General features: G+C 34.0%; 6 protein-coding genes, 2 long non-coding RNA genes and 1 pseudogene across 9 annotated transcripts in view; 4 read left to right on the top strand and 5 right to left on the bottom strand.

The window, feature by feature from the left end:
- Window positions 1-22856: 22856 nt before the first annotated feature.
- LOC148772208 (secreted RxLR effector protein 161 pseudogene) lies at window positions 22857-23498 on the bottom strand (annotated as a pseudogene).
- Window positions 23499-28741: 5243 nt separating this feature from the next.
- LOC105969698 (uncharacterized) lies at window positions 28742-30920 on the bottom strand. The gene is made up of 2 exons (XM_088814932.1): window positions 30215-30920; window positions 28742-28884 (listed from the first exon to the last, which is right to left on the bottom strand). Exons 1-2 carry the CDS (start codon window positions 30918-30920, stop codon window positions 28742-28744), a joined length of 849 nt encoding a protein of 282 aa, XP_088671058.1.
- A 736-nt stretch (window positions 30921-31656) lies between these two features.
- On the bottom strand, window positions 31657-34918 carry LOC105977471 (uncharacterized). The gene is made up of 5 exons (XM_013002780.2): window positions 34906-34918; window positions 34135-34810; window positions 32533-33228; window positions 32355-32442; window positions 31657-31886 (listed from the first exon to the last, which is right to left on the bottom strand). The coding sequence occupies exons 2-5, from the start codon at window positions 34789-34791 to the stop codon at window positions 31876-31878; spliced, it is 1452 nt and encodes a 483-aa protein (XP_012858234.2). The 5' UTR covers window positions 34792-34810; window positions 34906-34918; the 3' UTR covers window positions 31657-31875.
- A 783-nt stretch (window positions 34919-35701) lies between these two features.
- Window positions 35702-42318, bottom strand: LOC105977267 (uncharacterized). Its single transcript, XM_088814931.1, has 5 exons — window positions 42292-42318; window positions 41847-41962; window positions 41255-41650; window positions 37184-37444; window positions 35702-37073 (listed from the first exon to the last, which is right to left on the bottom strand). Exons 1-5 carry the CDS (start codon window positions 42316-42318, stop codon window positions 35702-35704), a joined length of 2172 nt encoding a protein of 723 aa, XP_088671057.1.
- Window positions 42319-46662: 4344 nt separating this feature from the next.
- On the top strand, window positions 46663-52303 carry LOC105977127 (Metallopeptidase M24 family protein). The gene is made up of 14 exons (XM_088826472.1): window positions 46663-46840; window positions 47282-47356; window positions 47460-47723; window positions 48024-48116; window positions 48643-48849; window positions 49270-49373; window positions 49489-49555; window positions 49638-49745; window positions 50075-50167; window positions 50257-50347; window positions 50849-50919; window positions 51227-51282; window positions 51432-51492; window positions 51896-52303. The coding sequence occupies exons 1-14, from the start codon at window positions 46784-46786 to the stop codon at window positions 52007-52009; spliced, it is 1461 nt and encodes a 486-aa protein (XP_088682598.1). The 5' UTR covers window positions 46663-46783; the 3' UTR covers window positions 52010-52303.
- A 15900-nt stretch (window positions 52304-68203) lies between these two features.
- LOC105977107 (plant/protein (Protein of unknown function, DUF538)) lies at window positions 68204-68957 on the top strand. The gene has a single exon (XM_013002381.2). The coding sequence runs from the start codon at window positions 68283-68285 to the stop codon at window positions 68799-68801; it is 519 nt and encodes a 172-aa protein (XP_012857835.2). The 5' UTR covers window positions 68204-68282; the 3' UTR covers window positions 68802-68957.
- Window positions 68958-69590: 633 nt separating this feature from the next.
- Window positions 69591-71657, bottom strand: LOC148772207 (uncharacterized). The gene is made up of 2 exons (XR_016034760.1): window positions 71049-71657; window positions 69591-70181 (listed from the first exon to the last, which is right to left on the bottom strand). It is a non-coding gene; the product is annotated as an uncharacterized LOC148772207 (long non-coding RNA).
- A 4289-nt stretch (window positions 71658-75946) lies between these two features.
- Window positions 75947-76327, top strand: LOC105954745 (uncharacterized). Its single transcript, XM_088814930.1, has one exon. It carries the CDS (start codon window positions 75947-75949, stop codon window positions 76325-76327), a length of 381 nt encoding a protein of 126 aa, XP_088671056.1.
- Window positions 76328-127456: 51129 nt separating this feature from the next.
- Window positions 127457-128388, top strand: part of LOC105977098 (uncharacterized) — a 1169-nt gene continuing 237 nt past the window's right edge. The window contains exons 1-4 of one of the 2 annotated variants that reach the window (XR_016034754.1): window positions 127457-127645; window positions 127998-128058; window positions 128165-128256; window positions 128364-128388. The exon at window positions 128364-128388 is cut by the window's right edge and continues 29 nt beyond it. This is a non-coding gene — a long non-coding RNA (uncharacterized LOC105977098). The remainder of the gene's footprint in view (window positions 127646-127997; window positions 128059-128164; window positions 128257-128363) is intronic. The other variant, XR_001174535.2, reaches the window with a different exon arrangement.

Genomic DNA, 128388 nt, shown 5'->3' with positions numbered 1-128388 from the left:
CCTTTCGTCGAGATCTATATTTTGATGGTAATTTTATTCATTTTTATATTATCAGATTTATTTATATAATTATTTTCATTTGTGAGCGTGGAACCTTGGGTGGTTAGCGGCGGCTAAGGATTTTGGTAGGAGGCGATTGGGGTGCGGAGTCATTGGTTGTTTGGTCTAAAATTAGTAGCATTTTGCAGCTATGGTCTTTCTCTCTTTATCTCAATCTCTTAGTGTTTGTTGTTTTTTTAGTATTTTGATGTTTTTTTTTTTTTTTTGTTTAGATTTTGCTATTGCAGCTTAATGAAAGCTATTGAACCTCTTCTTTAAGGTGTCAAAAATTTGGTTGAAGTTACATCTGCTTCAAGTTACAGTGTTCAACACACTGTATACATTACTAATTACATGTAGTTACATATGCATATATTTGTGTATTTTCGATTTGTATTTTATTGGTTATGAGGTGGTTTATAATATAAATATTGAAATTTGTAAATTTTTGTTTCTCGGGTTTAAGAATTTCTTTTGTATAAGCAATTATTCATTTGTATACATAATTGATCGACTAAAAATATTGGTAAACGAAAAGAACATAATTATGAATTACTATAGTTTACTACAGTTACATGTTTATGTATAGTAAACATATTGATTTAAAAACATTAAAAATAAATAAATTAAAAAAATTAATAAACATATATATAAATTAAATATACAGGTTTATAAAAAAATTTAAAAAATAAAAAAAAATTATAATAATACTTAAATCAGCGAAAATGTTGCAGGACTAGCAGTGCAGAATGCAATTCGGCCGAAATTGCATATAAGGGTAGTATAGTACTTTCGCCTCTCCAGGGAGGTATGTCAAAGGATGAATACGGCTTGGGTTTATCCCTAGTTTATTTGGTTCCTAGGGGGTTATATAAAATAAGCCCAATAAATATGTAGATATAATTTAGTGTAAAAAAAACTAATTGAGGGAGGGCTTGAGTCCACCCTTGCCCAAGAGTGGACTCGCCCCTGAATATAGAACGACTAATATGAGAGACCCGCTTCAAATCAAATTATAATAGAAACTAACTCTCAACTCAAATTTGTATTTTTATTTTTATTATACACATATTTTGAAAGAAAATTTGATACACACTGAAGTGCCTAAGGGAATCTCCAATGGAGTAAGCAAATCGGGTCTCCAAATTCTATTTTGGAGACCCATATGGAGACCCGGTTTAATTTTAGAGTCTATAAAAAAATAAAGTCGCACAATGGAGGGCTCTATAATTCTGAGTGTCTAAACAAAGTCCCATGAAATATACATGAGTCTCCAAACAAAGTCCTATATTTAGGAACAAGTTTTGAGATTTCGCAAAAATCTGAATATTTAAAGCCCCTCTAAATTTCTTGTTGGTGTAGAATTTTTTCCATAGTTTCTATATTTTGCAGCCAAATGGAGTTTGCTTACTCTATGGGAGATGCCCTAAGTAGGCTTTTGGCCCAACTAAAGGGAAAACCCGCTTAGAGCTAATATTCATGCACTATTGTCCCACATCAGAAGTTTATAAGAAACTAGTAGTCAAGTCTTCCTATAAATGCAATATATTATTCATTTGGTAAGCCATCTCTAATTTTGGTGATATTTTAGTTTTTTTCAAAGTATCACTTCCAATGTCTGACTTGAACATCGGAGTGTAATCACCGTGTCCAACACCGGCTAGTGACTTAGTGTTTTAATCGGTTTTGCAGGGTATAAAGCGGAGCCCACCTTCGGCACCTTCAACACGTGGCAAGGACCCCCAAAATTCTCGTTATTCGGCTTGGAGACCGGTTGGTTGGGCTTCAAGACCAGTGAACTGATTCATTCGCTTCGATGCACCATCACGCACCCTTGAAATTATGTTAACCCTATTATACGTTCACTTTCCTAATAACATCACGTTCTCTCTTCTTCTACCCATATTTTCTCTTATCTTCCAATTCTCTCTCACCTTCTCGTCCACCTATCCCCTTAATATCCCCTCAAATCTTCTCATTCTCTATCGAAATCTTTTTTCAGTCATCCATTTTTTCAACTTGTAGACACTTTTTTACCGTATTCTTTTACCTTTTTACCTTTTTATTTATGTATCAAAATCTCTCAATTTCTAGCAAAATCCAAAATTCAACATTCAACTCAAAAAATTCTGATGTTCAACAATTTTATTGACGGATCCAAACGATCACCTACCGGAGATAAAGTTTTCGTTTTTTTCTCTAATCTTCAAGTGTTCGTGTAGATTTACACGAACACTTATCAAGTGTTCATGTAACACTACATGAACGCAATTATTTTTTGAGAATTCGTGTGGATTCACACAAAGACCTTTCCTTTCTATTTGTGTGAATTCACATGAACCCTGACGAGGTCCTCATGTGAATTTTGCGCGAACTCTTATTTTTTTATCTTTAAAATGTTCTTTAGTTTAATAATTTGTTAAATATATTTAATTATCTGAACACATGAGTATACATAAACGCTGATGAAGATACCGAAACATTCGATTTACATGATAAAAGTCAATATTTCACTATTTCGACTCACTTTGATATGAAGATGCACTTGTTGAGTGAGCGATGCACGACCCTTAGTCATGGTCATGAGATTAGACGTCAGTATTTCCACGAAGGCAAACAATATTTGACGTGTAAAAGATCCTTTAAAGGACAAAGAAATAATATTGATGTCGAAAGAACCCAAATTTTTGGTACAATGAAGTGCATGTGTTCCTTTGCATTATGGTTTAAAGAGGGTCGTAATGAATTATGACGCCTTACCATAAAAGTCATAATCATTTTCCTCATAAATATCCACAAGATCTATATTCGGTCAATTGTTTGACACAAGACCAAAGTGAAGTGACAAAATTACTAAAAGAAGTCATGTTAAGACAAAGGAAATTTTACATCATTTGAGAGTGACTGATCCAGGTACGTCTGCAGCCTTGAGGAATGTGTACAATGAATCTGGAAAAATGAGACGAGAGGAAATGAAAGGAAAGACAGTTGTACAACATATGTGGCACAAACTCAGTGAAAGTGAACGTAAAAATTGGTACTGAAGCCCATGTGGCGTTACATGTTTGTTGTGCAAACCGAAGCCTACGAATAGTCGTCGACTGTGTCGATATCATTCTTGTAATGGATCCACCACGGCTTCAACATGGAAGATGTTTTGTCGAAAAAAAACTCAGCCCCAACAGAAACATCAGATACCCCTATATCTTCTTCTCGTTTGTGGCAAACTGCTTCTTCAACTGCTCTTGCACCTGAGTCCAATAAATTCCATTGTTTGTAAACATGGCTCTCGTAGTCTTCAATCGAGGCCCAATAGAGATGAAGGAGTATGTGCGCACCCTTCCGCTTGGGGACTGTTGCAACTAAGGGTCCGTCCAGTCGCAAACCCATAATGAAAACAACATCGTGGAGCGTGATCGTCATATCCCCAACGGCATGTGGAAGTTGTTCATCTCTGGTTGCCACCTCTCCACGAAAGCAAACATTAGGGCTTGATTCATATTGAGAGTGCACAATCTCATAAGTGGTAAAGCTCGGTTGCCTCGAACCTATCAATCATCATGTCATCCGGCGGGTGGCGGTAGGCTTCGAGTGCTTTCATTCTCAACTCGCACCGTGTAGTAGCACGACGCTCCTAAATTAAATTGCATATATTAGATAGCAAAAACACATATTATGATAATATATAAAACACATATTAAAGAAAAACTTACATGTTCATCCCAAAAATATATCGTTATATGTGACTTGAACTAAACCGTAAACCCCAAATTGTCTGGCCCTCCTTCGCACAAACCTCCAAATACGACGGACCATCCAAAAGCGAAAAATTTACGCTACAAAATCTACATACACGCACTGCAACATGCTCAACCTCATAAGCCTCATCACCATCGCCGCCATCGTCCACCACATTATCCACCATCTCCTTGTCATCTTCGTACGCAATCTGCAACGGAGTGAGAACATAACCGACTTGAAGATCATCGACAATAGGTAGAGAAGGCATGACTCCAGTTTCAAGAGATTATTCTCTCGATCTCACATCTTCTATCGCTCTCGCTTATTCCCTCGCCAACGGTTTTCTTCTATGACCGGGTACAATAACTCGCCGATTTTTATGCAATCCGGATCAACCGGATTGTTCGACTTCCCACCCAAAGTATTCATCAAACTCCTACATAAATTTTTCCTCTACCTCCTGCCATCTATAGTTTAACAAAAAAACTACATAAGTATTGCACAAAAAAACAAATGGCAAAAGAGAAAAAAAATGAGTTCGCGGGAAGATAGGCGAACATAGGTGTACAAAGTTCGCGTGTAGGCGCGCGAACTAAGTACACATGTTCGGCCGTTTTCACACAAACACCCAACAATCAAACAAATTAAAAAATGCATTAGTTTCTGCGTTTCTAGGCAAACTCGGTAAATTGAGTTCGCGTGGTTTTACACGAACGCAGCCCATCGGTTCGCCTTGAATCACAAGAACTACTGGGGTTTTTTTTCCCCCAAAAAATACGCAGTAATTCATATTAAAAAAAATCTCAATGTCATGACCTCGCGTGGTTGGACAGGAACTCAGTGACCGAGTTTGTGTAGAATCACGCGAGCTCTGCCAAACATTTTTTTTTCTATATTACGAAACGACCATAAAAACATTAAAATTATCTCCGATATGTTGTCGTCTCGGTCGGGAATTGAGAATGTGCCTCTAAAAGCTTGAGAGAATTTGGGAAAGTTTGAGAAAAAATAAGTTTCAGGTTAGAAAAAAATAGTTAAAAACAGTGTCAACAGATTTTTAAAAATGTGTGCCCAAATCATTTCAATGAATAAAATTGTGAAGGGATATATCCAAGGTTGTAAAAGACGGGAATCGGGCACGAGTCGGTTAAGCACCGCCTCACGATTAATCGGTGCGGCGGTGATTAATCGGCAATATATCGGAATAAATTAGGTTTTCTAAATTCAATATAATATAATTTTATATATTATATATATGTAAATACTTAAAACATATATAAAAATATATCTAAGCATAATTTTATCCCAATCATTTATATATCATAATCATATAATAAATATTTAATAATGAGTGTTAACCTCAAATTTAAATGTCTGCAAAATAAATTACAAGACAAGAAAAAATAGGAACAAATAAATATATTTTAATCAAAACGAAAATGGGTTACAATCTTTGTTGATTCCTCTGATTCTTCTCCTAGATTTAATCCAAGGGCCGAAGCTTGTTCTTGAATTGAGAGCTTGATTCCACCGTTGATTTGCGGAAGTAGATATGAATATCTAGAAATCGATTTGGGGATTTCTAGGTCTTGTGGATTTGGTGCCTTGATGAAGATGTAGAACCTCCGCGGTTGTTGTTCTTCGTCGTGGCAAGAGCTCAAGACTTGAGAGCTTTTGAGTGCTTGATGTACGCCTTGCTTGATGCTTCTGTACTCGTCCCCTTCTATATGTTTGAGACCTACTTTTATAGACTCGGTTTTAGGGTTTCTTGACTTGAAACTTGGACCGGTGGGCTTGACCACTTGCCACTTCACGTGGGCTAGATTTTATAAGCCCAAATAGCTAACCCAAATGAATAAGAATTTAGTACTTATTTTGAGTTAACTCACATCGCACATTTGCGGAGCCCAAATTTAGTGTGGACTTCGATATAAAGCCCAAACTCTTCACGGGCTTTGAATTGAGATTCAAATTAATAACCGATTTATTTGGATTATTAATTTGTAACTTAATCTCAAAAATTGATATAAGCCCAAATTTATTATGGACCTTTAATCGAGATCCGAATTAATAACCAATTTATTTAGGCTATTAATTCGTAATTTAATCTCAATTTTGATGTCAACAAATGCCCCCACTTCAAGACTCGACGGAGAACATGTTAAATGCTTGTAGAAGACGAGACTTGAAGTATTTTTTTTTTTTTTTATGCCATCATTGGAGAACTGAAGATCAAGCACTGCCAAAAAAGAAGCCCGTAAAATCTGCAAGGATCGTTCCACTTATATGTTTGGCATAGGTGGCCACATGTTTCTTAACCACAAAAAAAAAATATTAAATGGGCCCCTTTGATAATTTGCAGCAGCCACCACGCATCAAATTCTTCTTTTTTTTTCTTTTTTTTTTTTATTTTTTTTTATTTTTTTGTTTTTTCCAAAATTGCCGTGGATCCCACAAATTATGGTCTTTGACCAAGATCCTTCCAAATCTTTTCGTTTTTTTTCTTCTTGATTAACAAAATAAGAAAATTCCTCATGAAAGCAGTATCTCCCTCTCCGGTAAACGCAGTCGATTCTTTTTTCTTAATGCGCAGAAAAAAAATAAATCTTTTCCTTGATAATACTTGCAGGAGATTTTGGTAACCCACAGTCTTCATTAGCAAATTTTCCTTTTCAAAAGATTGTGTCCCTTCTAAAAAAATTGGAACATGGTAAATTTAAATTTCTCACGGACCATCACTTATTATAAGAGTAGGGATTTTATGGTTCTGCCAACATGCACAGAGAATTAGAATAATGAGTATGTGAATTTCTTCTTTTCTGGTAGTATTTCTGCTCGATGATAGGTTGGCACTTGAAATCATATCTCACGCCATTAACCACGGAGCTATGCCCTCAACATGTTCGGCAATCAACCAAAACAAATCTTCTCTATTTCTTTTTTTTTTTTTTTTTTATTTTCTTTTTTGCTTGCCGTTATTGATCACCACATATTTTATCTGCAGATAACAGCCGTCAAGGGATTTTAACAAACAATTTTCGGCTATTTCTCAAATGTCGAAACCATCACCACACAATTTTCGGCTACTTCTCAAAAGTCGAAACCATGACCAGCACCTGCAGAGGTTGGCAACGGCAGTACGTCTTCAATTGTTCGTCTTTTTTCACAATTCTCGCAAGTCCATTGAACAACAACAGCTAACCGTCGTCATCGTCATGGCTTGGTCGACCCTAGAATCCACAATTCCGATGACCTGGACAAGGACAGCTACTTTGTGCACTTGGAGTTTTTTTTTTTTTTTTTTATATCGTGATGCACGAAGACGAAGATGATTCACTCCATCTACATAGATGATGATGAGTCAGTCAGAAAGGACGGGATGCATCAGCACATTGATTTCTTCGGCAGAAATAGGCGGCTCAAAACAACATGCGAGCTTGGGGCCTCAGATCCATTTCCTGCAGAGCTGGCGCTGGCAATTAGAGACGTGCGACCTCAATGGATAGAGGAGTATTGCGTTGACGGCGAAGTTTTTTTCTTGCTTATCGAGTGGCAGCCGGCGGCGACATATGGAAGTGGAACAATTTCAAAAGACGACGGCGCACGATGACGCCTAGAGGGGCAAATATGGAGTGTATGTCGTGGTTCTATCGCCGGAGATTGAGATTACAAACATAGACACCCCAAGCATCACCGAAATTGACACGTCCAGGATGGGTTTTGAATATGCGCAAAGTGATGGACCTGATGGTGTGGAGGCGAATAGGATTTTCAGATTTATCATGAAGTCGGGGCAATACTTCCACAATTGCGACAACGACTTGTTACGGGCAGACCTATAGAGGGAAGGTGTGTTGCCGCTTGCATGATGTCACATACTGAGCTCCTCCAATAAGCTTCTGCTTTCCTGCTGCTCTTGATTCTTGGTGGAATTACCATTGGTTGCTAAAGACGGAATGGACTTCGGGATTCACCTCAGCTTGGTCTACAGCGATACTGTTGCTCCTCCTCCCATTTTTCTTCATTGGTTTCAGGCTTCTTACATAGGGACTATGCATCTTTTTTTTTTTTTTTTTTTTTGTACACAAATATTCTTCCTCTTCTTGCTTACTTTACTCCCAAGCGGATCCCATTTTTTTTTTTTTTTTTTTTGGTTTGACTGAACTTAGAATATGGATCTAAGCTGCCTACGTACCCTCCTCAAAGGGATCAAGTCATAACGTAGTTCAAGCGAACAACTTAGAACCTTTTTTTTTTTTTTTTTTTGGTTTGACTGAACTTAGAATATGGGTCTAAGTTGCCTATGTACCCTCTTTAAAGGGATCAAGTCATAACGTAGTTCAAGCGAACAACTTAGAACCTTTTTTTTTTTTTTTTTTTTTTTTTTGGTTTGACTGAACTTAGAATATGGGTCTAAGCTGCCTACGTACCCTCCTCAAAGGGATCAAGTCATAACGTAGTTCAAGCGAACAACTTAGAACCTTTTTTTTTTTTTTTTTTTGGTTTGACTGAACTTAGAATATGGGTCTAAGCTGCCTACGTACCCTCTTTAAAGGGATCAAGTCATAACGTAGTTCAAGCGAACATTTCACTTTAATTTGTCTTGTTCTCTTCTCCAAAATGAGATGTTTCTTCAAGGATAATGCGAGATTTGGATTCAACTCATCAACAACGCTTGCATAACATGAGCTAACATTGACTTCTACTTCATTTTCACTTTGAGCATCTTCGCATATAGGAACATGATGTTTGATAACGCATTGCTTCACCTTCACCGTTCCATTTATGGCAATAAGCAGGATCGATGAATCTTTTCGATTTGGTCGAAGTGGTAGAGGACTTTGAGCTTCACTTCTCAATTCCAATTCGTCTATTTTTTCATCACGGTCCCTTTTCCTTTGTTGTTGCCCTTTACGGCCGCCAAGACGTGTGAAAACAGATGTACCACTTGGAGACAGTCTATTATGGACATTGGAGACACAATTAGAAGGTCCAAGCCTTTCAAAGACAGAAGCTCGAGCAACAGGGGCACCAAGTCGATCAAAAACAGAAACACGATCGGTGCTTTTCTTTTGCTTTCCACCATCCTTTACGGTGATATGTTGGACGTTGACGCACTCTTCTTTCCTTGATACGCGTATCCTAACTGGTTCAATTGGCGTGAATCCCAAACCAACTCTAGGTTGATCAACATGGGAACCTTGTCTTCTCAATGTTCTTTGTGCTTCATTTAGTCCGTGGATCTTTTCTCTCGTTAACTCAGGTTTTAGTTCACCTAATCGTGATGAGCTAGAGAAGTTGTATCCACACTTGGTTAGGAGATTATATGCTTTTGGATTGAACTCTCCTTGAGCTCTTTGATGCTGAACGAGCGCGTATGGCGTTTTCTCACGAGCTAACGGGCTCAAGCAGATGATGGGCATAATCAACTCCCTCTTGATGACTTGACAATGACTCGATTCCACTTTACATGATTCTACATCACATGGCAATGAAATACAATCACTGAACAAAACTTGTCCTTCTTTTTGGCATGACGGAGGAACATATGGGAATACCGACGAATCAAATTTCTCTATGGACTTGTTGATTTTGCACGCCGGGGCTTCAATTATAGCGGCCAACTTCTCGAACTTCGCGCCACTATCATCCATAGGTGTGTCCTCAACTACCAAATTTTCTTGCGCCGAGTCTAAGTCCACATAAAGTTTAGCATCGGCAAAATGTGATTCCGCCTCAGTGAATGGTTTTGTATTAGCATCGACTTTCACTAACTCTCCATTTCTCGAGTATTTGAAGCATTGATGAAGGGTAGATGGAACAACTCCATTTTCGTGAAGCCATGGCCTTCCCAATAACAAGTGATAAGAGGTCCTTGCATCGATCACATGGAATAGTGTACTGGCGGTTAGTTCTCCAATCGTGAGATCTAATCGAACCATTCCAATTGCTCGTTGACCCTCTTGATTAAAGCCTTGAATAGTCAAACGACTACGAGTCAAGTCTTCAACTGCGATCCCCACTTGTTTCAAAGTAGATTTTGGCATGATATTGACCGCTGACCCTCCATCTATAAGCATGCGGTCGACCTTCTTCTCATGCAATAACCCGAGACAAAAAGTGGACGATTATGAGGCTTTGACCCTAGCAACAAATCTTCATCCGCAAACGTCATAGTTGTGCAACATGTAGCAAGTTTCTGACTCTTTTCTTCACGTGAAATGGCCGATAACCTTTTGTCTTTTGCTTGAAGAAAGTATTGCGGAAAGAATTCTTCCAAAGTTACTTGACTATGACGGGAACCTTTGAATGAACTTCTAGGTAAGGTACCATATGCTTTCGCATCCTCAATCCCGCTTTCATAGTGAGTGCATTTAGGTAGCTTTATTGGCTTCAATGAGTGAAGCTTCTCAGCACGCCGCCTTTGTTTTTGTCGATGCGTCACGAGGGTCCATTCACCATCATCATCAACTACATGTGTGGAATCTTCTTTGCATATGATTTCTCTCTCAAGAAGCAAAGATTTCACAAAGGTTGGCTCAAGGCTCCCGAATTGAAATTTCGACGATTCTTCTATAATAGAGGATAGAACTTGACGAGGACTCCGGGCATGAGCTATGCTAGCAACATTTGTGTTGACTACATCTTCGGTATCTATGATTATTTTTCCTTCTTGGGCCAATCTAAGGATCTTTTCCTTCACCACAAAGCATTTTTCTATAGGATGGCCGATAACTCTATGATACTTGCAGTATTTAGGGTCATTTACCTTTTCGGCCTCCTCGGGGCGTTTTGATTCAGGCAACTCTATCAATTTCTTTTCCAACAACGCATCAAAGATTTGCGAGACGTTAGAGTCCGGGAACGGGTATTCTTTTTCTTGCATTTCTTTCAATGTAGGTTGACGTCTATCATTGAACATACGTTGATTTTCCTCTATTTCGTCTCTCTTCTTCGATTGAATCTTCACACTACCTGCCTTGATGGCCATAGACTCTTCAGCAATCCTAGAGAATTTATCGCCTCTTCTCGAGTCTTTGTTTTCTATCCTTTGACTGTCCACGGTAAAATCGCTTTTATGGTTAGCGATGCTCAATTCCATATCGTGGGCACGAGTAGCTAATTCTTCAAAATTTCGGGGCTTAATTCCTTGAAGAATATAGAGAAGTCCTCAATGCATCCCTTGGATACACATCTCAATCGCTGACACTTCGGATAGCTTATCCTTGCAATTTAGACTTAGTGCACGCCAACGGTTGATGTAATCCACAACCGGTTCATCTTTCCACTGCTTCGCGTTGGTAAGCTCGATCATACTCACAGTACGACGCGTGCTGTAGAAGCGATTCAAGAATTCATGTTCCATCTCTTCCCAACTGTTGATGGACTCGGGTTCCAAATCGACATACCAATCGAAAGCATTTCCCTTGAGTGATCTTACGAATTGTTTCACCAAGAGATCGCCGTTAGTCCCCGCATTGTTGCAAGTTTCGATGAAATGAGCAATATGTTGCTTGGGGTTCCCCTTTCCGTCGAATTGTTGAAGTTTTGGGGTTTGGTACCCCGCTGGCATCCTCAATGCATCGATCCGCTTAGTGTACGGCTTTGAGTACATGGGTGAGACTTGAGATGGTCCGCCATATTGCGCTTTGATAGTATTGGCAATCATCTCTTGCAATTGTTGAATAGATAGCGTGGCAACAGACATCGAAGAATGAGTGGCACCTTGCACAAAGTCCGGCTTGGGATGTGCTTCTTCAACTTGCTTTGCCTTCTCGTCACGAAGCGGGTAGGATTCGTGCTTCGGGCTAAACTCCCCAACCTCTGACTGTTCCAACTTATCCATTAATTGAGCGATTTTCATGTCTTTATCTTCGACTACTTTTTGAAGATTGGCCACTGTTTGGGCCAAGTGCGCCAATTGCTCATCCACGGAAGTCGCATCAACCACCATAACCGGCAATGTGGTGAAGGCTTGAGATTTGGAGTCGATCTCTTCCGAGCCTGAAGAGCTTGAGCCGTTTGTCGTAGTTGTATTCTCGATCTTGCCCCCGGTGGATGATAAACCAACAACGGTGGCAATCTCGGTAGCCTTTTGAATCAAAGAGTTTTGGTTCTTTTTTGGAGCCATTGGATCGTTGAACACGTGGATATGCGCTTCGATGTAGGAGAGGAGATGAGAGGCAAAGTCGTCCCACTGGGCGTGCCAATTTGTTAACCTCAAATTTAAATGTCTGCAAAATAAATTACAAGACAAGAAAAAATAGGAACAAATAAATATATTTTAATCAAAACGAAAATGGGTTACAATCTTTGTTGATTCCTATGATTCTTCTCCTAGATTTAATCCAAGGGCCGAAGCTTGTTCTTGAATTGAGAGCTTGATTCCACCGTTGATTTGCGGAAGTAGATATGAATATCTAGAAATCGATTTGGGGATTTCTAAGTCTTGTGGATTTGGTGCCTTGATGAAGATGTAGAACCTCCGCGGTTGTTGTTCTTCATCGTGGCAAGAGCTCAAGACTTGAGAGCTTTTGAGTGCTTGATGTACGCCTTGCTTGATGCTTCTGTACTCGTCCCCTTCTATATGTTTGAGACCTACTTTTATAGACTCGGTTTTAGGGTTTCTTGACTTGAAACTTGGACCGGTGGGCTTGACCACTTGCCACTTCACGTGGGCTAGATTTTATAAGCCCAAATAGCTAACCCAAATGAATAAGAATTTAGTACTTATTTTGAGTTAACTCACATCGCACATTTGCGGAGCCCAAATTTAGTGTGGACTTCGATATAAAGCCCAAACTCTTCACGGGCTTTGAATTGAGATTCAAATTAATAACCGATTTATTTGGATTATTAATTTGTAACTTAATCTCAAAATTGATATAAGCCCAAATTTATTATGGACCTTTAATCGAGATCCGAATTAATAACCAATTTATTTAGGCTATTAATTCGTAATTTAATCTCAATTTTGATGTCAACAATGAGATCATAATGTAATAAAAATCCTTACAAAATAAAAATAAAACGAAAATCTTGTGCATCCAAAATTATACTTGAATATTGAAATCATATATTATTGGTCCTTTGAAAATAAAAATTAACATTTACAAAATAAAATAATACATATCCTCATTTTTTATCAAAAGCCCAACTATTTTTATTTAAGGAAAAAAAAACTGATTTTTGACCGACTTTTGTCACCAAAGTTTGACTCGCTTCCAATGTTTGATCGCCTCAAACCGCCTCGAACCACCTAAAACCGACTCACTGGCAAAAACCGATTTTCAAACATTGACACTAAAATCGTAAAAGTATTAGACCGCATCCGCCTCGAAGACTGATTAATCGGACGCCTGAACCGATTTTTAGAATATAGCTAGGTATATCTTAACGTCTCTTAACAGAATGCAAATAGAACCCTGAATAAAAGGCATAATTACAGCCTTTACAGATTTTTCGGTGTAAAATTTCACGCTCCAAAATTTGAAATCACACCGGGGATTTTGCGGGAAATTTTGAAATGGTAACAAAATTTATAATTTGAAAAAAAAAAAACTAAAAACTAATAAACCAGTGAGAACAAATGTCAAAATTGTCACACTCTAACTTTATAAACAAGACAAATATGAAGAAAGGTGGACCCGCAATACAAAAATTTTTTTGAAAGTGGACCTTTTTTTTATTTATTATTTTAAAAATCTCAATTAATGTTGAACAGAAGATGTTCCGAGTTGCCAATCCCTTTTGCCACTTGGATTGGTAAAATTAGGGGTGTTTCCAATAATTAGTTGGTTTATTCAACCATTTTTCTACCTATAATAATCTAAATATTTTTGTACATATATTTAGGATTTCAATATTGTAAACCTAAATTTGAATGTTGTGGGTAAGAACACGTTCTCTACACTTTTTTTTTAATGCAGGAACCCGCAGCCAATCATATAGGTGCACTGGGTAAACCTACACTCTCGTATAATAGCTTGCAAACCATACGAGAGATGTAAGCCTAGTGTGGTTTACATCTCTCGTATGGTTTGCAAGCTATTATACGAGAGTGTAGGTTTACCCAGTGCTCCTATATGGTTGGCTGCGGGTTCCTGCATTACCAAAAAAAAAAAAAAAAAAAAATTATTTAGTTAAGATAATATATAGCATGCAATATAATACATAAATTTGACTTTGAATTGTTCAACTAAATTTCTCTTTTATAATCTTATCTTCCTGTGTGTCTTTCTTATCACGTATTGAAAATTTATCTAATCTTGTGGAAGTCTCTTTTAACTTCCCTTGTTTATGAAGTCAAATAATCATATTACGCGTTATAAATTTTACTTCCTCCATTCTATTTTAATTGTTTTTCTAGAGAATTTTTTTTCATTTCAAAATAATTGTCACTTTAAGATTAAAGTATTTATTGTGTTTTCTCAACTATACCCTTCTTACTCTTAAGAGAATTAATGATTAAACATTTGATAAAAGTGGGTTTTTAGTCAATTTATTATGATTTTTCAAGAATCCATACACATTTATTAGTTTTCTTACTATATGTGAATTAACCCAAAAAGATAATTAAATGGAATAGAGGGAGTATATAATAAAGAAAAGTAAATAATGGATACTAAATAGTCATTCATCTAACAAAGTTTAAAATTAAATACTAAATTTAATTTTAAATCACCAAACCTTGTGCAATGTTTGGAATAAAATTTGGGAGTAATTTTACTTTATTTTGGGAAAATATACTTTGAGAGAATGAACGTAAAGTTATTTATTTTTTGAAATTACACAAAATACAGAGTAGCAGTCAAATCATGTTTAAACTTATTTGAATAAATGTATTTTAGAAGAAATATTTTAAAAATAAAGGAACGTTTATTTGTTTTTTAGGGAGACTATATTTTACTGTAGCAGTCAAATTTTTGTATTGCAGGCTCTAACAATCAAATCATGTATGAAGAGAAAGAAACATTAGAAATTGTTTTGAATTTTTTTTTGAAAAGCTAAATAAACACGATTTTTTGTCCGGAAAAAAGAATAAAAGTGAAACGAAAACAGATTCCAATACTACCTACATATCCCTACCGATTATATTATATTTCACGGTGAAGTATAATTAGATTTTTCATGGTGAACGAACAAGTCAAAATCAACAATTTGACTGATTTTTTTAGATAATATAATCACATGTTCCTTATAAAAATAAACCTACATGTTGGGCAAAAAATAAAGGATTTTCATATCATTTTTTAATATTAAAATTAAAAAAATTCAAGATTTCTACAAGTTGCTCATTTTTTTCCCATAACTTAATCCAAAAAAACTAAAAAAAAAAAAAAAGAAAGAAAAAAATATATGAAAACCAAAGGAAAACAGACAAGACTGCAACGAGGCGTGCCTAAATGCGGGATCTCTCTTCACCGTGAAAAAACAAATCAACGGTCAGGATTAATCCAACACTCCTTTATAATTATTTTGTTCTCCAATCTCCCCAAACACAAAGCACATCCATTAGTAGTATATATTCTGCTATCATACGGAACGGAACCTGAGTTCAGATATTTATGGCGCAGTGGACGTCAGCTTTCCGGTGGCTGGAGGCCAGCATCTCCCTCTCGGCGTCGCTTTTCCGGTGGCCGCCTCTCTTTGCTTCCTACTTGACGCCACCGCCGATCTGGAGCTGGAGCAGCACCCTCGACCCCGGGCGGTGGGCCCCACACCTGCGTCTTCCGGAGGTTGATGACGTCATCTGGTCCGTTGTCTCCGCCGTGGAGTCCGTCGCGCTTGTGTCCTTCCTCTGCTTCTTCTTCGTCTTCTGCGGCTGCACCATATGATGATAGTTAGTTGTTACGCACGCGCCGAATTGCGTGTGTTGCTATTTTGAATTTTCCGATTTATCTTCGAATTTTCCATATGTTGGGAGTAGGATCTGATGATTTGCGGCGGCGCGTGGAAAAAGCAGCGCGTGGAGTTCGGTGGGCTGGGTTTTTCAAAATTAAGAGGGGTGGTAGCTAATGATGACGTACTGGCGGCTTGACCTCCTTTGCGCGAGGCTGAGGGTAGGTTTGGCAATTGAAATTTTTGTCTGTTGTAAATTGTAATTTTTGTATTGTTTTTATCAATGTCATTCAAGCAAAAATCTCACATTTTAGGATAAGTTAAACTTTCATACTTCCCTCGAAATGGTTGTTTTGAGTTATATTTTGAGTGATATTGGTGAAGTTATTTAAATTATTTGGACCGAATCTTATATTCAAATTCAAATGCACTTTGAGGGTGCATTTGGATGGAGGGATTTGGGGGAGGGATTTAAAATCCATAACAACAAATCTCTTGAACTTGTTTGAATTGAGGGATTTGGAGATGGGTTTCAAATCCCCACCCCTCATTTTTAGTTATTTTTGGAGCAATATTGGTGGATTTCAAATGACTCCAAAATTAGAGTCATTTCAAATCCATTCCCCAAATCAAATTCCTCCCCAAATCCCTCTATCCAAATGGACCCTGATAGAATTTGTGTTTAGTATTAGACAAGGGCGTATTTGTGAACGCAACTAAAAAGTAGAGGGGCTTAGGATATAAGTTTTTAGTGGCAAAACTTATTAGAATTAAATGACAAGTTTAACTAAACATTTGCTACATATCTTTTTATAAAATTCATTCCTAAAATACCCTTCCACTCACAAATTCGAATTATGCATTAAGTAAAATTCGAATTATGCATTAAGTAAAATTCAAATTGCATTTATCATCTTTTTAGTTTGCATCTAATATTTTCATTTTTGATCTAATATTTTCATTTTTTTTTTACAGAAAATACGTTTTTTTTTCTTTCAACATTTTAGCATTTCTTACTTTATTTGTAACACAAATAAAATTCCTCTTTTCTATATAATACTGAAAATTACAAACAAATATGTTTTTAGTTTTTTTTTAATTTAATTTACGTATTTTTTTTTATTTTATTTGCTGTCAATACTGTAGTAGACTATGATATACTACGATATACTATAATATACTAGTGTAATATAATATATTGGTATACTATGATATACTACGGCGTACTATGCTTTCCTACAGCGTACTATTCAAAATCCTAGCAGCAAAACAAACTCGCGGCCGTCGCCAAACCCTAACAGCCGCCGCCAACTCCTATCAACAAAACCCTAGCAGTCAACCAAAATCCTAGCGTCGTAAAAAAACCCTACATTAATCAACCACCACCCACCGTCGATCTAATCTCAACCACCGTCTCCAATGGCCATCCCCACCATAACCATCACCTCTATAAACACGACCACTGCCGTCATTACCACCTCCGTTGCTCCCTTCTATATCCGCCCCCTGTGCCGCATCACCGCCGAGGTCTCCAAGAACCTCGAAATTTCCAAATCTTCCCATCCCCCCCTTCAGCCTTCTCTAACCCTCCGTGGCAGATCTGGATTGGGTCCTCCAATTTTGATGGCACCGAAATCCTCAGTTTGCAAAAATATGAGAGAAGTAGAGAAAGAGGTGAAAGTTGAAACGATTCAAAAGAAGAGAGACACGACCGGATCGGGGTGTTTGGGAAAAAAAGAGGGGAAAGAGATTAATGAGAGTAAAACCTAATTTATTATTATTTATATTAAGGGTATTTTCGAGTTAAACAAAAATAAAAGGACGTGGGTCAAATTTTATTTTGAACCAAGGATTTAGCTAATATATTTCATTTGAGGTTGTTATCCATTTCAAATTAGGTTTATGTTGAGGGACTTTTAGCATAGTACCCCCAAAGTAAAAAATAAAAATGATGTTTAGTAGTTCTAATATTCGATTATTTTCAATAGTTATTTTAAGGGTGGTTATATACGCAGGCGCCATTTTAGCGTACAAGCATTTTTTACCATAATTTTTTACCTTTTTACTTTAAGTTTTTCCCATTTTACATTTTTTTACCAAATCCTATAATCTTTTAAAAAGCGAATTTGAACATTCAATTCAACAAAAATTAGATATTCAACAATTTATGAAATGGATCCAACGCGTATAGACCCGGAGTTAATGTTTTCGTTTTTTCTCGAATCTTCAAGTACTCGTGTGATATACGAGTACTTGAAGAATTTTTTTTCTTGTGGTCGTGTGATTTTTACCATATATATATATATATATATATATATATATATATATATATATATATATATATATATATATATATATATATATATATTATTTTTTTTGTTCGTGTTAAATTACGCAAGCACCTTCTCAGTGGTCATGTGAATATATGCGAGACCTGAGTCGGTACCCGCGTAAAATCACGCGAGCACTATTTTAATTTTTTTTTAATAATGCATATTTTGCTTACTTTATTGATTTGAAAACAGAAAGTATACATAAATGTTGATGAACATACGGAAACATCCGAGTTACATGATTTCAGTCAGTTTTTCATAATTTCTACTACGTTTTAGAGTGAAGATGCACTGGTTGAGTGGGCGATGAACATGTCCGTCAGTCGTGATCATGAGATTAGACGTCAGTCTTTCCACGAAGGTAAACAATATCTGACGTGTAAAAGGGCCTATAAAGGACGAGGAAAAAATGTCGGTGTCGTAACAAGTCGGAAGTTTGGTTCAATGAAGTGCATGTGTCCTTTTGCCCTATTGGGTAAAGAGGGTTGTGATGGATTATGGCGTCTTACCATAAAAAAATGGCAATCATAATCATAATTATAATCCTCATAAATATCAACAAGGAATACGTTCATTAAGTCGATTGACTCAAGAGCAACGAGAAGTTACAAACTTACTGAAAAACAGTCACGTGAAATCGAAGGAAATTTTGAATCACTTGAGACAGACTAATCCGAATACGTCTGCGGCTTGTTAAATTGGTGGTGTATGAGTTTGAAAAATATAACTGATGAGGCCCAGTTGGTCAAATAAGATATGGGCTTTATAAGTAGGGGCTTTGGGGTTCCGTGGCCCGAAACACTACCTTCTCTCAACTGCCAAAAAAAAAAGGTGTCGGAGGGTATGTTTTCGGCGTTGGCACTCCGATGGTCAAGTTAGTCGAAATGTAATAATCATAGTAAAGGAATGTAATTATTTATTTATTAAATAATAATAATAATAATAATAATAATAATAATAATAATAATAATAATAATAATAATAATAATAATAATAATAATAATAATAATAATAATAATAATAATAATAATAATAATAATAATAATAATAATAATAATAATAATAATAATAATAATAATAATAATAATAATAATAATAATAATAATAATAATAATAATAATAATAATAATAATAATAATAATAATAATAATAATAATAATAATAATAATAATAATAATAATAATAATAATAATAATAATAATAATAATAATAATAATAATAATAATAATAATAATAATAATAATAATAATAATAATAATAATAATAATAATAATAATAATAATAATAATAATAATAATAATAATAATAATAATAATAATAAATAAATAAATGAATAAATAAATTTTTTTTCTAATATTAATTTTCAGTTCTTTTTTTCAAAATCAATAAATTTTCAAAATCAATAAATTTCAGAATCAATTACAATATTCTTTATATCGACTAAAATATTTTTAAAATTTTTATTTTATTTTATTTATTTTTAAATTTGCAGTTTTTTGTTATATTTTTCTCTTCTCTTTATAATGAACTACAAAATTACTGAAATCAGTTATGCTGATTCTTTATTTTTCAAATGATGAAGTGAATCCATTGGTACGTATTCCATTTCATCTGATTGATGGAAAATGATAGTAGATCCGCATTGAATTTGATCCAAATCAAATCCACAAGTCGGGGTCCATTTCGAAACTAATTTATTTTGTATCAAACCATAAGTGAACCGATTCAAATCCGATAATATCCAACAAACGTTGTGCATGCCTAGATTAATATTGGCATGATTTTTGTCAATTGGAATCCATTGATATGAAATATATTCCATAATATTTCTTGAATTACCTTTTCGGACATACTCAATTAACATTGTTTCGGAGAGTACCGCACAATGCATTTTCAGTATACTTAGGTCCCGTTTGGTTCGTGATATAAAATTGGTCAAAATAATAATAAATAATCTTGTGAAAACCCAATTGTATTGTTAAGCCGAAAAATTATTGGGTTTACCAAACAACAAATAAAATCCAATTATTTAATCAATCATGTATAATCTCCACAACCAAACGAGACCTTAACAATATGCATATTAACGATCAAATGATCATAAAAGGATTAATGTAATTATAGAAAAACACAAAACATGCCAACATTACAAGTAAGACCACCGACATAACAAATCCATGAACAACCTTATTAGTGTTCTTGCTTAGGTTGTTTCCTTAACATGTGATTGATCTTCAGGGTATCGGTTAGAGCATAAGCCGATGTAAGAGATGCCTTCAGTATGCTCAAACCCTTCAAAAACAAATGAACTCTCCTCAAGTGAACATAATAAATGAAACAAACATCGACAAATGAAAGTTAAATCATCGCTCACCGTGCACATTTTTGGTCCTTTAACAACATTAACATAATTTCGGTCACCTTGCGCGTAAATTGTAACAGGTTGATTAATTTCCAAAATCGGAATAGGTCTATCAAACAGTTTTAATATCGGGAGTCGATAGATACTTGTCGTCAATAAGATTAGTTACGCTTTTCATGACTCAATAATATTCCGGTTCGGAGTTTGGTTTGATTGAGTTACCTTCTCTTTTGTTGAGTATAATGTCGGTTAGTGGAGTCCACGACAGAAACGACCAATTCAACAAATCTAACCTAAGGCAGACAAGGAATATTAAAAATCAAAACATACATTATAGCATTCATCAATTTAAAGGTCCTCAAAAAAAAAAAAAAAAAATCAAGACATACACTAAATTGATTTATTGCAGTTACTACCCCACATTGCTGGAAAGTACCTCATATTATTTTATAGACAAAACCAACCCTATGATTCAATATTTTTAGCACACAACCACCTAAACATGTTACTAATTGCTAAATACAAATTTAAATCATAGGGGGCTTTTTGCCAATAAATTGACACCCGATAGTTTTTTAGTAATTCGATACAGCACAAGGGTACTATTTGCAATAAACTCTACACTAACTAACCTCATTGAATCCAAAAGTCATATTCATTAGCTCACCACCATCAGTATTTGTAATGCCAAGATTTCTGAGAGAGTGCACTGTGGGTACTGCCACATTAATTAGCAAATCATAGGAGATAAAGAAATAAACTGTGTTAATCCTAAAAACTCCATTATCACCATCTTCTTGAAACTTCTCGGTACAAACTTCTTTCTTCATCGTTTTCCCACATCGGCAGCATCTACTCTACCATCTATTATTATCACAGTGCATGCATATATTTGACCATCTAAAATATCGGCAAAACCAGTCTTGACAAGGATAGTACTTTGTGTCACTAATATATCAAGTTTCAGTTTACGACGTTCCGCATCGAAGGAGCTTACTGGATTGAGTAGCATCTCTTTAGCAGCCTCTGTTTCGAAATGATCAATGTCCATATTTGCTAAGCCGTTGTGGGGTCGGTGTAGAAGGTCGACCGTCCGTTTCCCATGAAGCATGCATTATTTTAAGGGAATATTGCACATTGCCTCCTATAAATTTCTACAATTCTCACTTTAACCCCTCAATATTTTAAAAAGTGAATGTCCCCTTTAAAAAAATGTTATTCTTGTTGCATATTGCACCGATTGCGCAATTCCGATGGATTTTGTTGCACATTGGCCCTTTAAATGTTATTGTTGCTGCAAGTTGCCCCTTAAAAATATTATTTTTTTGCACATTGCCTCTTTAAAATATTATTTTTGTTTCATGATGCCCATCAAAAATTAGTTTTTAGGGAAAAATGGGGTAAACTCCATAACTATGTGTTATGGAAAACCTACATCAAACCCCCATGTGTTATTTTTATTTCGTAGAATCCCCTGTGTTTTATTTTTTATTACATGAAATCTCTTATTCATTTAACAATTAACACCGTTAACTATTAAGGGGAATTAATGCAAGTTTTTCATAAGTCAAGGGGATTTGGTGCATATTATTTACAATAAAAGTGAAATTTATGAAAAAAAATATTTATTTATTTAGAATTTGACTTTCTTTTATAAATATTTATATCAAAACTGAATTCAAATTTTCGTATTATTTGTAATCTTTTGACATATAATACATCCAAGCTAAATTGTATAAATATATAACAATTTAATTTTTGTTGTAAATCGCCCTAATGGTATTGCTCTTCGGTTTGATGATTGTGGAAAATAAACTACGACAACAATAATAAAAGATGAAGAGAGAATGCAAAGACAAAAATCCGTAGAGAGATTAATGAGGGTGTAAATATGGGGGAGGGAGACTTCCATTATATAGGTGAAAAACCACCGGGAGTTACAAGAGAAGTTACAAAATAAGTTACTCTACCACTAACACATAATGGGAAGACATGGGGTAGGTTAGTGATCTAGTGGGGAGTTGGGTGGTTATGTTAGGAAAACCCACACACACATATTATTTACAACACTCCTTCTTGGGGATTCCTATCAAAACCACTATTGTGCATTTCATGTTGCCTCATTAAAACCTTCCGAGTAATAAAACCCCAGTTGGAAAAAACAACCTCGGTTAGGAAAAAGAGTACAACGCACAATCTTTCCAATCAGCATATATTGCCTCGTTAAAACCTTAGCGGGTAACCAAAAACCCTGTGGGAAAATAAATCCCGCAAAAAGGAAAAAGAGTACAACAGGGCATCTAGGTATCTTCTGGATACTGAGTACCTACAGAGTACTCCCCCTCAAGTTAACTCCCCTGATCTCTATAAGGGAGTGAGCTCAGATAATCTAGGTAGGCCAATAGCCTTAACATGCTTTTCAAAAGTGACTTTAGGTAATGACTTAGTAAATAAATCAGCGCAATTATCCTGACTTCTGATCTGCTGGATCATTATTTGTTTGAGCTCTTGTTGTTGCTGATTGAAGAAAAACTTTGGAGCTATATGCTTGGTGTTGTCACCTTTAATGAAGCCGTCTTCATTTGTTCAATGCATGCTGCATTATCCTCGAATATGACCGTAGGATCTTCTGTGGTAGCCAATCCACAGGAATCTCGAATATGCCCATTCATGGCTCTAAGCCAAGTACATTCACGCACTGCCTCATAAAGTGCTAAAATCTCTGCATGATTCGATGAGGTGGCAACTAAGGTCTGTTTTGTAGACCTCCAAGACACAGCTGTGTTCCCAATGGTAAACACATATCCAGTTTGGGAACGAGCTTTGTGTGGGTCTGACAGATACCCAGCGTCAGCATAACCCACAAGCTTTGCATCCTTTAATGATGCATAGGGATAGAACAAACCCATGTCTATTGAACCCTTAAGGTAACGAAATACGTCCTTTACACCATTCCAATGGCGGCGTGTTGGTGCTGAGCTAAACCTTGCTAGCAAATTTACCGCAAATGCGATATCAGGTCGAGTACATTGAGCTAAGTACAATAATGCGCCTATTGCACTTAGGTACGGCACTTCAGGTGCTAACACTTCTTCGTCCTCCTTCACAGGACGGAACGGATCCTTCGACCTATCCAATGATCGGACTACCATAGGCGTGCTCGATGGTTTCGCTTTATCCATATTAAAGCGTCTTTACATCTTCCGGATGTAGTTCGATTGATGAACCAAAATTCCATCAGCACGGTGTACTATCTCAAGTCCGAGACAGAAATTAGTCCTACCGAGATCTTTCATCTCAAACTCATGTTTTAGGAGTTGGGCTGTTTCACGGACTTCTTCATGAGTCCCAATCAAATTCATATCATCAACATAAACTGCTACAACAGCAAACCCAGAACATGTTTTCTTAATAAACACGCAAGGACAAATATCATTGTTCACGTATCCCCTTCCGAGCAAGTATTCACTTAGGCGATTATACCACATTCTTCCAGATTGTTTCAAGCCATAAAGTGATCGTCTCAACCTAACTGAGATCGTGTTCCGTGGTCTGGAACTAATTGCTTCGGGTAATCGAAGTCCTTCAGGAACTTTCATATATATATTTGTATCTAGATCCCCATATAGATAAGCTGTGACCACATCCATGAGCTGCACAGTCAGTTCCTCGGATACAACCAAACTGACTAGATATCTGAATGTAATAACATCCATAACAGGAGAATATGTCTCCTCAAAGTCAATCCCAGGTCGCTGAGAAAATCCTTGTGCTACGAGACGAGCCTTATATCTCACAATCTCGTTTTTCTCATTTCTTTTCCTTATGAATACCCATTTATATCCCACGGGTATAACTCCAGGAGGTGTAGGAGCTACCGGCCCAAACACTCCCCTTTTTACCAATGAGTCAAACTCAGCCTGGATTGCTTTTTCCCAATTCGGCCAATCATCCCTCTGTTTACATTCATCAATTGTTCGAGGCTCAATATCATCACTCGATATAATTTCAGTAGCTACTGTGTAAGCAAACACATCATTGATGATTATTTCATCCCGATGCCAAACCTCATTCATGCATGAATAACTAACCGAGATTTCTCTATTCTCGGGAATGGATACTGTTGGCACCAAATTTCCGTTTGTGAAGATTGAAGAAATCCGCCATACGTGGAAATTAAAGATTGGCAAAGATTTGTTTTCCATGTTTATTTTGGAATTAATTAGAGTCCTATTCTTGTAATATTTTTATTAGGACTTAGATTTATTTCCATGTATTATATTCTAGTTAGGTATCTTTTGTACTTATCTATAATAGAAGTAGAAATCGACTAGGATTCTATTACCTAGTTAATCGATTTCTTAGGGCTCAAGTTAGGTTTAGGGTGGTGGATTTCGTGCCTATATAAGGCCCTCAACCTCATATGAGTCCTATGGAGCTTTAAAAAGAAAAATCCCAGCATAAAGGCTTTGAAGGGTGCAGCCCGTGCTGCAGCCCTGTCGGCACATCAGGTGCGGCAACAGAACAGGTTTCTTCTACCAGGCCATAAAGAAGATCGGCGTTTTGGGAGAAGTGCTTAAAAGATTTCGGGAGAGGTCGATCCGCCGTTTGAAGGAAGTTCAACATTGGAGGAAGTCCAAGAGTGCGGAGGAGGAATTGCTTTGATTATCAACAAGTTCGAGTCGTGTGCAAGAACGGCGTATCACATAAAGAGGGAGTCTTTAGTGTTTTATTAAGTCCTATTAATGTCACTTAAATCTGAACTAGTTTTGCAAGTCCTCGTGGATGTAGGGTACATTTGTATCCGAACCACATTAAATTGTTGTGTTCTTTATTCTGCTTTTCGTAGATTTATTACTGTGACAACACAACAATTCTGTTACGTCACCTAATGTCGTAACATGTAGTCTGTCTCAACAGATGAGTGGACTTTGATAGGCATTCAAATTCAACAATTGGCATCAGAGCGGGTCACTAGATATACTTAGTGTCCGATTTTGGGTTTTGATTTGTTTACTTTGCTTATTGGATGACGTGTGTTCACAAGGAAGGTTGAGACGGAAGTCTGTCACGGCATTCACCCAATTCCGCTGCGTTGTAACGTGCCCCGTGATGGGACACTCTGATAGAAGACCAAGACGGGTGAAGAAAAGTGATATCTTTGTTGCAGGGGGAGTAAATCTCATCTGCAGGGGGAGTTCTTGTTAAACATGGATTCTAACCAATCTATGCCAAAAGGGGAGATTGTTGGCACCAAATTTCCGTTTGTGAAGATTGAAGAAATCCGCCATACGTGGAAATTAAAGATTGGCAAAGATTTGTTTTCCATGTTTATTTTGGAATTAATTAGAGTCCTATTCTTGTAATATTTTTATTAGGACTTAGATTTATTTCCATGCATTATATTCTAGTTAGGTATCTTTTGTACTTATCTATAATAGAAGTAGAAATCGACTAGGATTCTATTACCTAGTTAATCGATTTCTTAGGGCTCAAGTTAGGTTTAGGGTGGTGGATTTCGTGCCTATATAAGGCCCTCAACCTCATATGAGTCCTATGGAGCTTTAAAAAGAAAAATCCCAGCATAAAGGCTTTGAAGGGTGCAACTCGTGCTGCAGCCTTGTCGGCACATCAGGTGCGGCAACAGAACAGGTTTCTTCTACCAGGCCATAAAGAAGATCGGCGTTTCGGGAGAAGTGCTTAAAAGATCTCGGGAGAGGTCGATCCGCCGTTTGAAGGAAGTTCAACATTGGAGGAAGTCCAAGAGTGCGGAGGAGGAATTGCTTTGATTATCAACAAGTTCGAGTCGTGTGCAAGAACGGCGTATCACATAAAGAGGGAGTCTTTAGTGTTTTATTAAGTCCTATTAATGTACACTTAAATCTGAACTAGTTTTGCAAGTCCTCGTGGATGTAGGGTACATTTGTATCCGAACCACATTAAATTGTTGTGTTCTTTATTCTGCTTTTTGTAGATTTATTACTGTGACAACACAACAATTCTGTTACGTCACCTAATGTCGTAACATGTAGTCTGTCTCAACAGATGAGTGGACTTTGATAGACATTCAAATTCAACATATACTAATGTCGAGGCGTCCCCCGATTTCGTCTCCAAGACGGATCCATAGTCTGGAACTATTTCATGAGATGGATCGGGTGGGATCCCATTATTTCTATTGCTAACCTCATTCAACTGTTGGGCATTCATCCGCTTCCGGGGATGAGAATCCTTTGATCCAATTGGTCTCCCCCTCTTCTGGGCAGGGACTGATGGCCTTCCCACGTTTTGCCCTTCTGGGACATCTATCCTTGCATGCACGTTTGCAGCTGGTATATGAGATCTCGTCACTTTTTCTAAGTCAGAGAATGAGTCTGGCATATTATTGGCTATTTTCTGTAGATCTATGAGTCTACGTACTTCAAACTCTCTGACTGAAGTAGGGGGATCATGATGAGACACAGTGGGGTCATTCCATACAACTTCACGCCGTTCTTCAAGAACGTTAGTGTGAACGTTCTTTCCTCCCCCTAACGGCGGGAAGACGGTCTCATCAAAGTGACAGTCCGCGAATCGAGCGGTAAAGAGATCGCCTGTCAAGGGTTCTAAATATCGTATTATAGATGGTGATAAACATAAATGCCCAATCTACGTTGAGGTCCCATCTTGGTCCGTTGTGGCGGAGCAATCGGCACATAAACTGCACACCCAAATGTGCGTAAATGAGAACCGTTTGGTGTACTTCCGGACACCAACTGTAACGCAGAATATGGTTGGGTTGCAGTGGGCCTCAATCGTAATAACATAGTTGCGTGCAATATTGCATAGCCCCAAGCAGAGATTGGAAGTTTGGTGCGCATTACCAAAGTTCGTGCAATCCTCTGTAAATTCTTAATAAATGCCTCTGCAAGGCCATTTTGGGTATGAACATGCGCTACAGGATGTTCTATGTCAATACCTAAAGACATGCAATATTCGTCGAAAGACCGCGACGTAAACTCTGCAGCATTATCCAGTCGAATAGACTTAATGGGATAATCTGGATAGTGTGTTCTCATCTTATTAGTTGAGAGAGGAGTTTAGCATAAGCAGCATTCCTCGTAGACAACAAATCGACCTGTGACCACTTAGTCGAAGCATCAACCATCACCAAAAAATATTTAAAAGGTCCACATGGTGGTGAGATGGGGCCACATATATCTCCTTGGATTCGTTCCAAGAAACCAAGAGAATCTTTACTAGTTTGTGCATAAGCTGGCATAGGATCAAGTTTTCCGATAGAACATGGTACACATATCTTATCATTGTGTACAAGATCCTTATTTGTTAGTGGATGCCCAATAGATGTGTTAATAATTCGGCGCATCACACTTTGACCCGGATGTCCCAGTCGGTCATGCCACAGAAAATATTTACTCGGATCACTAGACTTCGAGCAATCGACAAGGTGCGCTTCTGGCACTCGAATTTTGGTCCTATATAACCCTATCGAAAGTCCCTCTAATTTTTCCAAGGTACGCTTCTGGCCGTACACGTTAGAGGTGATTTTCATCAGTTGTTTCAACATGATAACCATTGGCTCGAATATCTTTAAAACTCAGCAGCGTTCTACTGGAACGTGGAGAATAAAGAGCTTCTCTAATGGTCAGAATTGTGCCATGAGGTAACATAATATGGGCATTACCATAACCATCTATTATACTAGATGTGCCTGATATAGTAGTCAAAGAAGTCTTACTAGACATGAAACTAACAAAATATGACTTATCCCTAAGGATAGTGTGCGTTGTCGCACTATCTGCCAGACATTCATCCCCACATGCCATGTCTAGAAAGATAAATAAATCTAATCATATATTCCGCAATTGAAAATACTTTAATAAAATCCAAACAAGATAAATCTATCGAGTACCATAAAAACTGAATTAAAACATAACCACATAAAATATAGTCCAGAAAATAAAACACAAACATAATCCAAATACGAAATTGGTTCATAAGCATGACCAAATAAACAACATACTTAAAACTGATAAACTAGAAACATAAAAGAACATAATGTCTAAACTCATAAAATAACATTCTAATCATATTCCAAACTGGGTCATTGGGTCAGATGTGCCCAGATTTGGGAGTCGAGCAATGGGCTCCTCATTGAGAACGTCTATCTCAACCAGGTTGGTCTCCGGTGGTGCATTGTTATTTACACCACCAACCATAACGTTCCTCGCACGACAGGTGCGTGACCAATGCCCAGTTCCACCACACCTATGGCATGTATCTCTATTCTGATTTTGATTCTGATTCGGGGCTCTATTCTGCTGCGCACCTCTAGGTCGAGCATTGTTACCTCCTCTTGGCATATTCCCCATTTGCCCATACTGTGGGGGACCATTAGGGGGGCAATTTTTTTTTTGGTGTAGTTTTAAAGTGTAGTTTTTAAAATGGGGTTGTTTCGGGGTGGGTAACCGAATAGGGGTTGAACGCCACCCACCACGGCGGCACCGGCAGGAGACGCCAGCTCCAACGGCGTCTCCATAGAAGATGCCACCGGTGGTGGCGTCTTCACTTTAAAATATTAATATTTTAATATTATAATATTATAATATTATAATATTATAATATTATAATATTATAATATTTTAATATTTTTAATATTTATATTAATATTATTAATATTTTCTGATTTTAATTTTTTTTACAAAATAAAACATTAATGTTAGTATTATTTATTACATTTTATATATTTTCTCCATTAGTGTTAAATTAATCATTGCTTATATTTATCTAATTAACACAATAAAATAGTGTACAATCTTAAAAACATGTAGACAAAAACAAAAGGAGTTCTAGAAAATAAAATAGTTATATAAAATAAATAGGTCAAATAAAAGAGTTATATAAAATAAATAAGTCCAAAATGAGTACAAAGACAAAATGAGTACAAGAAAATAAAATTGGCACTATGAAGTCAATGCCATATATAAATATATATATATATATATATATATATATATATATATATATATATATATATATATATATATATATATATATATATTATTTACATTTGCTTGTTATTTTATATTTTTTTTTCAAATTACTCAAAAAACCAATCATACATATTTTACAAAAATCAATAAACAACACTCTTGATTTTTTTTATTAAGGTATTTGAAGAAATTAACACAAAATAGATACATATATCTAAAATTTAATCAAATTATAATAAATCAATCCAAAATATGATCATTAAAGTTACACCAGAAAATATAATTTCATACTTCAAACTGCCACTATTAATTGGTCAAATTTTGCGGTACCATTTATACCCTTCCAGTTAGTACATTCTATTGAATTTTATAAAAAAAAATATTAATTTATTGGAAAACAAAAATGCAAAAAATGATAAGATTGTACACTATTTTATTGTATGATTAGATAAATATAAGCAATGATTAATTTAACACTAATAGTGAAAATATATAAAATGTAATAAATAATACTAACATTAATGTTTTATTTTGTAAAAAAAATTAAAAATCAGAAAATATTAAAAATATTAATATAAATATTTAAAATATTATAATATTATAATATTAGAATATTATAATATTATAATATTATAATATTATAATATTATAATATTATAATATTATAATATTATAATATTAATATTTAAAGAGAAGACGCCACCACCGGTGGCATCTTCTACGGAGACGCCGTTGGAGCTGGCGTCTCCTGCCGGTGCCGCCGTGGTGGGTGGCGTTCAACCCCAATTCGGTTACCCACCCCAAAACAACACCATTTTAAAAACTACACTTTAAAACTACACCAAAAAAAAAATTGCCCCGACCATTAGGTGGCCTACTATAAGGACCATGTTCGTTCCTATTACCCCGTCCCCTCACTCGACGATTGAACCCCCGGCCTCTGCCTCCTCCACGGTTGTTTTTGTTGACCAAATTTGCTTCTGGCAAAGGTTGAGGATTTCGATTGACCAAATTTGCTTCTGGCAAAGGTCGAGTACCAACTGGTCGAGCCTGGTTGTTCTTCAAAAGAAGATCAAGGTTCTTCTCGGCAAGGAGCAGAACGGTGACCAACTCTGAAAACTGAATATAGTTCTTGGCTCTGTACTGTTGAGACAGTATCATATGTGAGGCAGGGAATGTAGAGTACGTCTTCTCCAGAATCTCAGCATCAGTTAGTTTCTCTCCACAAAACTCCAGGGTGGATTTGATGCGACATACTTCAGAGTTATACTCGTTAACGGTTTTGAAGTCCATAAACCGTAAGTGAATCCATTTGTTTCTTGCTTCAGGCAAGAGGATTGTCTTTTGGTGATCAAATCGACTAGCCAGGGCATCCCATAGTATTTGGGGATCCTCAATCGATGAGTAGTACAAACGGAGGACCTCATCTAGGTGCCTCCTAATCAGAATCATGGCTTCAGCCTTCTGGGCTTCGTTAAGCAGATTTTCTTTAACAATAGCCATCCTCAGTTTCTTACTAGTGAGATGGATCTTAACATCCATTGTCCAACTCACGTAGTTCTCACCAGATACATTCAAAGGGGTGAAATCAAGTTTGCTCAAATGTTCCATCTTGAAAGTTGATAAAATTCAGATACTACAGATAGGATTATACGTTCTACGAAAGTAGATCACCGTCTCACAAACGAACCACGCTCACAATTCCTCGAAGTATTCTAGTCCCACGAATAATTGTTCTTCCACGATCACTGCGAGCAATTCGTGCTGATAACGTGTTGTAAATCGCCCTAATGGTATTGCTCTTCGGTTTGATGATTGTGGAAAATAAACTATGACAACAATAATAAAAGATGAAGAGAGAATGCAAAGACAAAAATCCGTAGAGAGATTAATGAGGGTGTAAATATGGGGGAGGGAGACTTCCATTATATAGGTGAAAAACCACCGGGAGTTACAAGGGAAGTTACAAAATAAGTTACTCTACCACTAACACATAATGGGAAGACATGGGGTAGGTTAGTGATCTAGTGGGGAGTTGGGTGGTTATGTTAGGAAACCCCACACACACATATTATTTACAACAATTTTCATATTATAAATATATAGTTTTAGGAACATATTATTTTTAAATACATTAATAAATTAAGATTTTATCCAAAATTGAAAATTTCCAAAATTTTATTTACTTTTAGTTTTGATGTAATTTTTTTTTTTTAAATCTAATAAAATTTATAAAAATGAGAAAAATAAAATGTTCTAAATTAAAAAAAATAATTGGAAATGGAAAAAAAATGAAGGCCCCTTCTTTTTCTTTATATGTTGATAAATTTGACAGAAACAATTCAAGTTTTAAAAACCGCAATTTGAGTTGCAAAAAGTATGCACATGATTTAAACAGTTTGTAATCTAGGAGGTTGAAATCTTTGAGACAAAATACATTTCAAAAAGCTGGGACATAAATCAAAAAAGATGGCAAACAGCTCCCATTTTTCACCCAAAACATCTTCAAAATTAGTCAATGTCTTCCTCCTGGGTTACTTGAGGTGTGTGTGGAGTTCTCTGCGCATCACTTCTTTCCTAGATATACAAGAAATCAAGAATTGAGAGTCAAAATAGAGGGAATTTTACACAATAAAATGAACACAGAGATTTAATGCATGTTATTTTAATTTTACACAATAAAATGAACACAGATAGATTTAATGCATGTTATTTTCCCTTAACACGGGAGCTATATGTAGTTTACCCCTTAAAAAATAGTATGTTTTTTTTTTATGAGTAAATTCAAGTCCATTACGAGGGAAGATAGGGGATGGGGACTCGAATTCTAGACCTTTTTTTCCCAATTGGAAAGGTTATGTATCAACTCTCCTAATGAGGGTTGGTAAAAAATAGTACAACAAATTAAATTGACTAGTGGGTAATAACTTGCTACTAAGAACAGATTTGAATATTAGGCTAAAAAAGCTTCGCGAGGTGCTTAGCTAGAAAATCCATCATGCCACCAAACATAGTACATATGTAAAAAGAAACAAATAAACGAACCTTCACCAGGTTCCTTTAATACTTGAGCGATAAGAACATCTACTAAAGCGGAATCCGACACAAGAGAAGCTTTCAATATGCTCAAAGCCTACACCAAACAAAAACAAGAGATCTCGTTATATCAACATGTACAATAACCGAACATACTTAAAGTGAATACTCGCAGTATGACATTTACCTCTTCCAAACCAATCTCGAGCTCAAGTTCTTTGACATCACATGAAGGGATTTTCAGATGCTCGAGAATGGGTCCGATAGACGAGCTAATACAATCTATCACCATTAAATGAGGTGATACTATGTACATTTGATCTTGTCCCTTAATATAGCATCCCTCACCTTTGGGGTCCTTAACGCACATCCAATAACCTTTTTCTACACATGTGTTCGACGGACCCGTAACCGTATGACTTTCAAAGTAATATATACTAGGCGTGGTTTGTTCGGTGAGAGGGAAGATCTGATATTTGGAGACATATTTGGGAGGAAGCTCCGGTTTGATCAGCCTATTTCTTGTACATGGACTTGCCATATATTTCTCATCTATCAATTCTATTATGCTTCTATACAAATTGTCGATGTTCCTAAGTGACGTGTTGCCGTCCAAAAGGTACTCAACTGCTCCCAAAGGGATGGTGAGCAAACTAAACAGGAAGTCGATAAAATCTCTTCCGGCTTTATAAAACAAAAACTCATTGGTTGATTTTTGTACAACGGCTTTCACAATCATCCTCTTGGAATTCGATTTCGATCCTTCCTTAATCCGATGATGTAAGTCGTTCCCCCTTACAGTTGCCATTTCATTTGTTTGATGGAGAATAAGGTCTGTAAGTGGAGTCTTGGAGAGTAGAGATCCCTTGAGCAATTCCACAATCTCAAGGACAAGAAAAACAATAAATAAGACATAGACAAAAGATTTCAAGAAAGACGAGTTTATAAACATAAAGATAATAAATAAAAGGGTTAAATACAAAAACACCGATGTACTATGGACTTTGTATCATGTAAACCACTGTACTACACATAAATACAAAAACCCCCTACTATTACATTTTGTTTCCAAAATCTGACGAAAATACCCCCGTTAAAGCCTATAAATATATTGGTTTGTTTGAGCCATTTTCCACTATATTTTTTTTTTAACATTTTCAGTCAATTTTAATTGGGAAATTTCAGTATTTTTTTTTTACAAACATCTAATTACTTATATTTATTTTTTGAATAAAACATTTTTGTCATTTTGAATTTTTTTCATTTTTTTCTTAAATGTCTTGCGGTAGTTCAAATCTCAACAATCGTAGAATTGTAAAGATATTTGTAATCTTAAGATATTTGTAATCTCAACAATCATAGAATTGTAATGAAGAAACTCAAAATGACAAAAATAAAAGGTTTCAATCAAAAAATAAAAAAAAAATCTATATAAATACCAAAATTTCGAAGTAAAATTAACTGAAAATGTTAAAAAATAGTGAAAAATGGTTCAAACAAACAGATATATATATATATATATATATATATATATATATATATATATATATATATATATATATATATATATATATATATATATATATATATATATATATATATATATATATATATATATATATATATATATATATATATATATATATGAGTATTTTCGTCATATTTTGGGAAAGAAATGTAACTATCGGGGGGTTTTTGCATTTATGTTTATGTGTAGTACAGAGGGTATATGATACAAAATCCATAGTAGATGAGTGTTTTTGTATTTAAACCTAATTAAAACAAATACCTCATTGAACCCCACAGTCACGGACCTTAGCTCGGCCCCTTTTGAGATTGTAATGCCAAGATTTACGAGGGTTTGTATGACGGATCCAGGCACATTAGGAGCCATGAGCAGATCATCTGTTACTAGAAAAGAAACTTGTTTTTCTGTAAAAACTCCACCACCACCACCACCACCACCACCACCACCGGCGCAATCGTCGGTTTCTACTACTACATGACTCATCGGTCTGCTTAACAGTTTCCCACAATCGCATTTCATAGTATCGTAGTACATGCTCACATTGGGAAACCTGTGTCTCGTACAATCCGTGTCTGCGCATCTGAAGTATTTGATTGGCTGAGTATCAGAGATGTCGAGTTTGCGGGATTCGAATTCGAAGGAGGTTCTTGGATTCAGAAGCATCTGCTTACCACCCTCCGTACAGAAATTGTCGCTGCTGAGTTGCTCTAAGCGATCGTACAATTTGGTTACTAATCCAAACTGAGGTTCTGCTGCGTAGTGCTTCTTCAGAACTCTAACAATTGCACCCAGTGGTAGAGTCAGGAAGCTCAACAAAACGTCGGCGAAATCACTTTCGACCTCGGCGAAAAGTACTTTGGTTTTCTCTTCATTTATCATCACTTTCAAACAGAACTTGGCTTCTTTACCATCTGACATTCTTTTCGTTTGGTTTACACTACAAAAAAAAAAAAACACACACACAAAATTATCAAGAAAAATTTTGAAATTTACCTGCTCAAAATTAAATAGAAATTAAAGAATGTTTGGTACCACAAAGCCACGGCGGCGGACAAACCTTTGGAAAGGAATTTGAAGAGGATGGAAAGTTTTGGAGTATGGAAGAGAGAGACTGCAGTTGGAGTATTGCAGGAGACTTCTCCATTTTTTTTTGTCATTGGGAACTTGAATAGTCATATAGCTTCCCATCTCATATCAATGGCTGGCTTGTTTGTGCATTGGAAACTGGAGGAAAGGTCAGATCACCTCTCCTTGTAGACTACCAAAGTTCAACCGTCTTTGCAAAACTCATTATTATTAGAAACTGGAATGCTATTCATGGTCCAACTTTTACTGATTTATAGTGCGATTTATTTCATTTTTAACTTTCCTTAAAAAAACTCAAATTCGTCCGCTATTCCGTGTGTTATATTACGAAATTCACTCAATAATTTCGTGTATTCTTACACGAAATATAAGTGTTTATTGTTGTAGAACATGAAGGACGAAACTGTTGGATTGAAAACATTCTCAGTGACAAAAAACACGAAATTACACATTACATTTCGTGGATTTTTCCACGAAATATAAGGTAATGTTTCGTGAAATGTAGTACGAAATTACTAATTGATTTGTTTTTTTTTTAATTTAACCAATTTATTTTAGACACTCAAATAAATAAAATACATTAACATAAATATTCTTAAACTGAAGTAAAAAAAAACAAATTGACATAAAAATTCAAATACAAATACAAATTGAACTAAAATTCAAATACAACTACAAATTGATCTAAAATTCAAATACAAATATAAATTGAACTAGAATTCAAATACAACTACAAATTGAACTACCGATCAGACTTTAATTGTTCGTACAAGAGTAGTCGGGGTTTGAACATTTTGAGTAAGTGCCTCAGGTTTTTAGCTCTATGATCTACCCATGCCGGATGGATTGGTGGTAGAGGACTATTCACGACCAAATTAACAAACATGAAATGATTGTTGTGCAATGTCACAACAATCATACATGATAAGTGACCACTGTCAAACATAGAAAGGTAAGTCATACTCCCTACTTGGGTCAAAAGTACCACTAATGCACTGTATTTGGTAGCAATGTTCAATCCCATTTCATTCATGTCCATCCAATAAGCTTGAGGACAAGGCCCTGAGGTCCAGTCACACTTGTGTATGACCTCAATGTATCCAGTACTGCCAAACATCGTCGTGTACACATTAGCATGCTCGTATAACTCAATAAGCAACTCCCCTCTCACTTGCGGCCATCTTTCTCGATCCTCGTACACGGCTTGAGCAACGCACCGGTACCCACAGTCGCCATCCGCCATCACGTTAACATAATCTTGAATGAGACGGACCATAAATCTGGGCACGAAAGAATAAAAGTCGATTCCTTCATGTGCAGGTATTGTAGGCGCAACAGATTCTTGTGTGGGAATACGAGAACCACGACCTTTCATCTTCAATTGAGGCGTTCCATCAGTGCTTCTCTCAACCTTTGCTTTAGGAATCTTTGCACCAGATGAGGTTTGGCGACCCTTGGAACCACAAGACGACTTAACTGTCTCCTCACCCATATGATACTGCCATATGGAAGGGTCTCTCTTTGTCGAGTTATTCTTTGGTCGTCCTTTGGTCTTAACAAATGATGTCTCGGACAGATGGGACGTAGACGGATAAACGATGCCACGCAATGAGGCCACGGGATTTATCTTACTCGTGTAATTCATCTTCTTAAAATTGAAATTCAGGTCATCAATCTGTCTATCAACAATCTCCTCGCGGTTTACTTGATACTCGGGTAGCTCCGAAGGCTCAACTGCCATGGTACTCCAGAATGGATGCAAGTCTGAAATGACGAACGTGTCATTATCTTCCATTTTCTGCATAATTTTGCACGCGCATGGGAGCCCATGAGTATTCCAAAGATAGTGTGTGCAAATACTCGGATCTTGCATCGTCGGGGACTCCATCTCTTGATCCAATTTCTCTAATGCCAGATGCGTAACATAACAAATCAAACCCTGAAAAAACAGCCATGCTGCAGTATGCTTCCTTATCTGGGATGATAACGAAAAATCGCACTTCAGCTGACTAATTTGGATATAAATTTGGTCCCGAAGTTTGCCTTGCACATTATCCAGACCTCCGGTCGAAGCATTTAACCAACCCTTCGCAGAAGAATGAGCACTCTCCACCCTATCCAATTACAACAACAATCAAAGTATACAACGACAATCAAATTACAAAATAAATATTATGTTTATATAATATATTTTAATCATTTAAATAACTAAAACATGTAATACCTATTGGTGCTCGTGTTGCCAAAATGATACACATCGTGATTATAGGCTCGAACAAACTCCTCCTTGTATATCAACCACGTATCATTCAAATACTGTATCAGTCTAGGATATCCTCCATACCGTCGAACAATTTCATTGTAATTGTAATGATACTCTTCTTCGGTTTCTGATTTCACCAGCTTAGCCCACAACACACGTCGGAATATTAAACCTTGGTCTTTGTTGCCTCCCATAAATTTCGTCGCATTTGCCTCAACATTTCTGTTTATATGGAATATACACAACATATTATACGAAACTGGGAAGACATTTGGCAGTTCTTTCAAAAGACCCAGCTCCCTGTCTGTCAAGATCGCATCAGGTTCGACACCATCTAGAAACTCTTTCAAACAATTCAATGTTCACTCGTAGGTGTCTGTATCTTCATGCGACATAAATGCAACAACAATCGTAAAATTCCTCCCAACTGGAGTTATCCCAATTATTTCTAAAAGAGGCATTCCATACCTACAACAATGTTGTTTTTGTTAGAATAGGTTACCAACAAGCCAACTTGTGGCTGTGGTCTTTCCATTTATTATTGTAATAAACAAACTTTTTTCGTATTAATGATAAAACACCTTGGCATTCTATATATTTGTCCCTTTGTCACAAGCATAGATATAGTCCTTACAGTAATTACAAGTACGAGTAATTGATCGTTATGATCGTGAGATATTTACTTTGGTATTTTAACTGTTAAACGTGTTCCTAGTCGAAGGGTTACGCCACCAATGAGGATATCGGCCTTTCTCATTAAGAGACTAGCACTTGGTGTATGTGTATTGTATCTCATCAGTAAACGGTATTGTGATATCGGCATGCATAAGTGGGTGCTCGTAAGTTGACGAGTTCACTGAACTCCCTCACCCTAGAAATCTCTAAGTGGTTCCCAATAATCGAGTAGAGATATCTATGGTATAGTTGTACACCATTAGTCCTTATGACCTAGACATCACCGTGACTTCACTAGAGGACCAGCTGTATCGTGACCTGTCCCTCAGTTCCACCGAGGACCATCCCAAGGGCCAGTGTTCATGCAGTCCGAAATCTAGTGGGAGGTATGTGCATTGTAGTCGGGGATTCGATCGTTAGAATAGTCTTGGATGTCCTGTGTGTTCTCATAGTTTGTAATCTCTCTAAGTCTCTGGCCAGAGCTGACTAAGTGATGATTAGAGAATTCGATTCTCTAAACCATGCACGTAACGATTACAACACTTAGAACGATCGCACACTCATTGAACTACTAAGGAGGTCTCGATGAACCAATGCCTCTAGTTCAATCGGGACATATGAATCGAAGGGATCGTACTATACGCTAACTATATCAAAAGGTTCTTGCAAGCACTTCATTTGTATCTAGGGAATCATGACGCGTAGTTGCCAGACGCCAATCTTGATTCGTTGGGTGATTAAGGTGAAACGAGCTTCATCTTAATCGTAACTCTGAGGGACGAGTTTTGACCACAAACGGTTGTGGGCCCACGGCTAGCTTACACCAGAACCATCGAGGGTCACACTGCTCGTGCACATGAGATCTTTGAATAAACGGTCAGAGATAAAAATGGTTTATCTTTGCATGATTATAAGTCAATATGATTGGGTCCAACATTCGTAATTTGGAATTATGAATGAGAATAAGAAAAGGAAAAGAATAGGCGAACATCTTAGTGGACTTTCTAAATCGGGAAGTTTCCAAATTTAGAAAGTGCACTGAATTAGGGTTTCCACTTTTAGAAAGTTGGAAATCGAGAGTTGGCACTCGTAATGACGAGGACATTATAATGATTCCGAAAATGTAATCATTACAATTTTCCGATCATTGAATTGAGAGAAACGAGCGAATAAAAGACTAACGAACTTAAGCTGTTGGGCCCGGTCCAACTTAAGCTCGTTAGGGCTTTTATGCAAGACACTATAAATACTTGATTTATAGGTCTTGCACACACGATAGAGAACTCGAAACCCTTACCCTATCCGCTCTCTCAATCGACCATCTTCTCACGCGGCCACCACCGCCGTCGCCGCCGCCAACTCGCCGGAATCGGCCATCTCTTGGCCGATCCTATTGGTAGATCTTTTTCCTTTTATTCTTTCCATTTTATTCTAACTATTTCGTGTCTAGTGCCACGTTTTAGTAGATCGGAGTATACGAGGTGAAATCCGAGAGGAGGAAGATCGAAGAATCGAGGAGCAGCCCCTGAGCCGACGACGCACGCGCCTCCACGCGCCGCCCGAAGACAGCGCGTGAATCACACGCGCCACCGTAGCTCGGATCATCGCCGCTGCCGCTTCTCCGTTGCTCCCCCGGATTGCACGGATTGGTTTCCGTGGCAATCTAGCTTTGCTTAGTACGCCTACCTCACGCTTCAAGAGGTATTTTCGAATCCGGTATTCATTTGATAATGATTTAATTAGATTAAAATTACGCATGTTCGTCTTAGTAGTTCGTTTCATGAATTTGTATGTTTTGTATGTTTACATGAAATTCATGATTTATTGCGAGCATACTATTTGATTTAAACGCGAGCATGCTAGTTGATTTAAATTCGATTAAGTAATTAAGCTTGTATGTTGTTTTTAATTTCGCTGGAAGCGCAAAGGTACGCAATTAATTGTTTTCAATTATCGGGCATGTGTTAAGTGATTTAAATTTGTTTAAATCGCATAAATTTTTTGTTTTCCGCTGCGTACACATGTCTGATACCCAATAGTTGCGACAAACGAAAGCATGGTTGTTCACACGTTTCTCAATGAAGGATTTGGGAGAAGCATCTTACGTATTAGGAATATAGAGATAGAGCAAAAAAGATGCTTGGCTTATCCCAAAGCCTGTACATAGACACCGTTATGAAACGGTTTAGCATGGAAGAATCCAAGAAGGGATTCTTGCCAATGTCCCATGCGGGTTCGTCTCTCGAAATCTATGTGTCCTCAGACACCTAGTGAAATCGAGGAGATGAAAAGGACACCTTATGCTTCTGCCATGGGAAACATAATGTATGGCATGTTATGTACGAGACCCGATATTGCGTATACTGTGAGTGTCACAAGCCGATATCAGTCTAACCTCGGTCCAGCTCACTGGAAGGCCGTAAAGGATATCCTCAAGTACTTAGGAAGGACTAAGGATATATTTTTGGTCTATGGGGGTGCCGAGTTGAAATTAGAGGGCTTACCCTATCCGCTCATCTCTCTCTCCCGCGGCCACCACCGCCGCCGCCGCCATCAAGTCGCCGGAATCGGGCTCCCCTTGGCTTATTGTCTTGGTAGTTCTTTTCTGTTTTCGTTTCTTCCGTTTATTCTAACTATTGCGTGTCTAGTGCCGCGTTTTAGTAGATCAAAGTATACGAGGTGAAATCTAAGAGGAGGAAGATCGAAGAATCGAAGAATCGAGGAGCAACTCCGAGCCAATGACACACGCGCTCCAACGCGCCGCCCGAAGACAGCGCGAGTTCCTCACGCGCCGCCGTTCCTCACGAAGTCGCCGCCGCGCTTCGCTGTCGCCGCTCCCGGATTGCACGGATTGGTTTCTGTGGAAATCTTGCTTCGTTTCGTGCGCCTACCTCACGCTTCAAGAGGTAAAGTTTTGAATTCGTATTCGTTCGAAATTAATTTAATTATATTAAATTATGCATGATCGTTTTCGTACTATGTTTTATGAATTTGTATGTTTTAAGTGATTACATGAAATTCATGATTTAGTGCGAGCACATTAATTGATTTAATGCGAGCATGCTAATTGATTTAATGTCGATTAAATAATTCGCATGTATGTTGTTTTTAATTTCGCTGGAAGCGCAAAGGTACGCAATTAATTGTGTATAATTATCGGGCATGTGATTATGTGATTTAAATTTGTTTAAATTCGCATAAAATTTTTGTTTTCCGCTGCGTACACGTGTCTGATTCCCAACATTTTTTACATATTTAAACAATACAATACATTAAAACACAATAATCATAATTTAAACAATCGTAATTTTTACTTACTTATTGGTTTTGTATGTGCAGTCCATCAATATAACATACGGGAACAACCGTAGTAACTTAATAGATTCGGGACATGCAAACATAACATCTGTAATTGTGTTGCTCGTTTCACTATCGACGCGATGCCAATATCGATACTCGCCTTGTTGAAAGTTATGCATCATAAACTGAATAACAGTCATGCCCTCCATTTCCTCAGATTTAATCTTGGCCAACTCATTGTAAACATGCTTCATAGAGGTTTGTATCTTCGGATCATCTTTTCTTAATCTATCCATGATTAGCATTGGCTTCACGTGAGAATTTCTCAATTCTTTAATTCTTGCTTTCTGTTGTGGAGTTATACGACTAGTCGTACCTTGTCCGTGAGGAAACAAAACCGGAGGATGAGTATGCCTGCCATCGCTGACAGTCAACCGCCATAATTCATCAAACCTTGACTTTTTGCCAATCAATTTGAACGGACAACCACATTTTTATGCTCCAGTGTTTCTAGGATCTTCCACATCGATATTCATTTGTCGGCCATGTACGTATTTGTCACACGTCAAGTACTGTGCATTCTCCCTTCTAGACTGACAAATCAAACGGTGACAATGACTAACTGCAGTTGATTTGGAGTTTGGCCCACTTGATTAATTCTTCCCTACTATCGAACACAATATCAACTTGGAAGAAGTGAGAGAAATCTTCATATTCGTTTCGCTCCAAAACCGAAGGATCAAAATACAGATTGTCTTCATATGGCTGCGTAAATAAAAAAAAAGTTAGATACTTGCACAAAAAAATAAAATAAAAAAATAACTAGGGATTTCGTGTAAAAGTACACGAAGTAAGTATATACATTTCGTGTAGTAATGTACAAAACGCATAACAAAACAGTTTACTGCAGTTTCGTGTTGTTTTACACGAAATAATAGCTATAATTTCGTAGTGTTTTATACGAAATTACTGGAAAACACGAATATGGTGTTAATTTCGTACAAAACACCACGAAACAACTTGAATAATTTCGTGATATTCTACACGAAACGACTGAAAATCGAAACAAATCAGACAAAAACGTAATTTTTTACCTCATTTACGGGATCGATGTTGGCCATCTTGATAATTGTTGGGTTTTAACTGATTTCTACGAAAAGAAATCACGATCTACAAAAGTCGATATATTTGGAGGTTGAGAGGATTTTGAAAAGGTTAAAGGGTTTCTGACAAATGAATTATTACACACTGTATTGGAAAAAAATGCACTATGAATAGTAAGCCCCTTATTAGAAATCGTATCAACAAGGGTCATTTATACAAATGGTGTAACAGTGTAAACACGGTTAACAAAAATAGTGTATTTTTTTTTTATAATTTACAAAAGTTGTTTAAAACTCCACTAAAAGAGGCGATTTTTGGACAAAAGCTGACAAAAGAATTTTCCTAGCAGTAATATGCATTTCTAATATATATATATATATATATATATATATATATGCACAAATTTGTTTCGGTGGTAGTTTTTCATCGATCCGAAAGTTCGCCTCACGCTTCAAGAGGTAATTTTCGAACCCGTTTTTAATTGGTGTTAATTTAATATGATTAAATTAAATATTTATATTTGTAGTATGTTTTTCATGAATGTTGTTGTGTAATTGTCAATGCATGATTCGTGATTTACTACGAGCATGATATGTGATTTAATTAGCGAATTAATAATATGCATGTTGCTTTAATTTTCGCTGGAAGTATTTAGGTACGCAAAACATACTACAAATATAAATATTTAATTAATTGTGAAAGACGCCACAATCAATTGTGAAAGATTGGTTGATAAGTCGGGATGAATGCACGGAATCCTTTGATATGTTCGAAAAGTTCTTAAAGAGATAGAGAGAATAATCTCAAAATACGATGCACAATCCGTCTATAATAATAAGTCATATTGGCAACCTATTTATAAGTCCTAAAAAGACACTTTTTTTCACTAGGAAAAAGACTCCTACGTAAACTATAATAAGAAAACTAATAATTAAGCTAATTCTAACCATAAAACAACTCTAAACTAATAAAAACATAATAAATCATAACTAAAAACGTTCAAAATAAATTAAATAACTACTTCAACTCGACTTCTCGAGCACCATTCTAAACTCGCGTTGACATTTTGGTTTATACATGCAGAAACTTCAAGCTCGATTTCGATACTGTTCCACTTCGAATCACTCTTAGCTCTAAACATGAAAGTTGTAGATCTTTGAGTTATCTTTCCGAAGGTGTCTTAGCAACATTCACTGGATGTCGGAGAGAGTTATATTCCGAATGGTAAAGCTACCAGAAACATGCGAGAATTTTGGGATGCAGGATTTGGCTTGTCCAATGAATTTCCCTCTTCATTTTCTTCCAATTCCACACTATGGAATCTTCAAAGGTCTGATTCAAATCTTTATGATTCAAGGCCAACTTGAATAACTTCTGCAAACTCGTACGCTTTCGTTTCTTCAAATTCTTCATCTTTGAGCTTGTCAGGATCGTAATTTTCCCCATCCTTGAAAGGATTTGTCCCCGAATCCGGACAAATATCAAAAGGAGCATATAGAAACCATCTTTCACGATCACCCTTCAACAATTGTGGCTCATATTGTCTAGAATAGTCCAAAGCTAATACACTCAACTTTGTCACCGAAGTATAGATAGTCACATTAGTACAACCAACTCCATCAATAATTAAACTGGAAGATACACATTCATGGCACTAAATAGGAACAAGATAATCTTCGTGTATTGCATAACCAACTTCATCAACATGCAAATTTGGACTTTGCACTCCGATTAGCTCGGCATTAACTTTGATGCATGGTTGGTTTGTATCATCCTCAACCTCTTTAAAAGGATTTGCCCTCGAATCCGAATCTTCTTTTCTTTTAACTAGTGGCACGAGTTTGCATTTTTCTTCCCCCTTGGACTCGAGGTCATGACTCTCATTTACCTCTTCCACAACTATCGTATCAACAATTTCCAAATTTTCTTGAGTGTTCTCGTCATCAAAAGCTTTACAAGTATCATCATTTCCATGTGATGGTAAAGACTCACCCTTTCTCTTCAATTCCTCGTAGACCAACCACAAATTCATGAACGGCTTGTTCAAACACTCACAAGCGACATAACCGAAATCCAAACACCAAAAACATTTAATATCATAAGTTGTGAGAGACTGTAAATTTGAGTTACCTCATTCTTTCGTCTCGAATTGAATCTCGGTTTTGAATTGCTCTCTTTTGGGTTTTTGTAATGGTTCTCCCGTTTGGCTTGCTGAAGGTCTCCTATGTGATTTCCAACTCGATGAACTTCTTTCTTCTAACATAGTAGCTCTCCTCAACCTTTTCAATTGTATTTCCCTAAAATATTGTGAAGGAACAAACCTCCTTTTGATAATTGCCTTCACAAACTCCCAATCTTCAATTGGTAGTTTGCCACAACGGCGCATAGTTAAGACAAATGGGTCCCACCAAATAATTGAATAGTCAATGAACGCTTCAACGGCAAGTTTCACCTTCTTCTTTATAGAATAGTCATGACAATCGAATACGAGCTCAACATTTCCTTCCCATTGAACGTACGAATAATGTTCACTCTTACCTTGGAAATATGGTATTTTCAAGTTGATTGAACAGAAGTTTTGATCTAATCCATCTCTTTCTTGACCACAATATCCTTGACTCAGTCTATGCAATCTGGACTCGTCCCGTAATCTCCCTCCTTGATGTGTAAGCGATCACACCGAAACTTCCATCATCATAAAACTTTATCAAGGTGGGGCATAACAGGTTGGTGAAAGTCACATCTTACGTGTTGCTCTCGAACATGTCGAACATTGGCGCAGTTCATTAATTTGATCATGGAGTCTCTCAAACACCATATGTAGGGGCTGGAAGCGTTTCTCCAATGTCGACATACTAATTTGCTCCATCCTTTCTCATTTACAACCCTTCCCGGACATAGTCAAAGAAAACATTTCCTTGCATATCCTTTTTAATGACACTTACAAAACATACCTTAGACTCTAAGCAACTGACAACAAAGAAGAAAACATCGATTTTTTTTTTGGTTTGAGGACTCGAAAGAACACAATTGAAGAGAAGATGAAAAGAAACTACAAGACTCAAGAAAGACAGACGAAAACAACATAGACAACGATGACACGAACAAAGGCAACGATACACAAACAATATGAGGCCAATGTGCAATTTTGATGAAATTAGAATTTAATAGATGGAAGTGATTTAAATTATCTCATGAGGGATATAAAATTAAGGAATAATTTTTTTTTGCAAAACTGTTTTTGGTCGAGACATATGTGCATTTAAGTCCACGTCCTTAGGATTATATACAATTCGCCCATTTCAATAACCGGGCCAAAACTTTAAAATATATTTGTAGGCTTGTACATGAAAAAAAAAATGATATCATTAGTGAAATTTCGATATCACCCTGGCCTAGGGGTGGTAAACGAATTGAGCCGACTCGTAAGCTTGATGAGCCGGCTCGAAAAAAACTCGAGCTCAAGCTCGAACTTTTTGACGAGTCGAGCTCGAGTTTTTTTTAGTTTTTCGTGAGCTCACGAACCGACTCGCATGCCTTATTTTTCTATTTTTATGTATTAATTTTTTTTAAATAATGTATAATTATAAAATATTATAGAAATAATATAAAAAGAACATGTAAATATTAGAAGATATATATAATTACAGTTTATTGTTTATTTTGTAATTTTATTATTATAATCTAAATAGTATTTAATAATAATAATAAAAAGGGTAAATTACACACACCCCCTGAGGTAAGCTTAAATAACTGTAAGGTCCCTGTGGTATCGATAATTACACTCAGCCCCCTGAAACGTAGTCAGAAACTCTAATGGGATAATGAATTGGATACGTTATTCCGATAGGGTTCTAACGGACTATTGGTTTCAGAATGTGGTGGAGACAACAAAGAGCTATGGGTGATTTAAGAAATGTTCGGGAATGTTCGGGGAGCCATGTCACCCCATATCTCTTTGTTGTCTTCACCACTTTCTGAAACCAATAGTCCGTTAGAACCCTATCGGAATAACGTATCCAATTCATTATCCCATTAGAGTTTCTGACTACGTTTCAGGGGGCTACGTGTAATTATCGATACCACAGGGACTTTACAGTTATTTAAGCTTACCTCAGGGGGGTGTGTGTAATTTACCCTAATAAAAAAAAAAAACTCAAAATGAGCTCGAGCTCGACAAAATGGACGCGAGCTCGAGCTCGAGCTAAAAACGAAATTTGACGAGCTCAAGTCCGACAATATAACTCGAGCCTGCCAAAACAAGCGAGCTCGGCTCGTTATTATGGGTACAGAGAACTAGAGGGGAACAAAAGTAATTATTGAATAAGTCAGGGGTCTTAAACCCTAAATTTAACCGAGAACTCTGAACAAAAACTTCTACAGATTTTCGCTAAATACAAGTACTCTTTTGCACTGACTACCAACAGCGTAGAATCTAACATACAAACGCAGAAGCAGCATAAAGAAGGGATTGAAGTGAATATGCATATTCTTCGTAGAAATCTACTGCAGAGATTTACCTCCAATTTCTTCAATCAAGTTCGTACTTTCCCCATTTTTCCTTCTCCGCATATGTACGATTTTTACGGAATCATTACTTCTTCTACGCTTGTTGATATTCCGATTTTTTTTTTTTTTTTTTTTATTTCATAATACGGACGATTCAATTGAGTAATCAGTAGTTTGAAGTGACGAAATCTTCTCTGTAGTTGCATTTTCAATTTTTGTAGTTAGCATTTTGATGGAGAGAGAAGATGTGTGGTTATTTGAATTTAATTAATACACAATTTCTAGGGTATTGTTTGGCATAAAGTTTGAATCATCTTAATTATATATTGGATCTTTCTTCTTATGCATTACAGGAGAAACCCCTCTTTAGTATTTTACATTTTTGATGGAGTGATTGTGATTTTGTTTCATGTTCTTATATACATTGTTAAGTGAAATATATTAAAATTCTTTCGACATATTTCCGGTTAGGTAGCAAAGGCGAGAAAATTATCTAGTAGAACAGTTGTTGATGTGGGGCAACCGACCTCCAGCACTCATCCTCAGGTATCGTCTCTCGAATACTCGTGTGTCATTTCACTATCATGATTATTATTTATTTTCGGATGAAGAAGTTGTTTAATCTTTCCATTTTAATCTATTTTTTTAGTTATTAAAGGAAGGGGAGATTACCCCTGGCATAAGCAGTGATGAGTATCTATGGAGACGGAAGAAGTTGTTGGAACTTCTTCCGGAGAATTCTTTGGCGATTATTGCATCTGCCCCTGTGAAGATGATGAACGATGTTGTGCCTTACACTTTTCGACAAGACGCCGATTATCTCTATATAACTGGCTGTCAACAGCCGGGTGGCGTTGCTGTCTTGGGCCATAACTGCGGGTTATGCATGTTCATGCCAGAAGCGAGTCCCCATGTAAGCCGAATATTATTATTTGTCCGCCTGTGGTTAAGTTAGTTTAGATTAATTTCTAGTGAAATAAAATATTTCAGGAAATATAATGGTATGTATTGTTGTAACTATTTTTTTTCTCAGTAAAATTACTTAACCCCTTTTAACATAAGGGAATGCAGTCGTAATTTCCGACGGATAGAATTGCAAATTATTTCAATTTATTGGAAAAGATTTCTTGTCTATGAATAACAGCTATTTCTATCACTCCACCGTAAAAACAAGAATTTGCACTTGAATTAGCAGTTGATGAATCTGTTTCAGGATATTATTTGGCAAGGTGAGGTTGCTGGAGTTGATGCAGCTCTAGGCACATTCGAGGCTGATGAAGCGTACCCGATAAGTGCTTTGGATAAGGTGAATTGAACTCTTCTCTTTGGTTTCATTTGGATGATCATTTTTTAGGGAGGGATTTAAATCCAAAATAGAAAATCCATGGAGCTGGTTTGGATTGAGTCATTTTACAATGTATTTGAAATCCTTAGCTCTAATTTGAAGTTATTTTTTAAGCAAATGTGGTGGATTTCAAATGCCTCCCATTTGAAATCCTTAGCTCTAATTATACTTTTTACTCTTATTATCAATCATACAGTACCATCATGTGTGTGTGTGTGTGTGTGTGTGTGTGTGTGTGTGTGTGTGTGTGTGTGTAATAGAAGAGAGAACTACATAAATTGAGCCAATCAAAACCTATCAATTTAGATGAATAAAATATTCAACAATCTTAAGGTGGTGCAGTATTCGGAATCCATTGAATTTTAAATGTGATCTTGATTTCATAAGTCTCATTAATTCATGGTCTATCGACTGTCAGTGGAAAATACGAGTTCGTTTTGCTTCTTTTTATTCACGTGGTTAATTTTTTTCAACTATTATTTTGCAGATCCTCTCAAGCATGATAAAAAACTCAGACAAATTATTCCATAATGTGAATACAGCAAATTCTTCTTATACGGAGTTGGTGCCTTTTCAACGAGCAGCCTCCGATGGCAAAGTGAATGACTTTTCAGTTTATAGTCATGACGCACGGTGGATCAAATCTGAAGCTGAGCTTAATTTGATGAGAAACTCTGCGTCTATAGCTTGTCAGGTACTAATGCTAAAGTTAGGAGTTTGTAGTCAATTATTCAACCACTCGGATTATACCTTGTGACTATCTTAACTTTGATATAATGATAATTCAGTTTACTGCAATAAAACCATCAGTCAGTACTGAATCGCTCTATCTTAATTGATTCTTTATTTTAAAGATCCTCTGTTAATTATGTTCAGCTGGTATTAAGAAAAGAATATATTTATATAAGCATGTTTTTAATGTCAAAATGACAAACATAATGTATTGCTATCAATAATTCGTATGCAATTTGAAAATGGTGATTATGGGAAGATTTATGAACGATAATAGTTTAATTTGTGCTAATACTTAGACCACATGCTCAAAGTATATGATAGTCCGTAGTTTTCATTATGTTAATATATTTAAATTCTGACATGTTGTATTGTTGGATAGTCTCTTCTGCAGACGATGTTGCATTCAAAATTATTTCCTAATGAGGGTTTGTTGTCAGCCCAGTTTGAATACGAATGCAAAATGAGAGGTGCCCAAAGAATGGCGTAAGTTTTTTTTTTTTTTTTTTAATTTTATTTTATATATCCTTGTAGAAGTTGGCCATAAGCAGAAGATGACCGTATATTCTCACATGCCAAGGTTTTAATTTTGATTGTATAGGTTCAATCCTGTGGTTGGTGGTGGTCGTAATGGCAGTGTCATACATTATGCTAGAAATGATCAGACAGTGAGTGATATTTAATTATTTATGTCTGATTTTTCCATGTTTATAACGATGTAAGTAAAAGCTGTAATAACTTGTTTAACAGATTGAGGATGGGGACCTGGTTCTAATGGATGTAGGATGTGAGTTTCATGGTTATGTTAGTGATCTTACTCGTACATGGTCGCCCTGCGGAAGATTTTCGTCAGTTCAGGTAGTTATGTTTCTTGTTGTCGACTTGCCACAAACTCTTAAGTGGATAAAACAGAAAAACTCGTATGCTATTTTCTTTTTGTTACAATAGGATTTTTCTGTCTTTGGTTGACCGATTATTTGCTGGATTAGAAATACGAGATGCTACGTTCGCCGATATAGATGATTTCTTCAGAAAGCAATGGTCTATGATACAGATCTAGAGAATCTTTATTGCACATTTAAACACGTTGCCGATAAATAAGTAACTTAAATTCTCGTCCAAAATGAAGTCTCAGGAATTTCGAATCGAGCTAGAGAGTAAAAAAATCTATTTGAAACATATTGCAGGAAGAACTTTATCACCTTATATTGGAAACAAACGAAGAATGTTTGAGACTCTGCAAACCAGGCACGACCATTCGGGAGATACACAACTATTCGGTAAAAAAACTGATCTAACTACCTCTTTATTGTATTCTCGATCTTTTTAGATCAATGGATTGATCATATATTATTGTGGTTTTGGGTAGGTAAACAAGATGCGGAAAGGATTCAAAGAGCTCGGAATATTGAAAAGAGATACTCCTCAGCATTACCAGTTCTTGAACCCAACCAGCATAGGTTTGTTTCTACTATTTCATCCACTTTTAGAAACTAAGGGTCCATTTGGATGGGGGGATTTGGGGAGGGATTTGATTTGGGGAATGGATTTGAAATGACTCCAATTTTGGAGTCATTTGAAATCCATCACTATTGCTCCAAAATCAACTAAAAAGGAGGGGTGGGGATTTGAAATCCATCTCCAAATCCCTCAATCCAAACAAGTCCGAGGGATTTGTTATTATGGATTTGAAATCCCTCCCCCAAATCCCTTCATCCAAATGCACCCTAATATTTGTTTTCAGATAAAATGGTTGCCAACAATTCATAGTTACAGTACAACCTCAATAAATTAATACTCGGATAAGTTAACAACCTCGCTTAAATCATAATTTCTTGCAGTCCCGACTCGGTAAAAACGTACTAAATTTTTCGTTCGATAATATAATATCTTGCTAAATTAATAGAATTTTGCCGGTCCCGACTGTATTAATTTATAGTTTAACTGTATTTGTTTTCAAGGTCACTATCTTGGAATGGATGTCCATGATTGCTCCAAAATCAACTACGATCGCCCGCTGAAACCCGGTGTTGTAAGTTTCACATAGTAAAAATATTTTTGGATTTTTACGTCATTCACTTAATAAAATATTTTGGTTTAAAATTTTATGTTTTGAATTTATTAACATTTTGGTTTAAAACTCATTATCTTTCATGCGATGTTTATAAGCACAACGTATTTCAATCTGCTATCTTTTTGGGAACCCATTTCCTAAGTTTGTTTTATTTATTAGTTGGTTTATTTGCCATTGCAACTGTGCTATTTCCATCGAGAAATTTGTATTTTGAGGTTAATAGTTGCTATATGTGTATTTCTTATGTAACTTTTGCAATGGGCAGGTAATCACAATTGAACCGGGGGTTTACATACCTTCAAATTCTGATGCTCCCGATAGGTACGTTTGTTGCTTTACCAAATTGATCCCTTCGGTTGACTTGCTTCTATTTTTTTTTTTTATTTTTTTTTTTCGGAGTTAGAGCTCTCTTTCTATCTATATGTCCATACGAATCATTATAACTCAAGTAGAGCATGAAATATATGCAGGTATCGAGGCATTGGGATCAGAATTGAAGACGAAGTTCTCATCACAGAGTCGGGATATGAGGTAATTACTTCATATCATGTTACCGTAAATATTACTCCCTCTGTTCCAAATTAACTATCGCTTTGGGGATTTTTTTTCTTGTTCCATATTATCTGTCACTTTAGAATTTCAATAATGCACTAGTTACCATTTTCTCAATTGTGCCCTTATCACTCTTAAGTAGTTGAGAGATAATTAATGGAAATAATAGTTAAAAACAAGGGTATTTCAGTCACACTATATACTTTTTTTCCTTCCTAAAATGCATGCATATTTTATTAGTTTTCTTATTATGTGCGCAAAAACCCAAAACGACACTTATTTCGGAACGGAGAGAGTACTTACTATTCTATTGCAACTTTCTAAAATCTATATACACAAATATCGATAAATTTTATTTATTCGAAATGTTATTCATGAGTAGGTACTTACCGGCTCAGTGCCGAAAGAAATTAAGCACATGGAATCATTGCTCAACAATTTGTGTAACGGGATGGGGACGGAGACTCAAAACACCGTGAGAACGGCTTTTAGTTGAGCACTTTCTATAATTTAATATTCAATTGGAAAATGGCAACCAAGCTATATTTTCCAATTTCGAAATTGCTTTTTGTTATGCATTCTTGGCCCAGAAGCTCTCTAGCCCTGCTCCTGCATTTGTTACTGTACCATTTTTTCTATTCTGCAAGTATTTTTCAGGTTATTTATTTATTTATTTATTTTATAATTCATAAAGTACTCTTGATATGATTAAATTTTGCTGCCATCAGTGGCTGCATGTGTAAATAATGCCCTTTAGATTTTTAACCATTACCAGAATGGTCTTTGTATTGCTTTTTTTTTTTTTTTTAATTCAATTTGGGGCTGGACACTAATCTCATAAGATACTTGTTTTTTCATATATATATATATATATATATATATATATATATATATATATATATATATGTTTCCTTCGATTTTCTTTTCCCTCTATGAATGCTGAAATTTTATCGATACGAAAAATAGTGTACAACTCGGTATGAAGCTTGTGAGAGTGCGACTCGTTTGCCAGAGCATCTGCAACATGGTTTTGTTAACTGAAGATACGAGTTACTATCCCTTCCAGCTCCTTAAAATTTCCAGATACCCACCTAGTACGCGAGAATGCTTTTTGTTTCTTCACCTAAATTCTAGTATACTAGTTATTGTTATCATGGGTTTTAACGTTAATATTTAATCTAAAATTGTCCAATCTTTTTGGGCAAATTATGAGAAACCCCTGATGTAAGCTTTAATTACGAATTTTCCTAATGTTTGCGTGATTATGAAAATTCCCCTAAGGTATGTTGTCGTCTAAGTCTTACACGGTCCCTCTACAGTGTTACTTTTTACGGGATATTTTTGATTATGTGGAATATTCCTCTGAAAATGTTATTTTTGTCGTTGGTGGTAATTGTAAGCATATTAATTACTTAGGGGTAAATTGGAATATTATTTAAAAATCCATAGTTATTCTTAATTTTAAGGCTACAATGTATTTCTTCATTTTATAATTATTAAAAATAGAAAATTATATAAAAAAGGATTAAACATATCTTGTAACACTAAAAGTTTTTATTTGTTTTGTTTATATTTTTATAATTTTTATTCAATAAAATCAATTTTATATATTTTGAAAATATTCTCGTATTTCTTATTTGAAGTTACAAATATTTGTATTATTACAAAAATTATATATTCAATATAAATAAACCATTAGAAAAAGAATAAAAAAATTGCAACTCATTGCGATTAGAGAAAGTATTGCTTTTATTTATTTCTTCTAAGGGATATTAGGATAATTGTCAATATATTATTTTTTCGTCAAAAGTAACACCGTAGGAGGCCTATGTAACATGAGAAAGATTTTTGTAATTAGGCTTTACCTTAAGCTTCTTTTGATAATTTGCTCAATCATTTTGGACCGTATTCTTGTTAAGGGTGTTTTCAATTCGAAATCAGTTTGTTTTGCAGTCCCCTTTAAAACTTATTAACCAGCTTAAGTTGTGAAGAAAATGCAAAACTTGAAAAGATTATAGAAAAAGTTACAAATGACCTTGAGCTATGTCTGAATTTCAAATATCCCCTCTTCTTTATTACGTTGACCGATCAATAAAATAAACATAAAAAATAAAAAAATAATAATATTGATGTAGTTGACAGTATATTAATGTGTTTATACTAACTAGTAATTCACCCGTGCGATGCACGGAACCAATCTTTTTTAAAAATTATTTTGGATAAAATAAAACGAACGAAAACTTTGAACAATTGACATACATGTAAATAATACCAAAAAAAATGTTTTATTGAATCAAAATATACATTTGTTTGTGATTCAAATTCGCTGAAAATCTTTTTGCGAACACAACATTTCTCGTAAAGTTAGTTATATCGTCCGATTCTGAATTGATGAATATATTTATCTCAAATCTACTTTTAACTCTGGACATTGCGGCGTACAATTGCCTATGCCACCCTAATATTGACACTAATATTACACTAACAACAACTTCTACTACTAATACTAAAACCAACATTGATAATACTAATACCAATACAAATATTAATACTAAAATTAACACTAATAATACAAATATTAATATTAATCTTAATATTAATACGATTATTAATACTAATACTCTAATACTAACATTAATATCAACACTACTATTAACCAACACTCATTATGAGAGTTGGTACCTAGCATTTACCACGGTAAAGGTCAAGCGTTCGAGTCCCCCCCTCCCCTACTTCCCCCTGTAGTGGACTTGAATTTACTCAAAAATAAAAAATAAAAAAAATCATCACTGATATTAATAATAATACCATTAATACTAATACTAATATTAAAACTAATGTTCATGCTAATACGCCAAGACAAATATGAATTCGAATACTAATAATGATAATAATAATGATAAGAATACTGATATTGATATTGATACTGATACTAATACACATACTAATACTATTATTAATACTAATACCAATACTCATACAAATATTGATACTGATACTCATACTCATACTCATATTGATGTTGTTATTGATAATGATACTAATACTGATAGTGATACTGATACTAATAACTAATACTGATACTAATATTAATACTGATATTGATACTAATATTGATACTGGATTAATACTAATAATCTAATACTAATATTAATATCAACACTACTATTAATAATAATACGCCAATTATAATACGAATATTTAATGTTTAAACTAATACGCCAATACTAATACTAATATTAATACTAATACTCATACTAATACTAATATTAATACTAATACTAATACTAATACTAAGACTAATGCTAATACTAATGTTAATATGACTTCGAATACTAATAATAATACTAATAATGATAATAATAATAATAATAATAATAATAATAATAATAATAATAATAATAATAATAATAATAATAATAATAATAATAATAATGATAATAACACTGATATTGATATTGATACTGATATTGATATTGATACTGATTGTGATACTGCTACGGATATTAATATTGATCCTAATATTAATACACATTCTGATACACATACACATATTGATATTGATATTGATACTGACACTAATACTATTATTAATACTAATACCAATACTAATACCAATATTCATACCAATACTCATACAAATATTGATACATATATTGATACATATATTGATACTGATACTGATACTGATACTGATACTGATACTGATGCTGATACTGATACTCATTCATACTCATACTCATACTAGCTCATACTCATAATGATACTGATGTGATTGATAATGATACTAATATTGATAGTGATACGCATACTAATACTGATATTAATACTAATACTAATACTGAAACTAATACTAATATCATACTAATGCTAATACTAATATTTATACTAATACTAATACTAATATTAATACTAAAACTAATATTAATACTAATATTAATATTAATATTAATATTAATATTAATATCTTATATATAAAAGAAAGAAACGATAGGGCAACTCTAAGAAACCCTAATGTCATATTTGTAATTTTTTTTCAATTTTTATCAAATTTTTATCTCCTTAATATTATTTTAAATATTATTTTCGAATTTTATCATATTTGTATCCCCTAAATATTATTTTAAATATTATTTTTTATTTTTATCAGATTTTTGTCTCCTAAATATTATTTTTTATTTTTATCAAATTTTTATCTCCTAAATATTATTATAAATCATATTTTTTTTTATTTTATCAAACTTATATCTCCTAACTATAATTTTAAATATAATTTTCAACTTTTTTCTGAGACACCTAACTTAATCAAACTATTAATTGGAAATGATCTTATATGCGCTAAAGATTATTTATGTAGAAACATACCTAAACATCTTTATAATACAATTCATCAGTTTGGTCAATATACGTTTGAAGCAATCAAGGAAACCTATATGGTTCAATATAATACCGAGGAGTGGTATGAATGTGGAATTGTAGTTATTATGGAATGATTTTAATCATATTTTATCTCCTAAATATTATTCTAATTATTATTTTCATATTTTATCAACTTTTATCTCATTAACATTATTTCAAATATTATTTTCAATTTGTTATCAAATTTTTATCTCCTAACTATTATTTTAAATTTTATTTTCGATTTTTATCAGATTTTTATTTCCTAAATATTATTTTTTGATTTTTTTATCAAATTTTTATCTCCTAAATATTATTTTAAATATTATTATCGATTTTCATCAAATTCTCCTAGATATTATTCATAATAATCTGATTTTCGATTTGTACAGAAAAGGGTAAATAAATCTGATTTTCATCCCTAGCGGATCTTATGACATCGTTTTACAGAATGTCTGCAACATTTGAATTTTATTTCTTCCCTACCTAAGGCTTCTTCTTTTGGTAACCCGAGTTTAGATTTTGTTTCTTATCTTCTTCTTCATCGTATTGACTGTGTGCCAATTAGTTTACATCTTTTTCCATCATGGCTTATAGGTAATTTGAATATGTTAAATTATGTGTTTCATTAATTTATACCAAAGTTTTCAAATTTTATGTATAACAATTATTTCATTTTATATGTTATTGGACATGTTATTAAAAGAGATGATTTGACAAAATTAACCAAATGCAATTTGTTGTCCCGTGCATCGCACGGGTACAATTACTAGTTGATATTAATACTAATACTAATACTAATACTAATACTAATATTAATATTGATACTAATACTGATATTAATATTAATACTAATATTAATACTAATACTAATACTAATACATACTAATACTAATACTGATGCTCATAGTGATACTAATATTGATGCTCATACTCATACTAATACTAATACCAATACTAATACTAATACTAATACTAATACTAATACTAATACTAATACTAATACTAATACTAATACTAATACTAATACTAATACTAATACTAATACTAATACTAATATTAATATTGATACTGATACTGATATTGATATTGATACTGATATTGATACTATTAATGTTACTGATACTGATATTATACTGATACTTATACTGATATTGATACTAATACTGATACTGATACTGGTATTTATACCCATACTTATAATCATACCCATACTCATATGAACCCATACTCATACTCATACTCATACTCATACTCATATTCATACTCATACTAATACTCATACTCATAGTGATATTGATACTTTTATTAATACTAATACTATTATTGATATTGATATAATAATACTAATACTAATACTGATACTGATACTGATACTCATACGTAAGTAATGTTGACATAATTATAAATTAAACGTTTAAATTTAATATTTTTGCCGCATAATGAAATTAGTGATTATTTGTTTACTGTTAGTTGAAAAAAAATATTATTATTTGAAACAAATTAAAAGAAGATACATAAAACATGTGTCAAATGTATGTACTACTACTTGTCAAAAATATAGTTTCCATTTAAACTTAATATAGAATCATATCAATTAATATTCATTATTAATTTATTTTTGTCTCTAATTATTATTCTCAGTATATGATAAACAATAAAAATAAGTTTACGATTTATATACTTAAACATAAATGAAATAGCAAAAGGAAAAGAAAAAAGAAGATTGACACATGTAATACAAAGTAAATAGCAAATTATGAAACAAAAATCTGGAAATACAACTATCAATATATAATGGTTATCGAGAAAATATGTGGGTATCTTTAAATATTTTATTTGATCTAGAAAAAATATGTCGGTATCATCTATATGTAACATTTATATTGACCATTTAATATAGCAGATTACACACACACACACACACACACACACACACACACACACACACACACACACACACACACACACACACACTGAGTATTTAAAATAGACTAATTGATTACATAGTATAAGGTATCGTTATACGTATCCAAAAATAGTGTATAAATATTAACCAACCAAGTAAATAAATATTAATTAATATTCATATTAACTAACTAATGACAGAAAAAATCAATGCCAATGTGATTTATAATTCTTGTTTTATACAAAAAGTAATGGCAAAGAATAATTTTATTATGACTTTTGTAGATAACTGGATTAATTTCGAAGAATATATTGCGGTCTGCGGTAAAAGTTAATAGGCAATATATATTGTTAGATCTTGAATCCTTGTACATGTCAGATAATAAGTCCTCGTTATGAGTAGTATTACACGTTAAACCGTATGGCTCGATTATGCTATATCAATCAACCAATAAACACTGCACTAAATAAATAAACAAACAATTACAATGATACCATTAAACAATATGGGAGAATGAGACATAAATATATAAAACACGAGAACAAAAAATATTCGATAAGCATAAAACACATAAACATACATTTGTAACATCAATCCACTCGTCCATAGTTCTTTATATCTGCATCAGTATAAGACCGGGTAAAAATGAACATAAATATAAAGAACGAAAATAAAAGGACAAAATGAAAGAGAAAAAAAAAAATATAAACTGAGTCGTGATGTGAATGAATTCGCATGGTGTGGATGAATGAGGTAGTATGAGGGTTTTATAGGTGTATTTAGGGACAAAAAAAAATTATTTTTTAAAGATGGCAAAACAAATCGTTAATATTAATCGAACATAACATTCCTGGTATTTTATATAACATCTTTAATTCAACGGCTGAAAAAATGAAGGAAACAACAAAGTAAATAGGAAAATCGTTACAATATAGCAAATGACTAATCTATTACAATAAATGAAAAAACAAATAAGCATAATTGTACCCAATCATATGGTGCTAAAATAAGAAAACAATTGCATGTTAATAATAAAAAGGAAAAAAACGTTAATTTATTATTATTATTATTATTATTATTATTATTATTATTATTATTATTATTATTATTATTATTATTATTATTATTATTATTATTATTATTATTATTATTATTATTATTATTATTGTTATTATTATTATTATTTCTTTTTTCGAGAAGATAAAGGAAAACTAATTAAAAAATAAGAGAAATGGGGCTTGAGAGAACGGAACTGAAAAAAAAGAATGAGAAAAAATAGAAGAAATTAGAGAGAAGATATGGCAATGAAAAAATTGAAACATAAGGGAAAATAGTATATAAGATGTTAGACGTTGTGTAACACATCCGGTAGTTTTAAAACATTGATCTATATAAAAAATCAATCATTAAGCATACATATACATGAGTGTTATATTATGTGTAGATTAATAATTAAGATCGCTCGGTATATTTTAGCGGATGTACCATCTATAAAATCGAAAAAATAGAGAATATAGAAAAAAAATGAAGAAATATGGAAGCATGACGACATAATATAAATAATTTAGTTCCAGTAAGAGGTAGAACAGAGAATTTGAGAATCCATTATGTATGACAGTATGGTATAACATAATTTTGAAAGCTACATACAAATTCTTACTAATAAAAACATGTAAAAATAATTTAAGATGAGTCGTTGTTATGAAAAACAACATAGCCAAAAGAAATACTAATATTAAAGTTACATCATGAAGATTGAATGAAATCAAGAAAAACGATTATTGATTAATTTTCCTCTATAACTTAGTAGATAAGGTTTGGACAGTTAACAGTCTAGCCTCTTAAAAGAATGGATATAATTTTGGCAACAATCACCATGGTTTATGATACCGAATCTTCCACTAAAATTTAACAAAAATAATTATTTGATGTAACCATATATTAAGATGGATTTAGTTATATGTTAACATAAAAGATATAAAATATCGAATTAATTTGAAAAAAAATCAATATTCAATGATAAGATGTAAACATATGTATTAAAGACAACAATTGTTATAATAATAATGTACAGCCAAATGGAATAATATATGATTAGAAAAGTAAAAAATATACATAATAACCTAATGAAAATCAAAATAAAATGAGGAAATCATAGAATGGCGTATACCATTTGATTTATCATCCGAAATATCTTTTACAGTTACTGTAACTCATATCTGTAAAACATAAACAAAACAAAGTTAGAATGGTATGTATGCAAAAATTGAATTATTATGTGTGCATAAAACAACTAAATAAAAAATCAAACCGTAAATTAATTTGTATAGTAATCGATATGAAATAAAAAAGAAAAAAGGAAAAAAAACTAAAACCTAATTTCAACATATATTAAAAAAATGCTAGAAATAATTACTATTCAGCAGTTTTAACGAAAGGGTTACTCAAATACTACAAAGACAATTGAAAAAATAAATCAAATTAATTTTTGTTAAACATATATTAAGAAAAATGGCAAATAAATCAAATTAATTTTTTTTAAACATATATTAAGAAAAATGGCAAAGGTGAATCAACCACTGTAGTAGTAATGTGATGATGATGCAAAAAAAATTCAAATCTCATCTCGGTATTTGCAAAACTGTAAAAAGAAATGATAAAACAATAATTAAAAAGTACTGAAGCGAACTAAGACAAAGGAGTACGAAAAAAATAAGTCAACGCGAAATAAAAAATAAATTTTCACTTTTTATATCATACATTGAATTAAAATTCCCCAAGTGTGAGACGATCATATTAGTTTCTCGACCTTGATCATTTATCTGCAAGGGTGAAACATGATCAAATCTTCATCAAAATAACACCTTTTTAAAGTAAAGTACATAATACAGGAAATAACAAAGTAACGAATGTAGAATAAAGAAAAAAGAACATTACACGAATAAACAAATATAAAAACGGAACGGATACGAACAATGATGAGATTGAAGGCGTCGGATGCCCATTTTATAGCTCGAGTGGAAATTATATATAAGGAAAATAATATTATAATTAATGCAAGATTGCTGTAAAGGAAGGAAGGGGATTTGAATTTCAAAAATAGATAAATTTATTTGTTATGTTATCCCACGTATTATGTGGTTAATGGTAAATAAAAGTCAAGGATTTTCTTTAACTATACCAATATAAATAGATATAATTGTTTGATATCTTTGCTGGTAATTTAAAATAAATGAAAATGAGAAATGAGTGACCATATATATTTACTCGGAGAAAAAAAAAAGAGAGAGATAAATGGATATATGGTTTCCTTATTGGTAAGATTTGAATGATCATTTGTATAATTAAGCAGAGCTGGATTAATGGTAATACTACCTAATTTCCAAAAAAATTGTGGAATGTAAATGAAATGTACTGATGACATGTTTTTTGCTATTTTTCCCACCAATCAAATTGACAAATGGGATGAAATTCGGGATATATAACATAATAAAATTGACAAATGTCAATAAATTGATAGTGAAATTCATCTTTTATATATTATATAAATATATATCAGAAAAATGTGGGGAAAAATGGAAATAAAAAATGAAAATAAAATCAAATACAAAAGAATGATAAATCGAGTTTTATTTACAAAATAGTGAAAATAAATAAATAAATATAATACAATTTATTGAAATAAAATCATAAAAAATAACATAAAATCATAATTTTGTTAAAAATGTAAAGTTAATCAAATTTGGTGGAAGTATATATATAAATTATGGAATAAAAATGTGTAATATATTGAGCATTAAAATATATGGAAAACACAAATAAGAATCGGTTTTGTGGAGATGATAATTAAATTCAATGGAATGTATAATACAAAAGGCATGTAAACCAAAATAAAATAAAAAAATAAAATTAGGATCAAATTTGAAGATGTAAAAACTTCAACTGTCTATTCCCCTTTATATATTATATATATATATATATATATATATATATATATATATATATATATAGATAATTAATTTTAAATTGAAATCTGAAAATAAAAAAAAAATCAAAATATAATAATGTATTTCAAATTTTTTTAATTTCAGATTAAAATAATAAATTTTAATTTGAAATCTGAAAATTAAAAAAAAATCAAAATATAATAATGTATTCCGAAAAAATTCAATTTCAGATTAAAATAATCGATTTTAATTTGAAATCTGGAAATTAAAAAAATCAAAATATAATAATGTATTCATACAATCGTCGTCTTAATATAATAATGTATTTATAAAAAATAAATTTTATAAATTAATCGAGTATAATTCTTTGAACGTATAATAGAAATACGCAATTTTAAATTATTATTAACAAAAAATATTGTATATTTATTAAACAATACAATATAAAAATCAAACATTTTTGTCAATAATTTTTATTATTGAATGGATATTCGAATATTCCAAAATATCGAAAATTTAAAAAAATAAAGATACAACCGTATTCCTTTATTTTGATATTTGAATATTAAAAAAAATTCTGAAAATTATTTGAATATTCTTAAAAAATTGAGTATCATGAATTTTTCAATAAATGTATTTTGAAATACTGAAAATATAAATAAGATATTTTTTATTCCGAATTTATAAAATATTAACTTTGGAAACGATATATATACATGTGGTAATTGTTTAAGTGGGTGTATAAATTTTAAATAGGAAATAACTTAAATACATACCAAAATAAAATTGACAACTCACCAATTGAAGAATCCACATCAATTGAACTCCAACTAAACAATTTTGATAAATGACATCATCATTTGCCATATGTCAATCATTGAGGGCATAGATCCTCTTTTTATATTATATATAGATTTTACTCTCTACCACAATAATATGACTGCAAAAAAAAACAGTCAATGCCGATGTCCGACGGCGGAAAAAAGAGCTCATAAAAAATAAGTTTGAAAAAAAAAAGTCAAAATTAAATTTTTGTGGTCAAAATTGATGAAATTGGAGTGAATTAGATTTCGAGTTTAAAGGGTTAGTGACTTGGTGGTAATTTTGTCATAAATATTAAGTTTACATTTGCTTAATAATACATGTTAAAAAAATGGCTTATTAGCAAAAAGAAGTAAAATACCTAAACCTAGATTAATAAAGATGAGGTTTTTATGCATAAGTCCCCAACCAAGCATGTTTATTATTCTAGGTTTAGGGGACATATCTATTTCACAAATAAGCCCATCCCTTTAATATTTATTATAGGGTAAATTACACACACCCCCCTGAGGTAAGCTTAAATAACTGTAAGGTCCCTGTGGTATCGATAATTACACTCACCCCCCTGAAACGTAGTCAGAAACTCTAATGGGATAATGAATTGGATACGTTATTCCGTTAGGGTTCTAACGGACTATTGGTTTCAGAAAGTGGTGGAGACAACAAAGAGCTATGGGTGATTTAAGAAATTTTCGGGAATGTTCGGGAAGCCATGTCACCCCATAGCTCTTTGTTGTCTCCACCACTTTCTGAAACCAATAGTCCGTTAGAACCCTATCGGAATAACGTATCCAATTCATTATCCCATTAGAGTTTCTGACTACGTTTCAGGGGGCTAAGTGTAATTATCGATACCACAGGGACCTTACAGTAATTTAAGCTTACCTCAGGGGGTGTGTGTAATTTACCCTTTATTATAACTAAAGAAAACATTCATGTATATCCCAATATTACCCTCAACCATTTATACCCAATTCTTAATTGTAACCCCATTATTTTTCAATTTTTTCCACAAAAATCCAATTTTGACCACAAAAATTCAATTTTGACTTTTTTTTGGAGCATAATTTAATATGCTCCATTTTCATCTTTAATTTAATTTAATCTTAATTTGACCCCAATTTTCACAAATTATTCAATTTTGACCCAAAATTTTTTTTTTTCAAAATTTTTTTTTCAAAAAAAAGTTTTTTGCCGCCGGATTCCGGATTTTGACTTTTCAACTTTTTTTCTTTTTTTTTTTTTTTCTTCCGGATTTTTTCGGAAGCATATTTTAATATGCTCCAATTTCATCCTTTAACTTAATTTAATCTCAATTTGACCCCAAATTTCACAAATTATTCAATTTTGACCCAAAACTTTTTTTTTTCACAAACATTTTTTTTTCAAAATTTTTCTTTTTGCCGCCGGATTCCGGCGTTGACTTTTTTTTTTTCTCTTTCGGATTTTTTCGCCGGTTTCAATTTTGACTTTTTTTGGAGCATATTTTAATATGCTCCAATTTCATCCTTTAACTTATTTTAATCTCAATTTGACCCCAAATTTCACAAATTATTCAATTTTGACCCAAAACTTTTTTTTTTCAAAACAAAAAAAAATTTGCCGCCGGATTCTAGCGTCGATTTTTTTTTTTTTTCTTCATTTCTTCCGGATTTTTTCGCCGGTTACCGGCGGTCTCCGGCGTTGACTTTTTTATGTGTTTTTTTAAGTTTTTTTTTTTTGTTTGGTTTGTTTTGTTTTTCCACGTCCGCCGCTAAACGTTGATCGTAATTGTGTGCTGTCACTGACAGTAAATTAACGTAATTATACTGTCAATGATAGTTAATTGACGTAATTGTACTGCCGTTGACATTACATTTATGTAATTGTGCTGCCGTTGACAGTAAATTAATGTAATATTATTATTTTTTATTTTTTATTGTTTTTTTTATTTTGTTTGATTTGTTGACAAGTCAACGTAATTATATTACTGTCGTTGACAGTAAAATAACTGTAAACACAATAATATTACTGTCAACAACATCAATATTATTATTTTTTTTGGGTTTTTGTTTTGTTTGAGTTATTCACGGAGTAACGTAATAATATTACTGTCTATTATTGCAATATTACTGTAAACACAATAATATTACTGTGGTTGACGGTAATATTACTGTTGTTATAGTAATATTGGTGTCAACCACATCAATATTATTATTTTGTTTGGATTTTTTGTTTGTTTGAGTTATTCACGGATTAACGTAATAATATTACTGTCTATTATTGTAATATTATTGTGGTTGACAGTAATATTACTGTTGCTATAGTAATATTACTGTCACTCACAGTAATATTAATTCTTTTGGTTTTTTTTATTATGTTTACATTTGTTGAACGGTCAACATAGTAATATTACTTTATTACACAATAATAATGAGTTTTGGTGTGTTAATATTAATGTGCTAGAGATTAATATAGAAATATTACTGTGTTAAACTATAGTTTAGTTAATTTTACTGTGTTTAACAGTAAGATAGTTAATATTACTGTCAATCACAGCAATATTGCTGTTTAAACGGAAAAAAAAAAGTTACAGAAAAAAAAAAGAAAAAAATATATATATATATTAAAAAGTCAACGCCGGAGATCGGCGTTGACCGCCGGTCAACACCGGAATTCGGCGAAAAAATCCGGAAGAAAGAAAGAAAAAAAAGGTTGAAAAAGTCAACGCCGGAATCCGTGAAATTTGGGGTCGAAATTGAATAATTTGTGAAATTTGGGGTCAAATTGAGGTTAAATTAAGTTACGAATGAAATTGGAGCATATTAAAGTATGAGGGGTTATTTTAGTCATTTACAAAAATCTGGACCATGTGAGGACTTATTGGTAAATGAGTTTTTTGTCTTGATCTCTTTATAAATAAATACCCATTGATGGGCTTATTTGTAAAGTCCCCAATAAAGATTGCCGATCAGCGATCACCGAACTTCTCAAAAAAAATCTTAAAAAAATTAGAGTAACAACTAAATCACCCCAAATATTTAGTTCATCCTCCATTTATCGGCGCTCCAAACAAAAAGTTGTTCCCTCGTGCATCAAAGTGCATTCTAATTACACACCTTAAGGTACAAAAAAAAATTTGTTCGGCACATCTTACCCTCTTCTTGTTAAGTGTAGTTATTAATTATTAGGTAAAATGTTAAATTCTCAATTGAGTTCGGTTCAAGGCCATTTATAAGGTCAATTTTTCTCTCTCTTTTTTTTTTTTTTTTAAATAAATAATAGCCTTATATGATGCTATTTAATTGAGGGCATTTTATATCATCGATTTATGTTAGTTGGTAGTTGCTAGATTAATAATCCTACCCCTCCCCCATAAATATTATTTCAATTATTTTTTGTACTAAAAGAAATTGGTTGACTAGATTTGAGATGACTCACCTTCTCCATCACCTCCACATAAATTGGTAGTACCACTCTCCCAACTACCCAAGATAAATTACTTTTTTGGTTTTTAGTTCTCCTCCCAACAACTTCTATCCCTCCTTAAATTATCGGCTGCAGAATTTAATTCAATTTTTGTCACACTTTTATTTACTGTTTGCCCAATCTTTTTGTTCCAATAAGATCTCGTTTGGTTGTCAAGGTAATATTAAACAATCTAATAAAACAATAATATATATAGAAAGAAAGTCGACCTGACAAGTTATTGGAGATACCAAACATCAAATAAAGTCTAATTATTTAGTTAATAATGGCTAATTTCCCTGACCAGACGAGATCTAAGTATATATGTTGCCATTTTACCGTAGGTGCAACGAAATTCTTATCCTTACCCATCTGGTGAAATTAAAGTCATTAATTTTGAGTTGGTTGGCCTAGAAACCTTAGCTATTAAGTAAATTCATTGCCTATATATACATAACACCGACAAGAAAAATAGTGCTCGGACTTAATTCGAATTGAATAAGTATGAACTATCTCTGTAAAAAAGTGTAAATGAGTCGAGTTCGAGATAAACTCAATTTAATTGGAAGGTCCGGGTCGTAATCAGATATTAAATATGATATTTTTCAAAATTGTCGAGTATGATTAATTGAATAGACTCCTCAAGCAACGTCCTGATGTTTACTTTAAACACATGGAATTTTTTGGGGTAAATGAATTTGCATTGAGAACGACTCTTCCAACTCTTTCTCTAATTATTTAATTATTAATTAAATAATTTATTTATTTTATTTAAGGAATGAATACTCATCTCTATTTATAGTAGGCCATGAACTTTTGACATAATCAATTAACACTAGGTAAGTGAGAGATTCAATTAACTCTTTATATTGTAATTGATATTGAATTATTGTTTGATTGATTAAGCCTTAAAAGATGCAATTTGAATCACCAAAATATCAATATTTTACTTTAATATTCTCAAAGTACTCTCTTGAGTGCCAAATATGTAATTTGTTGTGATGTTACATTTTAGTTTCTAACACTTAAATAATAAAATTAGTTTTATTTGTAAGTATTTTACTTACAAATATAAAGAGTAAAATACCAATACCACTTAGGCTAAAACCGCATGGTAAATATGTTACTTAACATCGAAATTTCATATACAAATAAAAGGATAAATTGATAAGTGAAAATGTAGTACTACTACACAAATGAGTGATATATGACAAAATTTTTCTCATAGATAGTACTACGAGTTTCATTCGACTAATAACTTAATTAATTCTTCGTAGTGAAATTAGGCAAGAGTTTAATTCGACTAATAACTTAATCAATTCTTCGTAGTGAAATTAGGCAAGCGATACATACTGTATTTTCTGAGTGATGTATTTTGTATATTTGCCACGTGAGCTATTTCTTAAACAACTTCATTTCCTAAAACATTAATTTAATGTACTAGTTTTATTAAGCATATAATTTTCGCCACTAGTTTTGGATCAAAGTTTGAAAATTCCAAATATTGTATATACAATTCCGATTTCCTTTTTTTTTTAAAAAAAAAATTGAAAATCAATATTTCTGAAATGTGACTACTAAAAAATAATTCTATATTGAGATTCATAATCAGCAGAAATCAGAACAACACATATACCTTAATTTCATTTTCCAAACAATTAGTTCTAGTTTGATTCTCACTTGTCTACCATTTCATCAACAAGGCATCATAATAGTGCATCATACTGCATTAATATGAGTCATTGTTTATTTTAGGTTTAGCTAAAGACATTTATATTGTGTTTATCTTAAAAACTATTCTTTTATAATCTAGGTTCATTTTTTTTAAGTGGAATATAAATTTATCTTTCTCTACGTTACTACAATATTTCTTTTTTATTTGAAAAACATTTCAAGTTAATTTGAATAAATAAATAATGTAAATTGATTTAAAAAAAAAATAATAAACCATTTCCATGTTTCAAATGGAAGCAAAAGCATTTATATGGGGAGACACTAAAATATTGCAACAAACACAAAAAAATGAGTATTCCGTGTCTCAATTTAATGCTATTTTGTTGGAACTTGCCCAAAAATACTAAACCACAAAAGGGCAAGTTCGTAATAAACACCAAACTCAAAGGGCATATCCCCAAACCTCTACCTATATATTAATCACCACCTCCATCACCTCCTTCCCCACATCTCTCTTACATCCAAAAAAAAAACACAGTTCACAAACCTTAAAAAAAAAAAAGAAAAAAAAGATGTCTGCAATAACAGATGAGATAAGAGCGAGTGCTTCAGAAATGTACCACGGCGATGAAATCTGCCAAGAGAAATCGAAGTGGCTGCTCACGGAAATGGGTCTGCCGAACGGGCTTCTGCCATTGAAGGATATCGAGGAGTGCGGCTACGTCAAGGAAACCGGGTTCGTTTGGCTCAAGCAGAAGAAGAAGTGCGACCACAGGTTCGTTAAGATCAACCGCCCGGTTCAGTACGCCACCGAGGTCACCGCCTACGTCGAGCCGAACCGGATCAAGAAGCTAACCGGCGTCAAGACCAAGGAGCTCCTCCTGTGGGTCACTCTCTCCGATATCTCCGTCGACGATCCGCCCACCGGAAAGATCACCTTCAAGACTCCGACCGGGCTTTTCCGGACTTTTCCGGTGGAGGCCTTCCAGCTTGAGGAGGAGCCGGCGAAGGTGGAGGCGGCGGCGCCGCCCGCGGCGGTCAAGGAGGAGGTTAAGGTCGGTGCGGCCGCTGTTGAGGTGAAGGAGGTGTAGGGTAATTAAATGCTGGATTATTATTATTAATTATTATTATTATTATATAATCACAAAAGAATGGGATTAATTTGGTAATCACTTGTGATTATCTAATTAGTCTATCTATGTTATCTTTTATTAATCCTTTGTTTAATTTTATTTTTCTATCTTAAAGTATGGTATCGATTAAGTTTCATTTTATGAATTTCCAAATGTTTGTCAAGACTATAACAATATAATTAGGGTCCATTTGATATACACTCTTAATATGAAAAATATATACGGATAGATCCACCCCTAAAATTCTTTCTTTGAGATAACCCCTGGAGAGGCAAAAGTACTATGGTGCCCTTATATCTAATTTTTGTTCAACTGCACTCAGCATTTTTGCTAACTGCATTCAGCATTATGGTCAACTGCAATTAGCATTCAGACCTGCATTTATCACATTCTCAGATTTTTTTAATAAAAAAATATAAATGTTTATTTTATTATTATTTTTATATATACCTGTGTTGTATTTTTTATTTTTTTATTTTTTTATTTTTTTTTATTTTTTTAATTTTTTAAAATTGATTAATTTTTTGTAATTTTTAATTTTAATATTTTTTTAAAAATTTTTAATTTTAATATTTTTTAAAAATTTTAAATTTTAATATTTTTTTAAAAATTTTAAATTTTTAAATTTTAAATTTTTAATCTTGTTTCAATTTTTTGATAAATTTACTGTATTGAAATTGAGTAGACATGACTCTTGTATATATATTACATATGATTATATAAAAAAAACTTCATCTACACCAAAAGTAAAAATTCACAATTTAATCTTGATATTATAAATCAATTAATACCCAACAAAAAATTGGAAAAACACAATCATCAACATCACTGTACATCAGAAAAAACACATAACTTATATAGCTTATATATAACAATATATTACTACGAGTTACTACACGTGACTATATATGACTACACATGACTATATATGACTACATGTATATGACTACACGTGACTATATATGACTACACATGACTATATATGACTACACATGTATATGACTACACGTGACTATATATGACTACACATGACTATATATGACTACATGTATATGACTACACGTGACTATATATGACTACATGTCTATGACTATACGTGACTATATATGACTACATGTATATGACTACACGTGACTATATATGACTACTATGTGACTATATATGACTACATGTATATGACCACATGTGACTTATAGTCAGATATAGTGTAGTTTGTATTTATAGCTTCAAATCCTACTTTTCAACACAACAACAATTTCAATCTATCGATTGCAAAAGAACTGCACCATGTCCTCTCGGCAAAAACTTATTGCATAGAAGTTGTTCGAACACCAAGACCTGTGACAAAAAAATCAAGTTCACCTTAAAAATTGAAGTTATAAATCAACTCATAACAACAAAATACGGATTGAAAAAACACAATCACATGCACATGTTACTACATATTACTATATATTCCATTTTAGAGGGATGGGGCAATTTGTTCCAAGCACCCCATCTTAAATTAACTCCTCCACTGTTGTATTTCATACATAATTCACCTCAAAACCAAATCCAATATCTTTCTCACCATTTAAATAAAAAAAGAAATTTTGAAATACAATTAACGGAAATGATTTAAAAATTAACGGAAAATTATTAAGACATTATCAGATGCTAATCAATTTTGTTGACTAATCACATTCCTATACAGATGGCCTCCCAAAGCCATAATTGACTTTGTCAAAAAAATCAAAATTACCAATCTCAAAGTTAGTATCTGTATAAAAGTATTTTTTTTGATTTGCCTGCTCAAACTGAAGGCAAGAGCAAAACTGCCAGGGGTTTCGTAAACGACGTCGTCGAGTTTTGTGCAATCTAAATCTAAGAATTGCTGGGATTAATATATGTGAACCACCGGAAAAAAAGTTTTTCCGTTTCAGAATCCAAATTTAATTGTGAGATAAAGGATATTAATTAATACAAAATTATACATTTTCCTAGTAAAAACTTACCTTTCGAATTGCTTTTGTTCGGCTTCCGATGACCCAATATTTTGAACTAAACCCAAATTTGAGAAGTCACAAATCCGCACAAATCAAAAACAGAATCAAGTTCGATAAATCCTAACTTCACCAATAACCAAAACAAAAACAAAAAAACACACACAAACACATAGTGAACTGATGAAAATTGAAAAATTGAAAAAATGAAGAAATAATTCACTTATTGAGGAACACCAGGAGGAGAAGCAGTGGTGTAAGAGATATCCAATTCGAAGTTGGTGAAGGGATCCGAGCCAAAACACACACCCAGTAGCAAACCAACGCAAATCAAATACAGCTGACGAAAAACCTCCATTAACGAATTGAGCACATTAATTAAAAATTAACAAAAAAACAAATCAGTGTGTTTTTTATCAAGACGGTGGCGGAGCTGCGGCGCAAGACGAACGGCGGTGGCGGAGCAGCGGCGGACGTCGGTGGCAAAGCAGCGGCGCAAGACGGTGGCGGAGCGGCGGTGGGCATCAGTGGCGAGCGGCGCAGGCGGTGGGGGAGCAGATCTGGCTGCAGAGGGTTTGTCGAGAGAGAGAGTTAGAGAGAGAGATGAAGAGAGAAGGGGGCCGAAGTTGTAACGGGTAGGCTGATACGTGTGGAAGGCTGGGGCTAGGGTTTTAATTAAAATTAAAAGGGTAAAACAGGTACTTCAAGTTGTATAGAGGGGTCTCACTAATTAAGTTCAGAATTTAGGTTTTTAACTAGGGGAGAAATATTTATTGGGCCTCCTCATATATATTTTGAAAACTAGGGGGTTATCACTCATTTCCCCATATAATTAATCTCTCTTCGCTTTTTTAATAGAATTACATTCTTAATAAAATTGAATAATCTTCTAATTAATCTTGTTATGGCAACTAAATGAGTTTCATATGATTAAAAATTCTGAATTGCAATTTGACTTTTAATTTGAAGTTTGACTCTTGATTTAAAGTTATCAAATATCGAGAATCATGATTGTTTTTCTTCACTAAAATGTTCGAAGACTTGTCATTATCAAAAAAAAAAAAAAAAAAAGAGACTAGGGTAAATACAGCCACCACTCGATAGAAGGGTTGGTACCTGAATTATTTAATGGTTAATTGCTACATGTGAAAGAAGAAAAAATTAATAATGGAGAAGTTCTGCAATGGCGAAGTCGATTAAGGGGATAATTGGAGAAGAATGAACTAATTGAAGAACTAAAATTTCAATTGCCTAAATTAAAATGACTTTATTAATTTAATTTTATTGCTATAATCATAATTTTATAATTAACTAATTAAATCGTTTAGTGCTACATGTCAAAATCTTAAATAAACAGATAAAATTCATAGTGTAGCATAAAATAGACCCAGATGTCTGTAGAATAAAAGTTTATGATGGTTATGATGATAAATAGTTAGATCACCTTGAATAGTGGAACAACACTGAGTTGAGAGAGCAAATTAAAGTGGATCACTAGGTCACGAGTTGGGTGGTCCTGAGGTTCCTGCGAATATAACACACGTGAATTAAGACGGGGTTGATCCGGCGAAAACCCCTCCGACACTCAACTCTGATTTACGGATTGTGGAGATTGTAGGGACTGTATGGAACCGTAAAGAATTTAATTTGTGTTATCTTAATTAAATGTTATATATATATAGTAAATTCAAGTCCATATTACAATGGTAAGTAGAGGAGGGGGGACTCGAATCCTAAACCTTTACCCTATTGGGAAATGCTATGTACCAACTCTCCTAACGATGGTTGGTTATATATATTTTTACTTTATATGCTATTTTTGCTAACAAAATTTTTAAAAGTAAAAATAAAAATAAAAATAAAAGTGTGGGCCCTTAACCTATAGCTCACCATCATATAAAATTAATGTTTTCTCATCGGCTATAACTTAGCGAATATTTTAAGACATGAATAATATAAAATAGGGGAAATTAGCTAGATACCTTTTATTCTAGACTTATATAGGTGAAGATCCAATTTGTTAGATGAATATAGGTGTAGCTCCCTTGACTCAAAAAATTAATATAAATTAAATAATTTTACAAGTTATTAGACATAAATACCCTTAAATTATTAATTGTTTTATATGGAATTAGTTTTTTGGGATAATTAGTAAAAACCCCCCAATTCATTTACTTATATTAAGGTGGATATAGCCTCATTTTCATTATTAGTGAGAACCCCCTTAATTATTTTATTAAATTAATATTAATACAATTATTAAGTGTTATACCTATATTATCCTTAATTTTCCAACTCTTATATTTACAAACCCTAGTCATAGTTGCAGCAACAAACTGCCGTTCTCAAATCCCACAAACCGCCGTTCTCAAATCTCCATCATCTTTTCTCTTCTTTTCTGGAACCGAAACTCACTCGGCTCGATGGCGGCAGCGGTGAAGATGACGAAGGTGGCGCTACATCTCAACTATGACAAGGAAGACCCCTTTCTCTTCTTTCTCGAATTGGGAATCTGACGGATGTGGGGCAAGGAGAGGACGAAGCCGGCTCCAGATCTCGACAACTACAAGGCAACGCCGCCGAATTTAGGACGGACGGCGGCCTTCCGGTCTCCCCCCCTTCCGTTCTGAGGGATGAGCAGATCTGCTGGTATTTTTTTTTTTCTTTTTTTATTCTTTCGATTTTTGGAAGCATCCTGGAATCCTCGTCGGAAGACCGCCTCCACCACCGCTGTAATGGAATAGATTGACCTCGAGGAGGAGGTATTGTTTGGGAGGCTGGTTTGTTGAAATTATGTTCGTGTTACTCAAAAAGATATAGTTGTTTTCGTTACGGACTTACGGTTGTAGTTGGTTTCAATAATAGTCGTTTTTGTTGGAATTTGGGTGTGTTTTTTTGCTTTTGCTTTTGCTTTTGTGGATTTCAATAATTTGTAGTTGATTCAATATAGTTGTTTTCGTATAGCAATATAGTTGTTTTTGCACAACAATATTATTGTTTTCATTACTTTTTAGTTTGTTTGAATAAATCGTTCATTTAACAAATAGTTGTTTTGGAGATCATGTTTTAATCAAATAATTAGTTAATCTTACAATGGAAATATTATAATATATAATTAATTTAATAAATTGTGAAACTGATGTATCATTGTTTTAATACCAATTGTTTTAATAATGTCGTTTATAATAGTCGTTTTAATAATAGTCATTTTATTGGCATATAGTTGTTTTAGCTGAAAACTAAAATAATATAGAAAAGGAATATTTAAAGAAAAATATTAAAAAAAATATAAAAAAAAAAGTTTTTTTTTTTAAAAAAATATTATTTTTTAAAGAAGAAATAAATAAAAAAACGAAAATTAAAATTAAAATATAAAAAATAAAAAAACATATCAAACTAGTGGATAATGAGTAGTGAATAGTGGGAGGGTAAATTTGAGAATACAAAAAGAATGGGTTTCTCACTAATAAAGGAAAATGAGCTGGACCTATCCTTATTAAAATAATGTTAGAGGGGGTTCTCACTAATAGTCCATAGTTTTTTACGCAAAGAAGTGAGAAAACAAATCCCACATATCACACTATCTTCCTTCCATAAATTTCTTTCTCTCTCTCCTCCCTTCTCTCTTCTCTTCTCACGTATCTCTCTCTCTCTCTCTCTCTCTCTCTCTCTCTCTCTCTCTCTTCTCTCTCTCTCTCTCTCTCTCTCTCTCTCTCTCTCTCTCTCTCTCTCTCATCGTCTCACATATTTTTTCTTCTCTCCCTCCTTTCTCTTTTCACGATTTTTTTTCCTCTCTTCTTTCTCCTCTCTACTCTTTCACGTTCTCTCTCTCCCTCCTTATACTCTCTTTGATTTTTCCGATGGAATACATAGCGAAACAAAAGAGAGTTTCTTTACATTATGAGATTATATGTTGGTGAAAGAGTTAATAGCCGACAACAAACAACTCATTGCTTACAAAAAGTTAGCTCTTTACTTCTCCCTCTCTGTATTTATTTGTAGTGATTTTATAATTTTTGTTTGTGTTTTCTAATTGATTTTTCTCCAGCAAAAAAAAAAAAAAAAATTTGCAATGGCAAAATAAATTTGAAGCATATAACAGAAAACTGCAAATTGCAATCCATAACAGTTGATTTTTTGCAAACTGCAAATCGCAATTTTAGACATTGGAAGATTTTGTTGTTGTTTTTTACATTTGTATTATGTTTATTATTTTTATTAATGTTGTTGTTGCGTTTGAATTTAGATGGTTTGGATCATATTTTCAGTGTGGTGTTCGCAATTAGATGAAGTAGTTTGTTGTTTGCATTTGGTCGATTCATAGGTAGTCTACTGTTTGCACATAAATAATGCAAATTATATTTTTCTGTTTGTTGTTTGCAATTTGGTGAAATCATTGTGGAAGTTTTTTTGAGAGTCTGCGTTTTTCAGCAAATAATTTCTTTTACGACGTGATGTTGTCCTTTTATTTAAAATTGAGAGCAAGATTTTTTGGGGAATTTGATTTGATAGAGAGATATTTGGGGGATTTAATTTGATAGATATATTTTGGGGTGGTTCGATTTGGATTAGTTAAGGGTATTTTTGCCATGATAAATACAATTAATTTATTAAAAAATAGGATTTTTGACTAGGATTTATTCCCATAAAATTTAACATAGAGGGACCTATAGCAAATTGCCCCTATAAAATATCCACTTACAACTTGTGGACTAAGTCTAACTACTTGTGGACCAAGTTTAAAAACTTGTGGGTAAAGACTCTACTAGAAACGTGTCTTGTTTTCTATTGTTGCTAGCATGACAATGCTTGTAGTAATTCTTGTATAAATAGATGTTTGAGTTTTCAATAATAAAATCATCAACTTTCTTCATCATCTCTCAAAAGCTCACAATACTACTCAATATTAATATTATAATATAAGTGTACTTTACAGTTTGATATAATCAGTATTACGCACTACAGTTTACTTCATATACATATATATATACATATTTATTATTGTATTATATTTCATATTTCATAACACGTTATCAGCACGAGCTTTCGCTCTACAAAATTATAGGTTTGTAAATTTAAATTTCTTTATGTTGTACTATTTTCTACTTATTTTATTTTACGATGGCCGGAATCGAAAAACAAAAATTTCAAATCATTGATGTTACCGGCAGTAACTTTTTATCCTGGTGCTTAGATATCAAATTACACCTCCAAGGGCTAGATCTTGTAAAAGCCTTGGATTGTGTAGATATCAAGGAGGCAAACAGGAAAGATGAGGCAAATGCTATGATTTTTATCCGCCATCATCTTTCCGAGGATTTGAAAGACGAATATGTACAACTTGAAAGGCCATCAGAAATATGGCAAAAACTCAAAGAAAGGTTTTATCACACAAAAACCGTGATTCTCCCACAGGCCCAATATAATTGGCTGCACCTAAGGCTGCAGGACTTCAAATCAGTTGCCGACTATAATTCGGCACTGTTTAAACTTGAGTCCTGATTAGCCTTGTGTGGAGTTAAAATATCCGAATATGATAAATTGGAAAAAACTTTTTGCACTATGCATGCCTCGAACTTTGTGCTCCAACAGCAATATAGGCAGCGCCAGTTTAAAACATATTCGAAGTTGATCTCTGTACTCCTCACAGCAGAAAAAACAAATGAACGGCTGTTGAAAAATCATGATTTGCGACCATGTGGGTCCCAAGCTGTGCCTGAAGCACATGCTAATCAAAATAGAAATATGGGCCGATTTAGAAGTCGTGGGCGTAGATTCTAGCGTGGTGCGCGCAGAGGCGGTGGACGTGGTCCCCCTCAAAATGCCCGAAATAATGACCGAGGTGGATATGAATATCCCTGTCGAAATAATAATACGGTCTGGCAGATACAACCATTTCAGGCAAAACGCAATAAAGGCGAAATGCCCGCGGAAAAAATTCCAGAAAATATGTGTATTAGATGTGGAATGACTGGACACTGGGCCAAAGTTTGCAGAACTGCCCAACATCTAGTAAATCTTTACCAGGATTCAAAAGGAAACAAAGGAAAAAATGTCCAGGAACATGTCCTAAGGTAGAAATGCCACTTGTTGTTCTTGAAGCCAGCACATCTCGGAGCATGCTTGATCAAGATCTTGCTCAAGATAGAGCCTCTCTTGAGTTATCAGATTTCTTTACAGATCTTGATCCTCTTGTGTAAATTGCCAAATGAGCATCTCTTTTGAGTTATTTTGTACTCACTGTGTATACTTTGTATATCTCTCTCTCGAATGATGTAGTACCCGAGATTGAGCTATTTTTCCTTTTGATGTATCCATGTACATATCTCCCTTGGGAGTTGTTCCCAAGGTCGAGCTGATATTTTGATTATGTATAAAACTATGAGTTTGTTATCATTTGTGAACTATACTACGATTCAATATTAGTTTTATGTTATTTAATTCAGGCAAACATGGAGAACATCGACAAAAGAGAAAATTGCCTACTCGATAGTGCAACTACACACCCAATATTCAATAACAAAATATATTTCTCGAGTGTGACTTTGTGCAAGGCACAATTTAAAACCATAGCAGGTTCCGCGGAAATAATAGATGGCTCCTGGAACGCAATAATTGTGTTGCCTAATGGTACCACTCTGCATATTGAAAATGCATTGATATCCGGTAGATCAAATAAGAATGTACTGAGTTTTAAAGATGTGAGACGTAATGGATATCATTTAGAGACACTAGTCGAAAATACTGTGGAGTGTCTATGCGTCACATCATATGTTATGGACAAAAGAATTGTTCATGAAAAACTCGAAGCGACAGCTTCTGGAGTGTATTGTTTCCAAATTCGAGCTTTCGAATCCTATGCCACTATGCCATGGAAACTTGTTAATCCCAATATACACGGATTATGGCATGATCGGCTGGGTCACCCAGGAACAACTATGATGCGTAGGATTGCACAAGATACCAAAGGACATCCATTAAAAGATACAAAGATCTTAATGTCTAATGAATATTTTTGTGAATCATATTCACAAGGAAAGCTCATTACAAAACCTTCTATTGAAAATATAGGTTATGAATCACCGTCATTTTTACAACGCATTCATGGTGATATTTGTGGACCAATACACCCTGCAAGTGGACCATTTCGATATTTTATGGTTTTAATAGACGCATCTTGCAGATGGTCCCATGTATGCTTATTATCTACGCGAAATGTTGCATTTGCGCGTTTGCTTGCACAAATTATTAAACTCCGAGCACATTTCCCTAATTATCCCATAAAAAATATAAGGATGGATCATGCCGGAGAATTTACATCAAAAAGTTTTGATGAGTATTGTGCAGCACTGGGAATAAATGTCGAGCACCCAGTAGCATACTTTCACACTCAAAATGTACTGGCAGAATCTCTGATTAAATGTGTCCAAATAATTGCTTGTACTTTGCTGATGAGATCTAAACTCACTAATGCAACATGGGGCCATTCAGTATTGCATGCATCAGCACTGATTAAATTACGCCCCACTGATTATCATATGCATTCCCCTATGCAATGTGCATTAAGTTTTGAGCCCGATATTTCGCACATTTGCACATTTGGTTGTGCTGTGCAAATGCCAATTCCTCCTCCTCAGAGGACTAAAATGAGCCCCCAACGCCGACTTGGCATATACGTTGGGTTTAATTCACCATCGATTATTAGGTTCTTGGAACCAATGACGGGTGATTTATTTACCGCTAGATTTGTAGATTGTCATTTTGATGAGACATTATTTATACCGATTGGTAAGGATATTCAGAATATCCGTGATAATGATAAACAAAAACCAATTGAGAATCTCACATGGTGTGAACAACATTTATCTCATCTCGACCCACGTACCTCTGAATGTGAAAATGAGATCCATAGAATCATTCATTTACAAAATATTTCCAATAGGCTTCTTGATGCATTTAATGATGCTAATAAAGCCACGAAATCTTATATTCCAGCTGTGAATGTGCCAGCAAGGATCGATGTTCCTGAAGAACATGCAAAAATGAATGATGATCCCCCACGACAAAAACGGGGTAGACCTATTGGATCAAAGGACATTGTTCCTAGAAAAGGAAAGGGGAAAATCGATGAAACCTCGAACCAAGTGGTTCCTAGTGGGAATGCTCCAGATGAATCTATTGAGCCTGCTATCGAAAAAGCGATATCAAATTGCGGGAATACCGTGAATCCCATAAGTTATTGCAATGAAATGTGGGATAGAAATGAGATAATCATCGATAATATTTTTGCATTCTCGGTTGCACAAGAAATTATGTACGATGATTATGATAGTGAACCGCGTTCCATAATGGAATGCCGCCAAAGAAACGATTGGCATAAATGGGAGGAAACAATAAAATCTGAATTGGCTTCCCTAGAAAAACGAAAAGTATTCGGGCAAATTGTTCAAACTCCGGATAATGTAAAGCCCGTTGGGTATAAATGGGTATTTGTCCGTGAGAGAAACGAAAACAATGAAATTGTACGATATAAAGCCCGCCTTGTAGCTCAAGGCTTTTCCTAGCGGCCTGGTATTGATTATGATGAGACGTATTCACCAGTGATGGATACGATCACTTTTCGTTTCCTTATAAATATGGTCGTCCAAGAGGGACTGGATATGTGTCTAATGGACGTTGTAATAGCCTATCTATACGGTTCACTAGATTCAAATATTTATATGAAAATTCCCGATGCATTTAAAATGCCAAACTCTGGCGCTCCTCGTGAGCTGCACTCAATTAAATTACAAAGATCATTGTATAGTCTAAAGCAATCCGGCCGCATGTGGTATCATAGATTGAGTGAATACCTTATTAGGGAAGGTTATAAAAATGATCCTATTTGCCCATGCGTTTTTATTAAACAATCAGAAACCGGATTTGCTATTATTGCAGTTTATGTAGATGACATGAACCTCATTGGCACTCATGAAGAGTTGGCCAATGCTGTTGAATATTTAAAGAAAGAGTTTGAGGTCAAGGACCTTGGAAAAACCAAACTTTGTCTTGGTATTGAGCTTGAGCATAAAAATAACGGCATACTTATACACCAATCTGCATATACTAAACGAGTGCTCAAAAGGTTTAATATGGAAAATTCTAACTCATTGAGCACCTCTATGGTTGTGCGCAATTTAGATCCTGAAAATGATCCGTTCCGACCTAAAGAATTTAATGAAGAGATACTTGGCCTAGAAGTGCCGTATCTTAATGCTATCGGAGCATTGATGTATCTAGCACAATGCACTCGACCTGATATCGCTTTTGCGCTAAATGTGCTTGCGCGATACAGTTCTGAGCCTACACGGAGACACTGGAATGGTGTTAAACATATTTTTCGATATCTCCATGGTACTACAGATATGGGATTATTTTATTCGAAAAATGCAATTAACCAAGGGTTAGTTGGTTATGCCGACGCGAGATATAGATCTGATCCCCACAAAGCTCGCTCACAAACTGGATATTTGTTTTGTTACAATGGTGCATGTATATCTTGGCGATCTACCAAACAGACGTTTGTAGCCACCTCCTCAAATCATTATGAAATAATATCACTTTATGAGGCTGGCAGAGAATGTATTTCGTTAAGATCAGTCATATCACATATACGAAATTCCTGCCAATTAAATCCAGTTACAAATACGCCCACTATCATTTATGAAGATAATGCTGCTTGTATAACACAAACGAGGTGGATATATAAAGGGTGAAGAGGACCAAACACATATCACCAAAGTTCTTTCATACACACGAGCTTTAGAAGAATGGAGAAATTGATGTCCAACAAATTCGCTCATGTGACAATCTTGCTGATTTATTTACAAAGTCCTTACCGACTTCTACATTTGAGAAATTGGTACACAATATTGGAATGCGAAGAGCCAATATGAAGCAAGATTGATGGCCCATCTCAGAAGCTATATGCTCATTTCAGGGGGAGCAATGGTGCGCTGCACTCTTTTTCCCTTATGACTGGTTTTGTCCTACAGGGTTTTCCAGCAAAAGTTTTTAACGAGGCAGCTTATGCACTCAACTTGGATTCGAGTCATGCATTTTTTCCCTTCTAATCGATTTTGTCCCGTTGAGTTTTCCGACTTAAGATTTTTAACGAGGCAGCCTATGCAACATACTTAGTCCAAGGGGGAGTATTATAATATCCACTTACAACTTGTGGACTAAGTCTAACTACTTGTGGACCAAGTTTAAAGACTTGTGGGTAAAGACTCTACTAGATACGTGTCTTGTTTTCTATTGTTGCTAGCATGCCAATGCTTGTAGTAATTCATGTATAAATAGATGTTTGGGTTTTCAATAATAAAATCATCAACTTTCTTCGGCATCTCTCAAAAGCTCACAATACTACTCAATATTAATATTATAATATAAGTGTTATTTACAGTTTGATATATATAATCAGTATTACGCACTACAGTTTACTTCATATACATATATATACATATTTATTAATGTATTATATTTCATATTTCATAACAAAATAAAACTTCTAAAACATATAGAAAATAAGTTTTGCTCAAATTTGTTGATATTGTATATTGAGAGAGAAATAACTGAATGTTGTATATGGATTCGATAAAATATAAACTTTGTGACATGATAGAACATCGTGAGTTTTCTAAAATAAAATATTTGTTTTAGAATTTTAGTTTGTTTTAATCAAAAAAAAGTTTACGAATAATCAATCTTGTTATAAATTTGTATCAACATATTATTAGTTTTTATTTTAAAGTACATTTAGACTCCTGGGTGATTAAATACTGGTTTTTTTTTTTTTTTCTTTTTAAGTAAATTCAAGTTCATTACAAGGGGAAGTAGGGGAGGGGGGACTCGAACCCTAGACGGTTACCCTATTGGTAAAGGTTAGATACCAACTCCTAATGAGGATTGGTGATTAAATACTGACTTCGCTACTGTACATAATTATAGAGTTCACTTTAAAAGTAAAAAAATAAAACATTAAAATTGGCTTTACAATAAATATTTACAAACACAAACACTCAAATTTATTTACCCCAATCTTAATTGTAGTATAAAACGTTCTACCCCAAGCCCCTCAAATTTGAAGCCATGTGGATCATTGATAATACCTTTTTTGACACTGTGACCAAATTGTTGGAATTAACCTATGGGTGGCGTCCTCCCTTCCCAACTGCAAGCCAAAATTACCAATGTAAAAAAAAAAAAAAAACTCTACTAGGGTTTATTCCACTTTGGAAATTGTCACGAAAATATTTAAAGATCTCAAATATCATATTCATTATCTCCAAAAAGATATCCAATGCTTTGATAACCTGAGATTCAATAAAGAGCTTGATGTGGTATGATTCCACGTCACGTTTTGCAATTCTTCCCTCGCACTTCTTGATTCCTCGCGTGGGCACTACCTGCATCACAAAAAGTCGTTAGGGCGCCGGGATTGGTCCCGGCGAAAACCCTCCGACGCTCAAGTCAGCTTTGTATGATAGAAGAATTGAGAGACTACAAGAGACTGCTCGGGAGTTATGAATTGCGTACCTTTAATTGTGAGGTTTCCGGGTATTTATATGGAGATATATATTCTCATGGTCCTAAGCCACTTAATATGAGTCAACTTGGGCCTAACTGTTTAGATCATGCCAGTTTAGGCCTTAGCCGACTTGGGCTTGTACTATTATCTTTAGTCGATTTGGGCTTGGTTTGTGTGCCTCTATGGGCTTGTAGAATGGGCCTTTGGGCGTGGACCCATCATAAGCCCCCCACTCTCAATCGAATCTCGGGTAGCGAGAATTGATGGAGAGTAGTTAGTGCGTGTAGTCATGTTAGGGACATTTGTGATTTAGTTAGTCGATTTGACAGCTCGTAGTGGAAGCAACTTGGCGATTGATGAAAATTGTTGTAGGGCATTTCGCGATGTCGTTGACAAATTGGTAGCTCATGAGGCGGTGAGTTGCTCAACGATTAGTAGAAATGGCGGTTGCATGCCATTGACAAATAATTAACAAGTGAGACCGTGGTCCACTCAAAAATTTATAGTGACAGTTGACAGCTTGCCCTATCATTAACAAGTAGGCATCGTGAGGTCGTGTCGGCTCAATGATTAGTAGAAATGACAGCCGATTGACATGACATCGCCAAGTTGGCAGATCAATAATTAGTAGAAGTGAAATTTGATGGCTTGTCTTGCCATTGGCAAGTAGGCAGCTCATAATGTCGTGGGCGACTCAACGATTAATCAAGTGGCGATTGATGGCTTGCCAACTCGTGAGACACTTCATTTTCAAGTTGGCAGATCTGGAGGAGTCGTGTGTATGTGCACAATTCGTGATATCATGATTGATGTTAAACGGATTATATAGAGCTCTGCAAGAGTCGTGTGTCTAATAGCAATTCATAAAATCGTGAATGATGGTGTTGCCCCGGAATGACAAGTAATAATAGAGAGTGGTGCATTCCTGTATTGACAGTCAAGACCTCAAGATAATTCTCGAACCTGAAATAAATATTCGAGAATAAAAATAATCCCTCGACAATCATATTAAATTGGGAGAAACGAAGAGTTTCCTCGATAAAAAACACATGTTCACGAGGAATTTCCTGCATAAAAAACACATGTTTGGGCACCAAATTATCAACGAAAAAGCATAAGATTGGGTGTACAAGGTCTTTGATCAAGCCAATTAGATATGGACTATAGGATGCCATCTCAAAGTTTTTCAAGTTCTTAACTAAGCCACCAGAGGACAGACTGCGAGTTGCTAGCTTAGAGTGTACCGACTTGGAATGAGACAAATCAAGGGTGTCTTCTTGGAAGGGGACAACCTGAAATAAGACAATTAATTAGAGGTAACAACTTTTTGGGTGGCAGCTTACAAGCCAATCAGCGGCAAGATGGCTCAAGATGTGTCGTCTTGGAAGGACATGGTCATACTATCTTTGAAGATGACAACTAATTAGAGGTGACGTCTTAGAGTGAGAGCGTTCAAGGTATGCCGTTTTGAAAAGATCACTAGCCGTGGTAACCATAGACGTCGACTTATATGGAAGTTGTCTATTGCGAGGTGGCGAATTTGGGGGATGCAACCTGCAATATGATTATTTATGAGTTGGTGAGTTTCGTAACGTTATTTGTTTCGCCCACAAGGTGCCATCTTGGACGGATACTGCAAAGTGGAAGGTAACGGCTTTTTGTCTTCACATAGTGGCGGTTTGTGGGTGCAGATACAAGACTTGTCGATTTTGCGTCGGATCTTGAATGATGACAACTCAAAGGATGCCGCCTTGGGTATGGTAATTAAAAAATTTCCACCTTGGGTGACGGTTGTTTAAAAGATGTCATTTTGGGTGATGACAAAGGTGTTGGATGAAGATGATTCAAAAAGTACCCAGCTTGAGTGACAACAGTTCAAACAATACCACATGGGGAGATGACAAATTAAAAAATGTTGTCAATGGGAATAAAATTTCAAAATGTGTCAACCTGCATAGAGATATAATCATATATCACAATTTCGTGATGGTGATCCGCGAGGTGGTTGCTCGTAAAACGACTGCTTCCAAGGTTGGGTGACGGCAATTCAAACGATACCGCATGGGGAGACGACAACTCAAAAAATGATGTCAATGGTGATGAAATTTCAAAAGATGTCAACCTGCAAAGAGATGTAACCATATATCATAATTTCGAGATGGTGCTTCGCAAGGTGGTGGCTCGTGTGCCAAAGTGGCATTTTTGGGCCGCATTGGTGGGTAGAAACGGTGCATAGTGCCGGCTTGGACGGCGGTTGCTTTGTTCATCGCATTTTGATAATGACATGTCAAAAGGTAACCTGCAAAGAGATGTAACCATATATCATAATTCAGAGATGGTGCTTCTCAAGGTGGTTGCTCGTGTGCCAAAGTGGCGTTTTTGGGCCGCATTGGCGGGTAGAAACTGTGTATAGTGCCGGCTTGGACGGCGGCTGCTTTATGGATGCCAGTGACTTCAGTAATGACAACTCAAAAGTGACAACCTGCAAACATATAAAAAATTGTTGAAAGTGACAACCTGCAAACATATAACAAATTGTTGAATGGCTGGAGTGCATAAAGAACTTGATCAATGAGGAGCCGGTGGCGACGAAATGGCGTGCCATTGGAGGACTTGTCAATGTGATCAATAAATCTCCACAAATTTGAGTTGACGCTTGTTCCGGAGGGACCATGGACCTTTTCAGGACTGAGCTTGATGTCTACACTGACTTTCAGGTTGAGCCTACAATCTCTCTGCCGACTTTTATGGAGTGTTTAACTTTCTTTAAGGCTCTTTTCTTTTCTTTCCAAGTTGCATTTTGAAGTGATACTTCTTTTGTTCTTCCGCCGTTGCCAACGTCATCTGTTCTCTATTAGTGCAACTTCATTCTCAATGACCAGGTAGTGTTTTCCCACAGACGGCGCCAAAATGATGTGGTAGGATTCCACGTCACGTTTTGCAATTCTTCCCTCGCACTTCTTGATTCCTCGTGTGGGCACTACCTGCATCACAAAAAGTCGTAGGGCGCCGGGATTGGTCCCGGCGAAAACCCTCCGACGCTCAAGTCAGCTTTGTATGATAGAAGAATTGAGAGACGACAAGAGACTGCTCGGGAGTTATGAATTGCGTACCTTTAATTGTGAGGTTTCCGGGTATTTATATGGAGATATATATTCTCATGGGCCTAAGCCACTTAATATGAGTCAACTTGGGCCTAACTGTTTAGATCATGCCAGTTTAGGCCTTAGCCGACTTGGGCTTGTACTATTATCTTTAGTCGATTTGAGCTTGGTTTGTGTGCCTCTATGGGCTTGTAGAATGGGCCTTTGGGCGTGGACCCATCAGAGCTGTAAACTAAACAAGGAGCAATTTTATTTGGAAACAAAAGGCAAAGAACAAATGACTTGTTGATGAAGATGCTAAAATCTAGATTTTTTCACCTGAGTACCACAAGTATTTACGCTAAGTCTAAGATTTCTTCTATTAAAGGTATTGATAATGTTATGCAGTTTGATCATGATCAGATTGATAATTGTTTTATTGAGTTCTATGCATGGCTCTCTCTTTATTTATGATTACAACCTCCAACACGTTTTCCGATTTTCAATGGATCTGAATGGATTGTTTTCTAACTTCTTTTGTACTAAGGATTGTATTGGGATTACTAAAGTTACTTCTATTGAATGTATCAAAAAACAATGTTTTCCTTTACTTGTTTCAAAAGCTTTGGATATAGTCGAATGTAATCTCATTATTTTAATCATGTCTAACACTGGCTTTCCTAGCACTTTCTTAGATTTGATTATGCAATGTATTTCCACTTATAAGATCTCTTTCTTGATCAATGGTTCTCCAGTGACACTGTTGCAACCTTCAAAAGGAATTAGTCAAGGGAACTCTCTATTTCCTTTTCTTTTTGTTATCTATATGGGCATTTATCTAAACTTTTAACTTCTGAAGAAAGTCATAATCACTTTAAAGGCATCAATGTCTTTAGAACTAGGTCATCTATTTCTCACCTCTTATTTGTAACATTTTGAAGGGGCACCAAGGAGGATGCCATATGCATCAAAAATATTCTCTCCACCTTGTCTCTTTGGTCTATCCAACAAGCAAACTCTGATAAAACCCTTATCAGAGTATCCAACAAGCAATTATGCTCCAAGAATTTTTTTTATTTTTTAATTTTTTTTAAATCCAAGATAAGATTGATATCTTGAATATTTTGAGTTTTAAAGAGTGTAACCACAAGTCTAAGCAACTTGGTTTCTCTTTTTGTCATCTTAAATCCAAGAGTGCTTCCTTTGAAGATCTCATTGCAGATTGTCTTCTAAAGTTTGTGGTTGGTGGGAAGAAAAACTCTCGAGTTGGTAGAGGTGTGCTTATCAAGGATATTATTGCCCAATCCATTCCAACCTATCAAATGTCTGTCTTTCTTATCCCTCACTCTATTTGCTCTAAGCTTGATGCTTTGATGAGGAAATTCTGGTTGGGGAAAAGTTCTAATGGAAATTCCATAATGCTTAAATATTGGGAATCCATCTATCTTTCTAAACAAAGTGGGGATCTTGGATTTAGAATAATGAGAGATTTTACCTCAGTTCTTGTCTAAACTGGCTTGAATTATGACCATCAGCAATGATACTCTTTGGACCAAAATTCTCAAATTCAAATAACTTCTTGGCCAATCCTTCTTTCACTGTCACTCCCCATCTTTTTGTTCCTCTTGGATATGAAAAATCATCCATAAGCCAAAATATCAATTCCCAAGGAAGCTTGTTTCATTATTTCTGCTGACTCCAATGTTCTCATTGTTTCATTATTCCTCCCTCTAACTTTGTTTGCCCTCCCTTTTTACATTTTGTTAAAGATATTTTCTCTCCTGGATCTCTATTTTGGAATCTTGATCTGCTTAACTCACTCTTTCCTGATGAAATTTGAATGAAATCATAAAAATCCATATTGATCCTGTGACTAAACCCGAAACACTTTTTTAATCCCGTCCAAGTTAGGGAGATTTGCAACAAAAAAAATGCTTACTTGACTGCTCAGAAACCTAGATTATATACTCCTCTTTCACATAAATCTTTCATTTGGAAAGCCTTATGGCATTCTACTCCATAACTGTCATAAACTCCTCTTGTGGCGTATTCATCATGATCGATTGATCACGCTCAAGCTGTTGGGAATTGACATGCATAACGAAGTGAAAATTAAAAAAAAAATCTATCATGATGTTTATATGAATTTAAATTCATCTATAAGCACAATCAAGTGGCATTCGAATACAATAACATGAAAATTAAACTAATCAAATAACAATTCTCCTATTCTCAACCTATCTTCTCTAATTTCTTTCATAACAAATTCGCTATATGTTTTTTTCTTTAATCTCCCCCTTATATGGAGTCGTTTGTAATCTACATATGGAAACCATCTACTTTGACCAAACATCATCAAGAGAGTTGGTACTTAATATCTTTTTTTTTCTTTTTTTTTTTTTGAGTAAATTTAAGTCATTTACAAGGGGAAGTAGGCGATAGGGGGACTCGAACCCTACGCCTTTTACCCTACTGATAAGGCTAGGTACCAACTCTCCTGATGAGGATTAGTAGAGTTGGTACTTAACCTCTACTATTAGTAGATGTCTAGGGTTTGAATCCAACCTCCCTCCCAACCTCTAGTTTGTAACAGGGCATATACATACAAACAAGCACACATTCATATTGGTGTGTGTAAAATTAACAACGGTAAAAACCACCCGGTGTAACCTCCACATGGTGTAGCATAGAAATAACCTTGTAACACGATATAAATTTCTAAAAAAATAGAAATTACTTTGGCTTCACTAAATAAAACTGAATCGCATACATTTAAGCCGAAAAACAAAAACTTAAATTTTACTGATAACTAGATTTTTGGTCCGTGCGATGCACGAGATTGGTGTAAAATTAATGCGCAGTAAAGTTCAATTTAAACGATAAAATTGAGTTTTCAGTTCATTTTGATGTTTGCTATATGTATTGATGATAATCCCTCGTCCATAAACTATTTTTGCCATATTTACTAATTTAACTTTATGTTTTTTTATCTAATATGGTTGTATATTTATCTTATTTCAGTTAAGGTAGAAGTTTGACGAATCTTCTTCTTTATCACCCATAATATGCGTCTGTAAACTGTAAATCAATGATGCCATTAAACCTCATGATTTACCATGAGCAATTTAATAATATAAGATAAGAACCAAATGTTTTTCTAAATAACTAAATAATTTTCCCATAAAATTAAAACGATAATTTTAGTGTGGAAAGATACGTATACGTAGGGCCAAAAAATGAGGATACTTAATAAATTTATTAAACTTGATTATAAATGAAATAAACCAATAAATTTAATTAATTAAATAAATAACAATTGTATTTATCAAATGAGCGGGAATAATTTCTTATGGCTTACCAGGAGCAACCTTAATTTTATTAATAATATAACATAAAAACCAAATATTTTCTAAATTATTATATAATATTTCCATAAAAATAATATTAAGTAAAATGAAAATTTTAGTGGAACAAATACGTAAAAAAATCTGGATAGTTAATGGATTTATTAAACGTGATTAGATAAAATAAAATAAAAATAAAAATAATTAATTAAGTAAATTACAATTAAATTATCAAATGAGCGGGGAAAACTTCCTAGAATTTACCAAGAACAACCTCACTTTTATTAATAAGAAATAAAATAATCTCATCATTTTGGACTTTGGCATATGGCAACCCTCCCTTGGTTATGCAGCTATACTAGCATTTCGTTCTACTCAGGGATAGTGACAATCATCATGTGCTGCACCCATAATTAAATTAATAAACAAATGTTAAATTAGAGATAACAAGAAGGTCAATTATCTAAATTCAATAAAATAAAATAAAACAAAATGAGTTGCTTAATCAATCCTTATGGAAAAATTCTACAAAAAAAAAAAAAAATTGCCACCATAAATACCAAATTACACTAAAATTAATAAAATTAAATTACCGTCAGTCGGAATGATGAATATTTGGCTTAGTTTTGATTTTTTCTTTAAAAAGTTTGATTTTTAAAATAATTGTTTTGGAAAAAGAAAAATTTCGTTAATTACAAAACAAGGTAAAAAAATAAAACTTAAATTACTTACATTGGTCATATATTGTTTTAGCGCCAATATCAAGGTTGCAAACTCCGGTGGCTCTGTAGACGAGATCGAGCGCATAAGATGCATGACTAACAATCGCATCCGGTTCAAAACAAGGACCATTTGGCTTAATCGCTGAGCAATCATACTTCCCACAAGCATAGTCTATAAATCCTTGCATTTTTTCACGTGTCGCGCTAGGGTTCGTAAAATTTGCCACACAAAAGTATTTTACCTGTTTGTTTGTTTTTTTTTTTTTTTTTTTTTTTTTTTTTTTTTAAATAACCAAAGATAATTAGTATAAATTAAAGAAAAAAAAAGGAACGAAAACATTTTATTTCTAGTTATTAAAAAAAATGCTAAAGCATATGAAATTTAATTTTACTTGTTTCTGGTCGATTAATTCGACTTTTTGATTGAGAGTGTGTGTTGTTGGAACACCATCACAAATATATAGAACACAGCTTGAAAGGACAATGATAGTAAACAAAGAGAGAGTGTTGCTTGACATGAATTTTTGTATGTTTTTTTATGAGTACATTCTGCCTAAATTCGTTGAGTTTATATATAGTTGAAATATTGGATTGAAACCTACATCTTGTTACGTTAATTAACATGGATTTTGTTAATTAAGCATCTGTGTATGGAAAATTAATGATTATGATATACACAGGATATACAGAGTTTTAATGATAATAGATTTTGTTGCCTTAATTCACATTCCAGGAGATGGATAGTTGATACTTGCCTAAATCCTAATTCTATTGATTTATATCATAAAAATTGTATAATACATACTAAAATTTTAGAATATAATTTTTTTGGGGTTTTTTTAGGTTTTTATGCATAAGTTCTTGAACAACCATCTTTTTTATTTTAAGTTTAGGGGTTATATCTTTTTCGTCAATAAATTCATCCCTTTAATATGCATTATGAATAAATGTATTAAAGTATTGATAAAATTACCCCCAACCCTTTAGACCCAATTCCTAATTGTAACCCCAAATTAACTTCAATTTCATTAATTTTGACCATAATAATCCAATTTTGATTTTTTTTTTTTATTTGTTTTTTCTATTTTTTCTGCCGCTGATTCCCGGTGTTGACTTATTTTTTTCCGCCGCTGGTTTCCGATGCTGACTGCCAGACTCTGCCGGTGTTGACAAAAGACTCATCAACTAATGCTTGCTCTCACTATTTTCAAGTTCTTCATAACACTAGTTTTCTTCGCCACAACCATAACCTTCATCACGCTCACCTCATTGTTGCTCAATTTTCATATTCCCATTAATAATTTTTGCAGCTCGGTTGACGCCGCTCCCGCCTTCAGCGTCACCAAAATCGACAACTTATGCGACGATGAAGACGATGACGTCAGTCTCACATAAATCTCTCCAATTTCTCAGCCACCTTAAATCCTTTGTGCTATGTTGGACGACGAATTGTTTGAATTTAATGTTAGTTGGTTATGGGCGGCGAATTATCTGAATCTGGCCTGGGTTACTTTGTCATGGTGTAGCGGCTGCGGTGTAGTGGTGTTGGGTGGCTGCTGGCGAAACATGAGATGGGCTGGGTTCTTCATGGGGCTGGGTTCTTCATGGTGGTGTAGCAGTTGCGGTGTGGTGGTGTTGGGTGGCTGCTGGTGGCGGAACAGAAGAAGGTGGGTGGGGAAGGTGCGACGAGAAGAAGATTACTAATTATTTTATTTTTTGCTTTTCTTTTTTGAGATATATTGAATTCATATTTTTGCATTCTGTTTATTTACATTATTAAACAATAACGCAAATATTTTTGGAACTACGCAAGTTGAATATATTGCATTAAAAACTATAATTTGTAAATGAAAAAAAAAAATAAAACAAACAAATAAAAACTTTCAGGGAAAAATATACTTTGCACCTTTAAAAAAATTCTAATGTGTGGAAAAGATGATTTAATGCATATACCCCTAAGTGGATAAATAAATTTGATTTCCGGTCAAAAATACCCCAGAATTCTAATTTTGAAGCATAGTGCTAATGTGACACAATTTTGATGGGGATAAGTCTTTTTTTCGGCTTATTAGGGGGGAAAGTGCAAATTGTAAGTTTTTTAAGTGGGCGAAGTGCATTTTTTCCTTAACGTAATAATATTCATGTCTATTATTGTAATATTACTATAAACACAATAATATTACTGTCGTTACAGTAATATTACTGTGGTTAACAGTAATATTACTGCCAAACACATCAATATTAATTCTTTTGGCTTTTTATTATGTTTGTCTTTGTTGAATGGTCAATATATTAATATTACTCTATTACACAATAATATTGATTTTTGTTATGTTAATATAACTGTGCTAGAGAGTAATAAAGCAATATTATTGTGTTAAACTATAATATAGTTAATATCACAGTGTTAAACACTAATGTAGTTAATATGACTGTTAACTACAGCAGGATTACTGTTTAAACGGGCCAAAAAATATTGAAGAATTTTTTTTAAAGCATCAATAAATAAATCGAAAAAGTCAACGCCGACAGTCAACGCAGGAAACCAGCCGGAAAAAAAAAAAAAAATCAGCGCCGGAGATCGGTGATCAACGTCGGCGGCAAAATTGTACTCAAACTTGGATTTTTGGTCAAAATTGAATAATTGGTGAAATTTGGGTCAAATTGAGGTTAAATGATGAAATTGCAACATATTAAAATGTGAGGGGATATTTTAGTACACCTCTGGACAAAATCTGAATTTTTTTATACAAAGAGTTTTTTATCTAGACGTCTTTATGAATAAATAGCTCATGATATACTTATTTATAGTAGACCATTTTTTCTATGGATTTCTAAATAGATCTAAATCTAAAAAAATGAAATTCATGGCACAGAGAACTACCATGGAGATCCAATCACATAAAATGCTAATGGTGTTTTTTAGTTGGTGGGAGCCGAACATCAGGTGATAGATGGTAACTAGAATATTATATCGGAATCATAATGATGATCCCGTTTATTTATGTGTCAATCGTTAAGTATTTTTTTACAGTTTTTTACGGATGATCTTCTTGTGCTTTTATTTTTCCTTTCAATTTTGACACACTCGGTTAAGTTTGACAGAAAAAACTAACGGAAGCTACCGCCCATCAACCACGAGCTGACATTAAAAGTATAAGGGGGTCATCTTCAAAAACTTGTAACCACATGGGAGTTAAGTGGCTATTTACCCAATATTTTTCTCATGAATTAATTTTGTTTTATAGGTAAAATTTGAAAGAGAGGGATTTGGGGGAATTTGATTTGATAGAGAAATTTCGGGGAATTTTATTTAATTTGATTAAGGATGTTTTTTGCATAATAAATATTATTAATTTTAAAATAATGAAAATTATTACTTGAATATATTCATATAAATCATAATATAGAGGGACTTATAACAAATTATCCATAAATTTAGAAAGATGTAATGTGATTTGAAGAACTAAAGCAAAACAACAAATAAAACTTAGGAATGGTAAAATTACGTTTTAAACATTAGAAATAACATATTAGTATATATAATGCTTCATAATAAAGAATTAATAATAAATAATAAATCTCATTCAACGCTTCACTACTCATCGATTTGCTTCACCCTATTCCACTCACGGATACTGACATTGGCCATAAGCTGCATGCATAACAATAATTGCAAATTTTAAACAATATATATATATATATATATATATATATATATATATATATATATATATATATATATATATATCGTGTATAAATATATATTGTAGAGAGAGAACTTACATGGGTTAATAGTTGTTAGATAACCAATTTCCAAATTGCACTTTCCAGTGATTTTATATAATAAATCAAGAACAAAAGATGCATGATCTACTAAATTGTTGGGAAGATAACATGGACCGATTGGGCTAATGGCCCCACATCCATAAGCTCCGCAAACATAGTCTATAAATCCTTGCAGCTTCTCGGCTGGCGCATATTGTTGCGCCATACAAAAGTCGCTAGGCTTTATTAATCAAGTAAAAGGAATTTTCAATCATAATGTTAAATGATTATTTGTGCAAATTAACAAAATATATATATTTGAAAAGAGAGAGAGAGAGAGAGAGAGATTTAAATACATAAACTTACAACGTTGTTGATTCCATTAACATGGTATGCAAATGCATCGTAACATAGGAATCCAATGAGGGTGAAGGAGATGATCAGAAAATAAGAGAAAACGTTGTTTGCCATGAGTATTATATATTTATATACTGCTTCAAAATTTATAGGTTTTTGTGTATTATTTTCGTTTTTCGTACGTAGTAATATATATGTTATTGCAACAGCCAACCTCTTTGGCATTTCTATATATACATAATTGAATGACAATTTACACAAGGTAATTAAGAAGATCTTACTTGATCATATATGCATGCATGAAAGATTTCTGCATGTTTCTCTAATTAATATGATTTCGGAAAACATTGTAATCGGGTTATAAATGTTGAGACATGCCATTATTCAATAACATAATTAACTAATACAAGAAATTTTATTATAGAAAAATATAATATCTCAACAATTTCCTTATCGTTGTTTATCAAAATTCCTTTTTATTGACAAAATATGAAAAGGGATTTTTGTGAGGATCGGAGATCTCTAACTAATTATCTTTATGGTTTGTCTAGGGTGAGATAACCTGTGTTCTAAACTTATATGAGATATGCATTAATCCTCATTAATAATTTTGTAAAGTGTGGCCCAATTTTATTTGATGAATAATCGTAAAAAATGCAATCATTAGGGATAGAAATTGAGACATCTTAATTCATTCAACACTCCTAACCATCCAAACACATTAACTTATTAAGATATATTTAACAATAATTATATATATCGGTAAAACAGAATATAAAATGATAATAAATGTGAGTATTTAAATACTGTTAAATAAAATATTAATTGCGACATTCATTATTATTAAATAATGTTAAATAAATTATTAACAAATTTAATATAGTAAAGTTTGAAAAATATAAAGAATTGCGTTTCAATACCCCCAAACATCTATCATTAATTATATAATATTAAAAATAGGGTCTATTAGATATAACCCCCTTAAACATTCAAATAATAGGGGTAGACCCAAATTTAAATTTGCCATTTTGATAAAAGCCCAAGCTTTTCGTAATTACATAATTACCCTCAATCAAATCCCACAAATTCCGTTACTTTACCTTTTGAAATAATATCAAATCCCTTCTTATTTTCCCGTTAAAACACTATCACCCCAAAACCCACTATCAAATAAACTGCAAAAACCTCCCAGAACCACTTCCCGGTACGGCCGATCGAAGGGGAAGAAATCTGCACTGCCGTGAAACGACGATTTTCGTGGACTCCGAGCAAGCCGCCGTAGGTACGTCTTCGCCGGTCGCTGCATCGCTATCGTCCCTCGATTTGTTCATATGTTTTGGCTAAATCGACTATCATGTTTGTATAATTGCAGATCTGTTATAATCGCATACCGAATTCGAGCACTAAATCATTGATATTGCAACAATTGATGGGCAGGACATCCACCAGAAGTTGGCCGCCGTCGCCGTCGCCGTCACTGCTCCAATCTAGGGTTACTCAAATCTAGGATTACTCAAATCTAGGGTTTTGATAATTCTTCGGCCCATAGTTGATTAACGAGATGCATAGTCGAATTACATCTGTATTAATATACTATCCCATATCATTTAATAGACTATCCCACTGGTATAATTTTACTATGAATCTCGTTAATCGACTATGGGCCGAAAAATCATCAAAACCCTAGATTTGAGAAGTGACGGCGGCGGATTTGTGTTTGAAAATTAATAAACTATCTCATATCTTTTAATAGACTATCCCATGTATCTAATTCGACTATGGGTTTAGTTAATTGACTATTGGAAAAATAATAATATATATGGAAACTGAATAATATGTTTGTTTGAAATACTAATCAATTAGGGTAATTTTCCTTATTATATGAAAACGATTAGGGTAAATAATAATATATATGAAAAAATAATATATATGGAAACTGAATAATATGTTTGTTTGAAATACTAATCAATTAGGGTAATTTTCCTTATATCATGTAATAGACTATCTTATTGATCTAATTCGACTATGGATCTCGTTAATCGACTATGGATCCGGTATTATTCAACCACATAGTATATTAATAAATTAAATATAGTACATTAATCTGCTATGATAGTATATTACGGTTATAGTAGTGATATGAAATTGTGTTACAAACAATATACCACTGAAATGACAAGAACATTGAGAACAACACCAACGTAAAGTATTCCACATAACCAATAAAATAGTACATTAATAATCTCATAATTTCAATCTAGGGTTTTGATAAAATACATAAAACACATCATAACACAATCAAACCAATATGTCGAGTTAAAAAACTCTAGTACATTAATAATCTCATAATAGTATAATAAAATGATAATGGTAGTATCATACGGTATTCATAATAGTATACTACTGTATTACAACGGTTTAACACTTAACCGAAGTTACCGAGCCATTACATCGTAAACACCTCTTTATAGCAATCAACCCACCAAACCTCAACAAAATCCGTATGAAATTCGCCATCGAAAAAACCTAAAATCATGAAACAAAATTAAAAATGCAGAATACTAAAAAATGATTAAATAGACTGCAAATACATTTGAATGATAATACATTAATATCATCAAAAATAAACTTAAAATGCAAAATCCATACGCTAAATTAAAAAAGACTACGAACTATATTTTAATGTACTACCTAGCACACTTAAATCGGCTGTTATAAACAAATAAACCAACTATCGATCGGGATAAAAACATGAACTCGACCACAACGGACAATTATTCCGATTATTGCATAAACCAACTACGAAGCTCATATAAAACAACTCTGGTCCGATCTGCGTGAACCATCCTCTTCTAACTCTGTCAATCCTCTTCCAAACAAACATCATCGGCCAAAAAAAAACGATATATATATATGACGGAATAATTTTGTTAAAAAACGTTCTACTTAATAGAATCAAGTATCAACACAACTCTTAAAAATTTCTAACCACCGTACACGACAATCATGGACATTGAGCAAAAAATAAAAACGAATAACGCATTCATACCCGCTTAACAACGTCCAACAACAAACGCTCAAAAATCGATCCTATTTCCACGACGGTGCAGAAATCTTCAAATACGATAAAACCCGCTGGAACGATGCAGAGAATCTTCAAAAAATATTGTACACGATTTGATATAGCGGCCAATGATCTCACGTAAATTTATTCCGTGATTTTAGGCAACGTATCAACAAATCTCAAATCACGTATTAAAGGAAATAAATGCCGTTTAATAATAAAACAGGGGTATTAAAGGGAAATTATATAATATATTTTGCCAAGTTGGCAAAATTGGGTGTATCTCAAAAAGGGGAAAAAAAATTGGATCTACCTCATTAGAAAATATGAATAAGGGGGTTTTCCCTAATAAACCCTTAAAAATATTAACAAACTCCACCATTTAAAAATGTAAAGAATACTCAATTAAATATAAACAAATGCATAACTTAATCTAATCTCACTTATGTTATAAATCGAAAGTGTGACAAAAATCCAAATAAAAAATAAAATAATATGTTTATTTAGAAAAAATAAATTATAACTCATTCCAATTAGTAGTTTTCTTACTTTAAAATAAAATTATATACTCCAAATACTATATTGTGAATTTTATTTTAAGATAATTTTAATAAAATAGCAAGATTTGAATTGATTAAGCTCAAATTCTTTCAATTAGTAAACATTATTCTAATATGTGAATCGATTGCTTAACTATTGACAAAACGTATTACATAGTTGATTTAACTATTTATAACTACTGTCTAATATCTTTTTAATTCAATTTTATCATAAAAATTAATAAATTTAATTTCCAACACATGTAAGAATCAAATCGTAAATCGTAATATTTTATCAAAGCCTAACATTTGAACCAATTAAGCTCTAGTTCTTTCAATTCGTAAACATTATTCAAATATTTGAATCGATTAAACTCGCTCAACTATCGACAAGAACGTCATAAAATCAAATTAATTATTATTAAGTAAAGTGTAATATATTTTTAATTCAATATTATCATAAAAAATCAAAAAATAATTCCTAAAATACGTAACAATCAAATCATAAGATTAATTAAAGCGTAAGATTTGAATCAATTAAGTGCAAGTCCTTTTAATTTGTAAATATTATTCAAAATTTTCAATCGATCAAGTTCAACCATTGACAAGAACGTATTAATCGATTTAACTATTTATAACTAAAGTCTAAGATCCTTATAATTCAATTTTAACAAAAAAAAAATAATGACTTTAATTCGTAAAATTGTAATAATCAAATCGTAAATCGTAAGATTCAATCTAACCATGAACCGATTAAATCTTAGGATTTTTACAAATTAAATTTTATTATTTTTTATGATAAAATTCAATAAAAAAATAATCCTAAACTTTAACTATACATAGTTCGATTAATACACTATTGTAAATTGTTGAGTTTTACCGATTCAAATATTTGAATATTATCTACGAATTGAAATGACTTGAGCTTAATCGATTCAAATATTTGAATATTGTTTTCGAATTGAAAACACATGAGTTTAATAGATTCAAATGTTAAGATTTAATTAAATCTTATAATTTACGATTCAATTCAAACTTCAAATTCTTTCGAAATTCATTTTTAAATTACACGATTTGATCAGTATTTCCTTAGATTTTTAAAATATATTATATATAAATGTGTTAGTATTGGATATTTTTAATATATAGTAATAATTATATGATAATTAATAATTTATTTAACATTATTTCTATAAGTTTTATAATCATTATACATTGTAGCTTTGTGATATATATGCGCATTGTTTGTTTATTGCCACTAATGTATGTGTTGTGTCTCAATGGTAAATATTCTTGTATATCTTACAATGGTCACAAGTTCAAATTCTGCATGATGCAATTTCTGATTGGTGGTTTAATTATTTTTACGGACAATGATTAATGATTTAATTGACTTTACAAATTAAAATTCAGCAATAAATAGATTTAAAATTTATAAAAATATAAGGGGTACAAAAGACATTTCGCATATTATTTATGTTTTTGAATATTAATTATTTGTAATAAGGGCGTTTTGGACAATGACAAATCGTTAAAAAATCAATTATGTTGTTGTGAAACGTGACGCGATTTAAGAGGCATATCTCATATAAGCTGCTGGGATCTCATATATCCTAGAAAAACCCTCATCTTTATTACTCTGGGTTTATCTGTTATATTTCTTTTGCCAATAAGCCATCTATTTAATATGACTTATAAATAAAGACAAACTTAATGTATATCACAAAATTACCCAAATCCTTTAAACACAATTCGTAATTGTAACCCCAATTTAACTTCAACTAGTACTTCACCCGTGCGTTGCACGGAAGTCAATTTCAAAATGAGAAAAATAATATTGTGTAAGCAACTATCCGTTTGTAACAAATCTAATTCCAGTAAAATAACATGTTAAAGAAAATCAAGAAAATATATATTTTTATCTTTTGATTCATAGTTTTAACGTATGAAATTAAATTAAATGTTAAAAAATATACAATATGAAGATTAAGTGATATCATTTAAAACATATGGTGCAACTCTATTTAATGGAATGTAATCTACTATAATATGTGAATCTTATGCAAAATAACTGACTTGAAAACAAATACGATAGCAGGTAACTAACACAATAGAGATTCAAATAACCTTCAAGTTTATCTCTAACGGTGTCTAATCAGTGATGTACATTACTCAAAACAATACACCCTATAATATTCCAAAAGAGATAAGATGTATACACCACAACCTTGACATAATGATGTATTGAATAGAAAAGGAAGAATACCACATCTTACTAATAGTATTAATTATTACTAATAATAATACTAATACCAATATTAATTATAATCATAATCCTCATCCAAATATAAATCATAATACTAATCATAATCCTTTTTCGTATAAATGATAAAACACATTGGCATTCTATATCTTTGTCCCTTTGTCACAAGCATAGATATAGTCCTTACAGTTATTACAAGTACTAGTAATTGATCGTTAGGATCGTGAGATATTCACTTAAGTATTTTAACTGTTAAACGTGTTCCTAGTCGAAGGGTTACGCCACCAATGAGGATATCGGCCTTTCCCATTAAGAGACTAGCACTTAGTGTATGTGTACTGTATCTCATCAGTAAACGGTATTGTGATATCGGCATGCATAAGTGGGTGCTCGTAAGTTGACGAGTTCACTGAACTCCCTCACCCTAGAAATCTCTAAGTGGTTCCCAATAATCGAATAGAGATATCGATGGTATAGTTGTACACCATTAGTCCTTATGACCTAGACATCACTGTTACTTCACTAGAGGACCAGCTGTATCGTGACCTGTCCCTGAGTTCCACCGAGGACCACCTCAAAGGCCAGTATTCGTGCAGTCCGAAATCTAGTGGGAGGTATGTGCATTGTAGTCGGGGATTCGATCTCTAGAATAGTCTTGGATGTCCTGTGTGTTCTGATAATTTGTAATCAATCTAAGTCTCTAGCCAGAGCTGACTAAGTGATGATTAGAGAATTGGATTCTCTAAGTCATGCACGTAACGATTACAACACTTAGAACGACCGCACAGTCATTGAACTACTAAGGAGGTCTCGATGAACCAATGCCTCTAGTTCAATTGGCACATATGAATCGAAGGGATCGTACTGTACGCGAACTATATCTGAAGGTTCTTGTAGGCACTTCATTTGTATCTAGGGAATCATGACGCGTAGTTGCTAGACGCCAATCTTGATTCGTTTGGTGATTAAGGTGAAACGAGTTTCATCTTAATCGTAACTCTAAGGGGCGAGTTTTGACCACAAAGGGTTGTGGGCCCACGGCTAGCTTACACCTGAACCATCGAGGGTCACACTGCCCGTGCACATGAGATCTTTGAATAAACGGTCAAAGGTAAAAATGGTTTATCCTTGCATGATTGGAAGTCAATATGATTGGGTCCAACATTCGTCATTTGAAATTATGAATGAGAATAAGAAAAGGAAAAGAATAGGCGAACATCTTAGTGGACTTTCTAAATCGGGAAGTTTCCAAATTTAGAAAGTGCACTGAATTAGGGTGTCCACTTTTGGAAAGTTGGAAATTGAGAATTGGCACTCATAATGAAGAGGACATTATAAGGATTCCGAAAATGTAAATGTTACAATTTTCCGATCATCGAATTGAGAGAGACGAGCAAGTAAAAGAACTAACGAACTTAAGCTGTTGGGCCCGGTCCAACTTAAGCCCGTTAGGGTTTTATGCAAGACGCTATAAATACATGATTTATAGGTTTTGCACAACACACAACTAAAAACACCAAACCCTAGCCGCTCCACTCTCTCTATCCGCCATCCTCTCCCGCGGCCACCACCGCCGTCGCTGCCGCCATCTCGCCGGAATCGGCTACCCGTTGGCCGATCCTTTTGGTATTTCTTTCCTTCTTTCTGTTCTTCCGTTTTTCTAACTATTACGTGTCTAGTGCTACGTATTTATTAGATCAAAGTATACGAGATGAAATCCGAGAGAAGAAAGATCGAAGATCGAAGAATCGATGAGCACCTGCCGAGCCGACGCGCCGCCCGAAGTCAGCGCTTGAACCACACGCGCCGCCGTAGCTCTGATCTTCGCCGATGCTGCATCGCCGTTGCTGCCCCAGATTGGACGGATTGGTTTCCGTGGCAATCTAGCTTTTTTTTCGTGCGCCTACCTCACGCTTCAAGAGGTAAAACTTCGAATCCAATGTCTTTAGATTCGGTTCTATTTAAATTGAATATACATGTTCGTTTTAGTATGAAACTCAATTTGATTTTATGTGAATACATGAAATTGTTTTATTATTGCGAGCATGTTTATTTGATTTATACGCGAGCATGCTAGTTGATTTAATTTCGATTAAGTAATTTAGCATGTATGTTGTTTTAATTTCGCTGGAAGCGCAAAGGTATGCAATTAATTGTTTTTAATTATCGGACATGTGTTTATGTGTTTTAAATTCGTTTAAATCGCACAAAATTTTTGTTTTCCGCTGCGTACACGTGTCTGATTCCCAACAATACTAATACTAATACTAATACTGAAACTAATACTAATACTAATGTTCATATTAATACTAATACTAATACTGATACTAATACTAATACTAGGTTTTTTGGCACTTTGCACCCTTAAATTACATCATTTTGGCACTTTGCATCCTTAAATTGCAAAATTGGCAGATTGCACCCTTTAAACATAAATTGTTTGACACTTTGCACCCCAGATCACTTTTGGCTTAGAAAAACTTACCTACAACTTGTTGGGAAACCTGGAAGATGGGCATGTAGATTTATATGCCTATAAATTCAGTAATTCTAGGTTGTAACAGTTTGTTTAGATGAAACAGGATTTTAGTTACAACTGTAAATCTTGTGTTAACACAGTTATACTCTACTTAAAGCAAATAAACATAACACAAGAATTAATGTGGTTCAGACACAATTGTGCCCTACATCCACGTGGACCTACAAACACGATTTCACTAGTTCAGATTTATAGTGTACATTAATAGGACTTAATAAAAACACTAAAGACTCCCTCTTTATGTAATATGCCGTTCTTGTACACAACTCGAAGTCCGTGTTTCTTCCAACAGCAGCTCCACACCGCGTGCCTAGAACTCCTTTCTGGCCTGAACTCCCTTCAGTGACGCGGTTGATCTCTCTCGAGATCTATACAGCAGATCTGTATAAGTTGACACATCCAACGATGGCACAGCTCTGTTCAGCAGAACGTTTCAGCGATTCTTCAAAGTTATGGAGTGATTTTCCTCACCATAAAAGTGTCACGGTCTTTGTGAGGTGAGGAGCCTTATCTAGGCGTGAGATCGGCCTTCAAAGACCTGTCTTCCAAAGGAACCGAATAACTAGGAAACAGAATCCTAGTCAATATCTAGTTCTAATCTAGATAACTATAACATATTCCTAACAGGAGTAAAGTACAAGGAAATAAATCTAAGTCTTAGAGAATTACAAAGGTAGGACTCTAAATTTCCAAAATAAACATGGGAACAAATCTTTCGCCAATCTTTACTTCCCAAGTGAGGCGAATTTCTTTATCGGTAGAAATCTGGCGCCATCAATCTCCTCATTTGGCATAGATTTGGTCAGAACCCATGTTTAACAAGAACTTCCCCTGCAGACAAGACGAAAAAGAATGACTCCCCCTGCATCACATACTGTTAGCACAATAGTAGTTGCTACATAAAACTTTTCCTGCAGTGAGAAGTATTAGCATCACATCAGTGAAACAAATAAGTGAGTGATAGTACATCACTGCAACAAAATTTTAACTCAAAAATAATTATCAATGCAGATAAAGAGATAACCAAATAAAAAGTCTAAAATGCAGAAATAAAAAAACAATACTAGCTATTACAGACCAAAAGTAATAGCTGATAGTTTAAGATGAAAGAAAATAAAATGCAAAAGCACAAATAAATCTCCGCTTTAATAGCTAAAGCCAGAGAATATATCATCCTCATCACGAGAGCTGGGCAGAGGAGTGAGGAGGGATGCCTTCTTTTTGCCTTTGTCTTTGGTCTTGGTTGAAGCCGCAGGAGTTAGAGTTGTTGCTACTCCCCCTTTCTGACCAGAATGTGCCAAAGTCCTAAGCAGCTGGTCCTGAATAGACGCAAATCCCTGAGCTAGCTGAGCCTGAATAGACTCCTGAAAACGGGTGAGCTCATCCTTGGTGACCACATCAACTGGCGGCGGAACAGACGCAGATACAATGGGAGCCTTCTTCGCACTTGGGACCGTCTGAACAACAGAAGGATCAACATGAGGCAGATCAGCAAAATGTTCAGAAAGGACCTTACCATGGATAGTGATTGGACAGCCAGGAGGATCCAACAGAGTGGCATCACGAGTGAGCATACCTTGTTTGATCAAAAGCTGATAGATCAGAGAAGGAAACGGCAGATTCTCACGTTCGGTTCGAGAATTGGCTAACACACCAATTTGATTGAAAATCAAATCACCAATATTGATTTTATGGTCATGAGTGATGCACCATAAAAACTCAGCTTGGGTGGGATTGAGAGTGGCATTGTGAGTAGTGGGAAACCAGTTGGAAATGCCTATCTTAAACAAGACCGAATACAGCTGAGTCAGCTTAGAGACATGAAATGCAGACTTCGGACCGGGCCATTTTTTCAACACTTTGGCAGTGAGAACAGAAGCCAGAGTGTCTTTTGAAACAGAGGGTTTGGAAGAACCTTCGTTTGGACATTTATAGAACTCATTGATCAAGGCAGGAGTGACAGAATAAAAGGAACCACGCACAAACACTTTCCTATACCCCCGAGACCCCACAACAGAAAAGCGATCAGAGAGATTGGCATAAATCTCAACAATGACAGACCGTTCATAGGGTTGGTCACTCACAATAGTGCCGAGCAAACCTTGGGATTTTAGGAGACGAAAAATCCCAAAAAGAGGTAAAACAACCCTAGACAATACACGCTCAGGAGAACACACACGCTTACTCATACTATCCCAGTTTTCTTTAGCAAGAGCAGAATAGAAAAGGGATGAGAAACAGTTACCGGCAGAGAGTTGAGAGCCCATAGATGAATCAGAGGATTCAGAACGTAAAGGGTCATCCTCGGGAATGGGCGCAGAAGAAGAGGATTGATGACCCTCAGACTCGGAGGGAGGAATGGAGACAGATGAGCCGTCGTGTTTTCGATTAGAATGCTGGAGTTGAGCAGGGAACACAACGGAGCGGGTGGCAATCTCTGGATCTGAGGGCAGATCCGAATTCTCTTGTGGAGTTTCAGAAATGGTATCACCTTCAAGGTCAGCTACTCCTGCATCAACAGGATCAGGCACATCACTTGTCTTGAGACTCGGTGAGGGTGATGCCACGGGACTAGAGCTAGGATCCAGATCTGTAACAACGGGAACAGGAGAGACTTCCGGGTTAGTAGTGCGAAATTTCTTGGAGGATTTTCTGGACTTCTTTTCAGCAGGCGAGGTAGAGGGAGTGTGGCGTCGTTTCTTGGAGCCCTCAGCAGATCGATTTTTGCCCATGGTGAATAGTGAACACAGAGAGAAACGAGAGAAAGAACGGCGGTAGAAAAGAGAGAAGGGTGAGAATGAAGTGAGAGAAGGAAACCCTAGAAGGGGCAGATATTTAAGGCACAAGAACCGAGAAAATAGGCTGAAAAAGATAGGACTCTTCAAATACCCGATATTATCAAATCAAAAAAAGATCCCACAAAATCCTTGACCAATAACAACCAAGATATTCTCCACACGGAACATCAGAAAATTGAGGGGGCAGCTGACATGGTCATAGCCACGTGGCCAGAGACAACTAGGAACCAATAAATTCACAAAGCCCATATTTAATAAAAAATAAATTAAAAGTTTTAAAAAAAAATCACATCTTTTAAGGAAAAGAAATTCAAGAAGATCACAAGATCAAAAGTTGAAGGCTTGGTTTTCATGGATTAATTTGATGATCTTAAAGAAAATCATAATAGAAGGCCACCGAGCAAACTCTTGGATGCACGATATAACTATAACCCCATGACCATACTCAAGAAATCATAAATTAGGTAATTTTATTAGGGTTATGAATGCGTATGCGATTAGCACACCAATTCGATCGTCGACTTCAAGGAGAATTTCGCTAATATCTGCTTGAATATCATCCCAATTTTTTTTTTTTTTTTTGATATGATGTTCAAGCAAACATTAGGAGGGCAACCTCATTAAGAATCCACATAGCTTTAAATAGAATTCAGGAATGCATATGCGGTAGCATAATTCTTCTAATAGAGGTATGATCTTTGAGATGAATGGGGTCATAGACATTGATCACTCCCGATAGAGGGGGCAGCACACTTCTATCATGGCTAACTGTGGAACAAAAAATTAATACATAAAAACTAACACACAACAATTAGTCAAAATGAAAAATCCCATCATAACTATTCCAAAAACAGTGATGTCACATTTGCAGGTGACACATATAATGTCCGATTAAAATTACAAGTGCAATCCGGACATAAACGCTAATTGCACTATGACTAAAAAAATTCAGTTTTGCACATGGCAAATTCCAAGCGCTTTACGCAAGGAATCAAACCTAAGGAAATCAAGAGGCTTTGTGAAAATATCAGCTAGTTGATTGTCTGTGGACACATAATCTATAGTCACACGTTTCTGCTCAACTAATTCCCTGATGAAATGATGTCGAAGATCTATGTGTTTGGTTCGAGAATGCTGGACAGGGTTTTTTGAGATATTTATAGTACTTTCCTTATCACAGAAGATATGCAAGAGTTTTTCATGAAAGCCATAGTCATGTAACATATGTTGCATCCAAAGAAGTTGAGTGCAACAACTACATGCCGCTATGTACTCAGACTCAGCAGTTGATAAAGAGATGCAGTTTTGTTTCTTACTGTACCAAGATACTAAGTTGTTACCCATGTAGAAACAGCCTCCTGTAGTACTTTTTCTGTCATCCACATCTCCTGCCCAGTCAGCATCACTGTATCCTGCAAGACAAGTATTAGTATCTTTGGAGTACCATATCCCTAGTTCAAGAGTTCCACTCACGTATCGTATGATGCGTTTGACTGCACTTAAGTGACTTTCTTTAGGATTTGATTGGTACCTAGCACATACTCCTACACTGAAACAGATGTCAGGTCTACTAGCAGTAAGATAAAGTAAACTTCCAATCATACTCCTATATAATGTGGGATCCACGTTTGTGGCGTCACAATCGCGTCCCAACTTTTCAGTAGGACTCATTGGAGTTTTTAGAGGCTTCGCATTATCTAACCCAAATTTACTTACCAGATTCTTGGCATACTTGCTTTGTGTGATGAAAATTCCATCCTTCATCTGCTTTATCTGCAAGCCAACAAAGTATGTTCTCCAACCATACTCATTTCAAATTATTTTGACATTTGAGAAATAAATTCATCTTTCTTGTGGTCAGAAGTAGACCCAAAGACAATATCGTCTACATAGATTTGGGCTAAAAGGATTTTGTTTTTTAAATTTTTGACAAATAGTGTTTTATCTACCCCACCTCTTATGTATCATTTTTCAACTAAAAAGGTCGTAAGTCGCTCAAACCAAGTCCGAGGAGCTTGTTTGAGACCATATAGAGCCTTTTTAAGTTTATAAACATGTTGAGGTTTGAGTGGATCTTGAAATCCTTTTGGTTGTTCAACATTCACTTCTTCATTTAAAAGGCCATTTAAAAACGCATTCTTTACATCCATTTGAAAAGGTTTGAACTTTAAAGCACAAGCTACCGAGAGCAAAAGTCGTATTGACTCAAGTCGTGCTACCGGAGCGAATGTTTCATCGAAATCTACTCCTTCGATTTGGGTGTATCCTTGAGCAACAAGACGGGCTTTGTTGCGAGTTATATTACCAAGTTCGTCCGTTTTGTTTTTGAACACCCATTTAGTACCTATAACGTTTACCTGGTCGGGTCATGGAACAAGTTCCCACACTTCATGTCGAGTGAACTGTTCAAGTTCTTCTTGCATAGCTTGTACCCAATACTCATCAAGAATCGCTTCTTTGATGTTCTTTGGTTCTATAGTAGAAGTATAGAAACATACCTGACCATTTCTTGGTAATCAACTTTGGGCTTATTTCGATTTGTCATACCTTCATCAATTTCTCCTATCACCTGTTCAGAAGGATGATTTTTTACAACTTGTTTTGATGGCTTTTTTCTTTTTTTTGTGCTTTCCTTCACCGCTGTCACTTCTTCTGTGCTGACTTCTCGAGTGTGTACTGGTACAATGGTTTCTCCAGGACTAGACTCTTCCTCATCCATTCCTGCAGATAAGACTTCATTAAAACTTACATTACAGTCATTGTACGTTCATTATAAATGCGATAAGCTCTGCTGTTTAGAGAGTAACCAAGAAAAGTACATTTATCTCCTCTTGCAGAGAACTTACCGAGTTGTTCTCTATCATTCAAGATGTAACATTCACACCCAAAGACATGAAAGTAACTTAAGTTGGGTTTCTTAGCTTTCCACACTTCATATGGAGTTTTCTTGGTACCTGGTCTGAGATGTACATGGTTTATGGTGTAACAGGCAGTGCTCATAGGTTCAGCCCAGAACTTTGTGGCCACTCTTGCTGAGATAAGCATTACGCGAGTCATTTCTTGGAGAGTTCTGTCCTTTCTTTCTACCACACCATTCTGTTGTGGTGTCTTGGGTGCTGAGAATTCGTGTGAGATGCCATGTTTATCACAAAATTTTGTGAATGAAGAGTTTTCAAACTCTCTTCCATGATCGCTTCGAATTCTTCCAATATTACTGAATTTTTCAATTCTCATTTTTTTGCACAGAGTTTTGAACTCATAAAAGGTGTCTGACTTTTCCCTAATGAAACGTACACAAGTGAACCTTGAGAAATCATCAACACAAACTAGTACATACCTTTTTCCACCAATGCTCTCGGTCTGCATTGGTCCCATTAAATCCATGTGAATGAGATCCAAGGTCCTGCTAGTCCCTGCATGATCTGTGTTCTTGTGAGATGTTCGTACTTGTTTTCCCAAAGGACAGTCACCACATGACTCAGGTGTGTCAGTCTTCAATTGTGGTACCCCTTTCACGCATCCTGCATTAACAAGACGGATTAGATCATGAAAATTTAGGTGACCTAGTTTTCGATGCCAGAGATCAGTGAGGTCAGAAGAAGTGTGACGACATTGATCCGATTTATCAATCTGATCAATTTTGTAGCAATTATCCGATGACCTGTATCCAGTTAGAACACAATTTTTGTTTTCATCAAATACTTCACACTTACGCTTTGTGAACAATACGGAGTCGTATAGGTCACACAACTGACTCACACTCAGAAGATTTGATTTCAAACCTTCCACATACAGAACATTGTTCAGGTTTGGCAATCCTCCAACATTCAAGTCCCCTTTTCCTTTTACATAAGCCTTATTTCCATCTCCAAAAGTAACCTGTCCACTAGACATGTTATGCATGACAAGAAATTCCTTTCACCTGTCATGTGTTTGGAGCATCCACTGTCAAAATACCAAGAGTTAGTAGCACATGCATTTAAAGATAAAATAGCTGACCAGCAGTTAGTACTATCCTTTGTCATCCATTTTTTATAAGATTTTTTACTTCGGGGGTAACTAACCCACGCAGCGGAATTGGATGTCTGATACGCTAACTGTTTATTTATCAGTTTCCATCTTTTAAAGCATTTAGGCCTGACATGTCCTACTTTGTGGCAGAAGTGAGAGATAGGAATAAACTTAGTAGGAAGGGTTTGGGTAGTCACATGTAAAGGGGTGGGATTGACGAATCTAATTTTCTGGTTTGAACCAGTGTTAGCATTAGATTGTCCATCAGTATACCCCAAACCAATTTTTTTGGGATTAGAAGGATGAGCATTTATGATTTCATCTAGTCTGTTTGAGGGAAGAAATGCAGTGCAATTTAAATTACTGACAGAAGCCTCAAACATTATGCCAACAGGTGGTGAAGCATCTTGGTGATCATCAGAATGTATTCTTGGAAAAATATTTTTCCTGATTCCTTTTGCTCTTTCACCATCATAATCCTGCCAATACTTCAACAAATCTTTGAGATTGTCGATGTCTCTTTGTGCGAAGTCCTGTTCCACTTCAGAGACTTCAATCTCCATCTCAAGTTCATCAATCATGTCATTCAGTTTTGTTATAACTCATTTGTTCTCTTCCTCTCGTTCTTTGATTCTTTCTTTCAGGAGTTTATTTTCATTACTAACTTCATGACATTGTTTCAAGAGATCATCCAATTGTTGTTGAATTTGTTGGATGGAATCTTCACCTTCATCTTCTGATTTTTCATTCCCTGTGGACAGAAAAGGTATATTTAGATTTTCGTAATTTTCATTTTCCTGTGTGACATACCTGAGATGTGGCGGTTCTGTGCATGTGATGTCTTCGAGTGTGTCTTCTGTGATTCTGCAAGTTCCACAGAAGTCATTGTTTGTATCATCGTCACTAGCTTCACTCTCATCATCAGACTCTGAGTTGTCATCACTCCAGGTTGTGGGAAGTGATTTTCCTTGTTTTTTTCAGAGTGTTAGAGATATGACCATAACCATGGCACTCTCTACATCGAATTCCCTTTTCGACTTCTGGCTTATCTGAAGAGGTCCTGGGATTTCTCTCAGAGTTTGTAGGATGTCCATTTCTCTTCATGAATTTTCCGAAGTTTTTTGCAAGAAAGGACATGGATTTTGTGAGCTTGACTTCAAGTGCTGTCATAGGGACAATAGGCACAGATGTTGTCGTGTCCGATACAGTTTACAGAGCAATTTTTCTCTCATTGTTCATTTTGCTGATGTTCAACTTGTTTTCAAAAGTTTGTAGATTTCCAATTAGATCTTCAAGTCGCAATGAGTCCACATCACTGGCTTCCTCTATGGCAGTAATCTTGTACGCAAATCGGTCTGCCATGGATCTGAGTACTTTTCGTACAAGTTTAACTTCAGGATAGGTTTCTCCGAGGCCATGAGCTTCATTTGATATGTCACACAATTTGGAGTTAAATTCGCTCACAGCCTCATTTTCTTCCATTCGAAGATCTTCGCAATGGGTGGCAAGCATTTGAAGTTTGGATAGTCTAACTGAAGCAGTTCCCTCGTAAGCTATTTGGAGTTTCTCCCATGCTTCTTTAGCACACTCAAACGCCGAGATTATCTTGAATTGATTGATATCAATTCCATTGAATATAGCATTCAAGGCTTTGGAATTCATATTTGCTGCAATTTGTTCGGCTTTGCTCCAATCTTTGTCATGCTTCTCAGTTTCAATCCCTTTCTCATCTGTGGCAACGGGTCGCTTCCATCCAATTAACACTGTTCGCCATGCGTCTTCATCCATTGACTTTATGAACATCTTCATCTTAGTTTTCCAATAGCAGTAGTTGGTTCCCGTGAGCAGTGGTGGGCGAGTAGTGGAACCTCCTTCCATATGAGAACTCATAGTACCTATGAACAATAAATGGCAAATAAATCAAATTCCCAAAATCACACACCATGTATATCTAGTGAGAGGCTCTGATACCAATTGTAGATTTATATGCCTATAAATTCAGTAATTCTATGTTGTAACAGTTTGTTTAGATGAAACATGATTTTAGTTACAACTGTAAATCTTGTGTTAACACAGTTATACTCTACTTAAAGCAAATAAACAGAACACAAGAATTAATGTGGTTCAGACACAATTGTGCCCTACATCCACGTGGACCAAACACGATTTCACTAGTTCAGATTTATAGTGTACATTAAAAGGACTTAATAAAAACACTAAAGACTCCCTCTTTATGTAATATGCTGTTCTTGTACACAACTCGAACTCCGTGTTTCTTCCAGCAACAGCTCCACACCGCGTGCCTAGAACTCCTTTCTGGCCTGAACTCCCTTCAGTGACGCGGTTGATCTCTCGAGAGATCTATACAGCAGATCTGTATAAGTTGACACATCCAACGATGGCACAGTTCTGTTTAGCAGAACGTCTATGGAGTGATTTTTCTCACCATAAAAGTGTCACGGTCTTTGTGAGGTGAGGAGCCTTATATAGGCGTGAGATCGGCCTTCAAGACCTGTCTTCCAAAGGAACCGAATAACTAGAAAACAAAATCCTAGTCAATATCTAGTTCTAATTTAGATAACTATAAAAGATTCCTAACAAGAGTAAAGTACAAGGAAATAAATCTAAGTCCTAAAGAATTACAAAGGTAGGACTCTAAATTTCCAAAATAAACATGGGAACAAATCTTTCGCCAATCTTTACTTCCCAAATGAGGCGGATTTCTTTATCGGTAGAAATATTGCACCAACGGGACAAATTCATAATTTTCTTATTTTCTATCCTCTTCCCTTAGTTCGTAATCACAGTTCCACCAGTTTTATCTTTCGTCCCTTCAATAAAAAAATCCTAAAATATTTTTAGCCATTTCTTTCAATGGTACATTGGTATAAACACTAAACAATAATAGTGAATCACTTTTTTTTCTTTTGAGTATGAAAAATAATGTAACTGGAAATTTTAGGCCGAGCCCTCAAAATTTTTTTTTTTTTGAATAGTCAAATGACAAAATAAGGCTACTGAGAGGTTTATTTGATGGTAGAAAGGTGGTGCCTATTAGTTTTCATGATGGAAGGATTTTTGTGCTCCCATTGAATAGTTTGGATCTGCAAAATTATTAAAAAAAAATAGCGTTACCATGTAATAGAACTTGATTTTTGAAGGTGTGTTATCGAACTCTTGTCTATATATTCTGACCATTCTCGAGTTTTATTTTAGAATTTACATATCATGGCAAATAGAAATGGCTAAGAAGAATTTAGGATTTTTTTGATTAATAGGACAAAATATAAAAATGGCGGAACGATGATTAAGAATTGTGGGAAGATGATATATAATAAGAGAATTGCGAATTTTCCCATCTTTCAGGTTTCAACAAGTTGCAGGTAATTTTTCTAAGCCAAAAGTGATTTGGGGTGCAAAGTGCCAAACAAGTTATGTTTAAAGGGTGCAATCTGTCAATCTTGGAATTTAAGGGTGCAAAGTGCCAAAATGGTGTAATTCAAGGGTGCAAAGTGCCAAAAACCCCATCTTCTTTCTTTCACTTACCGGGGACAAAATTACAAAAGAATGATGCCCAACATATGTGTAGCTGAAAGTGAGATAAGGAAATTTTCTTCTTTTTTCATCCAAAAAACAAAACAAAAAGAAAAGCCTCAACAACCCTAGATAGATACTGCAAGAACTGAACCGAAAAGCAAATTCCTTCTCGAAGGTCTGCAAATTGAAGTGCCCCGTCATGAAGAAAAGAAGGAGCTGTTTATTATGTGATTGGGATTGTGATGATAAGTTTTTGGGGGTAATTAGTGAGAGGTTCTAATATTTAAAATTTATCGGAATATTTATAAGGGGTCATTTTAGGGACACCTCATATGCAAATTATATAGCGTAAATTTCACTTTTCTCTTGTATTTTGCCTCGATATTATTTTATCTATCTCTACTTTTGATTGCATCAATATAAGCTCCTGCACTTGAAAATTTGTCTCAATGTGGCCCTGGATGTTAGTTGTCAGACAATTGACATTAACACTGTTTGATCTAAACTCTGAAATCACAAAACGCCATATTTCCCAGCCACAATTTATTTTTTATTTTTTATTTTTTTAATTTTTGTAATAATTATTTAAACTGGGAATGGTGGTTTTTTTTGTAATTTTCTGACTTGGATCAAACGGTGTTAAGGTCAAAGGTCTGAAAAGTGAAAACTAACGGCGAGAGCAACATCGAGACATTTTTTCAGGTTTAAGGGGGTAAATCGATGCAATCGGGAGTAGAAGGGCGTAAGGTGATATTTAGCCAGAGTACAAAAGGGGGAGTGGAATTTACTCAATTATATATAACTAACCACCTACGAGAATACACCATAGTGCAAATCCACTCCATTTTTATAACTAGATTTTTGGCACGTGCGATGCAGGGGATCGAAGTAAAATTAATACAAAGTAAAGTTCAGTTTAAACGATAAAATTGAAGTTTCAATTCATTTTGATGTTTTTCTATATGCATTGATGATAATTCCCATCCTTAAACTTGTTTTGCCTATTTATTAATTTAATTTTATGTTTTTGATGTAATATAGTTGTATATTTATCTTATCTCAGTTAATGTAAAAGTTTGACGAATCTTCTTCTTTATTATCCATAACAGGCCTTAGTAAATTTGCTATAAATCAATGATGCCATTAAATCTCAAGAGTTTATCAGGAGCAACTTTACTTTTATAATAAGATAACAACCAAATATTTTTCTAAACAATTAAATAATTTTTCCAAAAAAATTAATATTAAGTAAAAGGAAAATTTTAGTGGGAAAAGATACGGAGATTTGGGGCCAAAAAGTTTAGATACTTAACGGTTTTATTAAAATTAATATATTAAATATAATAAAATAATTAAATTAATTAAATAAGTAAATGACAATTATAACTATCAAACGAGCGGAAAAAAATTTCTAGGCTTTACCAGAAGCAATCTTACTTTATTAATAAGATAATTTGGCATACCCCTTGGGGCAATTTGATGTGCATGTCCTTTTAAATCATTTTTAAACCCTAACCAACTCATATCGGTCTCTCTCTTCATCTCCCAACTCCCAGATCCGAACCCCGCGCCCCTAGGTCTGTAACCGACAATGTTGCTTCACGGAGTCATAACTCTCTCTCCTGTGGTCAAAATTTGATGGTTTAACTACCGTTAGATTCCTCTCGTCGAACTCTTTCTTCTGATGGTGAATTCATTCAGTTTGGAGCATTGAATCTGTTTCTGCAAAAAAAAAAATATGTCGGTGCGTATTTCAACGACGGTGGGTCTTTCCGGAGGAGTAATTTGTGTTCCGGCAGTCAAAATTTGACGGGCTACCCACCATAGGATTCCTCTTATCGAGATCTGTATTTTATGGCAATTTCGTTCATTTTTTTTACTGTATATTTTGTTTCTATAATTTTTTTTCATTTGCGAGCGCGGAACCTTGAGTGGTTGGCGGTGGCTTGAATTTTTGTAGGAGGGGCTTAGGGTAAAGAGTCATTGGCGGTTGGTCTAAAATTCGTAGCATTTCGTAGCTATGGGATCTCTCTCTCTCTCTCTCTCTCTCTCTCTCTCTCTCTCTCTCTCTCTCTCTCTCTCTCTTAGTGGTTGTTGATTTTTTAGTGTTTTGATGTTTCTTCAATTTTTGTTGATTTGCAATAAAAAAAAAAAATTTGTTTTGATTTTGCAATTGCAGCGCAATGGAAGCCATTGATCCTCTCCTTGAAGGTGTCAAAAAAATTGGTTGAAGTTACGTATGCTTCAAGTTACAGTATTATGCAGACTGTATATATTACTGTACATTACTATACATTACTAGTTACATATAGTAGTAACATGTGGTCACATATGCATATATTTATGTATTTTCGATTTTTATTTGTTGGTTATGAGCTGATGTATAATATAAATATTGAACTTGTAATTTTTTGTTGTTGGGGTTTATGTATTTCTTTTGTATAAGCCAATATTCGTGTGTGTACACAATTGTCGACTAAAACTTTGGCGTAAAAAGAAAGAACATAATTACGAATGACTATAGTTTACTACTGTTACATGTAGTTATTTTCAGTACAATAAACATATCGATTTAAAAAAAAGTTAAAAGTTTTTTTTAAATATTGAAAATTAATAAATAAAATATATAAATAAAAAATAATAAATTAAACAAACATGTATTTAAAAAAAAAAGTAAATAATAAATAAATCAGTGAAAATGCTAAATGCAGGCCAGAAATGTTGAATGCAGTTTGGCCGAAAATTGCATATAAGGGCATTATAGTACTTTCGCCTCTCCAGGGGAGGTATGCAAAATGATGATTTTGGCTTGGATTTATCCCTAGTTTATTAGGCCCCTAGAGGTGTATATAAAATAAGCCCTATTTATAATCGACATCGGAATAGTTTAACTAGTGAGATTATAGTTGACTTCGGATTTTTATAGTTGACATTGGAAAAATTAGTTGACTATCCAATTTTTATAGTTGACTCTGGAAACATTATAGTTGACTACCAAAATATTACATTTGGAATTGAAAATTTGTGCGTTTTACTGTGTTATTGCTTCAAAGTTTTTTTACTAAACAATATAGCTGATTGGAACCATTTGTTATATATGTGGTTTGTGTCGTCTTCTTCACCATTTTTGAAATGGTTTCATTGCTTCAATATTTTTGTCTTTCGTTTTGATGTGATTTTACGAGAAATACAATAGATTAGGGTTTGTTTGCAGGGGGGACTAATGTGTGTGTAGTAGCAACATTAGAGGCGAAAATGAGAAAGATTTCCCTGGGATTTGGGGAAGATCTTGGGTGATTTGGATCGAGCATGAACTGCGGGATAATTGGAGCGTATTTATGAGTTTACTTTAATAAATTGAGGAGGCGTTTTGTTTCAAATAGAAAATATGAGGATATTTTCGGGTTGTGAAAAAGTGAGGGGTTCCAACTATTAAAATTAATGTTTTTTAAACCGGACCAGACATCGAACCGGACAGCTAACTGGGTCACGGTCGGACCGGTTCAATCGGGGTTCAACCGGGTTTTTAATTTTTTTATAATTTAATTATTTATATTAAAAGTAATTATTATATTTTTAAATTATTTATGATTATGATCAATACAAAATATTTATCTAAAGACAATAATTCTATTTATTAATCCCCAATAAAATTTAAAAATACACCAAAAAGCACAAATTATAGAAATTACATAAAATTTAAAAATAAATCAAATTTTGAAACATAAAAGCATAAACCCTACATTGATATAACACTTCCACCGTCAACTCCCCTTTCTCACATCCTCTTCCTCTATTTTTTTTTTAAATTTCCTTTCTTCCTCCACTCGCCCATGGCACTACCACATCACTGCCAATTTCCTGTCAAGCTTTGGACAGACCCAGGGAAGAGGTAATCGATTTTCTACTTATCATTCTTTTTTTTTCCCTTTGTATTGATGAAAAAACGGGTTTTTTTCTGGTTCCGAGTCGATGGTTCAACCGTGGGTTTTCCGGTTCTTCATCACCTGACCCGATTTTTAGGCATTTTTGGGTTTTTACATCCAACCGGACCGGACTTGGTGGCGGTTCGCGGTTGAACTGGTCGGACCGGCCGGTTCGGTCCGGGTTTCAAAACATTGATTAAAATAATATAAGGTGTTTAGTTTTAATTTTTTTTTTCAAGTGAGGGGCTATGCCTCATTAACCCTAGAATTAAACACAATTGATTTTAAAGACTTTCGTATACATTTAAATCCGAGTTTTAATTAGTGAGGCCCATGTAATTCTTATATCCAAGATGAGATTAGTCAATATAAGATAATTCTTCTTATAAAATAATATCTATTATTTTATAGAGGTCTAAAGATATAGGTTCCAGGTGACAAATTTTTTTAGAATTAAACACAAAATTTATTAGAATTAAACGACAAACTCATCTAAACCTTCACTTCACGTCCTTTATAAATTTCGTTCCAAAAATGCCCTCCACACACAACAAATGAAATATGCACCAAGTAATATTTAAATCGTATTTATCATTATTTTATTCTAAATTTTACATTTTTATTTTGCATATAATATTTGTTTTTACGTAGAACACGATTTTTTTTATTTTTCATTTAAGTATTTTTCAGTATTATAAAGAAAAAAAAAAATTCCTTGTTTTCTACATAATATTGAAATCTATTTTAGTCACCTATAGACACCCGTAGAAACTCGTAGTAATCGTAGTAACCCATAGCCATTTGTACCGCCTTAGAAATTTGTAGTAATCGTAGTAACTCATACTCATTTGTACTGCAATTTCAAAACCCTAACTCCCTTTGAACCCTAGCTGCTAGCCAACCATAGACAACCATGGACACCCACGTAATCCATAGTCATCCAAAAATAAAAATCTAAATCCGCAAAACCGTCACCATAGCCGCCGCCACCTCCATATTCATCGCCTCCCGGCCCTTCCCTATCTCTATAACCACCTCCACGGTAACTGCGACCACCACCGCCCATAACTACCTACACCATACCCACGGCCTCCATAACCACTGCCACTCACCATAGCCGCCTCCATAACAACCCCTACCATATGCACCCCCGCCATTCACCATGATCGCCTCCATAACAACCCCACGTTACCCGCCGCCTCCATGACCACCCTCACTGCCACCATAGCCACCCACCATAACTGGGAGACAAAATAGAGAGACATGTAGAGAGAAAGAGAAAGAATAAGAGAAAATAAACAGATCTGGGTTGGAGAGACGTAGTAAAAAATAATAGGAATGACAGACATATTATATTTTGAAATAGGGATGTATTTATAAAAAGGTAAATGAGGGATGACCCTCTCAATATACAAAATAATAGAGTTCAGGTCCCTTTTATAATTGGACCTTTATAAAGAAATCCTAAATTGATATTATGAATTGTTAGACCCCGGCCTTATTGTTATTCTCTTTTTACCCTTTCCTTTTAATATTTTTCTTCTTCTTTTCTCCATCTTTTTCTCTCTCCATTATTTTTGTGATTTTGTCTTTCTCTTTCTTCCCCCTTTTTCTCTACGCTTTCTATTTCATTCTCTCATTTCCTATCAGCATCACGTCTCTCTCTCTCTCTCTCTCTCTCTCTCTCTCTCTCTCTCTCTCTCTCTCTCTCTCTCTCTCTCTCTCTCTCTCTCTCTCTCTCTCTCTCTCTCTCTCTCTCTCTCATGTCCTTCTTCCTCTTTCTCTATAACTGTCTCCTTCAATTTCCTTTTTTTTTCCCTTCTTTTTCTCTTCTTTGTACCTCCTTTCTCTCATTCTTCGCCATCTCATTTTTCGTTCATCGAAAAGAGTCTACTTTCGACTATATGAATCACATGTTATGATTTTATCGCCAGAGTTGAGGTTTTTTTCGTCGCGGTTCTATTTAGAATATCCAAATCTCGATCTTAAATTGGATATGAATATACTTAACTGATGAAGAAATTATAGATGAGTACAGATTGCTGGGGTGGGGCTCGACCTCTGAACCGTTGCCCGTCTTATAGGAATCACAAGTTATCACAAAAATACAGAAGTTAAGGACAAAGGGAATCTGCCGAAGGTAATGCAGTCAAGCCGTCAAGCTGGCAGTGAGAGGTTCGAATATTTATAGTTGACATCGAAATAATTAACCAGTGAGAAACTATAGTTGATTTCGAGCATGAATCGCGGGATAATTGTAGTGAATTTATTAGTTTCCTTTAATAAATTGAGGAGGGGGTTTGCTTCAAATAGAAAATATAAGGGTATTTTCGGTTTGTAAAAAAATGAGGGGGTTCCAACTATTAAAAATAATATGGGGTGTTTAGTTCTAATTTTATTTCAAACGAGGGGGTATGCCTCATTAACCCTTTAAAAAATTAGTTTGGGGTTATATTTAGTTCTAATTAAGTTTGCTACGAGGGGCCCATGCATATTAACCCCTATTTTATAAGATGCTTGTTATCAAATTTTGAATTTTTATGGTTATTTAATAGTGTTTGATGTTTGGTTTTCTTAACATCAACCAAATTACTTAAAATGACCGAATTACCTTTGTTATTGTACATAGTTTTTCCTTCTATTTTTTAATATTTATATTTGGGTTCTTTAAAAATAAGCCCATCAATGGTTCAGATTTTTGTAAAAGACTAAAATAGCCCCCTCATACTTTAATATGCTCCAATTTCATTCTTTAATTTAATTTAACCTAAATTTGACCCAAAACACATTTTTATGGACAATTTCGTCCGTCACCTCCGTTAACCGCCGATCTCCGGAGTTGGCTTTTTTTTTCTTCCTGATTTTTCCGCCGGTTTCCGGCGTTGACTCTTTTTTTCTTCCTGATTTTTCCGCCACCGGTTCTCGGCGTTGACCGGCGTTGACTTTTTCGATTTCTTTTCTTTCTTTATGTAACATCTTTTTTTCCCGTTTGAACAACAATATTGTTGTGATTGACAGTAATATTAACTATAATACTGTTAAACACAGTAAAATTAACTATACTATAGTTTAACACAGTAATTTGTTATATTAATCTCTAGAACAATAATATGAACACAACAAAACTCATTATTATTGTGTAATAGAGTAATATTACTACATTGACCCTGCAAAAAATGTAAACATAATAAAAAGCAAAAGAATTAATATTACTGTGAGTGACAGTAATATTACTATAACAACAGTAATATTACCGTCAACCACAATAATATTATTGTGTTTACAGTAATATTACAATGATAGACAGTAATATTATTACATTACTCCGTGAATAACTCAAACAAAACAAAAAATCCAAGAAACATAATAATATTGATGTGGTTGACAGTAATATTATTGTGGTAACAGTTATTTTACTGTCAATGACAGTAATATAATTACGTTGACTTGTCAACAAATCAAACAAAATTAAAAAAAAATAACAAAAAATATAATAATAATAATAATACGTTAATTTACTGTCAACGGCAGTACAAATTACATAAATGTATTGTCAACGGCAATTCAATTACGTTAATATACTGTCAGTGACAGCATAATTACGTTAATTTACTGTCAATAACAGTATAATTACCGTTAATGACAGCACAATTACAGTCAATGTTTAGCGGCGGACGTAAAAAAAACAAAAAAAAACTAAAAAACACTAAAACAAAGTCAACGTCGGAGACCGACGGCGGAGAAAACAGACGAGAAAAAAAAAAGTCAATGCCAAAATCCGGCAGCGGAAAAAACAGACTAGCAAAAAAAATCGAAAAGTCAAACGCCGGAGACCGGCGGAAAAAAAATTTTGAAAAAAAAAAACAAAATTGGATTTTTCTGGTAAAAAATGATTAAATTGGGTTACAATTAAGAATTGAACTTAAATGGTTGGGGATAATTTTGTCATATACATGAATTTTTCCTTTATTTATAATAAATATTAAATAGATGGGCTTATTGGTGAAAGAAATATAGCCCCTAAACCTAGAATAATAAAGATGATTGGTTAGGAACTTATGCACAAAAACCCCTTAATATTTTGTTATTTTTTATTTTTCAAATTTTTTTCCTCTAGTTTTTCGAATTATTTTTTGAATTTTTTTTTCGAAGATTTTTTATATTAATTTTCTTTGTTGAATATTTTTTAGTTTTTTCGATTTTTTTTATATTAATTAGTTTAAAAAAATAATTGAATATGTTATTATGATAAAAGAGATTTCAAGTAATTAAAAAAAACAAATTCATTAATAAATAATCCTACATGCATGAATTAATTCTATTTTTATAAAATTTAGTGTATGCATATATGTGATAAAATGCTCACTTATATTTATCATGCTAGAATCAAAATAATTTTTCAATTTCGAAAATTACTTGTTTTGACATAACTTGTTTATAAAAATCATTAATCACATAAGGAATTCGTTATGCATAAATTATTCTAAATTATCATCTAATAAATTTGCATTTAGAGATGGTAAAATAAAATACTAACATTTCTATCGAAAATGTGGGATATTACAAATGCGGACGTTTTCTAAGGAACATCATAACATATGTTTGGATTCTGAAATGCATTCTCATATTCATCCTCACATTCGTCTTCATTATTCTACCAAATTATAAAAAGGCTTAATCTCAAAAAGGCCCATGACAAGGGCACTTAATTAAAAGAGGGACATCCAACTTTTTTGTCTTTCAAATAAATCCAGCTCATTCAAACTTATTTCCAAATAAGGAAAATCCTTTTATGTATACCAAAATTACCATCAATTCATTGAAACCCAATTCAACTTCAATTTCATGATTTACACCCCAATTTAGCCCAATTTGACAAAGTAACCAATTTTAACCATAATTTCAATTTTGACCCGCCACCACCGGAGACCGCCGGTCTCCGGCGTTGATTTTTTTTTTTTCAAGAAAACTTTTTTTTCCTGAATTTTTTTTTCCGGTAGGTCAACCGCCGTTGACCGCCGGGTCTCCTACGTTGACTTTATTTTTTTCTTAAAAAAAACTATTTTAATTAATATTACTGTCTTGGCTGCTAAATTACTGTCTCCAACATTTATTTAACTATCGCAGACTGTAATTTAACTGTAAATTAACTTTTTTTTCTTCTTCATTTTTTTTAAATTAATAGTACCGTCTTGGCTGCTAAATAACTGTCTCCAGCAGTTATTTAACTGTCGGAGACAGTAATTTAACTTTTAATTGATTTTTTTTCTTTAAAAAATATTTTAATTAATATAATAGTCTTGCCTGCTAAATTACTGTCTCCAACAGTTATTTAACTATCAGAGACAATAACTTAACTGTTAATTGACTTTTTTTTAATTGTTTTAATTAATATTATTGTCTTGACTGCTAAATTACTGTCTCCAACAGTAATTTAACTGTTAATTGACATTTTTTCCTTAAATAAATATTTTAATTACTATTACTGTCTTCGTTGCTAAATTACTGTCTTCAACAGTTATTTAGCTGTCGGAGACAGTAATTTAACTGTTAATTTACTTATTATTATGGGCAAATGGCAAAAAGGCCCATCACATGGGACTTAAATGCATTTTGGTCCACAAAAAAAACAGTCTCTCAATTAAGCCCATCCCCATGTCTTTAGTCTAAAATACCCTCAATAATATAATTCTTATCAATTCCACCCATTATGCTCTAACTTCCTTAATATTACACATTGACCCCGGATTTAGACAAATATATCACATTAACCCCCAACACTTTTTTTTTTCAGAAATAAATTTTTTTCTGAAATGTTCTTATCAATTTTTTTTTTTTTTTTTTGAAATTTTTTTTTCTCCTGAAATATTTTTCCGGCCGGTCAACCACCGTTGACCGCCGGTCTCCGGCTGACTTTTTTTTTTTTTTTTGAATTGTTTTTCTTAGAAAAAAAATATTTTCATTAATATTACTGTCTTGGCTACTAAATTACTGTCTCAGACAGTAATATTACTGTTTGGGACAGTAATATTATGAATATTATTTTTCCGAACAGTAATATTATTAATATTATTGTCTAAGACAGTTAAATTAATGTTGGAGACAGTAATTTAACATCCAAAGCAGTAATATTAATTAAAATAATTTTTTTAAGGAAAAAAAAAGTCAATTAACAGTTAAATTAATGTCTCCGACAGTTAAATAACTACCGGAGACAGTAATTTAGCAACGAATACAGTAATATTAATTAAATATATTTTTTTTAAGAATTAAAAGTCAATTAACAGTTAAATTACTATCTCCGACAGTTAAATAACTGCTGGAGGTTAGCAACGAATACAATAATATTAATTAAAATATTTTTGAAGAAAAAAAAACAAAAGAGTAAATTAACAGTTAAATTTTTGTCTCCGACAGTTAAATAACTGCCGGAGACAGTAATTTAGCAGCCAAGACAGTAATATTAATTAAAGTATTTTTTTTAAGAAAAAAAAAAGTATAAAAAAAAAAGTCAACGTCGGAGACCCGGTGGTCAACGGCAGTTGACCGGCCGGAAAAAAAAATTGAGGAAAAAACAATTTTCAAAAAAAAAAAAAAAAAAAGTCAACGCTGGTCAACGGCGACGACCGGCGGTCTCCGGTGGTGGCGGGTCAAAGTTGAGGTCAAAATTGAAATTAGGGTTAAAATTGGTTAATTGATTAAATTGGGGTGTAAATCATGAAATTGGAGTTAAATTGGGTTTTAATGAATTGGGTGTAATTTTGGTATATATAAAAGGATTTTCCTTATTTGCAAATAAGTTTGAATGTGCTGGATTTATTTGAAAGACAAAAAAGTTGGATGTCCCTCTTTTAATTAAGTGCCATTGTCATGGGCCTATTTGCCATTACCCCTATTATTATTATTTATTTTTTTAATTTTGTTTTTTGTTAAAAAAATTATTTTAATTAATATTACTGTCTTGGCTGCTAAATTACTGTCTCCGACAATAATATTACTGTTTGGGACAGTAATATTAGTAATATTACTGTTCGCAAATATAATATTCATAATATTACTGTCCCAAACAGTAATATTACTGCCTCAGACAATAATTTAGCAGCCAAGACAGTATAATTAAAATATTTTTTTAAGAAAAAAAAGAAGTCAACACCGGAGACCGGCGGTTAATGGTGGTTGACAAGTGGGAAAAAAAATTTAGAAAAAAAAAATTTCAAAAAAAAAACAAAAAAAAAAAAAGTCAACGCCAGAATATGGCCGGAAAAAAAAATTCAGAAAAAAATTATTTTCTAAAAAAAAATATTTTTTCAAAAAATTATTATTTTGGATGTTAATGTGATATATTTGTTTAAATCCGGGGTCAATGCGTAATATTAAGGAAGTTATAGCATTATGGATGGAATTGATAAGAATTATATTATGGAGGGTATTTTAGTTTAAAGACATAGAGATGAGTTTATTTGAAAGACTATTTTTTTTGTGGACCAATGTGCATTTAAGTCCCCTGCGATAATTATTATATTTACACAAAGCAATATAATTCAAAAAATAATAATAATAACATGAAACAGCAGGGGTTTGTGCTGTACAGGACGAAACCCCTGGTGTTTCATGTTGTGTAGCACGATACACTACCTTTTTTTTTCTTCATAGTTTCGTGCTTTGTAGCACGAAATCCTCCGTTTTTTTGAAATTTTTTGAGGTTATGTGGAACGATGTACAAAGTCCCCTTAATTGTATTTTTTCTTCTTGTTTTCTTGTTCGTTTTACCTCATAATCGTATTCCGGATCGGCCATTGAAGTTTTTATTGTTGCTTGGCACTAAATTTGTGAAACGAGCTTTAGACTCCAAGATTTCGGAATTTTTGAGTTGAGAGAGTTGTCGAGTTTTTTAGAAAATTTGAAAAGTGAGAAATGAGACTACCACTGCAAAAGTGCCGCTGCAATTAGCATTTCAGAAAAAAAAATAAGGGTAAATTACACCTTCACCCCTGAGGTATGATAAAATAACTTTAAGGTCCATGTGGTATTGGTAATTACAATCACACGACCCACACAACTGTAACAATTACCGGAGCCAAAATTTTATGTCATGGGAACCGATATGCACTATATTTGTTTTTCGCAGGGCAATTAATGCTAACATAGACGAAAATTTATAAATTTTATGTTAAATAATAAGGATTTAAGAAATGTTGGGAGAGCCATGTCACCCTATAACTCTACGTTTTCTCCAGCACTATCTGAAACTAATAGTCCGTTAAAACCCTAAAGGTAGACATGACCACGGTTTGGTTCGGTTCCGATTTTGGAGGAACCGTAACCGAACCGAATATTTCTGGTTCTTTACGGTTCGGTTCCGGTTCGGGTCTAACCGTAGAACCGGCCGGTTCTTAATAATATTTTTTTTTTGTAATTTTTTTCTTAATTTTGTATTTTCTGTTATTATATTTAATTTAAAACGATATGTAAAAAATACTTTAAAAAACAGTTAATGTTTTTTGAAAAAACATTGGAAAGAATACTTCAAAAAAATATATTTTGTTTAAAAAAACTTAATTTAAAAAAAAATACTTAAAGAAAATATTTTTGTACTTTTAAAAAATTTGAATAAATTACTTTTAAAAGAATACTTGAAGGAATTGCTTTTAAAAATAACTTTTGCACTTCTAAAAAAAAATCGTATTTTAGTACTCCCTCCGTTCCTAAATATGTGTCGTTTTTCACATTGGCACAAATCTTAAGAATCTCAATAAATATATTTTGATTTAAGGAAAATAGATATTAATTGACCAAAATACCCTTGTTTATTAATTAATGCAGGAAGAGTGCTATAGAGTTAATACGGGTAAAATTGAAAAATAAGCAATTAATGCAACATTGGAATTGTAAAGTGACAGATAATATGGAACAAAAAAATTCTCAAAAGAGACAGATATTATAGAACAGAGCGAGTATTAAAAATTAAAAAAAGAAAAGGAAAGAAATTGAAAGGGCTTAAATAAAGGAAAAGGAAAGAATTAGTTGTAGTTATAATTAATATTTAATTTTTTTTTTCTAAAAACAGGTTAGACCGGTTTTAACTGCGGTTCTAACCAGCGGTTAGCGGTTACAAGAATGGGGAACCAGAACCGAACCGATTTTTCCGGTTCCGGTTTTGGTCAAACTGGTTTTGGTTCGTGTTCTGGTCAAACCGGTTCCGGTTTGCTTAAAAAATAGTTGACTCCGGTTCATCTCCAGTTTCGGTTCCCGTTCTAACCGAACCAGTGGTCATGTCTACACTAAAGGAATAACACATCCAATGCATTATTCCTTTAAAGTTTCTAACAATGTTTCAGGGGTGATTGTAATTACCGATACCGCAGGGACTTTAAGGTTATTTTAGCATACCTCAAGGGGTGTAGGTGTAATTTACCCAAAAATAATTATGATTAGTGTATTTTTTATTTTTTATTAAGAGTATTATAAAGGATGAAATATATATATATATATATATATATATGGATTATTTACCCAAAAAATAATTATGATTAGTGTTTTTTTATTTTCCATTAAGAGTATTATAAAGGAGGGATATATATATATATATATATATATATATATATATATATATATATATATATATATATATATATATATATATATATATATATATATATATTATTTTGTAGACCTCTCTCATTTCTAATTCTAAATTATATAAAAATAACTACCAAGTGAATTACACTCTAGGGGAAAATATTTTGACCTATCCCCTGGGCCACCCTGAAGTCTCTACAATACCCTTTTAAAATCAGTTTTAAACACTACCCCAATACATGTCGGTCTCTCTCTTCCTCTCCCAAATTCAAAATCCCGCCTCCACAAACCTCCCACCGGCGAAATTGCTTCCCGGAGTCATAACTCTCTCGTCGGTGATCGGAATTCGATGGTTTAACTACCGTTGAATTCCTCTCGTCGAGCTCTTTCTTTTGGTGGTGATTTTATTCAGTTTGGAGCGTTGGATCTATTTATGTAATTTTTTTTCATTCGACGAAGGTGGTCTTGCTGGAGGTGTATTTTGTGTTCCACCAGTCGAAATTTGACGGCCTACCCACCGTTGGATTCCTCTCGTCGAGATCTATATTTTGATGGTAATTTCGTTATTTTTATGATTTCAGATTTATTTCTATATTTTTTGCATTTGTGGGCGCGCGGAACCCTAGGTGGTTATTAACGGCAGCTAGGGTTTTGGTAGGAGGCGAGGGGGGTGAGGAGTCACTGTCTGTTTGATTTAAAATCTGTAGCATTTCCCATCAATAACATTTCTCTCTATCTCTATATATCTTAGTGTTTGTTGATTTTTGAGTATTTTGATGTTTCTTCAAATTTTGTTGATTTGCAATATTAAAGTTTTTTTTTTGTTTGATTTTGCAATTGCAGCTTAAATGAAAGCCATTGATCCTCTCCTTGAAGGTGTCAAAAAATTGGTTGAAGTTTCATCTGCTTCAAGTTATAGTGTTCAACAGACTGTATACATTATTACTATACATTACTAAACATATAGTAGTAACATGTAGTTACATAAGAATATATTTATGTATTTGCGATTTGTATTTTATTAGTTTTGAGGTGATTTATAATAAAAATATTGGAATTTGTAAATTTTTGTTGGGGTTTATGAATTTCTTTGGTATAAGCCAGTATTTGTGTGTGTGTACAATTGATCGACTAAAAATATGGGGCAAAAAGACGAACATAACTACGAATTACTATAGATACTGCAGTAACATGTAGTTAATTTCACTACACTAAACATATTGTTTTGAAAATTAAAAAAAAAATTAAAATTTATTTTTTTAAAATACAAAAGAATTAAAAGAATTAAAAAAAAATATATATATATATATATATATAATATAAATTTAACAAACAAGTTTATTATTATTAAAAAAAAAAAAAAATAAATAAATAATAATAAATAAATCAGCGAAAATGATAAATACAGGTCCATAAATGCCAAAAATGCAGTTTAGCTTGGGCTTGGGCTTAACCTAATTTATTTGGTGGTTGGGTATGTAAAATAACCCCCTATATATATAAAGGTTTGTATTCTATTTTCCCATTTCCACACGCGGCGACAGTAGTAGGACCGGTGAACGGCGGCGGAGAGGTGAACGGATGCCGGAGAGGTGAACGGCGGCGGAGAGGTGAACGGATGCCGGAGAGGTGAACGGCGGCCGGAGAGGTGAACGGCGGTTACAAGATGAAGGCACCACTTCTTATGAATTCAATTGGAAGTGTTTCTCGAAGTATTTCTGGTTAGTTTCTTTTGTTTTTTTTGCTGATGCATAAGCGTTAGTTAGTGAATTCGTATTAAATTTTTTCATTTGTTATTTGGATGTTGCAATTCATGAAATCTGTAAATTATCTTCCCTAATTAGTAATTAGTATTGAGTGCCAGGTGTTTGATAAAATGTCCAAGCCTAATTTTCTGCTTGATTTTTTGTCCCCTTATATATAGTGCAGTGTACATAAACCTTCAAAGGTAATGAGAAATGCTTAAGTTTTCCTGTTTATTGTTTACTGCTTTGAGAAATGCTTAAGTTTTTTCTAATAGTAACTTTCTAGATTATGTTTGGATTTTAACTTTTTAATTTGCTTTTATATAAGATGATGCGAATTCGCCGCATGATGTGTCTAGCAGTGAAAATGGCAACGATCGCTAGGATTAGTATGTTTGTGTATTTATTCGTCTTTCCATTTTCACTTTTTCTTCCTTAAGATTTATCTATGTAGATTATGTTTACATGAATGTAATTTATTGTCATTTTATCCAGGGGTATGATTGACTTTCAAAATGGAAATAGTGGACTACACGGATCTATGATTAAATGCCTGGGATGTTGTTGTTGCTGTTGTCCAGGAAGGGGTATACACTTCTCTATAATTTTTTTTTTCTTAAATATCCTTAAGATTATACCCGTGTATATGTGTATGTATATGAATTTTAGTCTATGTTGTGTGTGTATTTTTCAGCGAGCCCAAAAGCCGATGCTGGTTC

Source organism: Erythranthe guttata, chromosome 2 (genome assembly GCF_056151865.1).
Source record: "Erythranthe guttata isolate IM_541 chromosome 2, IM_541, whole genome shotgun sequence".
NCBI lineage: Eukaryota > Viridiplantae > Streptophyta > Magnoliopsida > Lamiales > Phrymaceae > Erythranthe > Erythranthe guttata.
Note: the sequence above shows the minus strand (reverse complement) of the source record. Positions and strands in the feature narration are given on the sequence as shown.

Coding starts and splice junctions, on each gene's coding strand:
- LOC105977267 (XM_088814931.1), bottom strand. CDS start 42,318: ATGGCCAACATCGATCCCGTAAATGAG. Junction 41,963..42,291: donor ACATCGATCCCGTAAATGAG/GTAAAAAATTAC, acceptor TTATTTACGCAG/CCATATGAAGACAATCTGTA. Junction 41,651..41,846: donor AGTAGGGAAGAATTAATCAA/GTGGGCCAAACT, acceptor CAAAAAGTCAAG/GTTTGATGAATTATGGCGGT.
- LOC105977107 (XM_013002381.2), top strand. CDS start 68,283: ATGTCTGCAATAACAGATGAGATAAGAGCGAGTGCTTCAGAAATGTAC.
- LOC105969698 (XM_088814932.1), bottom strand. CDS start 30,920: ATGGAACATTTGAGCAAACTTGATTTCACCCCTTTGAATGTATCTGGT. Junction 28,885..30,214: donor TCGTCGAGTGAGGGGACGGG/GTAATAGGAACG, acceptor AATATTTTAAAG/TGAAGACGCCACCACCGGTG.
- LOC105954745 (XM_088814930.1), top strand. CDS start 75,947: ATGGCCGGAATCGAAAAACAAAAATTTCAAATCATTGATGTTACCGGC.
- LOC105977127 (XM_088826472.1), top strand. CDS start 46,784: ATGCATATTCTTCGTAGAAATCTACTGCAGAGATTTACCTCCAATTTC. Junction 48,850..49,269: donor CTGCGTCTATAGCTTGTCAG/GTACTAATGCTA, acceptor ATTGTTGGATAG/TCTCTTCTGCAGACGATGTT. Junction 49,746..50,074: donor GAAGATTTTCGTCAGTTCAG/GTAGTTATGTTT, acceptor AACATATTGCAG/GAAGAACTTTATCACCTTAT.
- LOC105977471 (XM_013002780.2), bottom strand. CDS start 34,791: ATGTCAGATGGTAAAGAAGCCAAGTTCTGTTTGAAAGTGATGATAAAT. Junction 33,229..34,134: donor TGACTGTGGGGTTCAATGAG/GTATTTGTTTTA, acceptor CTTGTCCTTGAG/ATTGTGGAATTGCTCAAGGG. Junction 32,443..32,532: donor TCGAGATTGGTTTGGAAGAG/GTAAATGTCATA, acceptor TGTTTGGTGTAG/GCTTTGAGCATATTGAAAGC.